Source organism: Primulina tabacum, chromosome 6 (assembly GCF_025594145.1).
Source record: "Primulina tabacum isolate GXHZ01 chromosome 6, ASM2559414v2, whole genome shotgun sequence".
NCBI classification, from domain to species: Eukaryota; Viridiplantae; Streptophyta; class Magnoliopsida; order Lamiales; family Gesneriaceae; genus Primulina; species Primulina tabacum.
In genome coordinates, this window is record NC_134555.1 from 6,224,345 (window position 1) to 6,368,523 (window position 144,179).

General features: G+C 35.1%; 8 protein-coding genes across 19 annotated transcripts; 6 read left to right on the forward strand and 2 right to left on the reverse strand.

Moving 5' to 3' along the window:
• The first annotated feature begins 648 nt into the window (after positions 1-648).
• LOC142549006 (uncharacterized) lies at positions 649-9,690 on the forward strand. 11 transcript variants are annotated; one of them, XM_075657718.1, is made up of 7 exons: positions 649-946; positions 1,068-1,520; positions 1,740-1,873; positions 2,024-2,170; positions 8,551-8,775; positions 8,946-9,193; positions 9,285-9,690. In XM_075657718.1, exons 3-6 carry the CDS (start codon positions 1,773-1,775, stop codon positions 9,187-9,189), a joined length of 717 nt encoding a protein of 238 aa, XP_075513833.1. In that variant the 5' UTR covers positions 649-946; positions 1,068-1,520; positions 1,740-1,772; the 3' UTR covers positions 9,190-9,193; positions 9,285-9,690. The 11 variants fall into 11 exon arrangements, with proteins under 11 accessions (XP_075513833.1, XP_075513835.1, XP_075513828.1 ...); XM_075657720.1 differs by having other exon boundaries at positions 9,443-9,688; XM_075657713.1 differs by having other exon boundaries at positions 650-946; positions 1,068-1,223; positions 1,403-1,520; positions 8,946-9,688.
• Positions 9,691-13,695: 4,005 nt separating this feature from the next.
• On the forward strand, positions 13,696-22,570 carry LOC142549008 (SEC14 cytosolic factor-like). 2 transcript variants are annotated; one of them, XM_075657725.1, is made up of 11 exons: positions 13,698-13,970; positions 14,080-14,108; positions 16,637-16,720; positions 16,807-16,860; positions 18,657-18,731; positions 19,023-19,076; positions 19,252-19,311; positions 19,395-19,490; positions 20,517-20,618; positions 21,046-21,126; positions 22,009-22,570. In XM_075657725.1, exons 1-11 carry the CDS (start codon positions 13,889-13,891, stop codon positions 22,327-22,329), a joined length of 1,038 nt encoding a protein of 345 aa, XP_075513840.1. In that variant the 5' UTR covers positions 13,698-13,888; the 3' UTR covers positions 22,330-22,570. The 2 variants fall into 2 exon arrangements, with proteins under 2 accessions (XP_075513841.1, XP_075513840.1); XM_075657726.1 differs by lacking the exon at positions 20,517-20,618 and having other exon boundaries at positions 13,696-13,970.
• Positions 22,571-28,002: 5,432 nt separating this feature from the next.
• On the forward strand, positions 28,003-28,748 carry LOC142549968 (serine/threonine-protein phosphatase 7 long form homolog). Its single transcript, XM_075659212.1, has 5 exons — positions 28,003-28,058; positions 28,127-28,169; positions 28,244-28,365; positions 28,444-28,531; positions 28,611-28,748. Exons 1-5 carry the CDS (start codon positions 28,003-28,005, stop codon positions 28,746-28,748), a joined length of 447 nt encoding a protein of 148 aa, XP_075515327.1.
• Positions 28,749-41,570: 12,822 nt separating this feature from the next.
• Positions 41,571-47,595, forward strand: LOC142548035 (KH domain-containing protein At4g26480-like). Its single transcript, XM_075656402.1, is given in 6 exon segments — positions 41,571-41,774; positions 41,854-41,912; positions 46,642-46,699; positions 46,835-46,904; positions 46,907-46,977; positions 47,158-47,595. Coding segments are annotated over 6 exon segments (528 nt in total). The 5' UTR covers positions 41,571-41,654; the 3' UTR covers positions 47,308-47,595.
• A 5,755-nt stretch (positions 47,596-53,350) lies between these two features.
• On the reverse strand, positions 53,351-57,108 carry LOC142549009 (phosphomannomutase). The gene is made up of 11 exons (XM_075657727.1): positions 57,004-57,108; positions 56,219-56,263; positions 56,008-56,074; positions 55,511-55,587; positions 55,010-55,045; positions 54,643-54,698; positions 54,470-54,569; positions 54,185-54,280; positions 54,032-54,121; positions 53,774-53,825; positions 53,351-53,633 (listed from the first exon to the last, which is right to left on the reverse strand). Exons 1-11 carry the CDS (start codon positions 57,073-57,075, stop codon positions 53,563-53,565), a joined length of 762 nt encoding a protein of 253 aa, XP_075513842.1. The 5' UTR covers positions 57,076-57,108; the 3' UTR covers positions 53,351-53,562.
• Positions 57,109-88,626: 31,518 nt separating this feature from the next.
• On the reverse strand, positions 88,627-95,141 carry LOC142549010 (imidazole glycerol phosphate synthase hisHF, chloroplastic). Its single transcript, XM_075657728.1, has 19 exons — positions 94,896-95,141; positions 94,636-94,718; positions 94,381-94,475; positions 93,939-94,042; positions 93,471-93,640; positions 93,248-93,362; positions 93,070-93,125; positions 92,947-92,985; positions 92,351-92,449; positions 91,703-91,765; positions 91,458-91,520; positions 91,182-91,264; positions 91,006-91,114; positions 90,880-90,933; positions 90,638-90,725; positions 90,318-90,355; positions 89,729-89,834; positions 89,196-89,362; positions 88,627-88,880 (listed from the first exon to the last, which is right to left on the reverse strand). The coding sequence occupies exons 1-19, from the start codon at positions 95,059-95,061 to the stop codon at positions 88,821-88,823; spliced, it is 1,758 nt and encodes a 585-aa protein (XP_075513843.1). The 5' UTR covers positions 95,062-95,141; the 3' UTR covers positions 88,627-88,820.
• A 6,885-nt stretch (positions 95,142-102,026) lies between these two features.
• LOC142549969 (uncharacterized) lies at positions 102,027-107,919 on the forward strand. Its single transcript, XM_075659215.1, has 5 exons — positions 102,027-103,302; positions 103,636-103,947; positions 104,180-105,632; positions 105,735-106,444; positions 106,743-107,919. The coding sequence occupies exons 1-5, from the start codon at positions 102,027-102,029 to the stop codon at positions 107,645-107,647; spliced, it is 4,656 nt and encodes a 1,551-aa protein (XP_075515330.1). The 3' UTR covers positions 107,648-107,919.
• Positions 107,920-128,478: 20,559 nt separating this feature from the next.
• Positions 128,479-129,860, forward strand: LOC142549970 (uncharacterized). Its single transcript, XM_075659216.1, has 6 exons — positions 128,479-128,515; positions 128,596-128,840; positions 128,926-129,090; positions 129,204-129,296; positions 129,588-129,695; positions 129,768-129,860. Exons 1-6 carry the CDS (start codon positions 128,479-128,481, stop codon positions 129,858-129,860), a joined length of 741 nt encoding a protein of 246 aa, XP_075515331.1.
• The last annotated feature ends 14,319 nt before the right edge of the window (positions 129,861-144,179 follow it).

The window sequence follows — 144,179 nt, forward strand, 5'->3', positions numbered from 1 at the left end:
GTAAAAATTTATGGTAAAAAGTAAAAATCTCAAACTCTCAAAATTTACCAAACTACACACTTTATAATATTTTTCTCTCTACTCAATTGTGAATTTCTTCACAAATGAGAGATCTATTTATAGGAAATCTTTTCAAATAATCCAAAAATAAAATACATCATTACCTACATCATCACACACAAATTTCTAATTTTACAACTCTTATTTTCAACATTCAAATATTCAACTATTACTTTTTCAACATTCAAATATTATTTTCAACAGAATCCATTTTATGACTTTGAAGAGAATTTATGTTCTTAAAATGGGTCAACAATGTTAAAATAAAAATTCTACGGTAAAAAGTAAAAATCTCAAACTCTCAAAATTTACCAAATTACACATTTTATAAAATTTTCTCCACCTATTTATAAAATTTCTTTGAAAATAATCCAAAAATAAATAAATCATTACATATATCATCACACACTAATTTTAAATATTTACAACTCTTAATTTCAACATTCAGCTTTCTTATTTTCAACATTCAAATATTACGACTCATATTTTTCAACGAACAAATCATATAAATAATTTTTGAGATTATTATTATTTTTGAATCATATCAAAATAACTGGTAGATAACAAAGAACTGTATTAAAATTAGCCTAGTACGATTATATTGACTTGTCCTTGTTTTTCTCCAACGAGAACTGAAAAAAATTTCTTTTCTATTATATCTATCGTTAAATAATGGGATTGTAGGACGAATTCGAGGGATCACAGTATTACCTTTTCCCCAATTACGGGAGTCCACTGATTTGGCTGTAATGCTTTTGCAATCGAATAATCTAGACTAATACCAAGATCTCCAAAGCGGTGAGTAGTGTGAATCTGGTAGTTGGGACTGCAGCCAATATTCATCAAGAGGTGTTCAAAACTAGGGAAGAAGTTTGATTGTTCTCAGGTAAAATTGATGAATGCTAGCTTTTAAATACTATCCATTAGTATATCTAAGTGCAGAGGATTAATGTTCTTGAAAACTGTGTGATCCCTCATAGCCGATTGGTTTCTTTTTTATACCCTAGAACCCAGTTGACATACGGCGAACAAAGTCCTGAAAAACACGAACCTTCAGCTCAAGTCACTGACTAGAAAATCTGGGAGGAAAGGCTAGGATACAAGTGAAATGCAAATAATATTATTTGGAATTACTGGTGCCATATTTTGGTATTTATCGAACGGTATCTTAACGAATGTTTGAGATTTTGTTTTATTTGCTAGATTTGATTTTTATGGTACATCTTAATATGTTGGGATCCATGGATATTTATCTTGATGAGTTGGGCTCTCTCGGGCCGAGTCGTTGGTGATACATTGTCGGACTAAACTTCATCTAATGCGTGTTACAATACTAGCTCAGGCATTCAGGAGCTCAAGGAGTTCTGACCAGCCGCGCAATTGGTCGAGCACTCAAAACTCCGTCCTGAGGAGTTAGTCCACTGTTAGACATTTATATCCTCTTTAAGCCCATATGAACGGTCATAAGCGAATGTGCCCCACTCGATGTGTCGAGAGTTAGTCACATGTCCATCTTAGGTGTCAGTCACTCAGTTGCTAGGAATATCATCTAGTTATTTCCGTCTTGTAGTCTTGTTAACATTTTACGTATGGAAAAACATAATGATCTATTACAGGAAAAAAAAATTGTACTTAAGAAGCAGTTCACTGAAAAATCTTCTGATTTGCTGCATCATCAGGGGAAGACTGACTTGATAAAAACAGCAAGGATAATGGCATCCAATAGCAACCAGTGTATGGAATCTTACATTGTCCAGCTCAACGACCAAGTGCTAGAGAAAAGATGCATGCTCGAGGAACTGGAGTCTGAATGGTATATTAGAAACAAAGTTCTGCATTTTGTTTTCTTTCCATTCGGTTCTTGTTTTTCATTTTAGTGTTTGAACCCATTAAGAACTTAAATTTTAAGCTTACGGTGTCATAATTTATTTCATTGTGAGGATGACTCTGGATATTCATGCAGGGATGCAATTGAAAATGTTCTGCAGGAAAAGAAAAGAAATATTGAACAGTCTCTCCATGCGCAGTATCCCGAGGTGTATAGCAAACTTACAAGAATAAAAGAAATTAAATTAGAAACTGAAGCAGTCGAAGCTGAGATTAAAAGAAGGTATTCAGATATATAACAACTATTTATAAGCCATGTGTATTGATTGGAAAAAATAGCTTTGTACTTTATATTGCTACGTGTTTATACCTTTGTTTAGCACGATATTTTCTGCTATAATAAACAATACTGTGTGGTACCAAATGTTGGGATGCTTAGAAACATGATTGTCATGAATATGATCCCAAGGGTAGGGAAACATTGCATTCAATTGCTGGTGAAAGTAGAATCATTAAATATGAATTTCTGGAGGCTTCAATGAAAATGTTGTGGTATTCAGTGTAGGCTAATGAATGTATCTGGTTCTAAAGTTGAAATTGGTGCTATCGAAAAGCTAATATAAATTATTATGAAAAAATCAATAAGCATAGAGAAAGAGGTCCATGTTGTATGGATTTATATAGCGAACTGAGATTATGTAGGACTTCTTCCTTATCATTGTAGCAAAATGTATGGGTGTTGATGATGTTAGCCAAAATTTTAAATTTCGAAGCATGAAAACAACAATGATAGAGCAATAAACAAAAACAAGATCGTATAGATACGGACAGGGTACTAAACAAAAGCAGGGTGCAACTGGAAATATAAATATCGAGTATGTAAAACAATAAGAAACCAGTAAATCAATCTGAGGTCTGTACGAAGTACAATTTCCTTAAACCAAGATGGAGAACCAAAAGACTATTCCACATTCATGAGCCATAATTTTTATTCAAATTTAAGTTTCATTCAAGTTTTCAACAATCTCCCACATGAATAAACATGGATACAAATCTTGGTGTTAAAGTTCTACAGTTGAATCATGATGCATTGCTTTACCAATTGACCGGTAGACATGATGTCCTTGAACTTTTCTGCCGTTTATTTAAATTAAGATATATTTCACACATAAATCACCTTGATTTTGTTCTCATGATTGTGTTCGTTTTTTTACCATGAACACACATCTGGTTCTGCGAGATGGTCTAGAATTGAGCGCAACAATTCTTTCGAAACGGCTTCACTTTTCTTTCATATAGGTGATTCTTTATTACTTCTCACCATAATAATTAAAATCCATATGCTTATTCTAAACATTCACGGTTTCATAATATGAATGGACCAGGATAACTCCTACAGTGATCTAAATCAGTGCGATTAGGTTGTCCCATTCAACCTAATTCTTGGGATCTCCATTCAACATAGGTTGGATTTTCCGTTGCAGCCAATTTATTCTATAGGCTTGAGTCACATTCCCTTTGATTTCACAACTAACTCTCTGTTTAATCATTTGATTAGCGGATCTGCTGTATTATTCTTTGACTTTACCTAGTCCAGTTGAGAGTAATTATCTAATGATAATTGTGTCTACGACGTACATGTTAGACTTATCATTATACATATTGTTTGGTGCATTATCAATCGCAGATTGGCTATCACAATGTATATTTATGGTCGACACGGGTTTTTCTCATCCTAAAACATCTTCTAAGAATTGACGTAGTCATTCAGCATCTTCAGCACATTTGTCAAGAGCTATAAACTCAGATTCCATCGTGGATCTGGTTATTACAGTTTGTTTAAAAGATTTCCAGGCAATTGATGCACCTCAGTTTGCATCACTATATCCTTCTGATAACTGCTTTCTAGTGTTAAACTCCTTGATTACTCGTGAATTTACTCAATTTACTTACTGCATAAGCTATATCTCATCTTGTACAACTTATTAACTACATCATACTTCCAATGGCTCGAGAGTATTCTAATTGAGAGATACTCTCACATCGATTCTTTGATAGATGTTGACTTGTATCTATCGGGGTTCTAGCAATGCAGAGTCATCCTTATTGAATTTCTCAAGGATTTTGTTCACATAATGTGATTGACTTAGAACTAGCCCTTCTAATGTTCTATGCATTTCAATTCCAAGGATCACATCGGCTACGCGCAATTCTTTCATGTCGAATTTCGAGTTCAACAACTTCTTGGTGGATTTAATCATCTTATCATTGCTACCAATTATAAGTATGTCATCTACGTAAAGACATAAAATGATATGACCATTTTCACTGTTCTTTACGTATACACATTTGTTGCATTCGCTGAATTTAAATCCACTTTCTATCATGGTTTTATCAAATTTTTCGTGTCATTGCTTTGATGTTTGTTTTAAGCCATATAGAGATTTCACCAGTTTACAAATCTTATTTTCTTTCCTAGTCGCAAAAAATCTCTCAGGTTGTTCCATGTAAATTTCCTCATCTAAATCTCCATTTAGAAAAGCCATCTTTACATTCATTTGGTGTATTTCAAGATTCCGCAATGCGGCAATTGCAAGTATCACACGAATAGAGGTTATTCTCGTTACAAGAGAATAAGTGTCAAAATAATCAAGTCCTCCACTTTATCTATGGTTCCATCCCGGAAGAAGATCCACTAATTCTTATGTATGGTTTCGTAAAATGGATTCTATTTCGGAATTGATAGCCTCTTTATATTGAGGACCCTCAGATGAATTAACTGATTTTTTGAAGCTATGAAGTTCACTCTCCATCATGAAGTTGATGAAATCCGGACCAAAAGTTTTCTCTGTCTAGCTCTCTTACTTCGTGTAACTTCAAACTTGTGGTAACCTCTTATTCGTTTTCAATTGTCTCATGTGATCTTTTGGATGAACTTGGTTCTTCTTTAGATTTGCATTGAAACACATGTTCAAAAAACAAAGCATTTCTTGATTCCATTATTGTATTCTTGTGAATATCATGTATTTGAGATTCACGTACAAGAAAACGATAACCGTTACTATTTTGAGCATATCTAATGAAAATCCAATCGACAGTTATGCTCCTTTCTTTACTTTATTCGGAGTGAGTATTACTACCTTGGCAAGACACCCCCACACTCGCAAGTATTGGTAGGAAGGACCGCTTCTTTTCCATAACTCGTATGGATTTTTTTCTTGGTTTTTTCGGGACACCTTATTTAAAAGGTAATTTGTTGTTAGAACAGCTTTTCCCCCACATGTTTTGTGGTAAACCAGAACTTAATAACAATACATTCATCATTTCTTTCAAGATCCGATTCTTTGTTATTGCAATGACATTTTGCTGATGAGAATAAGGTGCGGTAATTTCGTGTTTGATACCATGTTGAGCACAAAACTCAGCAAATGGTTATTCGTATTCACCTCCACGATCACTTCTTAGGACCTTAATTTTCTTTGCTAAGTTGGTTTTCAACTTCACTTTTGTAGAATGACAAATTTTTCAATTGCTTCATCTTTATTTTTAAAAAGATACACATAACAAAATTTTGTGTTATCGTCAACAAAAGTAATGAAGTATTTATTATCACCACGTGTTTGCACTCCTTTTAAATCACATATATCATTATGAATTAGATTAAGATGCTCATTATTTCTTTCAGTTGTTTGAAAAGATGATCTTGTTAGTTTTGTCTCAACGCAAGTTTTGCATTTGTGTTTTTTATCAATTTGGAATGCATGAATATTTTTCATGTTGATTAGTCTACAAATTGTATCATAATTAACAGTGTGCAAGTTTACCATGCCACAAACAAGAAGACTTCAGCAAGTAAGTAGAAATATTAACTTTATTAATCACATACTTAATAGTCATTACATTGAGTTTGAACAGACTATTACTTACATAGTTTTTGCCAACAAACATTCAACTTTTAGACATAACAATTTTTCTGACTCAAAAGATAATGCGGAAACCATGTTTGTTAAGAAACGACCAGGACACCAAGTTCTTTCGAATGTCTGGTACATACAACACATTGTTCAGAGTCAGCTCTTTTCCAGATGTCATCTTTAGAACAACTTTTCTTTGACCTTTGATCTCAGACATACCGGAATTTCCCATGAATAGTTTTTCTCCATTCTCAGATTCCTCAAGATTTGCAAACATCTGCTTATCCGAGCAAACATGGCGAATGACACCAGTGTCGATCAACCACTCCCTTGGGTTTGAACCCACTAGATTAACTTCAGATATTACAGCATAGAGATTCATGTTTGAAACCTCTTGAGATATGTTCTCTACAACATTCACCTCTCGGTTTTTCTTCGGCTTCTTACGATCAGAGCCCTTGTGACCCATACCATCACAGTTGTAGCTTTTTCCAGATAACTTATTCTTTGAAATGCCTCATTTGGGTCCCAGGTTCATCTTTTTGTTGGAAGGAGAAAAGTTTCTCTTTTTCAAGCTTTGGCTATGCTTGACAACATTTGTCTTGGCAGCAACTGGAGAAAACAATTGTCTTTCAGAACTCTTGTTGTTTTCCTCAATGCGAAGTCGAACAATGAGCTCTTCAACATTCATCTTTTTACACATGTGTTTCAAATAATTTTTGAAATTCTTCCATGCTGGTGGTAGCTTCTCAACAATAACAGTCACTTGGAAAGATTTGCTCAAAGTCATCCTCTCAGCGTGAATCTCGTAAGGAATCACTTGGATTTCTTGAACTCGGCTAATTACGTCTTAGAATCCACCATTTTAAAATCTAGAAAGTCGGCCAACAAGAAACTTCTTGGCCTCAACATCTTCGGTTTTGTACTTTTTATCAAGGGATTCTCATAGCTCTTTAACCGTTTTCTTTTCGCAAAACACATTGTAGAGCGAATCGGCCAATGTAAAAAATTTCAATATAGGAAATTAGAATGATTTCATGCCTCCAGAACACCGACGGATTCATTATCTCTCTCACCCTCTTTGAGTTTAGGAGCATCCTCATATAGGAATATGGCAGGTTCATCGTTGTCAAGTAAATTAACATTTTATGCTACCACATTTTGAACAGTAAACTTCTCTGATTTTTCTCCGTGACTGGCTGGCACATCAATCACAGCAGCACATGTGGCAACATGAGGAACGACTTGAGGCGTAATAGGAACAGTGACATGATGGACAACAGGACCAGTTTCCCTTTGCACGTTCGTTTCAGAAGCCGTATCTTCAACAAATCACGTAATGAGTATAACAAAATCTGTTTTAAGATTGTTAGCCAAAATGCTAAAATTCGAAGGGTGAAAACAACAATTATAGAGCAGTAAACGAAAAACAGGATCGTATAGATAAAGACAGAGCACTAAATAAAAGCATTGTGTAATTGGAAGTATAAATATCGAGTGTGTAAAACAATAGAAGACCTGTAAATCAAAACGAGGTCTGTACGATGTACAATTTTCTTAAAATAGATTTATCCTCTCTGAAGGTTATTCGAGGATCAGGACGAACAACTGTTTCCCATGATACCACGATAAAACCATGCAATAACTTAGCACGAAGTAACTACATAGGCGAACTGAAAACTTACATTCACTTTATCACCAAATTTAACGGAGGCCAATGAAAAGCTAACTATACGAAATACAAGAGTGCTTGAGTGAGATATTGAGTGTGTTTGTAAAATATATTTTTATATATGGATTGAGGAAATGAACACACTATTTATAAGTTTCAAAATGCAAACTAAAAGTTATGCAAGATTAATTAACTCAATTAATCTTGCAGTTAAATCAAGAATATGAAGAGTCAAAATTCTCCAATTAACTCAAGAATGTGGAAAGTCAATAGACATTTCCACAATAATGAACCATAATTAACTCAAGAATATGCAGAGTCAAAAGACACTCCTACATTCATGAGCCATAATTTTCTTTCAAATTTTAAATGTAATTCAAATTTCCAACATATAAAAAATAAGTTTCTTACAAAACCAGATTAACAAAACTGCATTAATGTTATGGCTTCCTTTTATTTGTAATTTATTCATGCTTCTTTCTATCAGCTGGCAAATGTGTATTTCTATTTTTCTTCTGTATTTTCTCATTGCTTGCAATCTTTTTACATGAAGTGTTAGATTTCCGCTATCTATATCTTGGAATATTTGACCTTCTGCCAGAAAGTATGGAGCTTAGCATAATGACAGTATTGACTTAAATTATTGATATGTTTTTTTCCTCGCATATTTCACTTGAAATTTCCGAAAATTCTAATTCCAAAGTGTGATACCAACTGTTGCCTGGCATTCGAGCCAAGCATGATTAACCCAGGCCAATTCCTAAGCTCGGAAGTGTAGATAAAGACAAGATTACCTTCGTTAAGTTGAAATTCTGTTTGCCCAGTTATACGTATATATATATTTATTTATTTATATATATGTGTGGAAAACTGCCTTCCTTGGGTACATTTGAAACAATTTGAAAATTCTTGAAAATCTTATGTTTTGTTAATTTATTCTTTTTTTCTCTGAGCCATTACCTTTTAGATGAGCATCATCTCATAGATCCTTTGAGTTCATGGTGTTTTTGGAGACCTGTAACTTCTTAAGTTGTCTTATTATGTCTTTAATTTTACTTGTTTTATGTCTTCTCATAGAGAGGATGAAATTGTTAAGCTTTCATCCGATATTGGAAAACAGCCCAAGTTGGCTCCTAGAAGATCTTACATAGAGCAGATAAATGAGATCACAAAGAATAGCAGGAAACAGGACACTGACATCCAGCTGATCCTGAAAGATACCAGGGAGCTCCAGTTGGAGAGTAATACCTTACAGGAACGCCTTAATCGAACTTTTGCTGTTTTGGAAGAAACAATTTTGAGGTCTGATATTCTGATATGGTGGTCTTTTTCCGTCTTTTTCCCTCCTTAACTAAGCATAAAATACTGGGAATTATTCTTTTCGTCTATATGTAATTGTTTAGAAGAGTTTGCAAGATTTTGTTTCTACAATATATTGTCCTGTTTACTGAGAAGAAATCCATCATAAACAGGGAAGCTAAGAAAGATGCTGTTGCTCGAAAAGCTCACACGCTTATCGCAAGCATCCATGAGACCTTTGAACAGATAACTGAAAAGATTCTCGCCACTGACAGAAGCCGGAGAAACATTGCTGATTACGAGGCCAAGCTTGCAAGATATGATTCTAGAACTTTGAACATGGACAGACTACGAGTAGAGCTTGACGCTATTAGAAAAGAAAATGACCTCCTTGAGAAACACCTTCATAATACATGAATTTGTAAGTTCTCTACCCGTCGATTGTAGGTGTATGTGCCTGGGTATCAACTGATTACTCACATTTATGCATATTTGGGTACTCTTTACCCAAGGCTGTGTCAACTCCTAGAATAAAAGTGAAAGGTGTGTTCGATTCGAGTCCAGATTGGCACCAGGCTTCTGGTTGAAGGGTGCATTAGTTAAATGGAAAGCTAGCAATCACAATTCTCTTCGCGTCCATTTACTTTGTTTAATTGGTTCATATTCTAAGGATTTGGCATATCTTGGCAAAGCTCAAGCCCTTTTCGATGCAGCCGGGGTAGACTTGCATGAAATCTAACAGATGCAGCTGCGTATAGCGGCGATAACAGGGGAGGCTTTATTGTCATGTACAGGAAGATGAATTTATTGTGTATAATCTACATCTATATAAATATGAAAACTGAGATGTTGCTTAAATTAGTAAGTTACTGCCAAAACTCCATCCATATACCTATAATCTATAAAGTATGAATAGTGAAAAAAAATTTCAATTTTGAATTGATGCAATTACTATTCACATGTCCATTTTCTTCTAGTTCTCCGGTTGCAATTGTTGTACTTTCATATTAATAATAACTAGTATTTAACCCTTACGATGCACGAGATGCTATTATTAAAAATTAATTATTATAAAAAAATAGATATTTAAATTGTAAAAAAAATAATTATAAAAAAAAATAAGAAACTATTTTTTACCTAATTTTGAAAAAAATTCTTAAATATAAATGTATGTCGATTAATTGTGTTACCCTAAGGCAATGACATGGTTCTTATCGTGTTTAAAATATTAATGTCGACCACTAACCTAAATACATATTTAGTTCTTTAATATTTGAGAAACTATATATGTTATTATTTTTTAACATATGATAAATAAATATTTTTAAATCAAATTTAATAAAACTAATGAGAAATATTTTTTTCAAATCATATCACAAATTAAATTGATTGATATAATCAATGCAAAAGTTTTAATGTAGTTTATGTTTTTAATAGAGTTTAGTTTCATTTTAAATAAAAAATAATAAAAGACATATAATACATAAATTATATTTGAATTAATATAAAAATGAATTAAATTCAAATTTGAACTAAATGAATTGATATAATCAATGCAAACAATAAATGAAATTATCATTTATTGCAGTACACATTTCAATATTCATGATATGTCTTTCCTTTTTTTAGAAATGACATTTTGGCGGGAAATTACTATTTTTGGGAAAAAGTCTGCTTTTATATATATATAGATTTAATTTAAATCAATTGCTCAATTAATTGTGGTTATTTCCCTCCCATAACTTCCATTTAGTTCTCCTTTAATTTTTTTCATTAATTGTTTTCCCGTCCCACAACTTCCATTCTCACCAATACTTATTTATTTTTATTTTTTATTTTTATAATTAGAATGTTTGCATAAGACTACTATTAATTGTAATTATAGTTTCCGTATCAGTTAGTTATGAGAATTTTTAACTTATAATTTATGTCCTTGATTGTGCTTCATTTTATGTAAATGCTTATTTATGTATCGATAAAATCCATAATTTGGTTGATTTTTATGTTATTCCGTCTTATACATGATGTTTGGATAGAAAAATATTTTTTAGTAGGTCTCTTGTGCGATGGTATCATGAATATTTATTCGTAAGATGAGTTAATCATATACATATTTTGAATAAAAGTAATATTTTTTATGGTTGATCCAAATATAATGTATTTCTCACAAAATTGACTATTGAGACTCTCTTACATGGTTTTTTTGAATATTTTTTTCCTAATTGTTTCAATTCATTATGTTCTATATATTATGTTCATTATTCAATATATAACATAAAATCAGCAGCTTGAATTTTAATTTGAGAAATGATTTTGAAAGTAAGTTATATGTAATCTTAATTATTTTATTCGTCTAATATGACGAGATTAAACAAACATAAATATATAAAAAAATGATTTAAATTGTTTTTTTAAGAAACAACAAAATTAATTTTATAACATAATTGGTATTTAAGTATAACATACATATTTCAAGCTGATTTCTATACATAAGAAAAAATTATTAAGATATATGTTTAGGCATACCGAAAGTGTTTGAAACAATTTAATTTTATTATTTTTTGTGATATTTTTTTTATCAAACCTTTTCGAATAACCTTTTAAAAATCAAATTTGAATATAAATTCATTGAAAATATAAAATACATTTAAATGATTACATTAGTTACATCAATTTATTTAATTTATGCAATTGTGTTACTATTATATATGTTTAATTGTCTATATAAATATATACTCTCAACTTGCAGGAAGTAATGTAGGTCATTATGTGATAATTCTAATAATTTCGTTGATTCCTTCTGATCAAACTTTTTTTCAAATTTCAACGAAAATAGTTTTTTTTTTTAATTGTATCATATGCAATGACAATCAACAAAAACAAGTTGATCTTTATCTCACACAAGACCTATTTTGGTGAACCCGTTTTTAGTCATGAACAATTATCTGTTGATGTATCCAGAGTTATGAATCAAATGACCTAAAAATATTGATATATGATAATGTTAGAAGCCAAAAAAATTTCAACGAAAAATTTTATATTTAAGAAAATTTATTTGTTTTGAAATCGTATGATTTATAATCAATTTACGCTTAGTACTTATTAATTATAATTATTCATTACATATAATAACAACACGTGTATCACACGAATGAGATACTAGTTTTTGGATAAAGTTCAGTTTCGGTATTAAAAATTTTCTTTTTAAATATATATAATATAAAATTAAATATATAATCAAAACTTGACAAGAATTTGATATCGATTCAATAAAATAATTTATTTAAATATCGTGATATTTACCGTAAAATAATAATAAAAAAATTTTACGAGCACAAAAAAATATAACACAACATGTACAAATTAAAGTGCGCCATGCTTTGACTTTTCTTAAAGAATGCTTCAAAGTCATCCGCAAGGTTTATAAATAAATACATACATCTTTCATATTTATAATGCTCCTATTCTAGGAATATTCTATTCGTTAAGCATATCCTGAAAGGCTTTGTTTGGTTTGCTTCTCATGGAAGGCAAAAACTTGCGTGAAACGATTTCATCGGTCGTATTTTGTGAGACTGATCTCTTATTTGAGTCATTCATGAAAAAATATTACTTTTTATGCTAAGAGTATTACTTTTTATTGTGAATATCGTTAGATTTGACCCGTCTCACAGATAAATATTCGTGAGACCGTCTCACAAAAGACCTACTCCCTATAAAAATAAAAATATTTTCATCGCAAAATAAAATAAAATTAAATAAAATAAAATTAAATCAAACATTATCATGTTATTTCATTTTTAGTCGCAAACTTCACATCTCAACATAATCACTATTTAATTTAGTTATTTTTACTTTCACATATAAAATACTTTATTGTTAAATTATATTATGATCTAATACATTCTAGTTTTATTATTCATTCATACGATATTTAATAGCCACTAGTAATATTTCCTAAGAAATAAAACTATTTAAAATAAAGTTCGAATCTCCTCCCACTTTGTACTAAAAAATTAAAACAAAACCAGCTACAAATCGAAGATCAATGAAACGTTAAAATATAGATAATTTATGACAGAAATGTATAATTTATGTTTGATCTTATATTAAAAAAATGATGGGTCAATATCTATTTTTTTGTGAGACGGTCTTATGAATCTTTATCTGTGAGACGAGTGAATCCTACCGATATTCACAATAAAAAGTAATACTCTTAACATAAAAAGTAATATTTTTTCATTTATGACCCAAACAAGACACATGTCTCACAAAATACGACCCGTGAGACCGTTTAACACAAATTTTTATCTATTAGCTATTGAATCAATCTCCCTTTAAAATAGTAAGAATTCTACTATTTTAAACATACTTTTTACCACACACACTCAGAAACAAAACACATGAAAAATAAAATCTAATCCCATCAATTTTTTTGCCAGAAAAAGTACCAAAAAAAGCCCAAACTATGAAATTTTATTTTATTTTTTTTAATGCCATTAATAAGCTAATAGTAAACATTAAAGATTAGAGATCCAACATAAATATTTTTATATTCAAAACAAATATTTGATATCGAATTTAATGCAACATAAATCTTATATTAAATGTCAATAGGTAATTAAGGACAAATATTAGAATTTGGTGGAAATTTTTTTTTTTTTTGAAATAAAAGTCAATAAACAAGTTTTTTTTTTTTTTTTGGACAGTAAAACAAGGTTTTCGGTAAAATCAAGAGTTCTAATTAAAAATTATTTCCCTTCATTTTCATACCAAAAAATCAATTGAATATGAAATGTTATAAATTATATATATATATATATATAATTATTAATTATAGTGGATTTAATAAACTTTAATGCTTTTTTAAATTTTAGGCATCTTTTTCCTCAATCGGAACGTGGCCAAATGAGACATGGGAGAAAAGCAAATATATTCAAGTCTCAAGTTAAGGAGGTTGGTTGAGAGATAAAAAGCGACCAAAATTCACACCCCCTTGTCCGAAAACCAGCCCCCACCCGCATCCAACGCCATGTGGAAACTCCATTAGCTATTTAAAGCGAAAGGGGGATGGAAGTTGAAATCTGGGTCTGAATCTTTTGTTGCAAATTGTTGAATGTGTGAAGAAACAAGAAAAGCAAAAATGGTTTTCATAACTGAAGAAATGATCAACCAGTTCCAATCCCTTATGGAAAAAAGTCAGCTTCTTCTTGTTCTTAACTAACTACTTAACAATACTGGCCCCTAACCCCAGGATTTTCTTATTTTCTTGATGTTTCGATCAATGTTTTGCTTTTTCTATTGCAGTTGATGAACCACTTAAGAAGCCTTTCCAGGTTTGCCATTTTTTAACTGACGTGTTTCGAATTTTTGTTGATTTTGAAAAAATTTTGATTCTTGATGAGGCTAAGTTTGATCTGGGTTTTGTATGGTGGGCTGCATACTTGGTTTGCTCATTTCCAAGCCTGGTTGTGATGATAGATTGGTCAATTGTGTGGTTTGAAACTCTGATTTGTAACTTGTAAGGATTACTCTAGTCAACTACATGTTCTTACCTGGAAATTTGAGCTGGATTTGTGGTGGGAAATCTCTGTAATTTCTGTCTTGTGTGTTACTCAAGTACATGATTTGATCTACTTTTTATTTGTGAACCATGAAGATTTTTCAGTAGCACCAAAAGAAATTGATGTGTCTGGAGTTTACCGGATTTGAAGTTTTTCTAGAGTATTCATTATCGTGATCCTTCATCGATTCTGCAAGCAATTGTGTTGATAATCTTGAGGGGCTCTCCCTGTATAGACTATCTTCTCGAGCCTATAACTTAACATTCGTTTTGATGCCACGACTTCCCGGAATTTCAAAACAGACGAGTTGGGCATGTGTCTTGATCATTACCGACCACAAGGCTCTTACCAAAGCTACATTTGATTAAGTGAATGGAATCGGCAGTATGAAAATTCGAATTTCACAATTCTATTTTCAAAAGCCTGATTAAAATAGTAATTGTTAGCACATGCTTAAATGGAACTCTGGGAATCGTGCAAAAATAAAATTGAGGACGAACGGAACAATACATGCTTGTCCTGGAAAATGACTGAGGCAAAAATACACATTATAAATTGAACAAAACAAGTATTATGGTACAAACTTGAATACACCGGAATTGACCATACGAAAGCAATAATTGAGTTCAATTTACATGCCTAGAACATTCTGAAATTGTCTGAACACTATTAATGATCTCGGACTAAGTAAAGGCTTTTGACTGCTCTCTGCCTGAACACTCCTGCTTCTAATCTTCTTCTAATCGCCTATCTAGAACATCTTACATGTTTCAGGGGCATAGAGTGTGTTACTATTTTAGGTGGTACAAATATTTTACAGATTATAAAATTAATGTTAGACAACCAGTTTAAAACATACACAGTATGATTTTTGGTGAACTAAACTGAGCAGAAGGTAAACTTAAAATAGAATAGAGCATAACAGAATGCACAGTACTAAATTTAGGCAATTGTGGCTTCCGAATACTTTTACGAAGTGATTGTGTAATGAGTACTCATCTTAGACTATTCTTAGGGAGAAGATGTAAAATCGATTGCTAACTCCTTTGTCATGGATCACACTTGGCATAACATTTACCTCTCAGCAAGGAGTAAAATGCACATACTTGATTCTAGAACAAGCATTAACACACCATTGGAGCATAGAACTTCTGAGTCACTACTTAACTTATATGAGTCGCTGCTGAACTTATCTTAGCATCAGACAACACGTTATTTATTATATGAAAATATGGTTAAAAGCATTACTTGATAGTCAAGATATGGCTTAAAAACATATGCAAGAGTATCTTCTCTGCGAAAATAAATAATTCATGGATGCCAACAAAACTTAGACAATTACCCAGCAAAATTGTGCATATGTAGTTTGGATATGGATATGCTCAAGTGATTTTTTAATAACAAAGTACTATGTGATCCACCGGTATAAGGGCAAATTGCATAAGGCACGTAAAGCCCTTAGTTTTTTAAAATCGGACGTAAAACCTCTTGCAAATGAGGTAAATGTACAGGGGTTAGAAGGCCATTAATTTTATACAAATGATTTTGTTATTTTTTTGCATTTTTACGAGGATGTAAAATGCTATTTGCCATTTGTTATTATGATATAAGTAAACCCACTCTTAAAGTTGAAAATGTGTTTTTGGAACTAGAAGTTATTGAAAATCCATAATTGAGAATGGATTGTTTGAAGCATATGTTCAAATCACAAATTCCGTCCTGCTATGTCCTATCTAGCAGGACAAACTGTTAACCCAGGGTAATTCTAAGCAACTTGACTTGGATTTCTGTTTTATTATATCATGGTGTTCTGAAACTTCACAAATGATTTCTACATAAGTAATGCTGATCACATGCTGTCTGTGTTTTTCTTTAAATGGCTAAATGAAAAAATTCTTTTACAATTTGAAATGACACTTTTTAAGTACTATACAGATCACCATTTGTACCGACAGAATTGTCTTTTGGATATTCAATTATGCAGAGTAAGGTTGTTCAAATATTTGGAATTAGTAATAAAGTTGAGCTTGATTAGAATGCATTAGAAAAGTTGGCCTTCTTTTAAAGCTTCATTTTGGTTATTCCTATTGTTTAACCTTTCATTTACCTTGCCATCATATTTTTTAACGATGCTTCAGTCTACGTTAATTATAATGAATTTCTGGTTATTTTTGTGCAATTATACAAGACAGCTTCAAATTCATGTTATTTGGAGAAATTGTCATGCCATGCCACTAGGCTATGACGTGTGAAAATAAGGGTCGAACAATACTGCCTGATAATCTTGACTTAATTTTCAGAATATACACAACGGATACGAAAGGGAGACCTTGATCAGGTTTTTAAAAGCAAGGGATGGGAACCTTTTGGATGCACATAAAATGGTTTGTCGTTGTTCATTCAATTTATTTGAGTGAGTTTCTTTTTTTCTTGCTTTTTTTAAGTTCTTACCAGTCCCCATATTTTTCAGCTCGTCGACTGTTTGAAATGGAGGATACAAAATGAAATTGATAACATACTACTGGTGAGGTTTTAGCTGCTCAGCTCGTTTGTTTCTGCTATTGATTTACATACTTCTGATTTATCTTGGATCAACGCTCCATATTATTGGCCCAAAGTATGAATTATATCGCTCTATTGATGCTTTCAAGCTCAAAAATCATTATATCGATCGAGTTTGAATCTAGCCAATTCGACTCATCATACACCCTTATTTAATGACATATATCAACACTTTAAGAATCTAGCTACTTAAGCCTGAAGGTCATGTGTTCAAGTGTTGAGGAAGATGAAAGAAACCACTTTCCAGGAGTGAGATATTCTATGAGTGGCGGTGCATGGTCATGGGCTAGAGCTCATGCTAGACCATTTTAACGACCCATGACCAGTAGTGGTGCATGGGTATGGGCCGAGACCCATGTTGGTTTAGCCCAATGGCTCATGATCGTTACAAAAAAATGATTCTTTGATCAACAAGCATTGGTAGGTCTTTTGGTCGAATGAAATAATTCGAATATAGAAATTATGAGTGAATCGATAATTTTTTTTAGATGAGCTTGTGTGTCGGGAACGTTGTTTGCTCCTGAAAGCATAAACTATTACCTCCGTTTATAGGTGACTGTACAATAGCGGGTGGTCAATTTGTAAAGAACTAAGATTACATGTTTGGATTTTGTAAATTGTAGGTTGGTACACTTACGGGGAATGACAATGTGTTACCCCAAATCCTCATCGACAAACAAGCAATTATGGTTTAATATTTTCTAAAAACTTCGACATAATCTTCCAGTCATTTGGACTTCTCAACGAAGACAACTCAAATATATACTCCGTATTTATATTCCGGGTTAACTACCCTTTTTGTTCCTATTACATGGGCTTAATTCCTAAAATTATTTTAGTGCCTCTTGTTATGATGTGCTAAAAAGGTCCCCCAATTTATTAATTTAGACGATTTTGGTCTCTATAGCCAATTTATCATTAAAGACTCACAATTCCTCATTTTCCCCCAAAATTGATTATTTTTCTAGCTGGGATAGTATATTTTTCCATACTTATTATTTGGGACCAAAACATTTTGGTCTCTTTTCCGTGAATTTTTTACGATGCATTTATGTGAGGACCAAATATAAATTGAAGCTCTTACCACGAGGAGTCCAAATATACGCTTAATTCAACCACTACATGGAAGGATGAAGATTCATTGAAGAAATTGAGATCAAAACCTTTATTCTATGTAAATTAGCTGAAGAAAAAAAGGTGAAAATGGAGTGTATTCCTCGTCAATGCAGCCGTTTATATCAACAAGACACACACCTCAAAAAACATGAATGTATCACAATAACTATTGACGTAGGGATGGGCACCTCGCTCGTTCATTTAGTGGCGTTCCCGTGTAATTCAATGTAGTGCGAAGTGGACGAGATTCTGAGATTGGTGTCCGGTCCATCCAGATTGTGGCATCCCTTGCATCTTTCTTTCCACAAGTTTGATTCTCGGTCCAGTTCTAACTTTATTCATTTAAACAAAATCAAAATATTTCTTACTAAGTTCTAAAGACCATTTGAAATAATCAAAACATCACAATTTAATGTACAATCTCCTTGGGAACGATAATTTCCCATGCTAGCGTAACGATCCAAACTTGGTACTCGAGTTATTGTACAATTCAAAATATTTGAGTTGTATAATTGCAGTAACTATATATAGTGACATTTGTCATATTCTATGCTTTTGGTATCCTCATTAAGTGCTTTCAATAGATTTATGTTGGATTCTTTAATTGATTGTTCACTTTACTCTAATGGGTTATCTTTGCAGAAGCCAATAGATACTGATGTGTATATAGCAGTACGAGAATCTCAGCTTGTTGGAATTTCTGGATATTCGAAAGAGGTACAGGCTTGGATAATAATTAGAGTTCTATTTTATCTGAGCTGCGTTGCAAGGGTGGCAAAATAGACAAAATTATCAACTCCGGCTTACAGCAACCATGCAGAATAAGTTAAAAAAACTACCAGTCACCCAGGATGCACAAAAAGTCGTACAATTCAGTAGATTATTTTTCCTCACTTTGTTTTTACTACCTTTGCTCACACGCCGTGACATTTCTTCTTGAAGCAATTCCAAAGTTGTCTGATGAGGTTATTTTATGGGTTTGATAGTGTTACTTCCTTAATTATACAGGGTCTTCCGGTAATTGCTATTGGTGTAGGGCTCAGCACATATGACAAAGCTTCTGTAAGATATTCACATCCCACTGTTTTTTCGTCCTTCTTCAACTCACTAGATATGAATGGTTAAAAAAATAATTTCCGCAAATTAAGTGCCATAATGAGTGTTTTGCTTTTACTTGTAGCATAAATTTTTTGTTTATGTAGTAATGCTTGCTAATACCTGTTTTCTTCGTTTTAAGATTCACTATTATGTCCAATCACATATACAAATGAATGAATACAGAGATCGTGTTATATTGGTGAGTTTCAGCATTTATACAACCATTATTATGTTGAAAATATCTCTTTCGCATTGCTAGACTAACATTAATTCTTGTTATAGCCTTCTGCAACGAAAAAATATGGACGGTATATTGGCACCTGCATAAAGATTTTGGACATGACTGGCTTAAAGCTTTCAGCATTAAGTCAAATTAAGGTACTTCATATTACATTGATAGCACCAGAAATTTTTGCATAGGAGATAAAAATTTAAACTCAAAAAATTTAGGAGAGACAAATTTATAGTTTTCCTCATACATAAAAATTTAGAAGTTCATCGAAAAGTTAAAAATAAAGAGGGGACGATGACACCAGCTCTTCCTGCTCTAGCTCTGCCACTGAATTGCATGGCATTCAAGAGCCCCCTGGCTTATGGTGCGCAAAATCATATATTATACGAGAAACTAATTCTAGCATGTTATTGAATATGGTATTAAGACACCTTCTTGCTTTCACATACTTGTTTTTTAACCAAAAAAATATGAATTCTTAGCTAATTAATAGTTTATCAACATCAGCCTCGCTAATAATTTAGCTTAATAGTAGCAATAGATTTTCAAGGATTTAGGTACTGTCTTCGAGTTACTTGGATGTGTTGAAAAAATAACCAGTGACAATCTTAACTCAAACTAAAATCTATTTATTTAGTAAATTTAGGTGATTTTATATAATTCATTATAGAAAAATCTCACTTAAATCATGTTACAACATTTAGAGTAGAAAATAAACATTTTGATCAATTTTATTATCGTGTTGTTTTCTGGACTTATATATTTAAATGTACTGCTAGAAGTTATATGCATTTGTCTGTCATGATTTACATGATTGACCATAAATTCATCAATAACATGTATAATTAGTTTAATGGGATCTCTCTGACTAAATGTCAATTCGAATTACGCATCTTAGTCCTTTTAAAATGTTGACTCATCTGTTCTATTTTACGGTTTTTGAGTGAGTTAAATAATAGTAATTTACCCGTTTCCATCAATATTTTAAGATTTTACAGGGTGACAATTTTATAATTTGGTATTCACCCACCTCAATCACATGTGGCTCCGCCACCGACTATGTTGTGCATACATGTAGGCATATATTATATACCTTTTTTAAGTTCTGGTCTTGAACTTTTGGCTTCGTAATTTTTGAGACAGCATGACCAATTCAATCATTGTGATTGCAGATATTGACTGTAATCTCTACAATAGATGACCTTAACTATCCTGAGAAGACCGAGGTTTACTACATAGTCAATGCTCCATATATATTTGCAGCATGTTGGAAGGTTTGACACAGGGAATCCGGTCGATGACTCCCGTCGAATTTGAATTTTTAAAATGACCTCCTTTTGTTTAGTCTGAACTACTGTATACGTGTTTTTAGTCAAGAGGAGGTCATTGTTTTTTTCTAAAACTCAAATTTGACCAAGGTCTTTAACCCAAACACCCCATTTAACACATGTACAAGCTCATGGGTGGGTCGAGCAGAGGGACTGGGTGGTCGGGGGTGATCTTCATCACGATCGGATTTTTTTTTTAATTTTTATCTTAAACGTTTTATGAAAAATAAAATTTTACCTCCTGAATATATTGAATGGCCCCTCTCGTCCCATCTGGCCATCGTGTTGAAATTCTTGGATCCGCCTCAACAGACTCTACATTTTTAAAGCACTCTTCGACATTCAATATTTATGTTTCGCTTCTTCCTTTCAGGTTGTTAAACCTCTTTTGCGTGAGAGAACAAGGAAGAGAGTGCAGGTTCTTTCCGGCTCTGGAAGAGACGACTTGTTGAAGGTAGGCCCTTTATTTGGTTTCGACCCGTCATGAGGAAGCTTTTAAACTCCAAAAATTATTGTTGACCATGTTGACAAATTTCTGGGAGGGTCATTAGAACTTTGACAGAAGTTGATGGTAGAAACCACATAGTTTTCACCTATGAAGCATGGATACCTTAAAATTTTTTTTTTGAAGTATCGGATACGGATACGACACGGATACGGATACGACACGCGGATACGCGTGTCGGATACCTCAAAATCCATATCGTTGGCTTTGTTTAGGGTTGACCAGTCAGATACGTTTTGGACACGGCGAGGACACGCCATTGATACAACATGGATACGTTTTTCGGATACGTTTGGACAAAATTGCAAATATTTAAAAGTTTTAGGGATTAATTAAAAAAAATTAAAATTTCTAGGGACTAAAAGAAAAATAATTTAAAATAAATTTAGCTGGGCTTTTATTACATTTGTCCGTCTCTTTCATTCCATTTCTATAATTTTTACTTTTCAATACTAAGTTTATATAAATATAAATATATATAATATTTATATATTATCGTATCATAGCCGTATCGTGTCTAATATTTTCAAAATTTGACGTGTCGCCGTATGTGAACATGAGGAACCGAATCTGTTTTTACGATAAAGATGAAAGGGACTAAAACTGTAATTATCCTCATTTTCCTTTATTTGATCGAATAGTTTACATATGTTAGAGGTGATCCGAAAATTGACCCCCTTCTCAGCATCACATGGCCCTGTCCATGCATTGAAGATAGTAGAGTCGGATCATCTTGGAAAAACTCGACAGTGAGCTATTTGGTTGGCCTCCATGGCAATTGCATCTTAAATGTGTGGTTCGACCTCAATAACTTGTCTCAAATTCTTGCAGATTATGGATTATCAATCCCTCCCGCATTTTTGTCGAAGAGAAGGCTCAGGTTCATCTCGGCATTCTAACAACGGAACTGTTAGCGACTGTTTTTCATTTAACCATCCCTTCCACCAGCAGCTTTACAACTACATCAAGGAGCAATCTGCGCGAGTCACTTTGCCTGCACCTATCAAACATGGCTCATTCCATGTGGATTTTCCAGAGCCTGATCCGGAAGGTGTAAAAATCGCTCAGACTATAGAAAGCGAGTTTCAAAGACTCGGTAATCAAAACGGGGTTTCCCACTCATTACACAAGCTTAACATAAACGGGGATTGAAATTGGATGCTGATGTTCGTGGAGTTTTGACTAAATACTTATTCCAAGGCTGTGACATGGAATTCTTGCATTATGTTGATGCAAGTTTCTTGACAAGCAATAATGCATCATTTTAGAGAGATGCTGAGCTTCTTGCTAAGCATTGCATCTATCTTGTGGATTGGATACTCAATGGCTTGATTATTAGAGCCTCTATGGGAACTGGGAAGTGAAATGAAGGGTTCTTACATGTGTTTTAATCTATGTATCCCAGTTTTATAATGTCATGATGTAACAAGCACATGGTTTGTGTATCAAAAATCATAGATGATGGTGCACATTCAAATCTTTTAATATATATATATATATATCGTTGGGTTAATTTTGCATGAGTGAGAGTAGCATTACGATGAGCGACTGCGTCAAGTTGTTGATGTTGCGTCGCTTAATCTGGTTGGTTAGATGAACCATAAAAAAGTAAAATCAGATTTTAATAGGATAGAGGAGAGGGTTGACGGTAGGAAAATGGTAAGACTAATCTAAAAGGAATATGAGACATCAACAGAGAGACAAGAATCTCCCTGAACTCATGTGTTTAACAACCCGACCCATTAGCTGCCAAGTATGTGCATTCTGCGCTGTCACGAGTATAAGTAAATGAAGTTGCGCTTTGGCTAACAGATATAGCTTTTGGCCTAGTGGTAAGCATTTGATCATAACAATTTATATAAAAGCTAGGTCATGGGTTCAAGTCGATCAAGAAACATATTTATATACTTCTTGGAGGAAAAATGTTGGGTTAAGCTTGCATGAGCAAGAGTAGCATTAGGATGAGTGATCTATTGGGAAGTTCTTATATGTTAAGCTGTTGACGTTATGCCCCTTGATATGGTTGGCTAGGTGGGTCACAAAAGAATGATGTCAAATCTTAATGGATAATATCGTCTCTTCTGGATACGGTCGGCGGTAAGGAAATGATAAGATTGGTCTCTAAGGGATATGAGACAACACTGACAGATAGATACGCACCTATCTAGACTCATGAACCTAACAGCATAACCCATTAACTCCGAAGTAGGTGGACTCTGTGTTGCCACAAGTATAATGAAATAAAGTTGTGTCTTGGCTAACATCTATATCTTTTGATCTAGTGGTAAGTGCTTGATCTCAGCAATTGATATAAGAGCGATGTCATGAGTTCAAGTCTTCTAAGAAGTATATTATCTTGGGGGAAATGTTGGTTTAAACGTACATGAGTTAAAGTAGTATTGAAATCTCGTGCGTCAAGTTGTAGACGTTGCCGCTTGATCTAGATGGCTAGATGGGCCGTAAAAGAGTGATATCGGATCTCAACGGGTAATACTGTCTATGTTGGGACATGACCGGTGGTAGGAAATTGTAATACCGATATCTAAGGGATATGAGACAAAATCAACATATAGATACACACATCTCCGGTCATGAACCTAATAGCCCGACTCATTAACACCCAAGTAGGTGTACTCTGCGTTGACACAAGTTTAAAAGAAATAAAGTTGTCATGTGGCTAACATTTATAACTTTTAGCCTAGTAATATATATATCAATTTTAACAAAACTCTATCACTTCCCCCGTTGATTTATTTCACCCCTTGTGTTAGTTGTTACAAATATGTATTATATAATTACACACATATTATAAATTATTTTCACTGATATTCTTGAAGTTACATATTTTTATTTACTTGTATTTTAAATTATTCAAATTTATTATTTACTTATACTACTACAATATATTATAAATGTTGAGATCCTTATAATTATAATGAGCTCTCTTGGTTTCTAACATCTTATCAAATTTTATTTTCTAAAACATCCCTCCCCGTAATTGTGTTAATTTAAAAGAAACCAATACATAACAAAATAGGATCCAAATGTTGGCATTTAAATTACAAAATTATTTTAAAATCTTACATTTCATGCAAAATTACTATATCAGTAAGATTATTATCTATATTATATTATTAAGTTTGAGACAAGAATAATTAATTTTTGATGTCATTGTCTGTTTTAATAATTATATATATTAATAAGTTGTTAAATATTTAATGCAAGTTACATGTAGCGCAGCAGATAGAATCTTTGTTTCTTTAAGTATTAAGTTGTAGCTTCAATTCTTATTTGGGTCTTTTTTTATTTTTCTATTTTTTCTATTATTTTTTTTAATTTTATATATCAAAATTACAATGTATTATTTTATTATTTCTTATAATTATATTTTGATATTCATTTAATTATAAAAAAATATCTTGTTGTGTCGGTGTAGTAGTCATTATTAAAGTTGAGCCATGTCATATCATTTTTTCCTCAAACATACTCCTTCCTCATAAATATTATTATTTTTAAATAAAAATACTCATTATATTTCATATAAATATAAAAACGTAAGTAAGATAAAAAAAATTTAAATTATTTCGCGTGCAGGTTTAGTAATTTGCTATAAAGTCGCATATTTACTATATAATATAATATAATAATAATTTAATATTTTATTTAATATAAAAAATAACATATTCATAAAACAATCACTTCTTATTTCTTCATTATTTAATTTTGACTATTTCTCCTAAAACAAACAATTATTATGTTTTTATTAAAATATGTTTTAACTTTAAAATATATTATTTTCTATTTATTTTTTAAGAGAAAGAAGGTTGACCAAATAATAGGAATCTGGCATGATCCAACGTAGAATTCCGCACAAAAAGAATATACAGTGTCGTTAAGTTTGTCCTCTATTTCGTCCCCGTTTTGTGTCTGCTGGTGGCGGCAGTCCTCTTCGTTTCCGCCGGGAAAGATGTCGTTTGGAAGGTATATGGCGTACTCACCGTCACCATCCGCTCCTCACGGGCCTTTCAACTGTTTATGGTAAGATATATAATAATTTCATAAAATAAAATAAAATAAAAACAGTTTCTTAAAGTAATGTTTCATGCCTCTTAAAGAGGCGTGAGTTGAAATTTTTTTAAATGCAAGCCATGCCAAATGAGATGGCGTGACTTACATAATATATATTTTTTTAATGCAAGTCACGCCAAATGAGATGGCGTGACTTGCATAATATTTTTTTTAAAAGCAAAAGTTATATGGCGTGACTTGATAAACATATATTTCTTTTCTTTGATAAAAAACGTTAAGAAAATTTGTAATTTATTTATTTAAAAGAAATATATTTGTATCGTAAATCGATGCAATGTAAAAAAAATGGTCAAAAGCTGCAAAGCTATGTGATATATATTTTTTTATTGATAATTGGATGGTAGTGAAAGGCCGCAAAGCATGTGCTCTGTCTGTTTTGGAAGCATCCGCCTACTTTGCCTATATAATATGAAGAGTTGTGTTTTAATTTTTTCTCATTTTCATCTCGAGTAAGTTCTCTTAATTTTTTTTATGTAATTTGTTTATTGGATTAACTCACATTTTGAGTTAATTTTAATTTTTTTTGCAGATAAATTTTGATTCAACTGTCAATATAAGGTATGTATATTAATATAATTATTTATGTTAAGTATTGAATTTATAGAAAAAATTATTATTTATGTTGAAATATAATTTATATGTTATACTGATTTAATTTTTTTGCAATATAATTATAATTTGTTTTTGTAATTATTATTAATTTTTATAAAGATATTTAAAAATAATTTATTATGATAAGCTTCTCAATATTATTGTTATTTGTTTAAGAAATGTTTAAAATTTAATTCAATGAGATATCTGGAATTGTTTAATATTTTTTTTAAAGCAAGTCACACCAATTAATTGGGCGTGACTTACTTAAATTTTTTTTTAAAAAATATAAAAGCAAGTCACGCCCAATCAATGGGCATGACTTGCTTAATTTTTTTTTTAAAATAAGTCGCGCCAATTGAATAGGTGTGACTTGATTACTTTAAAAAAAAAAATTGTGACTGAGGAACCATCTTACGTAAAGAATGACATGCAGTTTTATTAATTATTGACATATGCTTATTTGAATTATTTTTTTTTTAATTTTGCAAAAAAGATATTAAAAAATTTTAATTATAATTCGGGTGTTAGAATGATATGATTTTTTTAAATTATTTTTTTAAAAATAGATTCTTATTAATTATTGACATATGTTTGATTATAAATTTTTTTAACTTGAATAATTAATTTTTAAAAAAATACGCTATCCGCTAATTATGAGCCATGATAATGTTATATGTTTATTTTGTTGGTTATTGTTAATTTTTATAATGTTTTTATAATCATATGTTAGGATCAAACTAATTTTAAATATAATATGTTTTGTATTTATATTTTTGTCAACTTGTTTGTCTTAAAAACCGGGACTTTTTTTTTTAAAAAATAATAATAAAAAGTAAATTCTTAAATATTTTAATAAAATACATTCTCCAATCGTTATTATTAATTACATTAATGTTAGATTCAATTAATTGTTTAAGATAGGATTCGGAAATTTAAATTTGTGTATGTATTTAAATTTTTATTATTAAAATAACTTGGTATTTCCAAAACTCGTAGATTGTAAAAATATTATTTTTAGTGTATTTATTATTTTTTACTTATAGTTAATTTTTTATATTATAATTCTTTTGATAATTGATATTGTAGTTGTTTTTTTATACAATATTGTGATAGATGATGATAATAATAATAATAATAATAATAATAATATTATTATTATTATTATTATTATTATTATTCTTATTATTGATTATAGGATGTCGTTACATGCTGGACCTGTTGATCCTACTGTTCTTTATCAGCAATAAACACATATATCTAATTTTATTACGCCTAACAAATTGGATAACACCCTAAGAGTGCGTCGATCATATAATTTAATTTGGGAATTGTGGAAAAGTGGTATACTACACAATCGTGTCCGATCATGTCTAAACGAAATGGGCTTTTACGACATCCTCTTATGTGGTGATTGTGTTTATGATAATCATTTAATAACTGCTCTTGTGGAACGACGGCGCCGAGAAACTCATACTTTCCACCTACGAGTTGGCGAGGCCACAATCACGCTACAAGATGTTGCGTTAATTTGGGGGCTAAATGTTGATGGTGATCCTATCATCGAGACTGATGTATCTTGCAAGTTTAGTGTATGGCAGGTGTAGGATCTAGCGCTTACCGCTTTACCAAAAGCTATAGTTGGTGGTAATTGTGCAACTCAAATCTTTTAAACCGCATAGCAGCTCAAGCACCACGGTTCAATCGCTCTACCAAGCAGGGATAATTATTGCACCCAAAAATCTCCCTCCCAATAATTGCACTCCTTGCAATCAATGGGAATCGAACCCGTGACCCTGGCTCTGAGACCAATTATAGGACCGAGTGCTTACCGCTTTACCAAAAAACTATAGCTGGTGGTAATGGTGCAACTCAAAACTTTTAAACCGCATAGCAGCTCAAGCACCACGGTTCGATTGCTCTACCAAGCAGGGACAATTATTGCACCCAACCGTAGGTTTATTGTTATGATTGGTTAGGTTTTATGCCACTTCAGGCAGACTTCAGATCCAATAGTTTAAAGTTGACTACTCTATACTTACACTGTACACAAAAAATAATTGATGAAAACAGTACAGACATAGAAATGACAATACTCCCGATGTATTGTGATGTTGGTTATCGGTGGTTGTATGTTACTTGAATATGAAGGTTGTGCGGTCAAACTGTTGTACTTGCATTTTCTGCAAGATAGGCATAAGGTTCGTAGTTATAGTTGAGAAAGTGCTGTACTTGCATATTTATATCACGAATTGTGTTCCGCATCTAGGTTAGGAAAACAAGAAATCGCAGGCCCTTTATACATATTGCAGGTATATTTATTACAATTTTTATTTCAATATACACTCTTTTTTATACACATTTATTAAACTCAATTGTTTTGTAGATTTGGGCATTGTCAAGAATGATTCCTCTATGTCCTGACCGCTTAGGATTCAACCTCATCGCTCGACCTGAGAATGAAAACAACGGTGATAATATTCTTCCAATTCCACCATATGGAGCAAGGTAATAAATGCAACATATGATATAAAATTGATAACATCATCTTTATTTTATAGTATTACGAATTTAATGTGCATACAGATGGAAAAATGTATTCACGTGGACACATACACCTACACATTCTGTGCGAATCATTCGTGATGTACTTGACAAGATGGGAGATTGTCAGGTGTTTACATTATATAAAATATAAATTTCGTATATGTCATATATTATCGCTTGGGTACATGATTCGTTTTTTTTCGTAGTTCAAATGGCTTGTTTACGACCTCGAAGCTATGGATGTTTTGTCATTGTACTTAGAATGTAGACATCTCACTCTCTGTCGAAGTGTGTGCCCATTGATATATTTTCACATTGTGGAGATGCATATACTTCGTGTATAAATGAGTACCATCAACACTAATTATTTTTCGACAATGTCCGAACCCATCTATACATGGTCGGAAGGCCCAAAACACGTATTTTAACACCTTCAATTCAGAATTGTATCTCGGCAAATGGTTCCAATCATACGTACAATAGTGTCTGGATTGTACTTCACAAGGGCACCCATGTATCTTGGCAAAAGACGTACTGAACTCTCCCATATACCATATACATTTTTCACCCCCGCTTTAAACTGTACCATGCCTACCATGCCTTACCATATGAGATTTGATAATTATATCGATCTTTGACAAGTTGGATAACATATTTAATCTCACACGAAGGATTACATCGAAGAATACCGGCAAGTGTTTTTGCAATCATATTTTTGTCCAAGTTATGGTGGTCTAACCCCACCTGGCTAGACATACATGTATGTGGACCACCATATTTCGTGATCTTGAAATACCCAATTTTGATTTTAACGATGCACGAAGAATCCACCTACAGTTGATATTTGAATATTTATTTTTACAACGAACTTTCCACAAAATCTTTGTACTCTTCACAACTTGATATTCACGTCGAGCAACTCTAACTGAAAAGTCCTTAACTGCTGCTATCAAATGCTTTTTATCTTTAAAAATCATGTTCGTGCAAAGTTCTCCTCTATCTACGTTGTAATAACTCAAATTCGATGCAGATGGAATTCCAACAGAATCAGAGCATCTCTCATCATATATTGTACTAAAGAATTGAGGTACGTCATATAAGGATAGACCGACAGGCGGGATAAATAATGGTAATGCATCGGGTAGGTGTTCAAGATTTGAAATGATTTCAAAAGGATATGCATGCATATGATCACCGATGTCGGTATGAGATGAACCAATATCAGCAAACATGGCATTTTCGCCTTCATGCTCATCTTCATCTGTTTCACTTGCAGTTGTATCAAGTTCAATAAATATTTCGATGGCGTGAAGGTGAACACCTAATGACAAATCACGTGATCTTTGTTCATCAGGTACGACATGTGTCAATACATGACCCGATCCACTAGGATGCACACTCGGTGAACAATTGAAACCTGCATGATTTGTCAACCGAGTACCATCCTTTTGCACCAGAATCCCATCCTCGTGTGGAAATCGGCCAGTTAACATTTTCTTCTACGGTGCCAGTAATATACCGATCCCATCCCCCAGTGCAATCATCCGAGTTAATCGATTTTCATCTATTGGTTTGAAAAAAGCATCAGCGGAAGTACCGGCTTCATCATTAAATCCCATCGAATTGAACCCTTCAGTTGTACATGGAATGTATGATTAAGGAACCTCAACATGTACATTATGCTCGACGAAATCCGTTTCGATATACAATTAAATACATCGCATTTCGTTAATAGAATCCAACATAAAATGTAAATTGTTGTCATCATTGATGTTAAGATGCACTTATACACAATGTGACTTATCCATGTAGGAATATTTTGTTGACAATTTTAACTTAAATTTTGATTTTTCAATATTTGTTAGACGGTACACTACTTCCTTCAATTCATGAAAATTAATAGATCTTGGTATCCGTGTTGCCCTCAACGCATTGGTACTATATTTTACAGTGTGATGTCCTATAATAACTTTACCACCTACGAATAAAAGCATCGACATACTGTCCATTCCTATAAAATAAAATGCAATAGGTCACACAGAACAAAAAAGGTGATAACAATTTTTTTATATTACAATTCAATAGTAAAATCATTTAAATATACACTTTTTTAATAACCAATTTTTTATAATAATAATAATATTATTTATATTAATTCTGTACAATAAATAAACAGTCATATTAAATACGAATAAAATTAATAATAAAATCATACTACTTATTTTTATTTAATAAAGTAAGAACAAAAAAAAAATATTTATAATAATAGATTTATTTGTGTAAAATAAATCAACTGTAATACTTATTTTTTTCATAACATGCCTAAATAAAACAACAACAACAACAATAATTAAAATTATAATAATTATTGTTACTCTAAAATAAAAAATCTTATTTTTTATTTTGTACCTTACAAGTTAATAATAATACAAATAATAATAAAATAATAAGTTTTCACAATAAGCTTATGAAATAAATGAATAATAAAATAAATTAATTACGCAAATTATTTTGAGTACAATACGTTAAGAACAAAAATATAATATTTATAATAATAAATTTTATATCACTTGTATAAAATAAATTAAATGTAATACTTAATTTTTTATATGCTATCTATATAAAACAACAACATCAATAGTAATTATAAATATAAGTATTATTATTATTCTTTTCTAAAAAAACGTTGATTAGTATTCTAAATTACAAAAATTGTATTTCTTAGTTGTATCTTATTAGTCAATAATACTATAAATAATAATTTTTATAATAATAAGTTTTCATACTACGCATGTCAAATAAATTAATAAGAAATGAAATTAATTGTAATATTTATTTGTATTTAAGTAGTTAAGAACAAAATTAACAATAATCAAAACTTTATCTACAAAAAATAATCACAAATAAAAAATTTATCAATTTCAATCAAACTACAAAATTTAATTTGGAGTATAAGTACCTCGTATATGAAAATAGAAACTGATATTGAATAGCTTCAACAATTAAATTTATTCAACACTGAAAGAAAATGTATCACTTCAATCTGCCGAAACAATTTGAAGAACACTTCAAAAATTTTCAGACCACCGAAGAATGATGATAACAAATGTTCTCTATACGTTCATCAATTTCATAAGCAAATTTTCAATATTCGATCAAAAACACGCCATTTAACGTGCGTGTTAATTGATTTGAACTGATACATCTCATCACTCTATCACCACAAATTATTTTGAGCTGCTCGTGACATCACATCACTCTGCCACCACAATTCTAATTATTAATATATAAAAAACAAAAGCAAGTCACACCATCCAAGATGGCGTGGCTTGAAATTTTAAAAAAATCAAGTCATGCCATTTTGTATAGCGGGACTTTTTGATCTAAAAACTTTCACGCCATCAACAACAAATTGTTCAATGATTTTCATAACAAATAGGAACGAATATATCACGCTGATCGAATTTCAAGAAACATACATAATGTATTTTTAAGCAAATGATGACATACTTACGAAGAAAAAGTATGCCGATATATATATATATATATATATATATATATATATATATATATCAAGTAAACTTTTATGAAATGCAAGTGTACGTAAAAATATAGCAAAAACTCACTTACTTGAAAGATTGTTCCAAAAATCTTGGAATGAACAAGTTGGATTTTGGCACTGAAAAACCAGTTATCTTGCAAAAATGTTTGCGCCTAATTGAACCGTTGGATCGATTTGAATTTTGGATATGTTGCTCAAAACACGTGTAAGTGTATTCTGAACGGCGGAGATCGGATTTGGACGTGTAAAACAAATAGCAAAACATTCTGAAATTGGGCAGAATTTTTGGTACTCGAAAATTGCAACTTTCGGAGAGAACTTTTGATATTGTTTTGTATGATTTTACTCATTCTTTTGCCACTATTTATAGGGATCAATGTGATTTTAGACATTCCCCCTCCATGTCAAAGGTTGCATGGTTTATGACATGTAATAACTAATGTGACTTTAGGCATTCTCCCTCCATGTCAAAGGTTTCATGGTTTATGACATGTAATAACCAATGTGACTTTAGGTCTTGCCCCTCCATGCCAAAGATTATATGTAATTTATTCTCCTCAAGACATAATTCATCTTCAATGCAAAACTAAAATCAACTTGGTACTTTATCTCTTTGTATAGTAAAATTTTGGGTCTTCACATCCATCCCTTCTTGTTTAAAGTTTCGTCCTCGAAACTTGAATTAGCTTAGTCTTTGAAAAGTAAGGGTGATGTCTGCGGATTCTTTCTTCAAGTTCCCAAGTAGCATCTCTTCCGGTATGATTAGATCATTATACTTTGACATATGGAATGGTTCGTGACCGAAGTATTTGATCTTTGGTGTCCACTATTCGAATAGGGACTTTTTAATACTTCGGCTCCTCGTTCAGATTTCCTTCAATTAGCAGCGGTGCAACTTCAAGAATGTGACTTGGATTTGAGACATACTTCCTTAGCTATGAGACGTGAAAGAATTTGTGAATCCTTGACATGCCCGGTGGTAAAGCCAACGATAGGCTAGTTTTCCCACTTTTCCCAGTATTTCGAAGGGTCCGACATACCTTGGATTTAGCTTTCTATATTTGCTGAATCGGATCACTCCTTTCATAGGAGAAACTTTAACATAAGCATTCTCATCGATTTCAAAATCCAACGGTCTTCGCTTTAAATCAGCCCAGCTCTTTTGTTGATCTTGAGCTTTCTTGAGTTTTTCCTTGATAATAGATACTTTATCAACAGTTACTTGAACAGTTCAGGTACCATGATAGCTTTCTCTCCTGTTTTAATACTTCCATGATAATTATTGTTTCGGCAAATTCAATTAAAGGGGGTGTTTACTTCAATTTCCTCTGAAGTCTATGACACATGCCCTAAGAATTTTTTCAAGAGTGTATTTTTATTCTCAATTTGTCCATAAGTTTGGGATTGACAAATCATGCTGAGAGTGATCTTGGTACTCATAGTTTTCTGAAAACATTTTCCAAAATCGAAAAAAACTTTGGGTCTCTGTTGGACAAAATTCTTGTTGTAACACTATGTAGTCCTTTTGGCTTAGCACATTAGATATCTTTTTATCCTTATGTCATAATCTTTCAATAGTTCAATCCATCGTCTTTGCCTCATGTTTAATTCATTTTGTATGAACATTATTTGAGGCTTTGGTGATCGGTAATATCTCATTTGATACCAAAGAAGTTGATTCTCCGGATATTTGGCACAAATATAATTGTGGCTAATTCAATATCATGTGTTGGATAATTTTGCTCACATGGTTTTAATTTCCTCGATGCATAGGCAATTACTTGTACATCTTGAATGAGAACACATCACAATACTCTTTTGATGCATCATTGTAAATTGCGAAATTCATGCCTCATTCGAGAAGTACTAATAATGGCGTAGAAGCGAGTTACTTTTTCAGGATCTAAAACTCTTCTCACATTCTTCACTCTAATTGAATTTAGAGTTCTTTGGAGTGAGCGGAAGAAAATCCTTCAACACATTTTCTTAATAGCCAACTCATCTCAGAAAGCTTCAAATTTCTATTCCAGTTTTCGGTCAAGGCCAGTCCATGATTGTCTCCACCTTCTTGTGACCCACTGATATGCCCATTTTAGAGATTATATGACCCATGAATGCGACGCTTCTTAGTCAAAATTCACATTTCTTAAATTTAGTATATAGTTATTTTTCTTTGAGCATCTGTAGAGTAAGACGAATATCTTCCTTGCGGTCTTCCTCACTTGTTGAATATGTAAGAATGTCATTACCACAAAATTGTCTAGGAATTTCTTGAACACATTATTCATGAGGTCTATGAATGCTGCTAGAGCATTGGTCAGACCAAAAGGTATTATCGTTAACTCATAGTGTCCATACCGTGTTTTGAAGCTATTTTAGGAATATCCTCTGCCTTCACCTTTAGTTGTGGTAGCCTGACCTTAAATTGAGCTTCAAAAAGATCTTAGCTTCTTTTAACTTATTGAAAAGGTCATCTAGTCTTGAAAGATTATTGAAAGATGACATTTGTTCTTGATCTTATTGAGTTCTTTGTAGATCGACACACTATTTTGTACCTTCACCATTCTTCTGTACCAATAAGATTGAAGCTCCCCAATGAGAGGTACTTGGTCTGATTTGTTTTTGTCTAACAAATCTTGGAATCTATCTTTTAGATCCTTGAGTTCAACTGAAGCTATTCGTTAGGGTTCCTTAGATGTTAGTGCAACACGAGCTATCAAACTACTTTCAAATTCTACTTCACGGTCTAGGATAATTTAAAGTAACGCTTTCGAAGCTCTCGTACCACATGAATATTTAATATTTTGAGTTCAATTCCTTCTTTTGCTTCTCCCATTATTACCAGTTAGACTTCTTAGCCATACTCCATGGCTTTCTAGGTCTGAGAAGCAGAAAGGAAGGATTTTTGTTCCTTATCTTTGCCATGAAATACGATTTATTCTTGGATTGGAGTTTGGCATTCTTACCCCAAAAATCTACCATTGCATGATTCTTGTCCAACTAATCAATTTTCATAGTACACTGAATAAAATTGGCACTGAATATATGTGTATTCATACTTATTTTACTCTATCTTAATTATTTCGATTACGATCTCAAAACTTAAAACCGATATACAATCTTAGAACATAACTCTTTATCAGCCCATTGACTTAAGTCCCAATAATTATAACTTAGTTAAAATTTCTTTCAACCTTGTACGGAATAAACTAATTCCTCAAACAATTCTTCTTTTACTAAATCTTTCCTTAATCAATACTATGAGCCCAGCATGCTTTAACACAAACAAGTTTCATTAGATGTCTTTATCCTCAAATCTTTTTTTTGTACTATAAGAAGAGTCGAAACTTATTATGCATGTTACACTTTCCTCGATGTCCACCGATATCTCATAACTCTCTTTATTTACCTAAGATAACATCCTTAATTTCTTAACATAATTTATTGTTTCTTACCTTCATTAAATATTTCAAAATCCTACATAATTAAATTTATCGCTTACATCCCAATTTAATGTTCATACCGTTAATTATCGACACAAAAATCTACTTATATATCTGAATATCAAAACTTATATAATTGTTATCTCATATTTTCATTAATAATATATTATCCCCGAATCAAACATTTCATCTTAATTCGGAAGCTTATCTTCGATAGGTAAATTCCCAAAAATGTAAGTCAACTTATATCAAATAGGTGTATTCCCAAAATATAAGTCAACTTATATCTAATAGGTACATTCCCAAAAATATAATTCAACTTATTTTTTTACATTCCCAAAGAAATATTATTCTTCTTTCTTTTCGTATCATATAACCACAATATCAGTCTAGCTTACCTTATCATCTCTCCATCGTCACTGTTCCTTTTCCACTACATCCATGGGTGCTTCTTCTTTTTCTTCCACGTTTTCCACGACAAGGTACATATAGCTTATTTTGTTCTTGCAGTCTATCCATAGCGCCATGAAGCTTGGCGATGTAACATTCTTCCTTGCTAGCAAGGTCTTCATGTTGATGACGAGAGCGGTTAGCAAGATCCTTTTTAGTTTCAATCCTTACTATCAACTTTCAATTAGGGGAACTAGTCGTACCACATGAGATGGGTTACATATTGTTAGGGGAGTTGGCTCTCTGTTCGATCAAGGTGATGGGTGAGACGCTGTATATCAGTTTAAAGCAGGTACTAAATCTCCATGAGTTCTTATTTCTCTTGTTTTCCTCTAGCGAGTTGAATACTTCGTGTTTGGTTTTCAATAGTAAGTTGATGCATGCGAAGGGCGACTTGAGAACGAGTACGAGGGGTGGCCATTTCCAAGACAAATCAAATGAAAAAAGAGATCAAAGTTACATTATCAGATAAGCAAGGTATTTGGAGCGAAAAAAAATTTTCACGGGAATTTCCAAAAGCGGAAAGAATTGTAATTTCACATAGATTGAAAGTAGTTGACAAGATTGAGTTTCGAGATTCCATGCGAAAGCATAAGCCATCCAACTACGACGATAGCTTGAACTTGAAGATTTAAATAAACGGAGATGAGTGCGATGTACCAAAATGATTTGGATAGGAAGGCATGGGCTTTTGCAAAAATTTGACTTCGCCAAATTTTGTCTATCAAACTCTCAGCCGGATTATGAACCTGACGGCTCCGATACCACTAAAATGTCACGCCCCAAAACCTAGACGTGCCATCGGCGTTGTTTAACAATTTAAAATCGTGTAACAACAAGTCACATAGTACATCAAATAACCAAAAGTCAGTCTATTACATAAATCAATAATTGTCTTTACAATGTGAATAAAACGAAATACGGAAGCGTAAAACACGATAAAACAACTAAAAGACCGAATGACGAAACTTGTCTTGAATTGGATTAGCTTCATCACCATCCCCAAAATATTCTTGTTCTTTATCTTCAATTTGTTCCTCGTTCTTATCTGGAGTGGGAATGTAAGGGGTGAATATTTGAGAAATACTCAGTAAATGGGGGTCGATCGGGCATAACAAATATCAAGGTTATAATTATACGTATACATTATCATAATTTCAATCATAATCATGTTGAATCGAATACGAACAAGATACAAACATAGCACTGAAAATCATCTCATTTCCATGGTTTACTGATCAGTCCCCTATATGTTACTACTCTAAGGGGCGAGGCCAAATGAACGGTTATTATATCCCACCGCATCAGGGTCAAAACATATCAAATATCGGAATTTTCTTGTCATTTCTAATTCGAATTATTACATTACATTTCAAATATTTCAAATATGCTTTCAAATATTATAACTAATATCAAGAACAAATTGTCCAATGATTTTCATAATAAATAGGAACGAATATATCATGCCGATCAAATTTCAAGAAACATACATAATGTATTTTTAAGCAAATGTTGACATACTTACGAAGGAAAAGTATATATATATATATATATATATATATATATATATATATATATATATATATATCAAGTAGTACACTTATGAAATGCAAATATACGTAAAAGTATAGCAAAAACCTACTTACTTGAAAGATTGTTTCGAAAATTTTGGAATGAACAAGTTGGAGTTTGACACTGAAAAACCAGTCACCTTGCAAAATTTTTTGCGCCTAATTGAACCGTTGGATCGATATGAATTTTGGATATGTTGCTGGAGATCGGATTTGGATGTGTAAAATAATGAGCAAAACTTTCTGAAATTTGGTAGAATTTTTGGTACTCGAAAATTGCAACTTTTGGAGAGAACTTTTGATGTTGTTCTGGTATGATTTCACTCATTCTTTTGCCACTATATATAGGCACCAATGTGACTTTAGACCTTCCCCGTCCATGTCAAATGTTTCATAGTTTATGGCATGTAATAACCAATGTGACTTTAGGCATTCCCCCTCTATGTCAAATGTTGCATGAATTGTAGCATGTAATAATCAATGTGATTTTAGGCCTTCCCCCTCCATGCCAAAGGTTGCATGTAATTTATTCTCCTCCATGACATAATTCATCTTCAATGTAAAACTAAAATCAACTTGGTACTTTGTCTCTTTGTATAGTAAAATTTTGGGTCTTCACAATTGCTCGTTGAACGGAACTCTCTTTATCCTTTTGTGGCCGTGCTTCCACAAAGCTACCGCTTATTGAATCAAGGCATGTATATTAGCTTTACATGTTCTCTATCATTTCATTACACTACCACGAAAAAAATGGCTCCGAAGTTTTTTCTTTCTGTGTTTTGGTTAGGTGAAGTTCATTGTTAGCAAGTAATCATGCAATTTCAATGTTTCCTAAGAAACGCTTGTGATAATATACTCTGTGCGTATCCACTTTAAAACTTAATCATTAAGAAGTAGGGGCATTGCGCATTGTAATGTTAGATCAAGCATGCAAGCCTACTTTCTTGGATTGTTGCGCTTCTCTTGCAAAACATTAATATGATTGACAGAAATTAACTTGAAATAACTTTGTTATTTATTCGTTTCTCTTAGTCACTGTTCCACTAGTTGGACTTGAGGGCTAGTAGTCTGTTACATTTGAATTCTCTGTCAATAGACTTTTTCTACTGAGCTTGATTTCTCACCCTTTTTCATGTGGTTTGTTTAGAGTAAACCTTACCATCAATTATAAACTAAATTAACTTTTGTGGGATATTTCAATTCTTTTACTTTCAGCGGGTATGATGCAGAGGATTAGTTTTATCAGTCTGGTTCTAACTAATCCTATGTAATTGTGTATGTTGTATCAGCAGTCCGAGCTAGAATTTTAAACTCTAGAATCTTTTACTATTTTAAATTGATCTACTCGGTCTAATATCATGTTAATCCAAAATTATACAAAATTTACATATAAATTTTTTTAAAAAAATTGTTCTACCCCGGCTAAATTTCGGGTAAGGATACATGTACCTCCGCCCGTGGTTGTATGTGAGGATTATCTCCATTCTTTGTATTTATATTCCAACTTCTATCATATGAGATATTACATGTATTTTTTTCAAAAAGACCTAAAGTTTGGAGGTGTTGATTGCTTCAATCTTATTTTAGTGTTTACATAGAATTAATACTTTCTAATGAAGTATTATTTTTCATTTGGTATTATTGTTGAACAAAAAATAACTTTTCTTTTTTAATTATTATAGATATACAAATTTAACCTTTGTCTCCTTATTTTACCTACCTATTACATGTGAATTTTTTTCTGCAAATTAACTTATCCCTTTAACACTCGTATGAATATATGATATATCTTGAACGCTTGATCTTGTCATAGCCAATCAAGAGAGGTAGCGCTTTGAACTAGCTATTTGATTGGCTTTGCATTCCATCGTTGATTATACACATTAGCACTTATTTATATCGGAATTTTTTTATATCGGAACTAATTTTATCATAACGAGGCATAGTTGTCAAAAGCCTGAGGCGCAAAAAAGTGCTCAAGTGTCTTGGGGCTTAAAGCCCAAAGCGAAACGCACGCTTTACGAGAAAAAAGCGCAATAAGCAAAATATTATCAAAAAAATAAAATAAAGTCTTTGAAAATGTGATAAATGAAATATCAAATATCATAATAATCGTCATCTCCATCTTCCAAATCTAGGTCATTAGCCGCGTCCCTTGATTTGTATTCATCGGTATCTTCTTCAGTTTCATCATCAATGTTGATATCTTCTTCATCCACAAGACTAGTTCGAGTTGAAGATTGCTTTCTTTTTGTTGAAGTGGATGATGATGCTCCTTTTGAAGTAGATGCATTTCGAGATCAAAAGTCATATGAACTTTCACCAACCCCAGCCACTTGTGCTACATCACTCCAACGCATGTCATCATCTTCATAGACAAAATCGTTATAATCATTATCTTTATTACTGTCATCCAATTTTTCCAACAACCATTTGTTACTTTCATCTATTCTGAAAATAAGATCAATCTTATCTCACATGGAATACTTTCACCTCAATGTTCTGTTGTATTTGATATATACTAAATCATTCTATCGTTGTTGAGATAACCTATTTCATGTTTTAGAATGTATCTGCCAAAAAATTAGAAAGTAAAAAGTTAGGTTCATACTCCATAATATGAAATTTAGTATGTATAAAAAACTTCTAACTTACATGTTCAAATACACTCCAATTACGTTTATCTTCAAATATACTTCAATTACGTTCACAACCTGAATAAGAGCGTGTGAAGTACAAAATCTTCATTGCAAATGTTTTTAATTCAGGTGTTAATGCACCATAAGAAGACCACCAATCAGCTTGAATGTTGAAACACAAAAAATATAGGATTACATTTCTTATCATCCAAAGTTTGTATCTATTTTGTAAGTAATGCTTGAGAAATAAATTGATATAGCACTAAATATTATTTACCTAGTAATTTTGAACTCTTTGTATGATAATCATGGTTTAACCAAAAGGTCTCGTTTTTTTGTATTTGTCCAATTGATTTGTGAATTGTGATCTTATCTTGTAATTCTTCACCTCACACCAATCTAGCTATGCATTTGTACATATCCTCCAACACTTCTTCATCATTTTCTATGTCACGATTTGAGTAAAAAAACTCACGATTTAAGAAATATCCAGCCGTTTTTTTAGAATGTAAACATCTTTCTCAGATTTGTTTGTTGAACTTGAAACTGCTTTAGAGTCAAAAAAGCGACAGCGAAACGAGCCTTTGCAATTCTTACCACGTCTCTCTGTCCAGTAAACTTCCTCATCATGCTAAACAATTGTGGTCTATTGTAAATATAACCATTCAATATCAATGCCTGTTCATGCAATTTTTTGAGTTTGTGAATTTTGAATATTTATTCAAGCATCAAATCGAAGCAATGAGCTGCACATGAAGTCCAATACAAGTGTGAAAAATTGTTTTCCAAAAGACGACTTGAAAAAATTAAGTAAATTTACTTTTAAAAGAAAATTGATTTTTAATTCGATTTACAATTTAAAATACTTCCTCTTCTCGCTTTATCTTTAAGTTAGAGTTCTCTCGGGACATCTAGTTCGAAAATAACTAGTTCAAGAATGACGTAGGATTATTCTTACATATTCATTTTGGGATTTCACTTGTTATTTGCTTGGTGTCATTTTGTTGCATTGATCTGATATCTTTCATGCAAGTTGCAATTCAATTCGACCAGGTTATAGCCACGAGTTTCACTATTGTATTAGGCCACCTTCTTCATGGTTTAGCTTTGGTCCTATTGGTGGATGTTATCCTCTTTCCCCTTTCCATAGAAGCATTGACATATCTATTTTGCTTTGTTTTGTAACTTCCTACTTGGAACAAACTCTTTACTTTTTCTCTGGCTAACTAGCTCGTGGATAGTGGATACCCTTACTCTGTTTACGAAATGATGCTATTTTAGTATACAAGGTTATTTAACAGCAAGTGCCATGCAGGTTTAATCTCCAATTATTTAATCTGTCCTAACGTCATCTTTTGCTTTTTTTGTTCGTAACTACAGTGGTTGAGTTGAAAGTATATTTGCCATCCTGGTTTTGCTAATCAAACATTTTGGGATTTTTTTAAATATTTTTGTTCTTGTCGTCATTTTATCCCCAAAAACTATTTCTAACTTATGCTTTTTAAAATCCTAAACACCAAGAATTTAAGAATGTTCTCTTTATTTTTATGTTTCCTTCCTTACGCTATGGAGCTTTCACATACAGATGTCGGGTTTGATGCAGTCCTGTTCTGCACAGAACTGGCTCGGTTACCAAGGTAGTTCATCAGGCCTCATAGTCAAGCAAACTCTCCGTGTTGACATACCAGTTGATCAATATCCTAATGTATTTCTTTGTTACTTTCTCTGAGTGGTTTTCTGATATCAGTTTTTTTTTCCTTGATCCCTTATACCTGACATTGCAGTTCGATTTGGTTGGCCGCCTTCTTGGTCCTAGAGGGAACTCTTTGAAGCGAGTCGAAGCAACTACTTGTTAGAATATAATATATTATTGTTAGCTCTCAAGGGTAGATTAGTCATTTATTCTTGTTGTGTTTACCCTAGGTATATAAACATATTCTCTTTGTATTTTTTATTCAGTTTTACAATACTACGACTTGAACTTTCCGCTCACTCTCTATTTTTTCATGGTATCAGAGCCTCCATCTCATGGATCTGTCAATCGTAGAGAAGAACTGTTAATCTCATCCACAGCTTTCGCGGATCGAACTTTTCGTTCGTCTAGTTTCTCTTTGGTAATCGACTTCTTCTCTGCATCGTGTTTTGTTTTATTCGTTCGGTTTTGTTTGGTTTTGGCATCATGGCTACTCGTAAAGACGATTCTCTTCAGTTAATTAGTGTTCAATTGGATGGAAAAAATTATTCGTATTGGGGTTATGTTATGAAGAATTTCTTGCGGGGAAAATCGATGTGGGGCTATGTCACAGGTGTACGAGACAAGCCTACAGACCAGACGAACCCTGATTATGCTGTGTCATTTGATGTTTGGGAGGCAGATAATTCGAAGATTATTACGTGGATTAATAATTCTGTTGCGCACTCAATATGTGCTCAATTGGCAAAATACGAGGCTGCTAAGGAGGTTTGGGATCATCTGGCACGCTTGTATACACAGTCTAATTTTGCCAAACAATATCAATTGGAGACAGATATTCGTGCCCTTCAGCAGAAAGATATGAGCATCCAAGAATTTTATTCTGCCATGTCGTCACTCTGGGATCAATTGGCATTAACAGAATCTGTAGAATTGCGAGCATTCTCACCTTATATTGCTCGGAGAGAAGAACAGCGCTTGGTACAGTTTTTGATGGCACTTCGGAATGATTTTGAGGGTCTGCGTGGGACGATTCTTCATCGTAACCCTCTTCCTTCTGTTGATTCGGTTGTAAGTGAATTGTTAGCTGAAGAGATTCGTCTTAAGTCTCACGTTGACAAAGGGACAATCCCGATTACACCATCTGTCTTTGCAGCTCCTCAACGACCTCAAGCTAATCACCAAAACAGGTCAAATACGAAGGTTTCTCAAGATGAGTGTGCTTTTTGTAAAGAGAAGGGGCACTGGAAAGCTCAATGCCCACTATTGTTGAGTAAAGGAAAAGTGCAGCCGCAACAGCAACAACAACGATCACACAACACTCCGTGGAAACCACAGCAGCAACATCAGCCATCTCAGAACATGGAAACATCAGCCATCTCAGAACACTCCATGGAAACCACAGCAGCAGCAGCAGCCATCTCGGAGCACTCCATGGAAACCTGGTAATCCATCAAACCAGTGGACATATCAACCACCTCAGTCTAACAATGCAGTTGATGCACCGTCTTTGGATCCGTATTTGTTTGAGCAGTTTCAACAGTTCCTCGCTTCATAGCCTCATGCTATGTCAGCTTCTTCACATATAGGTTTGTCATTCCTCTGGCACTTCAGGTATATCTTCGTCCATCTGGGTCTTGGATTCAAGAGCATCTCATCATATGTCTCCTGATTTGTCATCTTTTGCTTCTTTGTCTCACAATTCTTCCATTGAAATTGTGACTGCTGATAGTACACCTATGCCATTAGTAGGCGTTGGTTCTCTTGTTACGTATTGTTTATCTCTTCCCGATGTATACTATATTCCCAATCTTACACTTAATCTTGTTTCGGTCAGTCAATTATGTGAGTCTGGATACTTAGTCTACTTCTCTTCTTCAAATTGTTATGTGCAGGACCCGCGATCCCAGAGGCTGATTGGGACAGGCCGTAGACAGGGGGGACTTTATGTTTTGGATTATCTCAGAGTACCAGATGTTGCAGCATCTAGTGTGGATCTCTCTTCTTTTCGTTTGAGTCAGTCGTCTTCTGTTTTTTATTTATGGCATAATCGTCTAGGACACGTTTCCGCGTCTCGTTTGAATTTTTTAGCGTCTACAAGAACACTAGGAACTTTGAAAAGTCATGATATTTCTGATTGTAGTGGTTGTAAACTGGCAAAATTTTCGGCATTACCTTTTTATAAAAGTCTATCTTTTTCTCCTACTCCTTTTGATCTTGTTCATTCAGATGTGTGGGGACCATCCCCTGTTCCCACGAAAGGGGGGTCGAGATATTATGTTTCTTTTATTGATGATTGCACTCGTTATTGTTGGATTTATCTGATGAAACATAGATCCGATTATCTTGCTATTTTCAATGATTTTAAAGCTCTTGTGAAAAATCAACATTCAGCTGTCATCAAGTGTTTTCGTTGTGATTTGGGGGATGAATACACTTCTAATGATTTTTCGCGTTTGCCTGCTTCTGATGGTACCATACGTCAAACCTCGTGTAGAGAAACCCCTGAACAAAATGGTGTTGCCGAAAGAAAACATAGACATATTGTTGAAACAGCTCGCTCTTTCTTACTGTTTTCTAATGTTCCTAGTGCATTTTGGGGTAAAGCAATTCTTACTGCTGTTCACGTGATCAATAGAATCCCAACTTCACACAATTCAGGTTTGTCACCCTTTGAAAAAATGTATGGTCATGCTCCTGATTATTCTTCATTGCGTGTTTTTGGTTGTGCCTGTTTTGTTCTCCGACCGCAGATCGAGCGCAATAAGTTGTCTCCGCGCTCTGCTCTATGTGTTTTCCTGGGTTATGGTATTAGTCAAAAAGAGTATCGTTGCTTTGATCCAATTAGTCAAAAACTTTATGTCTCTCGTCATGTTGTGTTTCTTGAACATGTTCCATTCTTTTCTATACCTGTTAGTTCGCATAATATGACACATGCAGATCTTATTTGTATTGACCCTTTCACCTCCGACACCGACAAGACTTTGCTCACGACCACACTAGAGACTCTTGCTCCTCCAAATCCCCCTACAACAACCCAATCATCTCCTGGCATCGCGGATAATCCTCCACTCCGTCAGTCCACTCGGGTTCGTAAGTCTACTCGACTACCTGATTTTGCTTATTCGTGTTATTCTAGCTCTTTCGCTTCATTTGTTGCCTCTGTTCATCGTTTCTCTGAGCCTTTATCCTATAGCGAAGCTGTTGGTAATCCACTTTGGCAGAATGCTATGGCTGAGGAACTGACTGCTCTTCATCATACTCATACATGGGATTTGGTTATGTTGCCACCCGGAAAGCACACCATTGGCTCTCGTTGGGTCTACAAGATCAAGACCAAATCTGATGGATCTATTGAACGCTACAAAGCTCGTCTTGTTGCTAAAGATTACTCTCAGAAGCATGGCATTGATTATGAGGAAACATTTGCTCCCGTTGCTAAAATGACGACAGTTCGTACTCTAATTGCTGTTGCTTCTGTTCGTCGATGGAAAATCTCTTAGATGGATGTCAAGAATGCTTTCTTGAATGGTGATCTTCATGAAGAAGTTTTTATGGCTCCTCCTCCTGGTGTTGCTCACAAACCTGGTGAAGTTTGTAGACTTCGTAAGGCTCTTTATGGTCTCAAACAAGCTCCCCGTGCTTGGTTTGAGAAATTTTCTATAGTGATTACTTCGCTTGGGTTTATTCCTAGTCATCATGATTCCGCATTATTTGTCAAGTGTACTCCTGCAGGTCGTATACTTCTGTCTTTATATGTTGATGACATGATAATCACCGGTGATGATATTGATGGTATTGAGGCTTTGAAGTCTGAGTTAGCTCGCTGCTTTGCTATGAAGGATTTAGGTTTGCTACGTTACTTTCTAGGAATTGAGGTTGCCTATTCTCCAAAAGGTTATCTTTTATCTCAGTCAAAGTACATAGCAGATCTGTTTGAGCGTGCACGTCTAACTGATAACAGAATAGTTGATACTCCTCTTGACACCAATGCTCGGTACTCTCTGTCAGATGGATCTCCTTTGCCAGATCCTACCTTATACCGTACTATTGTTGGCAGCTTGGTTTATCTCACTGTGACTCGTCCAGATATTGCGCATGCTGTTCATGTAGTAAGTCAGTTTGTCACTGCACCAACTACAGTTCATTGGGCTGCTGTTCTTCGCATTCTCAGGTATCTTCGGGGAACTCAGTTTCAGAGTCTTTTGTTTCCCTCTACTTCCTCCTTAGAGCTGCGGCGTGCATACTCTGATGCTGATTGGGCTGGCGATCCCACGGATCGTAAGTCAACCACTGGCTTCTGTATTTTTCTTGGAGATTCTCTTATCTCTTGGAAAAGTAAGAAACAAGCTGTTATCTCTAGATCTTCTACCGAAGCCGAGTATCGTGCTATGGCTTCAACTACTTGCGAGATTGTTTGGTTACGTTGGTTGCTTGCGGATTTCGGTATTCTTCTTTGTCATCCTACTCCGTTATATTGTGATAATCAGAGTACAATTCAGATTGCACGCAATTCAGTTTTTCATGAGAGGACAAAGCACATTGAGATCGATTGTCACGTCACTCGTCATCATCTCCAGCTTGGCACCATCACGTTACCTTTCGTTCCTTCTTCTCTGCAGATAGCTGATATGTTTACCAAGGCACATTCCGCTTCGCGCTTCCGTTTTTTGTCTGACAAACTCTCCATGCTTTTAGCTGTAGCATCGTGAGTTTGAGGGGGATGTTAGAATATAATATATTATTGTTAGCTCTCAAGGGTAGATTAGTCATTTATTCTTTTTGTGTTTACCCTAGGTATATAAACATATTCTCTTTGTATTTTTTATTCAGTTTTACAATACTACGACTTGAGCTTTCCGCTCACTCTCTATTTTTTCACTACTGATTGTCATGTTCTGATTAGAGGGCGTGGCAGCATCAAGGACCCAGTGAGGGTAATCTTCCCTTCGCCCTTGTGTGTGCGTGGACGCTGACTTATTATTCCTTCTATCTGGCACTTGCTTTTTTCTTCATCTGTTATTTACCAGAATCTGCAGAACTAATGAGTTTTGACACATTGCTATATGTAGGAAGAGATGATGAGGGGGAAACCAGGATACGAGCATCTGAACGAACCACTCCACGTACTTGTTGAAGCAGAATTCCAGTTGAGATAATAGATTCCTGCCTAATGCAGGCGCGGGAGATTATTGAAGATTTTCTTAAGCCAATGGTAACATTCGTCCACCATTCAAATACTGAATTGCATTGCTCTAGCAGCAGAACTAAACACTCCTGTTTTTAAATGACGAAATTTCAAATCATGTCTATTTTTCTAAAAAAGAGGGTCATCCTCTGTGTTTTAACTCTGATATTGATTGCAATTGCAGAAAAAAACAAAAACATAACACAGGATGAATCTGAAGATTTTTTCAAGAAGCAGCAGTTACGCGAACTTGCAATGCTCAACGGTACACTTCGAGAAGAAGGCTCTCAAATGTCTGGTTCTGTATCCCCCTTCCACAGTATCCTTGGAATGAAAAGGGCAAAAACTCAGGGGTAACGCCCGAACCTTAAAGTTCATTCTGCCAGAAAACAGCTGTTTCCAAGCCACTTTCTCTGCGGTGCCAGCGATTCCTCTAGCTTCCATGGAGACACTGGTACCGGATGGTGTATATCGTATGAAGCATGCTTATATTACATTTAGTGTCCTTCGGTTGAAGGCTTGTGTTTGTACGTTTGCTTTGGAGGTTTGGTTAATGCATTGTCTTTACTTGCATTGTCATGCGATTATTTCATTTTTTGCAAGTTGCAAGCTTGTGAATGTGGAATTTGTAAGAAGTCGGATTCATATTTGTTACAGAACAGAAATGGAAATAAAACAAATTCAATGATGCATTGTTCTCTCTTGTGATGTTGTATTGTTCTTTCCGTTGAAGTTTATTACTGCCTTTTCTTGTTCTTGTTTTTGACGACCTAATGAGATAAAGCACACACTCGACAATTTGATAGCAGATCCACTATTGCCAATTAAATTTTAATTATATTTTTATTCATATATTTATGAGTGGCATGGATGCATTGAAAATAAGCTATTAGAATATTAAGTCGATGATTTCCTATCTTTTTATTGTTTTTCATGTTTTGAGACTGGAATCAACATGCATTTTTTTTCTTTGTTTTTGTTCAGAATTTTAAGCTATGTATTATTTATGTATCATCATTTTTTGTCACATTGTTTAAAGATTAAACTTTTCTTTTTATTTCAAATAATTTTGTAACTTTGTATTTGCCTAGTCTTGCTTCATTCTAGGTTTGAGAGTTGGATTTGACAAAAATAGATTCAAGAGAAATGGGTATTAAATTTTTATAATTTGACGTAATCAACCTATCTTATCGATAATGAGCACTTATTTTATTCATCAAATGAATCCAACAAGTATAACGATTATAACTGTCGGGAAGACAAGGAATACCAATACCAGTTCAAGTACTCGTCGAGTGAAATGACCATCTTGTCGGCAATCATTTAAGTTGGGGGACCAATTAAAAGAATGAAAAAAAAACGTGGGTGATGCAGAAGGAAATTTCGTTTTGTTTTCAGAAGACGCGTTTTTAACGCGTCTTCACACTGACAGAAGGCTCTATAAATAGAGCTCCCCTTTCATTCTGAAATCATCCATTCTTCGAGTTTTCTCTCATCTTATAAGTATTTAAGTGCTTAGTTCTATAATATTTGTGAGGTGTTTTGTTCTCCTATATTAAGAGAGTGTGTGTTCTCTTTGGAAACACAGTGAGTGAGTTGTACATCACAAAATATTATAGTGGAATTCTTTTCATCTTACCCGTGGTTTTTTACCCTAATAATTTTTAGGGGTTTTTCCACGTAAATCTCGGTGTTCAGTTTATTCTTTATTTTCGGGTTTTATTATCTCAAATTCCGCACGTGGGACCAACAAGTGGTATCAGATTTCTTAAAATTCTGAGTATGCTCTGTGGTTGCAGCCTAGACTGATCTTTCACATCAGAAAAGATTTTTTGAGATTTTTTATTTAAGGCGGGATTATTTTGTCTGGTCTACTAAAATTGTTGTAGACATAATGGCGGGAAGGTACGAGATAGCAAAGTTCAATGGAAGCAATTTTATGCTGTGGAAAATAAAGATACAAGCAGTTTTAAGAAAGGAAAATTGCTTGGCGGCTATTGGAGATAGACCGGTGGAGATTACAGATGATGGAAAGTGGAACGAGATGAATGATAATGCTGTTGCCAATTTACACTTGGCTATAGCTGACGAAGTTTTGTCAAGTATCTCTGAGATAAAAACAGCCAAAGTTATCTGAGATACTCTGACAAAGATGTACGAGGTCAAGTCGCTACACAACATGATTTTCCTAAAGACAAGGCTTTATACTTTTCGGATGGCGGAATCCTCATCGATGACCGACCATATCAATACACTAAATACTCTATTTGCCCAACTCACTTCCATGGGCATAAAATAGGGGAAAATGAACGTGCGGAGCTTCTACTTCAAAGTCTACCAGATTCATACGATCAACTTATCATCAACATTACCAACAATATTCTGATGGGCTTTCTAAGATTCGACGATGTCTTAACTACGGTTCTCGGAGAAGAAAGCCGGCGCAAGAACAAGGAAGATATGTTGGTAACATCGAAGCAAGCAGAGGCTTTACCGATGATAAGAGGAAGATTTATGGACCGTGACTCCAGTGGGAGTCAAAGGCGAGGTAGATCAAAGTCAAGAAGTAAGAAGAAAAATATTTACTGCTTTAAATGTGGCGGTAAAGGGCACTTCAAGAGAGAGTGTACGAGTATCGATAAAAGTTCTTAACGAAATGTGGCCAGTACTTCAGGCAGTGGTGAAATATTATTCAGCGAAGCGGAAACAGTTGCAGAAGGCAGACACAAATTTTGTGACACATGGATAATGGATTCAGGTGCGACGTGGCACATGACGTCTCGGAGAGAATGGTTTGATCATTATGAACCAGTCTCAGGAGGATCTGTATTCATGGGAAATGATCATGCCTTGGAAATCACTGGGGTCGGTACTGTCAAAATTAAAATGTTTGATGGCACCATTCGCACCATACAGGAGGTACGACAGGTGAAAGGACTGACAAAAAATCTTTTGTCTTTGGGGCAATTGGATGACATCGGGTGCAAAACTCGTATCGAGAACGAGATCATGAGAATTGTGAAAGGCGCGATTGTGGTTATGAAGGCGGAAAAGGTTGCTGCAAATCTGTTATGTACTTTTGGGAGAAACACACAAAGAGGCGGAGCTAGCTGTTGCATCAAATGGTTCAGGAGAAGAATTAACAGTGTTATGGCATAGAAAGCTCGGGCATATGTCAGAACGGGGGTTGAAAATTCTCTCAGAACGGAAGCTGCTGCCGGGACTTACAAAAGTGTCACTACCCTTTTGTGAGCACTGTGTTACCAGTAAACAACACAGATTAAAGTTTGGCACTTCTACTGCCAGGAGCAAAAGCATATTGGAGCTGATTCATTCGGATGTTTGGCAAGCACCGGTTGTATCCCTAGGAGGAGCAAGATACTTTGTCTCGTTCATTGATGATTTCTCTAGGAGATGTTGGGTGTATCCAATAAAGAAGAAATCAGATGTTTTCCAGATCTTCAAAGATTTCAAAGCGCGGGTTGAACTCGATTCAGAAAAGAAAATCAAGTGTCTGAGGACTGACAATGGAGGAGAATATACCAGTGACGAGTTTGATGCATTTTGTCAACATGAGGGCATCAAGAAACAGTTCACGGCGGCTTACACACCTCAACAGAATGGAGTGGCGGAGCGGATGAACAGGACCTTGTTGGACAGAACAAGAGCTATGTTGAGGACTGCGGGTCTAGAAAAGTCATTTTGGGCGGAAGCAGTCAAAACCGCTTGTTATATTATCAATCGTTCTCCTTCAGTGGCGATTGATCTGAAGACTCCGATGGAGTGTGGACCGGGAAGCCGACAGATTATTCTCATTTGCATACATTTGGAAGTCATGTGTATGTTCTGTACAATGAGTAAGAAAGATCGAAGTTGGATTCGAAATCCAGAAAATGTATCTTCTTGGGTTATGCTGATGGAGTAAAGGGGTTTCGCTTGTGGGATCCTACTGTTCACAAGCTTGTCATCAGCAGGGATGTTATCTTCGAGGAAGATAAAGTAAAGGGAGACAAAGGCACATCGAATTCAGAAACTACTATATTTCAGGTGGAAAATAAGACGGACGAAGGTCAAGTTTCTTGTGAAGCAGTACCAGAGCACGAAGAACAAGAACATGTTGAATCTGAGGTTTCTAATGTGAGGCAGTCAACTCGAGACAGAAGACCACCAGGTTGGCTTTCAGATTATGTCACTGAAAGCAACATTGCATATTGTCTATTATCAGAGGATGGTGAGCCATCGAGTTTCCACGAGGCCACTCAAAGCTCGGATGTATCCCTATGGATGATAGCAATGCAAGAAGAGTTGGAGGCATTAAAAGGAATAAAACTTGGGATCTTGTTACACTACCACGAGGAAGGAAAGCCATTGGAAACAGATGGGTCTATAAGATCAAGCGTGATGACAAAAACCAAGTGGAGTGGAATCGTGCTAGATTGGTGGTAAAAGGGTATGCTCAGAAAGAAGGCATTGACTTCAATGAGATATTTTCTCCTGTGGTTCGGCTTACAACAGTCAGAGTGGTGTTGGCATTGTGTGTGCTGTTTGACCTACATCTAGAACAACTAGATGTGAAAACGGCGTTTCTTTATGGAGATCTTGAAGAAGAAATCTATATGCTCCAGCCAGAAGGTTTTGCGGAAAAAGGCAAAGAGAACTTGGTTTGCAGGTTGAAGAAATCTCTGTACGGTCTCAAACAGGCGCCGAGGTGTTGGTACAAGAGATTTGATTCTCATATCATGAGCCTTGGATACAACAGACTGAGTGCAGACCCTTGTACGTATTTCAAGAGGTCTGGTGATGATTATATTATTTTGCTGTTGTATGTGGACGACATGTTGGTAGCAGGCCCCAACAGAGATCAGGTCCAAGGATTGAAGGCACAGTTGGCTAGGGAATTTGATATGAAGGACTTGGGACCAACAAACAAGATTCTAGGGATGCAAGTTCATCGAGACAGAAGTAACAGAAAGATTTGGCTTTCCCAGAAAAATTATTTGAAGAAAGTCTTGCAACGCTTCAACATGCAAGACAGTAAGCCAATATCGACCCCTCTTCCTGTTAACTTCAAGTTATCCTCCGAGATGTGTCCTAGCAGTGAAGCAGAGAGGATGGAGATATCTCGAGTACCGTATGCATCAGCAGTGGGAAGTTTGATGTTCGTCATGATCTGTACAAGACCGGACATTGCTCAAGCAGTGGGAGCAGTTATTCGGTATATGGCGAATCCTGGAAGAGAGCATTGGAGCACTGTTAAGAGGATCCTTAGATACATTAAGGGTACCTCGAATGCTGTATTATGTTATGGAGGATCGGATTTTACACTCAGGGGCTATGTCGATTCAGATTATGCAGGTGATCCTGATAAGAGGAAATCTACTACTGGTTATGTGTTTACACTTGCAGGAGGAGCAGTAAGCTGAGTTTCAAAACTGCATACAGTTGTGGCGTTATCTACAACAGAGGCAGAATACATGGCAGCTACTCAAGCTTGCAAGGAGGCAATATGGACTAAAAGGTTATTGGAGGAGATTGAGCACAAACAAGAGAATGTTCCTTTGTTTTGTGACAGTCAGAGTGCCTTGCACATCGCAAGGAATCCAGCCTTTCATTCCAGGACTAAACACATTGGAGTACAATTTCACTTTGTACGAGAAGTAGTAGAAGAAGGAAGCGTGGATATGCAGAAGATCCATACGAAGGATAACATAGCTGATTTTTGACCAAGCCAGTGAACACTGATAAGTTTGAGTGGTGAGGATCCTCAAGTGGCCTAGCGGAAACGTAAGCAGCAGGAAATGGCAAAATTGAAAGGATGTGTGGAGATGTGTTTGATTTTCAATCAAATCTCCAAGTGGGAGAAATGTCGGCAATCATTTAAGTTGGGGGGACCAATTAAAAGAATGAAAAAAAACGTGGGTGATGCAGAAGGAAATTTCAGTTTTTTTTCAGAAGACGCGTTTTTAACGCGTCTTCACACTGACAGAAGGCTCTATAAATAGAGCTCCCCCTTCATTCTGAAATCATCCCTTCTTCGAGTTTTCTCTCATCTTATAAGCATTTAAGTACTTAGTTCTATAATATTTGTGAGGTGTTTTGTTCTCCTGTATTAAGAGAGTGTGTGTTCTCTTTGGAAATACAGTGAGTGAGTTGTACATCACAAAATATTATAGTGGAATTCTTTTCATCTTACCCGTGGTTTTTTACCCTAATAATTTTTAGGGGTTTTTCCACGTAAATCTCGGTGTTCAGTTTATTCTTTATTTTCGGGTTTTATTATCTCAAATTCCGCACGTGGGACCAACACATCTCTCCTTTCTCTACGAAAATATTGATGATTATAGTAGAATACTTCCAATCTTATGTATTGTAATGTCAACAAGTTGATCTACTAATGCAGAATCATAAACTACAAAGATACAGATAAAGCCTCTCTGTATCTTGGATAGATTACAAATGAAACAAAGCATTTAACCAGTAACTTGCTTGCCCGTAAAAATTTATATATGTTGTCTTTTCATGTGTACAGATAGTAAATCAAATACAATTTTGATTTATTCCTCAAAATAAATAAAGATCGTTTCCTCAAAAAAAAAAAAAAAAACAATTGATCTAGGAACCTCCATTGTTCTTGTCCAAGAAGAGAGATGTACATCGCTTCAATGTGTCTTCAGGACTAGTTACTGATAACAAATGAAAAGATCAATTCGAAATGCCAAGAAAAGCCATAGTTGCAATCTAGATACCCGACCCAAATGGAGATTGCGACTACTCTAAATGATGACAAAAAATAATGACATGAAATATATCATGTAAATCTGACCTGTGTGACCTATGGTTCTCGAGGACTCGAATATCTCAAAATCATTTCCTCCCTGTTCAAGTTAAAAAAGAAAATAAAATTTTCACAGGTTGCCGGAAGTGGAAGCAGCCATATGTCAAGCGAAAAGAATGATCGATCCATTTCTTAGCGCAGTCAGTAAAAACAAGTTCACTACTACATCAATGATCATGTGATTCGGAAATTTCGAAAAGGAAAGAGCTAGAGGATTAGTATCACAATGATGGCTTGGATACCTACCTTGTATGTCTTATCTCCAAAGAAGTGAATTTCATGAAATTCGTCCAGATATCTCAAACAATATGTCTTGTCCCAACCTTGAGGGAAAACCTGCTCCAATGCTGATAAAATCAGCAACAGATGGAGTATAGTGAAACATTCAATATTTCTTACATCAAAACTGATTTGCCCTCCGATGGAAAATGTTAGGTTGAAATGGGCAAACTTTTCACGGAGGATGGACACCATTTTGGAGCGTATGTTGAGAACCTGATTCATTATGAACTCTTTCAATCAGAAACAAACTAAATTGACACTAGTTTTTACAGTAGAGATAGAGAGTAAGAGAGAGTAAATCAGAGAACGAGTTCTTATGATAAAGATTTACTCTTGTATATGAATGAACAAATGTTTAGTCCCTCATCTTTGTACTGTTAAATATTGGCATTTCAGATATACCTTGTCATACTTTTCAAACTCATCCCGTTCTTCCTGGCTGCAGTTTCTTCCGATTGGAGATACGTTAAGCATCCCACTTCGAAATTCAATAAATGTCCCTCTAAAAGAAGAAATAATAACCAAACCAGCCGATTATAAATGAAGAGTGACTACTTGAGCTTCCCTTGACTCACCTTTTGATGGGAATATCTAAATCAGCAATATAGTGGAGAGTGAAGTTTATAAATTCCTGCACCATTGCTTGCAATATATCAACATAAAAGCTACCAAAAGAACATCCGAAGTTATTACTGTCAAAAAATTTTAAAACATTATATGGTTAAAACTCAACAAATATTACGCAATGTGCCGCACTGCATTTAAAAAGAAAACCACAAAAATCAGACCCCATTACAAGCTCTATTGCCTTTAGATATTCCTTTCGGAAAGACAGTCCTATAATCTTGTGATTTTTGAAAATCAAACTTCAATCACAACCCATTTAGGTATGATTCTTAGACTATAATAAATAAATTCAGAAACGATTTGGTAAGTTCTAACCTTGAGCTTTTCTTCTCCAAGAAATGACTTCAAGCTCTGCATCGAGATAGATAATATGGTCAAATCAAGAAGCGGTTGACAAATGTAAAAAGAGCTTAAAAATAAAGAAAGTTTAGCACCATTATTAATAAACATCCACATTCAATATGCAGTTCTCTAATACAGAAACTGACATGACAAATGTATCAATCAATTTTTTTTTAACTTTACAGTTGTTACGGGCCTAAAGAAAGGGGCCGAAATTATTTTCATATTTCAAGAGGGAGAAGAGCGGTTTGTTACATCCTTCCATTATTTTGATATTTTGAGATTCGAGTGATTAGCTTTTCTAGAAAGATTATATATGTACATAGCAGTGTCTCTGGGAAAACTACCTTTACATTTTCATTGTAATATTTCAATCAATGTTTCCTCCCATTTCCATATTACGTATTCTGATCCATTTAGTTGTGAGTGTGCTATCGTTGTCGCAACAAAAGTAGTCAAATTCTCAAATGATACCTGCGTTCCAATCAACATGCCGTCCTTGTAAGCCACGAGGCCATTCTCAGCAAACACATAGTCGTAGTCATTAATAACTGCATGGGTAAAGAATACATACCATATCAGAATGTTGAGAATGAAGATAGCCACATTTAAATTTTAATATTCCTCAGAGGACAACCCACATCCTTCAAATTTAATAGATTAAACAAAACACTTGCAAAATAATAAATCGAAAGGAACTATTAGAGACGGAGAATTAAAATGTAATGGTACTTTAAAGGAACACATATGATAGATTTCACGATCATCCATCGTTAAAAATCAAACATAGACATTTATTCTGATATGGCAAAAGTGAAGGTCTTGATAACGTCTTATCATGCTTTTGCTTCTTTAGTTGCATTGGACTTATCAAAAAGTGCGGGGTGGGTATGCGGTGGACATTGCTATGAGTTCCATAATCTTTAAGCTAGATGACCAAGCATCTGAGACCACTTCTAACTGGAGGTGACCTGTTTTCCCAAGCTGCTCGGATATCTTAATAAGGTCAGATCCTCCAACAACACCCACCGTGACAACCTAGAAAAATAAGACTATATTGATTAAAGCACCATTTTCTACTTTCTATGTATTTTTTTCAAAAGGAAACCATGATAGAAGAAGACACTTTATCATATTATTCTACATTGGTACCATGAGCTACATAGTTAATAATTCAAATACCTTCCGAAGTTCCCGCATAAATTCTATCATCTTAGTATTAGTCACCTACAACAGACAAATTAAAAGCATAAATTGAAATAAGAAAATACTAAAAATCAGTAATAATGGGCAGAAATGCATTTAAACTACCAAGTAAACTATCATATGTCACATATCACATACGTGCCACTTCAAAACTACCAAGTAACCTATCATACATCATAAAGCGGCTTACGCGCCACTTCAAAACTATCAAGTACAAATGTCATACATCATATATCGCATACGCACTGCTTCAAATCTACCAAGTAAAATGATTGTACATCATATATCATGTAGGCGTCGCTTCAAAACTGCATGGTACAACTATCATACGTCATAAATCACATATAAGCACCGCTTCAAACCAACCCATTCACTCTTCTCACTCAATGTATTCCATGGCTTTGCATCATCCACAAACTACTCATTTCGAGCTTTGAAAATTTCAGATTATTGCAGCTAAACATTGAGACTTTCAATGTCATATCTAGTACACACACCAGATGCATCGATTATCGCTACATCATATAGCGTTTGTTATGCATCTAAAAAAACCCATAACTCGCCTGAGTTTTACTCGATGAAAACCTAAATTCTTATCACCACAATTTTTTTAATAAAATCAAATGGCCACAGCTCTTGAATTATTAAAATAAAATGAAAGATAACTCATTTACTTGAATCAAAGAAATATTCTTCACACCAATTGAACCATTTATCGGAAATCCTAAAACAATCACGTTAAAACAAAAAAAAAATGAAACCTTTCTGGGAGCAGTGAGAGTTCCGTCGACATCAAACAGAGCAATCAAACCAGGATTCCTGACAGCCTCCATGGCAAAAATGATGCAATCCCAAGTTTTCCGTATTTTATCTCTTCAGATTCAAATTCAAAAATCAAAATATAAACTAATAACGCAAGATTCAGCTCAAAAAGCATTCATTACCTCAGTAGATGAAGAGAGAGGAGAGCGCTGAACCTGAAAGGAATATAGAGAATAGATTTCAATGAGACTGACCGTTGGCTGTGGAGTAAGCCGTAGTTATAGTAACGAGTAGAATTTTCGAATTGCCCACAATATTATTGTTATTTTTCACCCACCCCCTCTACTTTCTAGAGTTAGTTTTTATGATTAGAAGAGTTTAACCGATTCATATTTATAAAAATAATAATTGATCCGTGAGACAATTTAATATAATTTTTGTGCATTTTTTCAAATATTGTCACATAGCTTCTATGATATAAATTATAAGTTATGTCAGGTTTGGAGTAAAAATCTTCTACTATCAATCAAGTGGACAAACCAATAAATCTTGAAAATAAGAAATACATATGATATCGATCGAATAAATTGAGTTGAGTTTAGTGGGTGATTTGATTATATCGGGTCATATGAGTTTCTTCTCGAGTATGCTAGAGATCAAGCGAAGAGTACCCGAGCATGAGAATCTTCACACTTTAAAATGTAAAGAACGTTAGTGGGAGGTCACTCCGACGCTCAAATCAGTCAAGTGTTTTACGTAAATGAAAGTATATAGAGAGTATGCTTTTTAATGGGAAAATATATGAATGCATTATGTCAATTAAACATGGTATTTATAAAAGAAAAGTAAATAGTAACTTCGTTTTCAGTGTTTGGCTGCTACCCATGGCAAGATGGTTGTCCATGTCCTACTTTCTAACACTGTCATATATGACAACTCATACCAATCATGATCTAGTCACATCATTCTTACGTATGACATACAAATGATATCAAATCATGACACCTCATACCTATGGACCCGGAAGTGACGTATATACCAAGGTACTTGGGTTGATGATCATGGTGTGAAACCATGTTCACTGACTCGTCATTTTGCCCAGGCTTACACCATCTGGGCTCAGCTGAGGTTGGTGCTTCCTCAGCTACTCAATTTCACAACAGCCCGGATTCTAAGATGACTCGTGCACTTCTAGGGTATCGATACAAACGGTTGATAAAAAAAAAACAAACAATACAACAAATTAAAGTTGCACATTCAAAATATTTGAATCCTTTGACATCTACGATTTTTTTTTTTTTTTGGGTTAAGAGTAAGATATCTAAAATTGTTGATCAAAATAAATTTACAGGTTAAGAATATTAGAATATGAGAGAATACTTTGAAGACTTGAAGGACATTCATTATAGTATATATTTTTTTCTTGAATTTTTCTCTTTGTAATACGGGCTTTTGGGCTACAGTGTAATTATTAAACACATCACCTGGATTACATTAAAAAGATATTGATAATGTATTGGTATAAAAATATAGTGGGCCGATAGCATGGGCTTTTATATTAAAATTATAATAGACCAGTCTGGCTTAAATATATAAAATAACTTACTAAATATTTAGTGGGTTAGCCTGCGTTTCAGCCCACTAAGATTTTCGCCTATGATCAGTTCTGTATAAAGTTAATCACCAATTAATTTGATATTATATTAAAAAAAACTCAAGCATAAAATAAAAATATAGAAATATATAAAGATGTAAATATAAAAAAATATTGATTTTTTTTTCCTAATTTTTTCAAACTTTTGTTTTAACATTTTTATTTAAAATTTTTAATTTTAAGATTTTAAATGTTGTAAAAAAATTATATATTTACTTCTAATTTCAAATAAAGTTTATGAAACACCAGGTTTGAATTTTTCTATTTTTTATTCTATTAAACTAATATTTTTTTTATTAAAATCAAATTTTCTTCATGATATGAGTTAAAAAATTATTTAATTCTATTATTAATTTGTCAATAATTTTAATAATAAATTATTTCAGAATATTCAATTTGGTCTTCCAAACTAAAAATCCAGCATAAGTCATCATCATTATTATTATTATTATTATTATTTGTACCGAAATTTTGATACAACACCTAATTGAGCTATTAGATAGGAGGAATGAAGGGGAACAACGATACGATCAAGCGTAGGATGACCGATCAGAAGAAGAGTATGTCTCTTATGAGACGGTCTCACGAATCTTTACGGTCAACCATACCGATATTCACAATAAAAAGTAATACTCTTAGCATAAAAAGTAATAATTTTTCATACATGACCAAAATAAGATATCTGTCTCACAAAATACGACCCGTGAGACCGTCTGACATAAGTTTTTGTCTTAGAAGGATCGTCGAGTGCCTTATAGGCAGAGACATATATCAAGCGATGTCGGTAGACGAGATCCTGAACTCAAGATAAATAGAGATATGTAATATTACTGATTAATGAGTTATGACTTCTTTTAACTTTCTATAATCAACATGTATGATAAGTTTCTAATGGTGGTACATAAGATTTCTTCTCGGACAAAATTAATTAATTAATCTATAACTTTCAAGATACTAAATTATATTCTTTTTTTTATACATAAAGATTGAATTTTTTCAAGAGTCGTGATCATATCGGATTTTGAATAGACGAAATAATGTAAAAAGTCAAGATGATTCTTTCAGGAATTTAAAACTATTAAAATGGAATAGAATTCTTGAGCTGCATGCAAGCAAGCAGATTGACAATTCTCGAGGAAGAAGAGAGAATAATGCAAAAGACATGCATTAATGATCTGTACAGTATTCTATCAAAAGTACTGTTTCGAGTCAAAATAATCAGAAAATAATGAAAAGACATTGATTATTTCATCGATATCAAACATGCTCGCTTAAGAATATGTTTATAAAAAATTGAGCATATGATTAATTGGTACAAGTACACGTATTCCACCAACTTAGACATCTCTCGTGGCTCCTTGAAAATACGCATTACAAATATTGTAGTATATATGTTATATACATATTTTTTCTATATTATTTAGTTATATGTTACAATATTTATTATTATAAATTTATAATAAAGAATAATATATAGTGTAACAGATATGAGCATATTCAATGTTTAGAAGATGTTGGTGAGATGACGTAGGTAATATTTTATAATCTCATAGTTTTGCAAGGGTGAGATGATGTTATAATTAAAAACAAATTAAAATGCACATAATTAAAAAATAAAATCAAACATAATTCAAATATAACAGCTTACAAAAAATACATGAAAAAAATAATTTTTTCAAAAGAAAAATTACAAATAATTAAAACAGATTACTTACTAACTAAATAAATTACTGTCCAAATTATCTTTTACGAAGAATTGCTTGTTGCATCTTCATAAAATACTCGTGTTGCACGTCATTCATGTTTGGATAGTTAATATCTTTCTCCAAGATCCAAGATCTGATTTTTATGCTCAATCTCCCTCATTTCATATTCTTTCTCCTCCTCTTTCTCCCTCATTGCTTGCTTTCTCTCCTTCATTTCTTGTCTTTTTTCCTCTCTATTTCGTTATTCGTTGTTATTTCCTCAACTTTTGCAAAATGCTCTCTTGATATAGTCATCTTTGCACCCTCAATTTCATAATATTTTGTCATAATATTTTGCGATTTTGTTTTTGAGCCAGCTCTTTTCATCCTCGCTTTGAACGTCTTTCTTCCCATTGATCTAATGGTTTAATTAGTCACTTCCTACATGTCCTCTTCTTCATCAGGGTGCTAAGTAATCAAGCCACCTAAATTTGAATTCAAAGCCACCTAAATTGAATTCAAAGAACATCATTTTGGAATTCAACAACACAATTAACACATGGTTTGAGATTAGTCAAAAATTGTTGGTTTGATTATGTAAACAATGAGATTTTAATTTTTGTTTTTTCCCTAAACTTCACCTATAAATACCCATCCATTCTTCATTTCAAAATCACACCAAAACACAAAATCCTCTCATCTACAATCATAAGTGTAGAAGCGAGACAAATGATTTAGTGTGAGATTTCTTAAGGAGTGTTTATCCTTAGAAGGAATAGGATTAGTGGAGAGAAAGTGAGTGTTAAAATCAGAGTGTCCTGAGTGAAATACTTTGTATTCTCAATTCTCTTGTCTTCTTTGTTATTAATAAAGAAGTGATCTCCTTGAGAGGTTTAGAGTGGACGTAACCCAATCTTGGGGTGAACCACTATAAATATTGGTGTCCATCTTATTCATTGTTGATATCACTTATGATGTTCTGCTGCGATGTTACCTTGTTTATTTCCCTGATATCCCAACAACTGGTATCAGAGCTAGATTCTCAAATACTATAGGAAGTCCTCGTATGCTCTGTGGTTGCAGCTTAATCTGAACTTCCATATCAGAAAAGGCTTTCTAGACAGTATTAGGGAAGTGGTTCTTTTGTGTTCAGGCTTTGACGATTAATTCGTTGGTAACAGTCACAAAAGATGGAGGTAAGCACAAGCAAGATGATTAGCCTTAATGGCTCTAATTATCAACTTTGGAAAAGTAAGATGAAAGATCTTCTATTCGTCACCAAGATGCACCTACTGGTGTATAGCGAGTCTAAACCAGATGATAAATCAGATGCCGAATGGAACTTCGAGCACGAGAAAGTCTGTGGTACATCCGACAATTTTTCGATGACAACGTATACAATCATATTTGTAACGAAACACATGCTCGTACACCTTGGACGAAGTTGGAGACACTATATGCCTCCAAAAGTGGCAACAACAAATTGTTCTATTTGATCAAGCTTGTCCAGGTTCGATACAAAGAAGGAACTTTGGTTGCAGATCATCTGAACGAGATTCAAGGATTCGTGGAGCAGTTATCAAGTATGAGCATAAAACTTGATGACGAGGTGATAGCCCTGATCGTGCTAGCTTCATTGCTAGAGGGGACTCTGAAAGTATCACTCACGAACACAGCACCAGGAGGAGTCGTGAGTATGGACTTCATCAAGAGTGGCATCTTGAATGAAGAAATGAGGCGGAGATCTCAAGGTTCCTCTACCTCACAGTCAGATGTTTTGGCTGCTGAGTCAAGGGGTAGAAGAAAGATCAAGAAAAACACAAATCAGAAGCCAAGAAGAAGCAAGTCCTCGGGGAGATATGCCAATGTAAAGTGTTATCGCTGTGGAGAAAACGGACATATTAAAAAATACTGCCAAAAACCGAAAGACAAACATGAAACCGATGATAAGCAAACAAACGTCATTGACGAATTCAATGTTGTTCACGAGCTAGAGCAGGAGTCCGTAAATTTGGCAACTCAAGTAACTAGTTTGGTGATCGATAGTGGAGCAACAGTCCACGTCACATCTCGAAGAGAATGCTTTACATCCTACACACAATGGGACTTTGGTGTGGTGAGGATGGGGAATAACGACTTATCCAGAGTCGTGGGAAAGAGAGATGTGAGCTTGACTACTGTGGATGGCTCTACACTGATCCTGAAAGACGTCAGGCATGTGCCAGATATGGGCCTGAGTCTGATATTGGTCGAAAGACTCGATGAAGAAGGTTTCTGTACAACCTTCCGAATTGGGGTTTGTAAGATTTCAAAAGGATCACTTGTGGTGGAAAAAGGATTAAAGATGTCAAAGCTGTATGTAGTTCAGGAAAATCATTCTGGAGGTGTGAACTACGCAGGAGAAGAAAACTCAATAGAGTTGTGGCACCGACGTCTTAGTCACATAAGTGAAAAGAATCTTACACGCCTTGTGAGAAAGCAAGTTCTGCCCAGTATAAAGCAGGTTCATATGAAACAATGCACAAACTGCTTAGCCGGAAAACAAAACAGAATATCATTCAAAAGTTCACCTCCTAGCAGAGCCGATAAAATTCTAGATCTGGTGCACTCAGATCTATGTGGTCCGATGCCATTGTCGCTCAGAGGAGCGAGGTACTGGGTAATTTTTATCGATGATCATTCTCGAAAAATTTGGATGTGGACACTCAAAACCAAGGACCAAGTTGCGGAAACGTTCAACAATTTTCTAAACTTGGTTGAACGGCAAACATGCATTAAACTCAAATGTATTCGAACAGATAATGGAGGAGAATACATTGGAACCTTTGATGAGACATGCAAAAAGAATGGAATCAGACATCAAACAACACCACCAAAGACACCACAACTCAATGGATTAGCTGAGAGGATGAATAAAACTTTGGCAGAAAGAGTCAGAAGCATGCTCTCACATGCAAAGCTGACTAAGGAATTTTGGGGTGAGGCCGTGGTTGCTGCTGCATATATATTGAATCGCTCACCTTGTGTTCCTCTCAATTATGATGTCCCGGAGCAGGTGTGGCAAGGCAAAGAATTTTCCTATAATCATTTGCAGGTATTTGGCTGTGTTGCTTATGTTCATATACCAAAGGATGAAAGACAGAAGTTGGATGTCAAAACAAGAAAAGACATATTTATAGGCTATGGCGAAGATCAACTTGGTTACAAGTTTTATAATACATATCTCAAAAAGCCTATAAGAAGTCGTGATGCCATATTTCAGGATAATGAATTCTTGGAGACTGCGGAAAAGGAGAATTCTGGATCTGAACAAGATCTGGAATGGTGGCCTTCAACGGTAAATCCACAACCGGTTGAAGATGAAGAATTACAGAACGATCATGAGGATGATGATGAGATCCGTGTTCACAGTGAACCACCAGCAGAAAGTTTTCGTGGTACAATAACCACACGTTCTGGAAGAGAAGTGCGACCCTCAACCAGATATTCCTCAAATGAATATATCATGCTAACTGACGGGGGAGAACCAGAGAGCTTTGAGGAAGCTATTACCGGTGAACACAAGAATAAGTGGATGGAGGTTATACAAGAAGAAATGCAATCATTGCATGATAATGAGACGTTTGAGCTGGTGAAGTTGCCGAAAGGCAAGAAAGCTTTGAAGAATAAGTGGGTGTTTAGATTGAAGCACGAAGAACACAGTAGTCAACCAAGATTCAAAGCTAGGATTGTCGTCAAAGGTTTCGGACAGAAACATGGGGTCGACTTTGACGAAATATTTTCACCTGTGGTGAAGATGACTTCCATCCGGGTTGTGCTAGGGTTAGCGGCAGAGCTCGATCTGGAGGTGGAACAAATGGATGTCAAGACCGCATTCCTTCATGGGGATTTGGAGGAAGAAATCTACATGGAGCAACCAGAAGGGTTTGCAGAGAAGGGAAAAGAGGATCTCATGTGTAGATTAAAGAAGAGTTTGTACGGTCTCAAGCAAGCACCAAGACAGTGGTACAAGAAGTTTGAATCAGTGATAACTCAACAGGGATTCAAGAAAACCACTGCAGACCATTGTGTGTTTGTGAAAGATACCTCTGATGATGATTTGATGGTGCTTCTGCTCTATGTAGATGACATGTTGATTGTTGGCAAAGATGCTTCTGAAATCAAAGGCCTAAAGAAGCAACTAAGCAAGATTTTTTCTATGAAAGACTTGGGGTCAGCAAAAAAAATTATTGGCATGGAAATCCATCGAGACAGGTATGCCAAGAAGACCTGGTTGTCGTAGGAAAAGTATATTGAGAAGGTACTTCAGAGACTCAACATAGACCAGGCCAAAGCGGTTGGATGTCCTCTTGCCAACCACTTCAAGTTGAACTCAAAACAGAGTCCTATTACAGAGGATGAGGAAGAAGAAATGAAAAGTGTTCCATATGCTTCAGCTGTTGGAAGTCTGATGTATGCCATGGTATGTACTCGGCCAGATTTAGCTCATTCTGTAGGAGTAGTGAGCAGATTCCTTTCAAAATCGGGAAATGAACATTGGGCTGCAGTAAAATGGATATTCAGATATCTACGGGGAACCTCTAAACATAGATTGAGTTTTGGAGGATCTAGACTTGAGCTTGTAGGCTACACAGATGCAGATATGGCAGGAGATGTTGACTCCCGAAAATCCACATCAGGATATCTGATTACATTTGCAGGGGGAGTTGTGTCATGGCAGTCAAAGTTGCAAAAGTGTGTAGCATTATCAACCACTGAAGCGGAGTTCATTCAAGCAACTGAGGCATGCAAGGAAATGATATGGATGAAAGGGTTTTTGGAGGAATTAAGTTTTGTGCAGGATCAATACAAGTTGTTATGTGACAGTCAGAGTGTAATTCATCTTGGAAAGAATCCTTCAATGCATTCAAGATCAAAGCATATTGATGTTCGTTATCATTGGATACGAGATGTATTGAAAAAGAAGTTGTTGAAGCTTGAGAAGATTCACACGAATGAAAAGAGATCTGATATGATGAACAAGACATTGCCGAAATGGAAGTTGGAATACTGTAGAACTGTTGCAGGTTTGATCGAATTCACAAAATGGGCTTGAGGGGGAGAATTGCTAAGTAATCAAGCCACCTAAATTTGAATTCAAAGCCACCTAAATTAAATTCAAAGAATACCATTTTGGAATTCAACAACACAATTAACACATGGTTTGAGATTAGTCAAAAATGGTTGGTTTGATTATGTAAGCAATGAGATTTTAATTTTTGTTTTTTCCCTAAATTTCACCTATAAATACCCATCCATTCTTCATTTCAAAATCACACCAAAACACAAAATTCTCTCATCTACAATCATAAGTGTAGAAGTGAGACAAAGGATTTAGTGTGAGATTTCTTAAGGAGTGTTTATCCTTGGAAGGAATATGATTAGTGGAGAGAAAGTGAGTGTTAAAATCAGAGTGTTCTGAGTGAAATACTTTGTATTCTCAATTCTCTTGTTTTCTTTGTTATTAATAAAGAAGTGATCTCCTTGAGAGGTTTAGAGTGGACGTAACCCAATCTTGGGGTGAACCACTATAAATATTGGTGTCCATCTTATTCATTGTTGATATCACTTATGATGTTCTGCTGCGATGTTACCTCGTTTATTTCCATGATATCCTAACAACTGGTATCAGAGCTAGATTCTCAAATACTATAGGTGTATCAGTTGGCGTGGAGAAATGAGATGAAGATGATTCACCATCAATATTCTTCAGCCTTTTATTCTCAATTGTCGGAACTCTTTTGAATTTTTCGAACGATCATCTCCCCATTTTGGTTGTTCCCTCAAAATTAACCAAGAATTTTAGTCGGATCATGGGCTTCCAGAATCTTTTTCGAACATTGTTTGAGTTTCAGCATACTAAAAAAATGTATTTAGAATGTATTTAGGAATTTGTTGAATTTCAATTAAAATAAAATATTATGTTAACAAATTAAGATAACCTTCGTCTCAAATGATGATCACCTTTAGTCGAGGGATTTTAATTTGCTTAGTTTGTTTTGGAAAGAGAAAACTCTTTTCGCAACATCCTTAAATGTTGGCCCATGTTGTCCTTTGTATGAATTTTCCACCCCCTTGGCAACTCGTAGTTTTATTCTTTTTCAACAAATCCTTTCATAAACTATAGCCCTTTTGGCCATTGTATACTCAAATGCCGGATTGGTGGAATCATTGGACCATGCCTTTGCAAGACCTTCGTCTTCATCCTTACTCCAATGTTTTCTAGTGATTATTCACCCTAATTAGTCACATCAACGACCTTCTTCCCTTTCTTTTTTGATTTAGAAAATGTGTTTTCAAAATTAGAAAGAGATACTTAATTTGGATTTTGAAAGAATTGAGCTTGATTAAACATATGACTCAAAAGTTGCCCATCGGTGTATTGAGATTGGGAAAAACCAATCAATTGAGAAAAGTTTGGTGTAAGAGAATTGAAATCATGATTGTTCCATGAATCCATTTTCGTCTTTGGATTGAATGAAATCAAAAAATGAATAAATCTTTTTTTAAATGAAGGTGGAATAAGTTCTAATTTTTTGAAGGCATAATGAAGTGAATTTATTATAGAAGATTGAATAATATAGTTGTTACTAGCCGTTGAAGATTTTTATCAGCTTTTTTTATTTTTAATATATATATTTTTAATAACTTTTCTATTTTTTTAAAACATTTAAAAGCTAATATGATCTTGAATATTGTTGATCTACAATGGCCAAATCATCCCAACCACTTCTTTATTTTTTATTAATTATTTATTTTCATTTTTTTATTAATTATTTGAATTATTATCGTTGAATTTAATAAATAAATAATTTAAAAAATTAAACAAGTGGTTCAATAAATAAATAAATAAATGAAGAAGAAGAAAGAAGCAAGTGGTCGTTTGCATTAATTCCATTCTGGTTAAGAAGATGATCCATTAAAGATAATCCAAATTCTTAGCTTTTCAGTTAACATCTTTACTGTTCATGGCAATGTATATATATATCCTACTTTGGTCTCAAGCCTAACCATCAAACACTGGTAATATATCTTCTCTTTCAAGCTTAAAAATGACATCAAAGCTCATTTTCCTTGTTATTCTTGGTGCTCTTGTATGCACGACCACTGCGAGAAAACTGGCCGGATCGGAGGGTAATTCCTTCGAAGAGCAAAAGCCTTTATCGTGGCCTGCAGGATTCGGCGGAGGAGGTGGTTTCGGTGGCGGAGGAGGATTGGGTGCAGGAGGAGGTGGCGGTTTTGGTGGTCTTGGTGGTGGTGGTTTCGGAGGAGGCGGAGGAGCTGGCGGCGGCGCTTTGGGTGGTGGCGGGTTCGGAGGCGGGGCTGGTGGCGGTGGGGGGTGGCCTTGAAGGAATGCAATGACTTTCATTCGAGGCTTCCACTCATCTACGCCCGCTCCAAATCTAAGTAATATTTCAAATCGTGTTTCATTTTCCTATAATAGACGTGTGTGTGCTAGTGATGCAGTAATATGTCGATGTATTTGAACAAATTTGGAATAAGCGTCGAGGCGCCAACTATTTGTATCATATGGTATTGCATGCATGAATGAAGTTAAAACTTTTATGTACGAAATTGGTGATTGTATTAATTATATAAAGTCGTTTTTTATTAACATGGTAAAATGTTTAAAGTATGTGTAACGGATGTCATGCATCGATATATTAAACTAATAAAAAAGTGACTTATAAATTCAAAATATTATATCACCCAATAGACAAGCTTTTTGGAATGATACATCTCTTTTGTTTATAACCTAACATCGGTGTCCTTGTTGAAATCGACATAGCGGAAGAGACGACGTAGAAAAGAGCTATCATCGGATCTATGTTGGTTTAAAGGTCATAAGCCGGTTAGGTGTATGATAAATACATCGAATACTGAAAGGTGAGTAAAAGTTGATTAGAGTGGGCCGCCGCGGACGTCAGCTTCTCAAGGAGTCGGAAATATTACAAATGTCTCACATTATTATATTAAACTAATAAAGAATTAATTATAAATCCAAGAGATTACATCATCCAATAGACAAGTATTTTAGAATGATACCCCTCTTAGGTTTATAACCTAACAACATGTGTACTATAAGTTTAATTTTAAGTGTTAAATGAAATAGAGTGTGAGAGAGCTATACAAATTAAATAATTAATTTAGTTTTATAGCTCTTGATGAGGAGACTAAATTATCTTAAAAATTCCTTGATAGCTAGCCAGAAACAAAATTATGAAGGAAATTTTTTTTAAAAAAATCAATTAGTTAAAAATATTAGGGATAATCAATTTGCTTTTGAATCACACAATAATTAATTCATCAAAGGTTCATTTACAAATAAAATTATGCGTCTCAATTAAACGTTTTGTTCATACTACTCATATGGGTAATATCCTTATTCACTCAACATATAACATGTATTGAATCGATAAATCGTGGTCACCCATTAAACCATGATATATAGATGAGTGACAATGATTCATCACTTAAAATACATATTACATACTAAGTGGATGAGGTTACTACTCACATGAATAACATCTATCAAACCCGAGTTAACATCCATTGTGGGTAAAACGTTGGTTTTGTCCCACATCAGACCGCAACCGTGCGGATGTTACCTGCGACCCGTCAACCTATATAGATCATCCACCAATCGAATGGATTAATGGTTTTGGCACAAAACAAAATATGGATTTCTGATGATATGACATTCGATCTCATTGCTCAAAAAGCAATATTACCAGCCGAAAAAATTAATGATCGGGATGGCACTTTTATAGTGGTGAAAAGTGGCTAGATCTAGGGTTTTTTAGGCTAAAAAATATTTTGAGAAATATTTTTCAAGATTTATTACCTGAATGTATAGCTTATCTCATCCCGCGAACCAAACGATACAAATGTCAAATTTGAAAATCTACTAGTTGTAAATATTTCTTGATTTTTTCTAAATAGGATAATTCATGGAGTTAGAACATCTCCAACCCCTGCGCCGTTCTGGCGTTTCGCGCCATTTTGACGCAGGGGCCTTCTCCAATGGAAAATAGCGCAGCTCCCATTCCCTCTGCGCCATATTTGGCGCAGGGAAAGTTAATTTTTTTTTTATGTTTTTTTGTTTTTTTAATTATAAATATTTATATGAAAAATTAAAAATATTATTTATATAATAATATGATATTATTATTATATTAATGATTAGATATTTAATCATAAAAATTAAAATATTAAATTATATAAATGTATAGATATATTTTAAATTAATTTTATAATTAAACATCTAACACAAATTGATTGAATAATATTTAAACATTCAAGTACATAGTTAAAATAAAAATACGAATTCGAATTCAAATAATTTAAGTACAAATATAATAAAAGATAAATAAACTAAATCATCAATAATTTGGAAAATCGGATCCAGATCTCTAAAATCACCAAAATATTTTCCAAATGTAATATTATCGCAATTATTAAATATATCCAACATAAAATGTAGTTAAAATTATATCACTACATTTAAAAAATATAAATTTAATAACTAATAAAAAAATAAATAAATATTCCGATAATATTCTTTTGTAGAGTAAGATTTGAAGTATGTGGGTTGGAGATGAATATTGTATTTGATGCAGAAATTGCACTATTTTAAAGTAGAGTTTCTTTAAAATAGAGTTTTGGGTTGGAGATGGCCTTATGCGTGTCAGAATATATAATGTAATTAATATAATTGTCAAACAATTATACTAAAAAAAATTGATATAGAAAATAAGTGTATTTCTATTTATTTAGTGAATGAACAATTAAAATTAATTAGTTAAATGGAGTTAGTAGAATTGAAAAAAATAGAATGAGAGTCATAGTGCACGTATTCTTGAACTTGCTGATTAAATCAAACTTCCTCTCTTCAATTTCTTCTTCATCAATTTTCTCGAATGAGAAGTCTGATTAACTCGAACTAGCCAACTTATCAAAAATCTTGAACAATTATTCGTCTTACTTTGTAGCTCTAACTTATCAGAAATGAATGTAATAGTACGAAATCAAATAAGAGCTTCAGTTTGGAAGAATTGTAATTAATGTTCGATAGGGAACGGGAACAAATATTTTTGGACAGATTCAATTATATTATCTTGTTAAAAATTGAATTTGTTCAAGAATCGTAATCATATCCACTTGACTAATTGAAGTTATGCGATGTAAAAATTAGTCAACATATTGACTCTTTCAGGAATTTAAGACGATGAAAATGTCATATCAAATTATAATTATCAGTATTTAACTTGAAATTTTTTAGAAATAGTTGTACATTTTACATCTTTTAAAATACATTTTGTAACAGTTCTACTGAAAATAAAACAATGAATGATTTTCATATAATCGCTAAGTCTTGATATAATTGTTTAATAGATGAATAAAAAGATAAGGAAATTTTTGACTACACATATCTATATATGTATATATACTTAATATACATTAAGATTGTGGGCATGGGTGGTCTGACTTTGTGACATCAATCAGTTTTTACGAAAATATCATATTCATTTAGATAATTATTATTTTTCATATAATTTACTTATAACTATAATATCTCATCCACTTTAAAAAAATTCAAAAATTCACGTTATATCCTTACAAATTAAATATTTAATATAATTTCATTATCGTTATCCAAATAATACTTTAAAATTATAACAAAATTTTATGAATCAACTAGATCTGTTAATGTTCATGATCTGATTCATTTACGTAATAGCAATTATTTTATACACACGTCGCGTTTGCATCATTCGCTGGTAAAAATAATTTTTGTGTAACATTAGATATAATATAATTCAAATCTTTTTAAAGTAATATTGCACACGGAATTAAGTAAAGTGTATACTATCATTTAATAGAAGTATAAATACAATCGTTTATTTTATTATATTTCTCTAAATCAAGTATTTTCCTCCGCACCGTCATATTTACCAGCCTAATAATTATTTTTAACTGATTTTTTTTTTTTTTTTTCATTCAAGCTCCTAAAATACACAATTAATATATTTTTTATAATTAAAAATATATTATTTTAAAATATTTAAACAATTTTATTCAATTATTTATATAACGGTACATTGTTCTTTAATTTGTTTAATTTTTCTAGCGAATGAATATTTTTTCCGTTGAAATGCGTGGCAAGAAAATGCCCAAATGCAAAATGATTATGTAATATTTTGGTATTATAAATATAATATAAGAATATGAAGGACAAGTCGTCCCAAATGCAATAGAATAAAATAGAGGATTTTGAAAAATCGAAGTCAAGGAGAGAAAAGGTGCATGCACGCGTATCGACTCATATAGACAAAGAAGACAAAATACTATCCGAAGTCAAGAGTGGGTTCATCAAGCATCAACTTAGAAAAATATAGTAAGAAATTATATATATATTAATGTAATAAACAATTGAATTAATTAACACAATGCAAACAAATTAGACAAAATAGTTAAATATTAAAAAAAAAAAGTGGTTGTTGGATAAATTCCATTCTGGTTAAGAATATGATCCTTTAAAGATCATCCCAACTCTCAGCTTCTGTTAATATATTTACTATTCATGGCAATGTGTATATAAGCCCTACTTAGGTCTAGTCAAGAATAAAGGAGAAGCTTCACTGGAAACGAATTGTATTGATTTTTTTGAATAATATAATACATTCTACAACCTTTTTATACATGTCATTAGTGAATAAATCAAAGAATGAAAACAAGAATTTGTTATCTGTTATAGTCGAAATATATCCATAGACTCATCTAGAATCCTATACATGTGCCAATCTTCCTGATGTCATTGTTGATGTAATCCCATGTTTCCATTTGTTACTTAACTATCTAAAGTCTAGCCATCAAACACTTTGTAATATCTTCTTTTTCAAAGCTAAAAATGGCTTCAAAGCTCATTTTCCTTGTTCTCTTAGGTGCTCTTGTGTGCACGGCCACCGCGAGAAAACTGGCCGGCTCGAAGGGGTCCTTCTAGGAACAAAAGCCATTGTTTTGGCCAGGATTCGACGGTGGTGGCGGTTTTGGAGGTGGTGGAGGATTGGGTGGAGGAGGATTCGGAGGTGGTGTGTGGGGACCCGGACGCTAATCATCTTCTTAATCATCTTTGGGATTTAATTATCAATTAAGATAAACAGGGTCTAAAATTTTTTCTTTTTTTAAAAATGTAAGTGCGGAACGTAATGGAATTTAACTAATATACATCTCAGTATAAAAGTACAATAATGTACAACACTTATTCAAACTAGTCTAAGGTTCAATTACTAAATTTCAAGTATTAAACCAAGTCTACAATAAGTCCGGAATCACCACTCTAACTCATCTTCTCACATCATCTTCTTGACCCCGATCATGCCCCACCTGTTGTCATGCACACATACAAAACAAGACAACAGCCGGATACTCCGGTGAGAATAAATCCCTGTATAAAACATGTATACATGCATGTCGTACAGTTTAATACAAATCATAACACATAATCAGTAATTATGACACATTAGTGATTACAGATAAAACAATCTGACTCTTACTCTTTAACTCGACTTGTATCTAAGTCTAGGGATCCCGGTGTGAATAAGATGTAACAGGTCTCCCACCTACTCTCCCAATCGTGGTGGCGTTACATCTTATTCCTAAACTTCGGTCTGATCTGTATCGAAATCTACAATCAGAGTGAATCTGATCCGAAGCATCGATATCACCGAACGTTTAGAAAATTGGCGTATCTACCAATGATACTCCTATCTCAGTACATATATATAAATCAATATAAAGTACAAACAGAACAAGTATGTGATTTTGTTGGGAAACTCAAATTGAACCTCATTTGAGTTGTGTCTTCCCCAAACAAAACATGAATTATACCTTTGTCTTCCCGGTCCGACGAAGACGAAGTCTTGTATTCCAATCTGTCCATACCCAGTCTGGCAATGACAATCACATAAATACAATATCAGTATATAATTCGATTCAAAACCTGTTCTGATCAATACTCAAATCAGTATATAATCTGATCCATATCTGAAAAAGGTACAATCTAATTCATATCAACGATATCATCGAAATCATTATTGAATCTGATCACTCTAAATCAACTGATGTTTCGACGGCATAACAATACGATCTCGATATCCCCGTCAATCTCAACATCACAGATATAATATCAGAATTCATAATCAGTATCAGTACAATTCATAATCTCAATATCGGTACACTTAAAATCAGTAACAACACAACTCTGATATCAAATCTCAATCAAATCCACTTCGAAAATCATAACAATTTCATAAACAGGCTATTCTTTAATCTGACTTCAATTATACAATGTCTACTGTAGCAGAAACACCATATCTGATTCATATTCAATTCTGACAATATCATAAATTCAAATCATGTCTAAACGTAACAAAACTTACGTCCAGTTGTAGCCTGCGTTGATAGGAACACAGTACTGAAGTCGGATTTAAAATCGGACGGACGGATTTTGTGAAATCTTGATTTAGAATTTCACGAAGAAATTCCTCAAAAATTTTCCTTCGATTCCTTCTTTCTTTTTGCTTCAGAGGAGACTAAGTTTGTTCCTTATATATACATATATATACACGTTGCATTCAAGAGACCAAGTGACATTTTTCCATTCTGCATGCCGCGCGCATATGCGCACACAAAGCCGCGCATATGTGCCAGAGGTTCGGCCCGGCACCTTCCGCATTTATCTTCTCGCACATATGCGCGACATATCTCGAGCATATGCGCGAGATGTTCTGTCTCGCACATCCCTTCACTCGCGCATATGCGCGCCTTCCGCCGCGCATGTGCGCCGAACTCTCTAGACCGTTCCGCGCATGTGCGCGCATGGTTCTGTCTTCCTCGCGCATGTGCGCCCATACATGTCGCGCATGTGCGCGGGGATTCTTCTTGCACCTCATGTCAAATCTTCTTTCGGCTCTCCCGGTCTTATCCGTTTCGTCTATAATCATCTCGATTAATAAATAAATCATTTCAAATTAATCTCAGATTACAGTAATAAAATCTCGGGCCTTACATTTCTCCCTCTCTTAGATCTGAGTTCGTCCTCGAACTCGCAAGTAATCAATTCAGACATATCAGAAGAAATGTATACAGAGTTTAAATCAGAAACTCATCTCAATGAAATCATTCTAAAATCTCAGTCTCATGACAAATTCTGTCTTTCAGATAGTCTCTTTGATGCCCTGTCAATTTACTGTATTTTCAATAATAGAATAGTCTTCATTCTGAAATATCTTTCTTGTACGGATCTGTGATTCTAAATTGGAATAATAATTCAAAAGCATAATATCATAATACCCTTCGAAATAACTCTGACAGAATCAATCTCACAATACTGGCTATACAACATCCGTATATACCAATCAACAGCTCATACCAAATCAATATCATCAGCCGTTATCAAATCTGTTTATCCCAGTCAAGGATATATTAAATCTTCGGCCCCAAATACCAATCGTCACCATCCGACGTTGGCATATTAAGTCTGTCTGGTATGAGCTATCTTCATTCTCTTCTGAATTAGCTACATTTTCTTTGTCATATCTCTGACCGTATCAGCTCCTATCTCAGGTATCAACGAGATATTATTCTTATATCAAAGAAATCTGCAGTACTCACTGTACAATGTATCGTCTGTAACTATTTCATTATCCATCTGGTATCTGATAACTATTATCGTACAATAATTCACACAGCGACAATATGTCATCTCAACTGGTGCTAGCATTCAGCACTGCAACTCTCTGGATATCTCTCAATATCCGGATAGTACACTCTGGCTATCTGTCAGTCGGTGGATAATATATGAGAAAGCTCATGGTATATTCTGCCACAAGTACAACTCAATTAAAAATTTAAAATCTAATATAATCTACTTCAACATTCTGATCAATCTGACCATTTCTTTGACATCGATCTTTGTCATCTGGTCATGTTTGTACGTCATCTTGTATAAACTAATAGATATAGATTGAACAATCTGTCAATCACAATAATATCATATCACAATCTAGAAAGTATTGCAGTGGTCTCATTACGAAATTCATCGAAATATACTCCCCATGTCTAGTCAGAAATATACAAAATCTGTAATAAATCTTCTGATTTCTATCTTTCTGTCTTTATTTATTGACAATTCAAACATTTCAGTACAAATTCTGCCAACATTCAGTACAAATTCTGTCACAACCGATTTAATCTGTCTATGTCAAAACTATCTGTTCGAATATCATACATTCTCAGTCATCAAAATGAAAACTGAATCCACTATTGTGTGTTTCTGACACTATCTGTCATTTCAGATTCGAACTATTTGGTACAAACAAATCAGTTAATAATATAAAAAATATATACCTACCTGGTATTCGGTTCTGACTATCGATATCAAATTCTGTCGTGCAAATCTGACACATTTGACATCACAAGATAATCATTCTCATACAGTAAAAATCACATATCTGCCACTCTGATCGATATTCTGCTCTGATTATCGAATTTAAGTTCTGAACATTCTGGTTAAATCTCTGACTGCCGTAATTCTCGAATTCAGCTCTGATTCTGTTTGAATAATCTGTATCAAACACTGACTCAGAATAACAGTACTATCAAATCAGATTTACAATATCAATAATCTATCCTGATCTAGTGAGTTCAGTCAACTCATAAAACGGCAATTTCTGGAAATATTGACAATTCTGACTAATCAATCACGTCTTCATGTCGTTCTGATCAACTGCTATATATTATCTGCAAATATAATATGCCCTCAAACAATATAAGCTGTCTCAAATATTGTTTTAGAACAATAACAATACTCAAGCAGATACAAAACAACAATCGTATAAGATAATCTGCCAACTCAGACCAAAAATAAATTCCTGACATTCTGAAATTTCTGATCTTTCTGATATCGGTATCGTTCTCAGTCACTGATCACAATCTCAACTGTGTCAAAATCAATCGGTATATTAACTTCAGATATCGCTTATTCTGAATACAATCTGTTTCAAGCAAGATTCTTATCTGAATAATTTCTGTATACAATAATCACAATTCTCAGAGTATTCAATACAATCTTCAATTGTTTGATTCAATCAATCAGACGCTGCGAATATATCCACATATCATAGATATAATAAGCATAAATCATTAGAATACCTCTGAACACTATCAATCTATAGACAGAACTGAATATTTCCAAGAGAAGCACTAAATCAGATGTAACTCTTGGTCAGTATTCTTCTACCAATATTTCAATTCTTTCAATTCATGCAGTGACATTCTGTACTTTCAATATCATTCTGTACTGAATTCTAAAACAAAAACAGTACCTGGTATCAATTCAATTCTGAAATCTATCTTCCTGATATAAAGCAAATCCAAAATCTTATCTAGGAAGACGTCAACCAGCTCGTACATCACTTGACAATTATGCCAATACTAGGCTCGATTTCAACATGTCTACTGAATACATAAGGATACCATCTGCTCCTTTCTGTATCAATCGAGTCATAAACAATACAGATATCAAAGGAATTCTAGATCTAGAATCCTTACCGTGGAATTTTTACTCATCAGCCCTATCTGGTTTGAATCTTATATTTTTCTGGAAGGAATCTACAATAGTTCTGTACTTGTTCAGCATATTAATATCAATAATGCGGTCAAATCAGAAACACAAGTACATCATAATCTAACTCGACCTCATTCTCATCTTACTGTAGTATACAATATTTCACAGAAATCTCTGATATCAATCAACAGATACAGCATATCTCAATGCAACTCAGTCAAAGATAATAGTAGGGAATGCATTAGTATATATCAATACCTATGCAATATAATCATAAAAGAACAGTACCTGCCACTCTATCATCAGGTGTGTCTGGTGTCTGTTCCTCGGTCTTCTGCTCTCTAAAATCTTCGGGAACTTCTCTGAGGACAAACTCTCGGAAAGTGTCCCGGCCGTCTACAAATATGGCAACTATCAGTCACTCTCTGGCATTGCTCTGTGGGATGTCTCCCTCCGCAAGTTCTGCAATATACTCCAGTATAACTCGGGCTGGAACCACTGGAGCTAGACGAACCACTCAGTCCGCTTCCTAACTTCTTAAACTATTTCTTTCGAGCTTTCAGCAAATCTTGCTTTCCACTCGTACTGCCTTTATCAAGTCTAAGAGGGAGTTGTTGTGTTTGGAGTGGAATCACATCCAATCTTTCTCGTTGTCGAATCAGACTCACCTCAGCTCTCTTTGCCCTACTCAAAGTATCAGCAAAATGGTAAGGTCGCTGCATATTTATCACTGCAACTATCTCTGAATTCAATCCTTTGATGAACTGCTCAGCTACAGCTTCATCATTCCCAGCTATCTGAGGAACAAAATGCAGTAGAGTAGAGAATTTAGCAACATATTCTTCAATATTCAGTTGGCATTGTCTCAAATTCTCAAACTCTGCTCTTTTATCTTCTCGGTACGAAGCTGAGAAAAATCTTCAATAAAATTCAGCTTTGAAGACTTCCCACGTGATCGCAGTACCACGTTGTTCTAATATTCCTTTGATTGTAATCCACCAACTCCTGGCGGCCTCTCGTAACTGGTTGGGCACCAATTTAATTCTATGTTCATCTGCATACTTAAGCAAATCAAACAACAGTTCTATGTCATCTAACCAATTCTGACACTCTTCAGACATCTCAGTACCCCTCAAAATCGGCGGTTGAAACGACTGAAATTTCTTCAATTGTATTCCCATCGGAGTTTCTGATATATCTATCTGTTCAACCGAAGTACTGCCCCGTTCTGAAATTCTTCTAGGAGGTATCTCTGATTACCAAAACCATTAGTAACCCAAATACTACAAACCTGTTTCATTCTTTCTCGGATCATCTTACTGCTGATCATGAATCAGATCTGATTCATACTCAATAATACATAATACCAACTCAAATCAAATAATCAGGTAAACATGTATTTCAAAGCAGTAAATCATAGTATCATGCTAGCATACATAATGTAAATCAACATTAAAATAAATCTCATGCTAGCAATCACATGCAAGGAAAGAAAACTCAATCTACCCCGCTCATTCTCTTCTATCTCAGTCTAAAGGATCTATTGCTCTGATACCACCTGTTGTGGGGACCCGGACGCTAATCATCTTTGGGATTTAATTATCAATTAAGATAAACAGGGTCTAAATTTTTTCTTTTTTTAAAAATGTAAGTGCGGAACGTAATGGAATTTAACTAATATACATCTCAGTATAAAAGTACAATAATGTACAACACTTATTCAAACTAGTCTAAGGTTCAACTACTAAATTTCAAGTATTAAACCAAGTCTACAATAAGTCCGGAATCACCACTCTAACTCATCTTCTCTCATCATCTTCTTGACCCCGATCATGCCCCACCTGTTGTCATGCACACATACAAAACAAGACAACAGCCGGATACTCCGGTGAGAATAAATCCCAGTATAAAACATGTATACATGCATGTCGTGCAGTTTAATACAAATCATAACACATAATCAGTAATTATGACACATTAGTGATTACAGATAAAACAATCTGACTCTTACTCTTTAACTCGACTCGTATCTAAGTCTAGGGATCCCGATGTGACTAAGATGTAACAGAGTCTCCCACATACTCTCCCAATCGTGGTGGCGTTACATCTTATTCCTAAACTTCGGTCTGATCTGTATCGAAATCTACAATCAGAGTGAATCTGATCCGAAGCATCGATATCACCGAACGTTTAGAAAATTGGCGTATCTACCAATGATACTCCTATCTCAGTACATATATATAAATCAATATAAAATACAAACAGAACAAGTATGTGATTTTGTTGGGAAACTCAAATTGAACCTCATTGAGTTGTGTCTTCCCCAAACAAAACATGAATTATACCTTTGTCTTCCCGGTCCGACGAAGACGAAGTCTTGTATTCCAATCTGTCCATACCCAGTCTGGCAATGACAATCACATAAATACAATATCAGTATATAATTCGATTCAAAACTTGTTCTGATCAATACTCAAATCAGTATATAATCTGATCCATATCTGAACAAGGTACAATCTAATTCATATCAACGATATCATCGAAATCATTACTGAATCTGATCACTCTAAATCAACTGATGTTTCGACGGCATAACAATACGATCTCGATATCCCCGTCAATCTCAACATCACAGATATAATATCAGAATTCATAATCAGTATCAGTACAATTCATAATCTCAATATCGGTACACTTAAAATCAGTAACAACACAACTCTGATATCAAATCTCAATCAAATCCACTTCGAAAATCATAACAATTTCATAAACAGGCTATTCTTTAATCTGACTTCAATTATACAATTTCTACTGTAGCATAAACAGCATATCTGATTCATATTCAATTCTGACAATATCATAAATTCAAATCATGTCTAAACGTAACAAAACTTACGTCCAGTTGTAGCCTGCGTTGATAGGAACACAGTACTGAAGTCGGATTTAAAATCGGACGGGCGGATTTGTGAAATCTTGATTTAGAATTTCACGAAGAAATTCCTCAAAAATTTTCCTTCGATTCCTTCTTTCTTTTTGCTTCAGAGGAGACTAAGTTTGTTCCTTATATATACATATATATACACGTTGCATTCAAGAGACCAAGTGGCATTTTTCCATTCTGCATGCCGCGCGCATATGCGCACACAAAGCCGCGCATATGCGCCGGAGGTTTCGGCCCGGCACATTCCGCATTTATCTTCTTGCGCATATGCGCGACATATCTCGCGCATATGCGCGAGATGTTCTGTCTCGCACATCCCTTCACTCGCGCATATGCGCGCCTTTCGCCGCGCATGTGGGCCGAACTCTCTGGACGTTCCGCGCATGTGCGCGCATGGTTCTGTCTTCCTCGCGCATGTGCGCCCATACATGTTGCGCATGTGCGCGGGGACTCTTCTTGCACCTCATGTCAAATCTTCTTTCGGCTCTCCCGGTCTGATCCGTTTCGTCTATAATCATCTCGATTAATAAATAAATCATTTCAGATTAATCTCAGATTACAGTAATAAAATCCCGGGCCTTACATGGTGCGGGAGCAGGTGGTGGTTTAGGTGGTCTTGGTGGTGGTGGTTTCGGAGGAGGCGGAGGAGCTGACGGCGGCACGTTGGGTGGTGGTGGTTTCGGAGGAGGCGGAGGAGCTGACGGCGGCACGTTGGGTGGTGGTGGGTTCGGTGGCGGGGATGGAGGTGTTGGAGGGTGGCCTTAAAGGAATAGAATGACTTTCATTCAGGGATTCCACTCGTTTACGTCCGGTCCAAATCTATTATTTCGAATGGTGTCTCATTTTCTAATTTATATGTGGAAATGATATATGATGATGAAATGGGACATTTGGAGTGCTAAATATTATGTTCTAATTGTAAGAAAATTGACTCATATCAGAAGAAGAATAAACGTGTAGGAAATGATAACGACCATAAGCCTTCATTTTCGACAAACAGTACATGCATCGCCTCTTCTTTAGAAAATTGTGACACGCATGCGCCTCTTCTTTTGACTCTCGAGCTCCTGATAAACTTATCGATGATATGATAAATGCTTATAAATAGCGGTGATTGAGATCTCTAAGCACACACCTCATAGAACAAAATACACCATTTACAGAGAGTTGGAGTGCTTATGAGGCTTCAATCGGAGCAAAATATTTATTTTAAGCTTAGGAGGCTTCAATCGGAGCTTCAATCTGCCTTGAAAATATTTATTTTCATATTATGAAAATCAGATATCATAAACTTTTGGAAAAATTTATTTCTGAAAATTTGCGTAAGAAACTTGAAATTTGAAAGTTGGACATAATGTTATTAAGTAACTTACCTGAAAATTTTGTTCTCGGTTGCACCTTGAAGTTCTTCCTCGAAGTGGTGAAGATGAAAATATTCAATTTTTTTATTTTTCAAATTTTTTGAGAAAAAAATTTTCAAGACGAAGGTTTCTGAAATTTTATTTCGGAAAGGTTAAAGACGATGTTTGAATGCAGATGTCTTCATATTTGAAGCATCTAATTTGAATATAACATATCACGTGAAGATGAATTAAATGCTCTGCAAAGTTTATATTATTTTATTTGTTTTTTTAACAAAATAATAATATAATGCAATATGAATTCAATGTAACATATATGATGATAAAAATCATTTGATGACATTGAATTCTTTGTCGGCCAATTGAATTGGAGCAAATGAAAGTTGTTTGCTAATATTTTTTTTAAAAAAAGATATTACCTTATGGCAAGAACCATACGTTGTAATTTAATTTTTGGCAGCATGTTTCATGAAACTTGTCTCTTGAGTTATTCAATTTAAAATTTAATATATATTTAAAATATATATATATATATATATATATATATATATTAATTTGGAAATAATTTTCAAATTAATAAAATTTGACTTTGAATTATATTTTAATTTGAAGTTAATTCTACTACATGTTTAGAAATTATTTTTGCATGCTAGATATTATGTTAAATATTATGAATATTTATTTGATCAATATGCAAATTTAATATTATGCGTGCAGCCATACATTTATTATTTAAAAAATGAAAAATATATTGAGAAAAAAAATTCATCTAGAAATTCACATTATGTTGATATTAAATTATATTAAGTTTTTTTATAATTTTAAATGAATATATCAAGTAAAAATTTGAATATAAAATTATTTAATAAAAAAATTAACTTATATAGATTCACATGAATGAGAATAATAATTATAAGATGACGTAAGAAAATATGATCTAAGAGAGGTCTTCATAGATCGGTTTAAACTGTCTTGACTTGTCACTGGTCTCCCTGATGAACGTTGTTCTGTTTAGGAGTTATGTATTTAAAAGGCCTTAATCCTACCTATCTTCCCTGAGAGTACTTTTGGAAAGTGTTGATCGTGTCACTAAATAATTATTATATAAAATATTAAGTAAAGCCAAAATTTTGTTCAATGAACCGTATAATTTTAAATAATTGAGGAATAGACACATCATTCTTAATTATGAAAAATTATGCATTAAGTGTATTTGGACCACATAATGGACATCAATTGTAATTAATTATTTAAACATAATAAATTTTATCCCACATGGATTTTTGTTATATTTATATAATTACTTAGGTTAAAATATCAAAATTATATTTTTCTTAATTTATCCATAAGAGTTAAGGGAAAATATATTTTGATAGTTTGATTATAAAGTTACAGAAAAATCTTATTGAATTAAAATTTTAGCTCACGTGCAATTTTAAGTCACTAGATTTTTAAAACATGATTTACATTGGTAAAACATGATATTACCTCAAAATTTTAAAAATAATAAGCATATTATATTTTTATGCAGTTATGTCACCTGCAAGTTTTTCTGATATGAAATGTGACATTACCTAACTGAAGGGCGATAGTTATAAAATATGAAAATAAAGAATTCTTCTTCAATTAGGGTGGATGGATATTGATGATGCTATACGGAAAGACGAACCATCTGCTATTACTGGAAAATGAGAACGATCTAATCGACTCTGCGTAATGTTCATAAAGACCAAAATCTTTGCTGGCATGCGTGGTTCCGTCGATCAGCATAATAATGTCAAATAATTACTGAAGGCTATTGATGACAGTTTCAATCTTCAGACAAGGCACTTGCCAGTACCCTAATTATGGATTTCTCTTCATTAAGGCTCGCTAATGTGAAAGGTATGCGAGGGCACATCATGAAAATGCGAGATATAGCGGCTCGACTCAAGACACTTGAAGTGAAAATGTTTGAAACTTTTCTTGTGTACTACATTTTATGCACTCTTCCACAACAATATAGATCCTTCAAAATTTCCAACAATACACATGAATATAAGTGGTCAACAAATGAATTAATGACCATGTGTGTTCAAGAGGAAGGAAGAATGTTAATGCAAACGAGTGATAATGTTTTTATGATTACACAAGGAAAGTATAAGAAGCAAGTCAGTCAAGGGAAAATGGAATGAAATAATTCCACCCCAACCTAACATCAAGAAAGAATCCAAGTGGTTCTTCTATAAAATTATGGGACACATGAAGAAGGATTGCGATAAATTTAAGGATTGACTTGAAAAAAAATGTATTCCTATTTCATTTGTCTGTTATAAATCTAATATGATTGGTATGATTATAACTCATCGTGAATTGATTATGGTTCTACAATCCATGTTACGAATACCTTGCAGGGTATGAAAAACCTAATAAAACCTCTAGGAAATGAGCGGAACATCTATTTAGGAAACAAGATGTCTTCGCAAGTGGAAGCTATTAGGACTTGCTGCCTTATATTGGATAATGATTTTATTTTAAAATTGAAAAATACATTTTATGTTCTAATTTTTTTAGGAATTTAATTTCGGTTTCAAATCTTGTACTCCTTGGTTATTCCTTTCAGTTTTTGGATAAATCAATAAAATTATTTTATAGATCAAATATTGTTGGAAATGTTGATTTTTTCTCTATTTCTTTACAAAATAATAACATCATTATGCATGTTCAAAGATATATTAAAAGATGTGTTATAAATGAAGATTCATCTATATTGTGGCACAGGAGATTGAGACATACATCTCCATAGAGAAGATTAAAATATTAGTTAATGATGGAGTACTTAGTACTTTAGATTTTACTGATTTTGAGACTTGTGTGGACTGCACAAAGGGAAAGCAAACCAATAAATCTGAAAAGGGTGTCAAGAGGAGTACAAAAATATTACAAATCATACAATCAGATATTTGTTGTCTAATATGGACATGCAAAGTCCGAAATATTTCATCTCCTTCATTGATGCTTACTCACAATATATGAATATCTACATGTTTCATAACAAAAATAAAGCACTTGAAGCCTTTAAGGTTTTCAAGGTTGGAGTGGAGAACCAATGTGAAAAACAAATTAAGATCGTGAGAACCGATAGAGATGGAGAATATTACGGTAGATACACTGAGAATGGACAGGCACCTGGTCCGTTTGTGAAGTTTCTATAAGAACATGGGATTGTTGCCTAATATACTATGTCTGGTTTTCCAGACCAAAATGGTGTAGCTGAAAGGAGAAATCGGACATTATTGGACATGGTGAGGAGCATGTTTAGTAGCTCCAAACTTCCTAAATCCTTGTGTACTAAGGTTCTTAAGACAGTTATGTATATATAAGGATGTCCCAAAAACGCTATTTGAATTATTTAAAGGTTGGAAACTGAGTTTGCAACATATACACGTTTGGGGTTGTCTGTCATAAATAAGAGTTTACAACCCACATGAAAAGAAATTGGACCCAAGAATTATAAGTATATTTTTCATCGGGTATGCCGAAAAATCTAAAAGGTATAGATTCTATTGTTAATTTCACGACACTAGAATTGTGGAATCGAGAAATACAAAATTTCTTGAGAATGACTTGATTAGTGAGAGTGATAATTCAAATGACATAATTTTTGAGAAAGATCACATTATTTCACAACCCTCCTATTCAAATGATATATTGGTCATTATTCACATCTCTCAAGATCAAACGGGTGTTAGGCAACCGGTTACTGAAGTTACACAAATCGTCGATGAAAATCCAGTAGATCATTTTGTTAATGAAGAACAACAAGAAATTGTTGATCAGCCAAAAAACCTAAGGATATCTACTAGAATAAGAAGATCAATTATATCTTATGTTGCGTATTTACAAGAATAGGAATTTAACATTGGAGCCGAAAATGATCTTGATACATTTTTACAATCCATGATTGTAATGAGTCAAAATTATGGTTTAATACTGAGAAAGAAGAGATGAATTCTATGGCATTTAATGGAGTATAGGATCTTGTTCAGTTGTCTGATGGTGTAAAAGTCATTGTATATAAATGGGTCTTCAAAACAAAGAAAGACCCATTAGGCAACATTGAAAGACATACAACAAGACTCGTAACTAAAGGATTCACTCAGCAGGAAGGAATCGACTATAAGGAGACTTTTTCTCCTGTATCTAAGAAAGATTCTCTTCGTATCATTCTAGCATTAGTTGCACATTTTGACTTAGATTTAGAACAAATGGATGTGAAAACGGCTTTCTCAACGGAGAATTAGATAAAGATGTTTATATGAAACAATCTGAAGGATTCTTCTCTAGTAATGGTGAGCACTTGGAATGTAAGCTTAAGAAATCTATATATGAATTGAAACAAGCTTCACGTCAATGGTATTTAAAATTATGATGTTATCGCTTTATTCGGATTCGTAGAGAACATCGCGGATCAATGTATATACCAGAAGGTCAGTGAGAGTAAGATTTGTTTCCTTATTCTGTATGTGTATGATATAAAACTTGCAACCAATGACAAGAATTTGTTATATAAGGTAAAACAATTTCTCTCTAAAAAATTTGATATAAATGATTATGGGTTATGCATCTTATGTCATTGGCATTAAGATATATAGAGACCGAATTCGAGGTATTCTAGGTCTGTCTCAAGAAACCTATATCAACAAAGTTTTAGAGAGATATCGGATGAAATATTATTCACCAAGTATAGCTCTCATTGTGAAAGTAGATAAGTTCAATTTAAACCAATGCCCAAAGAATGATCTAGAGTGAGAACAAATGAAAAACACTCATTATGCTTCTGCTGTTGGAAGCTTGATGTATGTTCAGGTTTGCACTAGACCTGACATTGCATTTGTTGTTGGGATGTTGGGAAGATATCAGAGTAATCCAGGTTTAGACCATTGGAAAGCATCAAAGAAAGTGATGAGGTACCTTCAAGGGACCAAAGAATATATGCTTATGTTCAAACAAACTGAGAAGTTGGAAGTACTTGGCTACTCTGATTCAGATTAAGCTGGCTGCATTGATTCACGAAAATCCATTTCATGATATATTTTCATACTAGCTGGTGGAGTTGTATCTTGGAGAAGTGCAAAGCAGACATTGACTGCTACTTCCACTATGGAAGCTGAGTTTGTATCTTGTTTTGAAGCAACCTCACATGGTCTATGGCTGAAGAATTTCATTTCGTGGCTTAGAATTATGGATTCTATATCTAGGCCATTAAGAATGTATTGTGACAATTCAACTGATGTTTTTATGACTAAAAATAACAAAAGTGGTAGTCGAAGCAAGCACATCGACATTAAGTATTTAGCCGTACGAGAACATGTTAAATATAAGAAATTAATCATCGAGCACATTTGCACTGAATTGATGATTGCAGATCCTTTGATTAAAGGCATGCCATCATTGAAATTTAAGGATCAAACAAAAAGAATGGGAATTGGTTCATCTATTTCGATTAAGGGAACTTATTTAGTTATAGCGAAAGGTTAGTTATATCCAAATCTCAATCTTAACACGTACTTCACACTTTTCTCAGATTCGGGATTTTCCTATTCTTAAAAAAAAACATATCAGTTGCAAAAAATTGTAAGCAAAATATACTATTTCCCGAGAAAATTCAAATTTGACTCGGAACTGATTTTGAAAACCATTGAAATTGAGTCCAAGATACGATTGGAAATGTGTAACATACTAATGCATTGCATCTTTCTTCTTTTTTTTTTCTTTTTATGAGACAAGCAGTGCATCTATTTTTTACCCATTTTTTTTTTGTTTTGTTTTTCTAGCCCACGCTTAGAAGTCAATAATCTCTTTTTCCCTTTTCCGAGCCAATTAAACTGCAGAAATCTGAAGTTACATTTAATAAAGTATTTGTGATTGAATTTTCACCAACACATCGAAAATTCCAAGATAATGGCATAAATTCTTTTCAGAATATGATAATTCTATCATGCAGCGATTGTATTCAGTAGTCAATAGTGATACTAGAGAATTTCATTCCAGCTATGTGTGGAGGGGTGTTTACAACTATTAGTCCCGAACTCAAGACGTCATTCTTTTATTGGGACGTTAGTGTCACTTGGTCAAGAGGCCTTTAGCATATTACACACATTTAAATATACACAAAAGCCTTCTACTTTTTCTTTACACACACGTAAAAGACTTCTACTTGTTACCATATTAAATTTTATACTTTGGCGGATCATTCTGTTGGTTTAAACAAACAAAAGAATCAAACACTCAAGATCAAAACTAACCCTGAAAGGACAGAAGAATTTAGTCGTCCCAATTCGAGTTTGGTCGAAGGACTCTATGCGATTACGGATATTGTAGTAGATAAGAGTTGAAATGCACAAAAACATCGGAGAACAAAGAAATAACTGGAACCATCTCCTGCTAACTTTGGTTAATAGTATGACTGTATCTGCTGCAATTATGAAGCTGGATCAGCTCATAACTCAGGGCCTACGGTAAAGGGAGTCGAGAATGGACGGAGCCAAGGGCTCGAAGAAGAGATGAGGGAGGATTATATCGGTCCTAAGGAGGAAGGATTATGTGGAGTATATCAAACTAGGAAAGTTTGTTTTAAATATTAACAAGATTCTAGCCGTCTGTGGACCTATGCTGACGTGTTTAGCTGTGACTGGTGTATCATTCATTGGATCGCCAATTCTTGGATCAATGCATGCCTTATTCGTGATTGTATTTGGAGCACTGGCAACAATCATGAGCACAGTTGAACATGGAGGTTAAATGGGTATGGCGTTTGAGATGTAAAGAAGCATGGCTGGCTTCTTTAAGCTGATGGAGGAAAACATCGAAACAACTTTGGAGCAAAGGCAAGAGATTAGAGAGAATGGGCAAGAGTTCAAAGAAAAAGTAGCTCTTGAACTGGGCAGAAATCTGTCGGAACTCAGAGATCTTGCAAGCGCTTCTTGTTCAAGAATTCCAAATTCACAGGAGTTCGCTAGCAAGTTATTCTGATGAAGTTATACCAGGACCGCGTTTCATTGAGTCATCAGCCGACCATAGTGAATAATCATTCAACCAACTTAACATTATTCGACTTTCATGTAAGAAAGGATTATCAATTTGGTCTATGTCGAAACGACCCTTTGGCAAAATTTCAATTTCAGTTGTCAAAGGAGATCCAATGGTAATTAGGATAGAAACACAAGTGACATATATATTAAATTTTATCTTCTTTATTTAATATGTTAATCAAAACTTTTAAAAATCAAGGGCAGCAAGATAGCAACACACTTGCAAATATACACCAAAGTAAACATTCCAAAAGATATTCGTTGAGCTTATTTTTATAACAGAAAAACACATGCGTAAGACCAGGCAGAATTTTTCTGAGAAGACGAATACAGAGAAAAGATATAAATCACAAGAGTACCTCATAAACAAATTAAATCAAAGTTTTCTGTCAGTTGAAATTACAAAATACCTTCGGTCATTAAGCCAAGATTGTCATACTCGAACTTCAATTCCAGAATTTAGCAAGTGAACTTTCACTGAAGGAACAGGAACCTGAAATTTGTAAAACGAGGTAATGGAGTCAAAAGTTGATGCGAGTATAAAGCTCATTGACTTCCAATTTGTTTTTTTTTTAAAATTTAACAATCCTACGAAACTGGTTGATTTTGCCTTCATAAATTATACTGTGCATAGACCGATAGACGGACCAACAATGATGTCTCAAGGATTGCCTAACAAAAATAACTAAGAAGTTCATCCAATATCATGAATAAGAAATCAAACTATCAAAGAGGATGAGGCATGTCTTTTAGAGGGAATTCATCAATAAAACTCCTACTTTAAATCGATACTGAATCACTGTGTTACCTCCTTTCGATGGAAAATACCAGCAGCTAGGGCAGCTGATGCATTTGTTCTGGAGAAAACTTCAGAGAAGTGTTCAGGCGCACCAGCACCACTACTTGCTATTACAGGGATACTAACAGCGTCTGAGATAAGTTTTATTAAATCTATATCAAATCCTTTCCCTTGACCTGAATAGATATAATAAAACAACAGTTTGATTAGCTCCCATAAAACAACAAAGCACAAATAATAGCAAGTCCCTTCGACAATTCTACGAAGAAGAACTACTCCGTATATCAACACAACATTCGCAAATGTGACAACCTAATGAAGAATATCAAAGAACAGATTTTGGAGAAGTGGGGGCTGTTTTTTTGTCCTTCAAGCTACCAGCCTCTCCATAATCAGTTAGTAAAAGGAAAATTCAGTGCTGACGAAGTGAAGAATGGCAAAACATAATTAAACAAAACTAATTCTAAGCTTTAAAAAAAGCACATCAAAGTTCCATGGAAGAAACTAAGACATGCTCGATCACTGGTTTGAATTATGCATACCATCGCAGTCAATACAGTTCAGGAGTATTTCTCCTGCTCCCAGTTCTTCAACAGCTTTTGCAAGCTCGTATGCTCCAATTGGTCGACCCTCTCGCCCACCGTTCACCTAAAAAAAGTAATTAAAATGTTTTCAATTGCTTAGGGGGATGTAAGGTAATCTATTCCACAGGGTAATCTCAAAATAAAAAGAGAAGGAAATAAATAATAATGAAGGCGAAGGCCACCACTTTGCACAATCAAGGTCTAAATCTTGAGAGCAGCTAAGAGTAGATGAAAGCTTTAAAACCTCACGCAGACCCACGATTAGCGTTTCTTATCATAACAGTCAAAAGTTGTGAAATCTCTTCCATTAGATTCAGAATGCTCGAGGAGGTATCACGTGAAATGATGAAAATAAGGAATTCTATCTATAATAATTACAATACCACCTACTTATGTTAATTGAATTTTAACCGCTACAAAATTCAGTGATATATGAACCTTTGCATATGTTACCTCGGTAAATTGCGACGAGTACTTTTGTTTAGGCAAAAATGACAAGAAACTGATTGATAAATGAATTTTGACAGATGGAAAACAATATACTTACTGTGCATTGATACCACGCATATTCCTCTCCATTTGGACCTGACATGAGCAAAAAATGTTTGTTACTGGCAGTTTCTAGTCATTAGCAATTTTATTTTTCCTGTTTAATACGATTCTAGGAGGTAAGCTGATCAGACCAAAGAAAATATAAAAGTCTTGGTTATGTATCTAAATGATCATAATCTAATCAACTGCCAATGGACAGATGTACAAATTTCCAGTTACGTACAGGAGGAGACTGCATAGAAAATAATTTGATATTTTAAATAAACAAACCCAAAGCAACTACTAATAAGCACATGAATCACATCTACCGTTTACCTGGGTTTGTTACTCTAATGGACTTGAATTCCACATCCTTAGGATCTTTCAAGTACGCTCTACGTGGATCAATGCTTACAACCACAGCCTAAAACACAAAAAGAAGAAAAGAACAAAGTAAAAACACATTTGGAAGCGAATATGGAAAGGGAAAGTTGAAAATAGACGACATATTTAATCGCATACTTGAATTGATATTATGAACAGGAAAATCAATAAAATTTGTTTGGTGCGAAACTCACTTGATTTCCATAAACTCTGGAGATTTGCTCTAGGCTGCTTTTTCCTGTTTTTACCTAGAGGAAAATGGCATAAACTTCACATAAAATCAAATTATCACAAAAAGGCAAGATGAGAAAGGAGAGTACATTGGTTTTTAGGTACTCTTCAGCAGCATAAACTGCATCACTACCAATAGATATCTTATCTGCACCAGATCGGAAATATTCTGAAGCAACTTCCAAACTCGAGTAGTACCTGAGGAATATGCATTGCATAAGTTCTCTTCGCAGAGTCAAAGACCTAATGTTAAAAAGATAATTACCTGCCATTGGAATCAGTAAAATCTCGAATACCACCTCCAACTGTTAATGGCACAAAAACATTCTCCGATGCATGCCTCAATACCTATGCGGAAAAACAGAACTAAGTTGATACCAATGTTGTCAAATCTCCTGCTGACAGACTGTTATTTCATGCTTAAAATAAAAAGCTCCTGAATCGCTAACAAGGAAAAGAACAGAGTACACAAGGCTAAAAAGCCTGCAAACTAAAATGTTCCTGTTATTCAGATTGAAATGCAACAATTGAAAAAACAAACCTGCAACATTGGCAAATCGCCTAGGGGGAAGTCGCGAAAACCAGTAATATTCAGAAAGCTAATCTGAAATAGCATGAAAGACAATATCGAGTCATCTTCGTCTGTCTGAATTTTCTTTTTAACATTTCCTTCTGGTTTACCAGTTCTGTATATACATGCTCCATGGGAAACATTGTTTTTTTTATGCATGTTTATCAAACTGCAATGTCAGTACTGTTGTTTGTTGCCAAAGGGTATGACATTACCTCATCCGCCCCATCTTTGTAATACTGTCCAGCAAGATCCACTGGCTTGCCAAGGTTTCTCACCTTTAAAAAGAGCAAGAAAAAATGTTAAACAGATCTTGCACTAACATCAATTCTATATTGCTTTACCCTAAAGGAAGACACTGAATTTCATCATTTGAACAGGAAAGAAGTTGAAATATCAATCAACTTGAACACATGCACTTCTCACATCAGAATAATATGAAGGACTGAGGATCTAAATTATAAAAGATATTTTAACATAATGTAAAATCTAGATTAAAGATTATCAAAGAATGCTCATTGGCAACAACCAGCTTAGAGATTATGACTTCTAGAAAATACTTGATCATAACACTTGAAATACATGCAAAATAACTAAGTGCTTTTAAGACGGAATTTTTATAACAGTCATACACTGAAGAATTTGCTTGTTCATTTTTAAAGGCTTGTTTACGCAAAATTCACCCAAAAAAAAAACGAGAATACAAAAGGGCTTGCACTTGTTTATGGAAAGAATTTCCTTGCTCACTCACTAATCAAAGGTTTTCCACATCAAAAGGTAACCAACAAAGCATAATTCTATGACATAAATAAAGTATAAATATGAGAATAACTGCAGTATAATCACTCGCACATTCTCTGTACCTCATTTTCCTTGGTGTGCTCCCTTACATCATATTGGTCGCCTTTAGTTACGACAAGATCACCTTTGTCATTGGTCCTCACATCAAGACAAGCTATTACCTGAACCAAGTGTAAATCAAACAAATAAATGTTTCTCTGTTTTGGTAACCAAAACAGAAACTTGCTTTCCTACAGCTCGCACAATCAGCTCCAGTAACTCTAACTGGGCAGGATTGCACACAGTGGAAATTCATTAAGCAGCGGTGCAGTGAAATAATTACGACACAAAAGTATTGTTCTGTGGCTGGATGCATCTCTGTGAAAAATTCTTGCTTTGGCAGGTTATTACAATTTGGTTTGGTTAGGACATTATAGAAAAAGGATTTATACTTTGATTTTGGAACACAAATTTCATTCTCGATATTGTTCACAATTTAATTGCAGGGATAGTTTTCAAATTTTTTAACTTCCACACATTTATACGTACGATACTAGTTTTGGCGCCCTTTCAAATCTCAGACATTCAGGATTTTCTAATCCCATAAATCTGAATTCAAGTGGTGAAAACCAAACTATCAAACCAAGCTTTTCGAAATCATGCAATCGGCATTACTCACCCTCTTAGCGAGCTTAGATGCTGTCCCTGGGACTGGCTTCTGTCTTCGCATGAAAATTGTTATTGGTTAGGTACCGTGTCAAATAACCACAGAAACAAAGCATAATACTGGAGCAGGTGTTACCTTTGTTATCTCTGGACTGGGATACAAAAACCTTCTCAGAACAGAAAGGCCAACATCTGCAAAGCTCATTAATGTGATTAACCAGATGAATAAATTCCTGAACAGGACACTATAAAATACATAAAGAGCAGTTCAATTCCCTCTATTCCGTCAACAGGGATCTGAGAAATGTTCTTACCTCCACTCTTCTCTGGGTGAAATTGAACCGCATGGGCATTTCCTCTTCTTACTGAGGCTATAAAATTGTCGTCATAGTTGCATGTAGAAGATACCCATTCACGGTTATCATCTGACTGTAGAAAATAAGGAGAAATTGACTACTTGAGATGTGATAGAAAGAAATGAGAAATTGGAACAAATAGTGTCATTGGATATGTATTGAGAAAAAAATGAGAATTTACTGGAAGTGCACGGTAAGAATGAACAAAATAAACATGGTGGCTCCCAATGTCATCCAAAATTTGTGATTCTTTAGTTATTTGAATAGCATCCCACCCAATATGAGGTACTCTGAAACCATTTGATGAGTCAAAACGACCTACCACCCCAGGAATCAAACCAAGGCCTTTCACTGAAAAAATGGCATGTAAAATCAAATTTAAAAGACAAAACCAACATTAATACTGAGAATGACTGGCATTTTAGTAAATGAGAAAATAATTAAATTGAAAAGGCAAACCAAATGAAAAAAATCAAATTGAAAAGGCAAAACGGAATCTTAAAGTTTTAGAGCATTGAAGAACTAAAGCTGGAAAATTATACAAATCTACTTTTTGAATAACCGTCTCATAAATATAATCATAAGGAAACATTACTCTACAAATTGAGCCAGAAATGTATGTAAACTAATTTTTGCATCAATCATTTACCTGGCCCATTTTCCTCGCTTGATTCAAAAAGTAGCTGCAGTCCAAGACAAATACCAAGAAATGGGCGATCTTGCTCAATGTAAGCACAAAGTGCTTCAGCCATTCTACAGATATGACATAAAGTTGCATGACATTTTCAGTCACTTAACAGATTACTACAGTGTAAAGATTCCTTCCACTTAACTGCTAAATCAATCAAACATGTTCTCAATCGGAAAAGCCAACAATAAATGAGAACTACCTCATAATGTGAGAGAAATGGAAAAATATATGAGATAAACAATAACACAATTGCTTTCCTTATTCAACATGCAATCATTCTCAATCTGTTGGATAAAATTTTCAGCTCCTCAAACTATTCAAATTGAATTTTTCACTTCAAAATCAGATCACAATCAAAATGCATAACATAAAATAAAGAATGCAGCATAAGTAGGCTCACCCCTTCTTGTTCAGCACATCCATGGCAGGTGCAAAGGCCCCTACACCAGGAAATATAAGACGTTTCGCATTCAGAATATCATCTGGCGTTTGTACCTACATCACAGTTAAACTTCAACAAATGAGAAAACAACCTTTTAAAAAATAAATAATAAACTCGATTCTATCCATTTCAATTTCGGTTTCCCTTCATGCGGGAATACACGACTAACTTGTGAAGGAAAAACAAGAATTGAAAGGTTGAGCGAAAAATTACATCTTTGATATCGAATCCAAGAAAACGAATAGCGTTTCTGACACTCCGTACATTTCCAGCTCCGTAATCAAGCAATGTCACCACTATCACCAAAAAAAAAAAATACACAGCAAATTGAAAACTACAAAAAGAACACAGCTTAATCAGAAAAATTCAGGAAAACTACTCATGAATCTACAAATACACAACTAATACTTTCCACGCTATCCTATCATTGCTTACGCATCGCTCACATTCTATATAGGTATTTTTAGGAGTACCAGAATCATCGGCAGAATAAGCAGAAGCGCGAACTGAGAAAGCTCTTGAAGGTTTGTATTTGAGCCAGTGAAAGCGAATGAACTGTTGCGAAAGACGGCCAGAGGAGTACGGGCGAGAGGATTTTGCTGTAGGTACCTGTGAAGCATAAGAACCCGCCGCCGCCATTTGAGGTGCCGCAAATTGCGCCACCCTCGTCCGAGCTTTTGTAGTTCTACAAATACTCCGTTTGGTGTCCAACGATGTAATGAATATATTTTGGGCCAAAATCCTTTTAAGTAGCCCAAAAGTGATAAACAAAATATAATTGAATTTAATTATTTTTAAATGAAAATTTCTCAAATCGACTATTTATTTGAACAAAGTCAATTTATTTATGGTTTGATAAGTAATATTTTTCTTGGTTTCCAAAGATTATATAAAAAATAATGGGGAAGGTAAATAGATTGTTTTTTAATAAAAAAAAAAACCTATATAAAAGAACAATTTTATCTTATAATATGCATATAAGGTGCAATACATTCTTGATATATATATTTAAGCATAAGTATTACATAAAAAACCATGTGAGACGATCTCATCGGTCAACTTTGTGAGACGAGACTCTAATTTGAGTTATCCATTAAAAAATATTACACTTTATGTAAAAATATAATTTTTATAATAAATATGGACATAATTAATTCGTCTAGGAATAAAGATCCATAAAATCGACATGTTAATGTATTAAGCATCATTTTATGCAAAAGACACAGTGTATCTATTTCGAATGCTATAATAATTGTTGGAGTACACATATATATATAAATATTTGTACTCTTTTAATTATTTCATGATAGAATAGATTCATTGAAGTTATCTAGCAATACTATTCATAAAGCCATTTGATTCACTCCTTGTTGATACTTGGAAAATGAGTCTGAATCAGTCACGTTTACCTATAGTTAGTACACTTCAAAATTATGCTTATTATATAAGAATTTTAAAATCAGGTTTTGAATTGATTATTAAGACGATATGCATAGTTGTTAAACCTATAGACCATAACTTTGGACTTATATGTATACGTTACAACAGCCAAAAAAAAATTAAAATATTTACAATTATCATGATTTTTTTTTATGACATCAGAACTCACTGCCGTTATTTTTTTCAATTTACGTTAGGTAAACTCTTGGTATAACTCAATAACCTGCAAACTACGTTAGTCAGGTAAACCACGTTGGACAAGTTCTGTGTGATAAGCTAGCTCGAAAAAGTATTGGTATTAGAATCGAAGTTCTGATAATTAGTCAAACGTTCACATATTTTATCAAGTCGGATATCTCGTTTGAAGACACTTATCATAATTTTTGTACTGGCAATAGTAATAGTTAAACAAGCTTGCCAAAACACTAATTGCACCGTATTTCCCTCTTGCTATACTTCCTGAAGAGAGGTGGTTAGAAATTGAAAATATATATATATATATATATATATATATATATATATATGGTTTTTTATTTTATCTTATAAGTTGATTCTATTATGGTTCATACCACAAAACCTAATTCTCCAAATGCATGATTTATCTTCCTAAGTTATTATACTTTATAAAATCACTAATAGCACAAAATTCACATATTTTAAAAATGTAATAATTTTAGGGTAACCGTATTGCACATATTTCATCATAATATTTTTCAACCAACGACTTTTATCCGGTCACAAATTAGAGTAGGTCACACATACAACAATTTCGTGGATATGTACATATAATATGGTTCGATCCGATTATGAAAATCGTGTCACTCATGTCTTGGCCCAAAAAGATATTGTTTTCAAGGAAGACATGGAATTTAAGGACCGAATCTTTTATTGTTGATATCATTATTGAAACACAAAGTTTATATATTCTGATGGGGGTTCAATCGATTCTCCGAAACAAAACCTAGCCATATTGAAACACAAAGCAAAACAATAATAATAAATTAAAAAACACGTGAAAAGGGATTATTTAAAAAAAAAAAACGTGAAAAGAGGACATAATAAACTCAATTAATCTCTCTCCCACGTGCTTAGAAGTCAATTCCAAATTAAAATTTGAAAAATGAAATATGAATATAAATTATTTTTAAAAAAAAAAAACCATTTTATATCGAGTAGTTCTAGGACTTCAAAACTACTCGAAAAGAGACACTCTACATTTCGGGTTAATGAGATCTTACTTATGTAGGCACTACCCTCACTTCATTTCAACGGGAAAGATCTTGTCACACATACAATTTCAAAAAAAAGTGGGTCATATATATGCATGGGCAAATCTTGGTCATCCATCCTATCATGGGGGCAATGCCCACATAGGTAGGATGAAATAAACCCACATTTCGTTGTCAGAAATTGTGATTTTTCTAGTTGGGAAAGTTTCCTCGTTGATAGCGGTCAGATAGACTTGAATGCACGAGCAATATCAACTAAAGATCAATTTGCGGCAAGAATATCTAATGTGGTTCGGTTGGAGTTTTGAACGCAGCTTGAGCTGAAACTAAGCCTTGTGTGACTTGACTTTATATTTTTCATCTAGGAACTTGTAATACTCGTAAATAGTAGCTGGATCATAAAACAATTCGATATATTTTGTTATCACAAAAACTTGAGACATTTTCAAACTAACACTAGAACTAGTTTAATATCGGTATGCTATCGTATTGGTTTGGTTCTAATACCTTTATGATCCAAAACTACTTAAATTTGGTCTCGTTCAGTCCGATCCGATAATGTAGGTAACATTCTATTTACAATGAGAAATTTTATTTAATATTTTAAATATATATTCAGATAATGTAGGTAACATTCTATTTACAATGAGAAATTTTATTTAATATTTTAAATATATATTCATCGTGAATATATATAATGAATAGTAAATAAAGATAACCAAAATTACAACAAAAAAATTGTATCTTCGAGCTTCCAATCCTTATGGATTATTTTATATATAAAAAATCCATTTCTTCCAAATTTATCGTAAAAATCCAAATTATCAAAAATAATTTTTAACTTCAAAGATAAATATGATTACTTGATTTTAAAAAAATAAACCTAATGAGTTTTTTTAATTTAATCGAATTTGGAAAATTTAATACTATTTTCTTAATATTTAACAAAATGTAAATTTATGTGTAAAAATTGACACAAAATTAATAACTCAATTAACAAAATTAGTATCTACAAATTAATTTTTAATAAAATTAAATCCATTATCTACAATTTTTAAATGTTAAAAAATTGTTAAAATAAGTTTCTAAGTATAATATTTAACGATTTTCCATCTTCTTACACGATTTTTCTTGTCTGAAAAATTTATATAAAAATTAATACAATTTTATAGCGCTTATATAATAATGAATATATGATAAAAAGATAAAGTTACATCGTACGTAAATACTGACTAATTTATTGCTCTTATAATAGCTATAATATTTTTAGTTTCTAATATTTTGTAAACTCTTTTGTCCCTAAAGTTTAATAAGAATCACAAAATTAGTCTTTACCGGTTAGTTTTGCGATTAGCACTAATTACCTAAAATAGTTTAATTAAAGTGTAGAGACAAAAAGTGCGAGGTTGAAATGTTTACAAACTAAAAATAAAAATGTTTTAGTAGTATATTATAAGGATTAAAAATGTTTTTTTTCTGAGTTTGCGTTCGAATGAGATTTTTTGATATGAGAACGGATTTCAAAGATGAATTTCATTCGAGAAGAAATTTCATCTTCATTTGAAATGACTGACAACACTATCTTGTGAATATTTCAAATCTATTATAATTAACATTACATCTGAATGAATTAGAAAGAGGTGAATTTGAAATCTATCCATATAAATTCATCCAAACGATCAAACGAATTATCGGTAATAAGTAATAACAAGACTAAATGCTTCAACAAGTGTCTGCCTAAACCTCACAAGATTCAGCCTCACATTCTGCATATCAAGATACACCTTTCTTCCAGCCCTGTATCCACCTTTCCTAAACAAAGATCCCTGATCGGTGAGCACCTCATCATCCCGGCTGTATATTTTGGCCAACGAGCTCTCTTCCCGCTTGATCTTGAAGCGTAAGTAATGCAAACCATTGTGTTAGAAAAATGAGTTTTGTACTCATTTAAAATCGATAAAATAATTTGAACGAGCTACGTAGCAAACGAAATTATTTCTCAATTACCAATTAGGGTGAATGAGAAATTAATTCAAATTTTATCGAGTGAAAAAATTGAATCGAAAGGATTATATATATATATTTATATAATATATATTGTAATATTATAATATATTATTATATTGTAATATTATATTATATATATATATATATATAATTAAAAAAAATTATTGAAATCACACGGTCAATTGGCCGTGTGACTTCGTGAATGAAAGATGCGCCTCTTTGGTTTTGGCCGAATGGACAAGATGGTTTTGATTCAATTATGAAGTGATGTGATGAAGTGATGCATCATTTCATGAAGATTTTTCATTTACTATAAATAGAACCCCTCTCATTTGCATTCATTGTTCATTTCTTCTTCTTCTTCTCATTTCTCTTTAAGTTTAGTTCTATATGCGAATTTTTAAGCATTATCGCTTAAAATTCAAATTTTCAAGATATAAAATCTTGAGTTTGAATTTTCTAAGCTTATACGCTTAAATTCGAACTTTGGAATTAAATTTGAGAGTTGTCTTCTAGTTTTGAGTTTTTTAAGCATTTGCGCTTAAATCCAAGTTTTGCAAGATTTAAACTCTTGGAATTGGATTTTTAAGTTTTAACGCTTAGAATACGAAATTAGAAAGTTTGCATACCATATTGATAGCGTTCTAAACATCTCAAGTTCGTGTGGCTTTGAAACTTGTAGTGCTACTATTTTAAAGCCGTAGTCGTTGTATCTTGGGAAACGAATTGCCAACAACCGTAAGCATCGGGGCGGGGCAATATCGTTTTAAGGAAAAAGAGTCAAACTCTTGCCTCGACTATTTTTTCCTAGCCATTTGGTTCACCCATTTATATCACTTGATTTCCCAAGACAAAAGAACACCATACCATCAATCTTAAAACGATATTGGAACTAAAATGGCCTCAACAAGTACAACGACGACTCCAACTGTCCATCATGGAGAAAAACCTGAAAAGTTCCATGGTATTGATTTCAAGCGGTGGCAAAAAGATGCTCTTCTACTTGACCACCTTAGCTTTGGCGAAATTCCTCAAAGAAGATCCACCTACTGTTGATGAAGGAGAACAAGATACTCAAAAGAGGGCAGCCGTTGATGCATGGAATCATAGCGACTTCCTATGTAAAAACTATATCTTGAATGGACTAGACAATGCACTATACAACGTGTATTGTCAAATGAAAACGGCAAAAAGAATTGTGGGAGTCACTTGACAAAAAGTATAGATATGAGGATGCCGGCTTGAAGAAATTCATTGTCGGACGATTCTTGGATTTCAAGATGATTGATTCCAAATCAATTATGGCCCAAGTGCAAGAGTTATGATAAGCACGAATTATATAGCATTTTAGGGATTTTATTTTGTCGTATTCGTGCATATCTGGCATTTTTATTCCAAGTTTTGCACTTATTTCGTCTCATTATGGCTGTTTGCAGGTTTGACCAAAAGAGGGTGAAAACCAAAGAAATGAAAGAAAAGTCAAACCTCGCAACGCCACATCAGAAATACCCGGAAAAATAGGGGAGAAAATAAAGGCTTTGGGAAACAAAGGCCTATACACGGACCCCGGAGACAGGTCCGTGCCATTCAATTGCCAAGAACCCAACTTACAGTGTCTGCACGGACCTCCAGACGGACCCCTCTCCGGATGCAGGCACGGGGTCCGTGTGCGCAATATCAGATCGAGATTTTGGCGAAGATTTGCTCGTGATCTAGAAAGGAATAAAAGGAAAAAAAACGAGACAAAACGGGGTTTTTTTTCAGAATTGAAGAGAGCCGACTTTTAGAGGAGAAAAAAAAAGGGCGACTTTGGGACTCTGGAAAGACGACAAAGACTTGGGAGAAATGAGAGAAAAAGACAGTGCAATTTACACGCAAGATCCGCGCACCATCATTGAGATTTCTCTTCTCTTTTATTTTCTTATTTTTAGACATGAATTCAAACAATAAATTTGATTTTAGTTTTGAATTTATGGAGTAGTTTTTCTTTTGATCGGGACCACGATAGGGACAAACGACTGATTTGGTTTATTCGTTGGATCATTCAATTCATCAGTTATTTCATGTTATTGATTAATGTTTGCGTAATTTTCGTGCTTTTGATTTGGCCAATTAATTGCATGTTTGTTGTTCGATCTTGACTCGAAAGGGAATAGATTGGAATTAGCTTCAAAAATATTAATCAACACACAGTTAAACCGACTAGAAATAGTATTCGGTTTCAGTGTGCGATTTTAGGTGACAGCTGTAATTCTATCGTTGATGCATGCGTTTTTGTTTAATTAAATTCAATTAGAAATAATTGGACTGTTAAATGAAAATAGGATTATAAATTCTAGAAATAGATTTATAATTAAATTAGAGGATTACATCGTGACTACGAATAATTGCTAGTCGAATAATTCTCGTGCTTGAATTTGATCAGAGTTTGTTACCGTTGTGTGCTCCCGGTCATTCTATTTAAATTTGAAAAAAAAACCCCACGTTCCAAGCTTCTCTGGTAATTGATTTAGTTATTAAATTAGAATAAATTCATTTAAAAATTCACTTAGTTGAAATAATAATCAATCGCTCGTTCTTGTTTGCCTAGATTAAATAAAATAATCGAATCTTAGTAATTAAATAATAGTCTCTGTGGGATCGATACTTGGACTGTTCGTCCATTTACTATAACTTGACCTAGTACGCTTGCTATAGAATTAATCCCAACCGAATTTAGCGGTCAAGTTTTTGGCGCTGTTGCCGGAGACTATTTATTTGATATTAGGATAAATTATTCATTTGAGACTAGGCTTTTATTCTTAGTTTTAAATATTTCATTCTTTCTTTAGCATTTTAATTAGATTAACTTTGTTTTAGCTTTTCATACTCTTTTGGAGCTTAAATCTTGCACTTTAATTTTTGATCTCTGGGGTTAGCTCGTGTTATATGAGCCGTGATCAAGACGTCAGGAATCTAGTACCACTTGATCTTGAGATTGAAAGCACTCTCCGCAGTATCCGCAGAGCTCGAAGGAACAACGACTTGACCCTGGAGTTTGAATCTGAAGCAGAATCTGAATTAGACCGTAAACCAGAGGTTGAGGAAATGGCCGGAGAAGAGGATAATCGTACGCTGATGGAACTTCAGCGACCCGCATTCGGAGGTTATGGGTCTAGTATTGTGCGTCCCACAATACAGGCTAATACATTTGAGCTTAAACCGGGCATCATCCAGATGATCCAACTTCAAGTCAAATTTGGAGGATCACCTTCTGAAGACCCTAATGCACATCTGGAGAACTTTCTGTCAATCTGTGACACAATCAAGTGCAATGGGGTGAGTACTGATGCCATTCGACTCAGATTATTTCCATTCTCCCTACAAGGAGAGGCTATGGAGTGGCTTCGAGACCTTCCAGCTGGTTCTATCACGACATGGGAAGGATTGGTCGAGTTCTTTATGCACAGGTATTTTCCCCCAACTAAGATTACACAGTTAAGAAATGAAATTACATCATTTAGACAGAGAGATGGGGAATCACTGAATTCAGCATGGGCGAGGTTCAAGAAAATTTTAAGGATGTGCCCGAGACATGGCTTTTCAATAGGCCAACAGGTTGAGACATTCTATTATGGAGTAGACCCTTCGGTGAGATCTATGCTCGATGCGGCAGCAAACGGAAGCTTGTACAGGAAAACGTTAACCGCAGCGCTCGAAATCATATCTAATATGGCAGAGAGCAATGTGGGTTGGCAAGACAACTGCAGGGAAAAGAAGGTAGGATTTCTAGAGATGGATGCTCTGACAGCAATTACAGCGAAACTTGATGGATTGACGCATCAGATGGCACAGTTACAGGCAAATAAATCAATACCAGTCAAACCAATGAATCAGATTCAAGGAAGTGCTGAAATGGTTGGTGGTTCATCTAGTGACATGCCATTCATGCCAGATATGTCTTGTGAGGGGATACAGTGCTTTGGAGGGGACTCGGTGAATTATGTGGGAAACCAAGGTCGTCCACAATACAATCCATACAGTTTTTCATATAACCACGGCTGGAGGAATCATCCGAATTTTGGATGGAGGCAACCTGAAACTTCTGTTGAGCCACTACAGTTTAATCCGCCACAACATCCTACACAGCAAAGACCTCCTCAACAACCACCTAAACCGCCGCAAGGTGCTGGACCTTCGATGCCACCCGGTTTCAAGCCACAGGATAGCAAGTCGAATCTTGAGGACATGCTTGCCAAATACATCGCTGGAAATGAGATGAGATGGAAAAACCATGATGCCATGATGCAAAGAGTGGAGACGCAACTAGGGCAGTTAGCGACACAAATGGCTACACGAGCTCCGGGTACACTACCTAGTGACACGGAAAAGAATCCAAAAGGTGTCAATGCTGTCACGGTGACGTCTCCCATAAAGCAGGAGGTGGTCGATGTTGAAAGTGATGTGAAGGAAAGGGAACCAGCAAAGCAAGGGTCCAATGCCGCAAGGGAGAAAGGTAAGTCTCTAAACTCGAACTCGAATATTGATATTAAATCACTCCCATTTCCCCAAAGAGCAAAGCAACTGCAATTGGATACTCAATTTTCAAAATTTCTTGAGATTTTCAAAAAGTTGCATATAAATATCCCATTTGCAGAAGCTTTAGCTCAAATGCCCTCATATGCCAAATTTCTTAAAGAGATTTTATCAAACAAGAGGAAATTGGTTGACTTTGAGACAGTTAAGCTTTCGGAGAAGTGTTATGCGATTTTACAAAATAAACTCCCTCCGAAGCTTAAGGATCCAGGTAGTTTTTCTATCCCTTGCACTGTTGGAACTTCAAATTTCAGTAAAGCTTTGTGTGACTTAGGTGCAAGCATTAACTTGATGCCATATTCATGCTTTGAGAAACTGAAAATAGGTGAAGTGAAGCCAACTACAATTTCCCTACAGTTAGCTGATAGATCGATTAAATATCCTAGGGGAGTTGTAGAGGACGTGTTAGTTAAGGTTGACAAGTTCATTTTTCCGGTCGATTTTGTTGTGTTGGATATGGAAGAAGATCGTGAGATTCCCCTTATTTTAGGAAGACCGTGACTTAGGTGCAAGCATTAACTTGATGCCATATTCATGCTTTGAGAAACTGAAAATAGGTGAAGTGAAGCCAACTACAATTTCCCTACAGTTAGCTGATAGATCGATTAAATATCCTAGGGGAGTTGTAGAGGACGTGTTAGTTAAGGTTGACAAGTTCATTTTTCCGGTCGATTTTGTTGTGTTGGATATGGAAGAAGATCGTGAGATTCCCCTTATTTTAGGAAGACCGTTTTTAGCCACTGGGAAAGCCCTGATAGATGTACAAAAGGGTGAGTTGGTGCTGAGACTGAATGATGAGAGTGTGGTGTTTAATGTTTTTCAGTCCATCAAATATCCTAATGATACATCTGCTTGTTTTAGAATTGATGCTACGGACGAGTTTGTTGAGTGTGTTTTACAGGAATTGATAGGTGACGATCCTTTGGAGGTCTGCTTAACTCATTCATCTCCGCAAGAATTGGGAAATCAAGAGCTTCATGAATGTATCTCCTATTTGGAAGCAGACAGACCAATTTCAAAGACGGTAAATTCTAGGATTGGGGAGCTTGGGCATGTCCCAAGACCGTTAAAGTCATCCATCGAAGAATCCCCGGTCCTAGAGATGAAACCTCTTCCTTCGCACTTAAAATACCTGTTTTTGCTTGATAATGATAAATTGCCAGTAATTGTTTCATCTACTTTGACAGGTATGGAGGAAGAGAAGTTGCTGCGAGTCTTGAGGGATAACATCAAAGCCATAGGTTGGAGCATTGCAGACATTAAGGGGATCAGCTCTTCTATGTGTATGCATAAGATTCTGATGGAGGCCGATCACAAGACGTCTACTCAACCCCAAAGGCGTCTAAACCCAGCCATGCAAGAGGTGGTAAAGAAAGAGGTGATTAAGCTACTGGACGCAGATATTATTTATCCGATTTCTGACAGTAGGTGGGTCAGTCCAGTCCAAGTCGTTCCAAAGAAAGGTGGGATCACTGTTGTGAAAAATGATAATAATGAATTAATTCCCACGAGAACTGTTACAGGGTGGCGTGTTTGCATCGATTATAGAAAACTTAACGATGCCACCCGTAAAGATCATTTTCCCTATCAAATGTTGGAAAGGTTAGCAGGCCATTCTTTTTATTATTTTCTGGATGGTTATTCGGGTTATATGCAAATTCCCATCGACCCTGAAGATCAGGAGAAAACCACTTTTACTTGTCCTTATGGGACATTTGCATATAAACGGATGCCATTCGGTCTATGTAATGCACCAGCAACCTTCCAACGATGCATGATGGCAATTTTTCATGATATGATTGAGGATTTCATTGAGATATTCATGGATGACTTTTCTGTATTTGGCTCCTCGTTTGATACTTGTTTAATTAACCTGTCTAAGGTTTTGGAGAGATGTGAAGAGTCGAATTTGGTCTTAAATTGGGAAAAATGTCATTTTATGGTGAGAGAGGGAATAGTGTTGGGGCATAAAATTTCTGAAAATGGGATTGAGGTCGATAAGGCAAAGATTGAAGTAATTGAGAAACTTCCAGCCCCAACCAACATTAGAGGAGTGCGTAGTTTCCTTGGGCATGCGGGATTCTACAGACGATTTATAAAAGATTTTTCTAGCATTGCCAAGCCCATGACTAATTTACTGATAAAAGATGTGCCTTTTGATTTCTCTGCTGAGTGTGTGCAGGCATTTCAGGTTCTGAAAGAGAAATTAATCACAGCACCTGTGATGATAGCACCTGACTGGGGGTCGCCATTTGAGGTGATGTGTGATGCAAGCGACACGGCGTTAGGGGCAGTGTTGGGACAAAAGAGAGACAAGTGCATTCATGTCATCTACTATGCTAGTATGACATTGTCAGCCGCCCAACTAAACTATGCCACCACAGAGAAGGAGCTTCTTGCTGTTGTTTTTGCTCTGGATAAGTTTAGATCGTATTTAATAGGGAGCAGAGTTGTAGTGCACACAGACCATTCAGCCTTGAAATACTTAATGTCTAAAAAAGATGCAAAACCAAGGCTAATTCGTTGGATTCTTCTTCTGGAGGAATTTGACTTGACGATAATCGATAGGAAGGGCACAGAAAATCAAGTTGCTGACCATCTTTCACGTCTGGAGAATCACGTTCAAGGTAATGATTTTATTCGCGACGATTTCCCGGATGAACAACTCTTTGAGATCACCAATCTACCGTGGTATGCTGACTTTGTTAATTATCTATCAAGTAAGTTCATTCCCCCCCCATTTTACATATCAGCAAAAGAAAAAGTTTTTCTCAGATTTAAAATACTATTTGTGGGAGGACCTTTATTTGTTTAGAATATGTGCAGACGGTATAATTCGTAGATGCCTTCCCCAAGAAGAGGTAAGTGAAATTTTGTTTCATTGTCATGCCGGTCCGGTTGGAGGCCATTTTGGGGCAACTAGAACTGCGTCCAAAGTCCTCCAGTCTTGTTTTTATTGGCCTACTTTGTTTAAGGATGCGCATGAACATGTCACAAAATGTCCAGATTGTCAGCGAACAGGTAATATTTCTAGGAGACATGAATTACCTCTCAATAACATTCTTGTATGTGAATTATTTGATGTGTGGGGTATCGATTTCATGGGTCCGTTCCCGGTTTCTTTTGGGAACAAGTATATTTTGGTGGCTGTAGACTACGTGTCTAAGTGGGTGGAAGCAAGTGCATGCAAAACTAATGATTCTAGGGTTGTCGTTCAATTTCTTATGAAAAACATTTTCTCACGTTTTAGCACACCTAGAGCCATTATCAACGATGGGGGTACTCATTTTTGTAATCGTCAGTTTGACAGTCTGTTGGATAAGTATGGAGTCCGACATAAGGTGGCAACACCTTATCACCCCCAAACTAGTGGTCAAGCCGAGGTTTCGAACCGAGAACTAAAACGCATTCTTGAGAAGACTGTCGGTGCTTCGAGGAAAGAATGGTCTAGGAAACTCGACGATGCACTATGGGCATACCGCACCGCTTTTAAAACCCCCATTGGCATGTCCCCTTTCAAATTGTTATATGGAAAATCGTGTCACCTACCTGTAGAACTTGAACATAAGGCTTATTGGGCTACTAAATTTCTGAATTTTGATGCTAAAGCCACAGGTGACGAGAGAGTGCTGCAGCTAAATGAATTGGACGAGTTCAGGTTGGAGGCCTACGAGAATGCCAAGCTTTACAAAGAGAAAACCAAACGCTGGCATGATCAAAACATCGTCCATCGAGAATTTGTGGTAGGACAACTGGTCCTACTATATAATTCTCGTCTGAAACTGATGCCAGGTAAGTTGCGTTCACGGTGGTCAGGACCATACACTATCACACAAGTTTTTCCCTACGGAACAGTGGAGATCACGAGTGCAACAACCGGAGCTTTCAAAGTAAATGGGCATAGGCTGAAGGTTTATCATGGTGGTGCCATACCCGATGAGCCGACCACAGTGGATCTACAAGATCCAAACTAAATCAAGGGAGTACAGTCAGGCTATCGACTCTAAATTTAGCGCTTACTGGGAGGCAACCCAGTGTTTATTTTTATTTTTCTTTCATGCTTTAGTTTATTTTATTCGTTCTAGTTTACTTTCTTTTTGTTTTTCTAGAATTGCTCGTGAGTTAATCTCAGTGAATGGTGGTGCAGGTAATTTATCTACTAGCGGTGGAATTTCTCAAGTGTGGGAGAATCTATCAGGGCGATCGGCTTCAAAACCACGAATTGACCAGGGAAGTGTCTGTACAATTCTTGCATCTTGTGTGCTTGATTGAGCCTCAAATTTCGTGTTTAGATCTATATAATTGTACATGCATGGCATCACATTTGGGTTGGTTCGTATATTTTTCAAAAAAAAAAAAAGTGTAAAATTGGTTTTCTTATACCGAGCCTCCACAGACCCGCCCCCGGACCTCGTGTTTACTTATTCTTCGAAGTGCCAATTTCCCGAGTCTGCACGGATCTCATCCCGGACCCCTACCTGGGGTCCGTGTTCTTCACTTTCGCGGCATCACAGAAATAAAATCGCGCAGCCCCTCTTCCAAATCCCTAAAACCTCAAATCGTTTCCTTCTCTCGCACCACCGCCACAATCACTCACGCCGCCGCACCACCGCCGTCCTCACCACCTCTCCCGCCGCCCGAAACACACCTCCATCACCTACTCTAACACTCCATTAAGCAACACCCACCGCCACAATCACTCACGCCGCATCTTTCACCGCCGGAACACCACCCTTCGCCGTGCTTTCATCATCGTCATCTTCTTTTTCCGGTAAGCGTGGCTAAGCCTCTTCTCCATTGGCGATTATCAGTGTTGGGAATTTTGTGTGCGGTAGAAGAGATTAATTTATTGCGAGATAGTTCGTTTATTGCTTGGGTCTTTGTCTTCGGTTTGCTTGGTTAGACTGCGGTGATTGATTTGGTTGTTTTATTCGGGTTGCATTCGTGAATTTTTGTGTTTGAGATTGGGTGAAGTGAATTGGTTGAAACAAAATGCCTCCTCGTCGACTGACTAGTAAGCGTGCACGAGGCGAGGCTTCCTCATCATCTCGTCGCGCCAGAGTAGAGTTTGACTCCTTCAGATTCACATCCCTCGAGAACTCTGATTGGTACTCGGCCCTGCATGAGAACGCATTGATTGTTGAAAAGTCTATCCACCCCCGCATTGATCACGAGGTACCAATTCGGGATGAATTCGATAAGTTTGGTTGGGGATCACTGTTGGACATCACCGGTCCCTACTTCCCCGAGTTGGTATGGCAATTTTATGCCAACTTTGACGACAAGAGTACTACTTGGCTGCAGCACATCCGCACTTTCGTAAAGGGGGTGCCTATCGAGTTTGATACTGCCTATCTAGCCACTCTATTGAATGTACCAAATGAGGGCCCCCCGGTGAGTCATAATCAGCTAGACATGTTCTTCTCTGACATCACCTTTCGGATTCCCGAGGCCCGACATCGTCTGCAGTACTTCACTTCCCAGACCGGGTCTCGCTCGAGCGTCCTGCCCACTTCCCTCCCGTTGCTTGATCGCTTAATCTGTTATTTCACGGGAGCTAACATTGTACCAAGGAAACCCGGGAACAACGAGGTCAGAATTATAGATTTATACATTATCGATAAAATGTTGAATGGGTTGGGGTCTATTCCTGGGATTCCGGTGGCTTCGATCATACTCGCACATATGCGCTCTGTCGCAAATATTAACCCCACCAAGAACAAGCGCCCATATGCCCCTTTTCCGATCATCATCTCCAGGATTTTAGCGGCCCACGGCGTCGATCTCACCGGTGAGACGTCCCTCGCCCCCACTTCTACACAGATGCTCACCCCTCAGGCTATGCAGGGGATGTATTTCATTTTCAGGCAGGGTGCGTGGTATCGGAACCCTGAGAGTCGACATATCGACCATCACCCCCGTGACCCACCGGTGCCTCCCCCTGCCATCGATGACCGCGCCTGGGATGCCCGTGGGGAGGAAGAAGCGGCATTGGATGCCCGAGCTGGCCCTAGAGCTGACGTACCCCCTAGATCGCGCAACTCGCAAGCCCGGCGCCACTTTTACTCATCCGTACTCGACTGCATGGACGACATCCGAAACCGCTTAGCTCGTATCGAGCAACAGTCTCCCGACTCCTGTGCCCCACCCTGGGAAAGAGATACGCTCGAGGCATTTATGGACTTAGAGTTGGGATCCGAGGACGAGCAGTAATTTATTCTGTTAGGATGTGTGGAGGATGTTATTGTTTTTTCTAGATTTCGCCCTTTTTATGTTGTTATCAACGTTTTCAGACTTGATCTATATCGTTACTCTTATTTGAATTTTGATCGTGTGTTTGTGTGTTTCTCCTATTCCTTTTTACGTTTCCTTGTGTATTCGATGTCGTGTTTTTCAGGAGTTGCTGATTTCTACCACATTTTCACCACTTACTCGCAATTTGTCCAGGGAAGTGTTTTTGCTTTAACTGTCTTGATCGTTCCTTTTCTATTGCTTTACACTGAGGGCAGTGTCGTGATCAAAGTGTGGGGGTGGGTCAGTCTTGTTACACATCGTTGCACAACACTTAACAACAATTTTCACGTAGGATGGAACTATTTTTAGACTAAGAACTCTTGTTTCACTTGATAATCGGATTAATTTGTTAGATTTTGGATCACCCGGAAAATTGGTTCATGCCTAGTATTGAGTGAGAGGAATCGTAGTTTCAAGGAGAGAGTCTAACATGAACCAGTTCTGTATCAACATTTTGTTCAATGCACGTGGTCAAACTTTTACTCATTGATAGTGAATTGGTGAAATGTGAACTTAAAAAAAAAAATAGAAATAGATTAATCGAACAACGATCCCTAGAACTTGTCTGATTAGCCCTCGAAGCGAAAATACGAACGATGGTGACTTAGGGATGATTTAGGGATCTTTGGACCTTTTGAGCCTTTCAAGCCTGACCGATACATCATTCATTGCCCTAGTAACCCCTTTTGAGCCTGAAAAAAAAAATCGAATGGTGTGTGTCAATGACACACAGTCAGCCCCCATTCGTCAGTTATTCAGTGTCCCACATCAACTACCTGAATCTTAGCCTATACACTTTTTCCTACCTACATGTGAGAGAAATAAAACTCCTGTGCACATTGGAATGTTTGAATTACGCCAATGGATTGAAGAATTGAGTGAAGGAGTCGATGAATTTTTGTTCATGTGAACTTAAAAAAAAAAAAAAAAGCTGTGGGTGAAAGTTGGTGGACAATGAGAAAGAAAATGAGACGCTAGAGCTCTGAAAATGATGAAAAGATAGTAACTGTTGATGAGTTGAAAGTTGAAAGAATGTGCTACAGGAATAATTTTTATTGTATCTCACTTTTGATTCCCCTATCTTTTATTGTAGCCGTGAGCCTTGGCCTTACGTTATAAGCTTGAAAAGACCTATTAACCAGGTCATTGTCGTTCAACATTTAGTAGAGAGGGGTATGAAAGTCAAGCATATGGGGCGTTTCGATAACAAATGAAAATAAGTGATCATGAAACCAAGTAGCTGGAGATGAGTACGAGTCAGACCTACACACTACACACATCTTGTTCTGTTGATCCTGACTGGGTAAATGTTTGAATCTTGAATTGCAACGAAAACGAACCTTGTGATATGCGAAGTGTGATCTTTTGACCGGGGGTGAAAGAGTTTAACAAATTGAGAAGTTTTGATTGTGGTACTTGAGTTCTGAATCTGAAATATTTTCATCTTTATTTATTGTCTAATTTGTTCGAGGACGAACAAGGGTTAAGTGTGGGGGAGTTGATAAGCACGAATTATATAGCATTTTAGGGATTTTATTTTGTCGTATTCGTGCATATCTGGCATTTTTATTCCAAGTTTTGCACTTATTTCGTCTCATTATGGCTGTTTGCAGGTTTGACCAAAAGAGGGTGAAAACCAAAGAAATGAAAGAAAAGTCAAACCTCGCAACGCCACATCAGAAATACCCGGAAAAATAGGGGAGAAAATAAAGGCTTTGGGAAACAAAGGCCTATACACGGACCCCGGAGACAGGTCCGTGCCATTCAATTGCCAAGAACCCAAATTACAGTGTCTGCACGGACCTCCAGACGGACCCCTCTCCGGATGCAGGCACGGGGTCCGTGTGCGCAATATTAGATCGAGATTTTGGCGAAGATTTGCTCGTGATCTAGAAAGGAATAAAAGGAAAAAAAAACGAGACAAAACGGGGTTTTTTTTCAGAATTGAAGAGAGCCGACTTTTAGAGGAGAAAAAAAAAGGGCGACTTTGGACTCTGGAAAGACGGCAAAGACTTGGGAGAAATGAGAGAAAAAGACAGTGCAATTTACACGCAAGATCCGCGCACCATCATTGAGATTTCTCTTCTCTTTTATTTTCTTATTTTTAGACATGAATTCAAACAATAAATTTGATTTTAGTTTTGAATTTATGGAGTAGTTTTTCTTGTGATCGGGACCACGATAGGGACAAACGACTGATTTGGTTTATTCGTTGGATCATTCAATTCATCAGTTATTTCATGTTATTGATTAATGTTTGCGTAATTTTCGTGCTTTTGATTTGGCCAATTAATTGCATGTTTGTTGTTCGATCTTGACTCGAAAGGGAATAGATTGGAATTAGCTTCAAAAATATTAATCAACACACAGTTAAACCGACTAGAAATAGTATTCGGTTTCAGTGTGCGATTTTAGGTGACAGCTGTAATTCTATCGTTGATGCATGCGTTTTTGTTTAATTAAATTCAATTAGAAATAATTGGACTGTTAAATGAAAATAGGATTATAAATTCTAGAAATAGATTTATAATTAAATTAGAGGATTACATCGTGACTACGAATAATTGCTAGTCGAATAATTCTCGTGCTTGAATTTGATCAGAGTTTGTTACCGTTGTGTGCTCCCGGTCATTCTATTTAAATTTGAAAAAAAAAACCCCACGTTCCAAGCTTCTCTGGTAATTGATTTAGTTATTAAATTAGAATAAATTCATTTAAAAATTCACTTAGTTGAAATAATAATCAATCGCTCGTTCTTGTTTGCCTAGATTAAATAAAATAATCGAATCTTAGTAATTAAATAATAGTCTCTGTGGGATCGATACTTGGACTGTTCGTCCATTTACTATAACTTGACCTAGTACGCTTGCTATAGAATTAATTCCAACCGAATTTAGCGGTCAAGTTGCAAGTAATTCTGCAAGAAATTCATTCGGAAGGAATGACCCTTAGTGATTCATTCCAAGTGGCGGCCATGATTGAAAAGTTGCCTCTTATGTGGAAAGATTTTAAGAATTATCTCAAGCATAATCGCAAAGAGATGAATCTTGAAGACTTGATTGTGTGACTAAGAATTGAGGAGGACAACATGGCATCCGAAAGGAAGGTCGGAAAGAGCAATTTTGAGGCGAGAGCAAATTTGGTGGAACAAAACTCTAGCAAGAATAGAAAGCACCAAGGAAATGGTCCAAAGAAAGGAAAGGCCAAAAAGTTTAAAGGAAATTGCTATAATTGTGGCAAGCCTAACCATTTGGCACGAGATTGCCGAGGTAATCAAAACAAGCCGAGGGACCAAGTGAACATCACCGAAGATGAGAAATTGTCACATGACATGACGGATCTCATGCTTTCTGCTGTTGTGTTTGAATCCAATCTAGTGGACAATCCAAAAGAATGGTTCATCGATACAGGTGCAACAAGGCATGTTTGTGCCGAAAAGAAAATGTTCTCTACCTATACCCCGATTAGTGGACGACAACTCTTCATGGGTAACTCTACTACGTCAAAAATCGTGGGACTTGGAAAGGTGGTGCTCAAGATGACATCCGACAAAGATTTAACTCTTACATGTTTCGGACATCCGAAAGAACCTTGTGTCGGGATCAGCACTTGTCAAGGCTGGATTTAGATTAGTGTTTCATTATAGCAAATTTGTATTATCTGAGAATGATATGTTTGTAGGAAAAGGCTATCTAAAAAAGAGCCTTTTCAAACTGAATGCGATGAATGTACTTCGTAACATTGAAAGCAGTAAAAGTACCAATTTTATTTACTTGGTTGAGTCGTGTGATTTATGGCATGATCGTTTGGGTCATGTAAGTTATAATTCATTACGTAAGCTAGTAAATTTAAATTTATTGCCTTCAATTGACGTAAACAAAAAACACAAATGTGAGATTTGTGTTGAGGCAAAATTTACAAAGGCCTCGTTTCTATCCGTGGAAAGAAATACAACTCCTCTAGAGTTTATTCACACTGATTTATGTGATTTGAAGTTTGTGCAAACTAGAGAAGGAAAAAAGTATTTCATTACTTTCATTGATGATTGCACAAGGTATTGTTATGTCTATTTGCTACGTAGCAAGGCTCTTGAAGTGTTTAAACACCATAAGAATGAGGTTGAAAACCAATTGGCTAAACGAATAAAAATTATTCGCAATGATAGAGGTGGAGAATACGGAGCACCATTTGATGAATTTTGTTGCGAAAGTGGCATTATTCATCAAACTACTGCGCCATATTCACCACAATCAAATGGTATTGGTGAAAGGAAAAATTGTACTCTTAAAGAAATGATGAATGCAATGTTATTGAGTTCATGGTTACCCCAAACTTGTGGGGGGAAGCAATCCTTTCAGCCAACTACATTCTTAATAAAATACCACACAAAGTTAAGGACGAAACTCCTTACGAATTATGGAAAGGCCACAAGCCTTCCTACAAATATTTAAAAGTGTGGGGGTGTTTGGCAAAAGTTGAAGTGCAAAAACCAAAACAAGTAAAAATTGGACTTAAGACAATAGATTGCATATTTATTGGATATGCAAATAATAGTAGTGCATATCGATTTTTGGTACATAAATCTGAAATAAGCGATGTGCATGAAGGAACAATTATTGAATCAAGGAATGCTGTCTTCTTTGAAACAACATTTCCTTGTAAAGAAAATATAGAAATAAGTTCTCGAAAAAGGACTTATGAAGCTACGAGCAGTAGAGTTCAAGAAGAACAACAAGAACCACGACATAGTAAGAGAGCTAAAACAAAAATGACCTTTGGCCCTGATTTTCTAACTTATATGTTGGAAAATGAACCAAGGACAATTAGTGAAGCACTATCAAGTCCTGAAGCCCCCTTTTGGAAGGAGGCAATGAACAATGAGATATAATCTATCTTGCAAAATCATACAAGGGAGTTGGTTGACCTCCCTACGGGAAATAAACCATTAGGATGCAAGTGGATTCTTAAAAGGAAATACAAAACCGATGGATCTATTGAAAAATATAAGGCTAGATTAGTAGCCAAAGGATATAGACAAATGGAAGGTCTTGATTGTTTTGATACATACTCGCTAGTGACGAGAATAACATCTATTCGAGTATTGATAGCAATTGCATCATTACATAATCTAGAAATACATCAAATGGATGTGAAAACGGCATTCCTCAATGAGGAACTTGAGAAAGAAATATATATGGAACAACCCGAAGGGTATATGGTTCCTGGACAAGAGAAAAAAGTGTATAGACTCGTTAAGTCATTATATGGGCTTAAACAAGCGCCAAAACAATGGCATGAAAAATTCGACAAAACTATGTTGTCAAATGGCTTCAAAATTAACGAGTGTGATAAATGTATTTACATCAAAGGCACACCTGAAGCATATGTGATGGTATGCTTGTACGTCGATGATATGTTAATTGTGGGAAGCAATATTAATATCATTAAGACTACTAAGAAGATGTTAACAAAAAATTTCGATATGAAAGACATGGGAGAAGTAGATGTCATTTTGGGAATAAAAGTCACCAAAACATCGGAAGGACGTGTTTTGTCGCAATCTCACTATGTTGAGAAAATATTGGAAAAATATAATGCGAATGATATGTCCTTGATCAAAACACCTGTAGATCCAAGTTTGCATCTTTCCAAAAATAAAGGTGAACCCATATTTCAATTAGAGTATTCAAAGATCATAGGCAGTCTGATGTATCTCATGAACTTCACTCGTCCAGATATTGCTTATGTTGTAAACAAACTCAGCAGATTTACAAGTAATCCTGGCAATGATCATTGGAAAGCATTAATAAGGGTACTTAAATATTTAAGATACACCTTAAATTATGGATTACATTATACGAGATATCCCGCGGTTCTAGAAGGTTATAGTGACGCAAATTGGATATCTGACACAAATGATTCAAAATCCACAAGTGATTACGTATTTACCATTGGTGGTGGAGCTATATCATGGAAGTCTTCTAAGAAAACTTGCATTGCTAGAGCCACAATGGAATCGGAATTTATAGCTTTAGACAAAGCTGGAGAAGAAGCCGAGTGGCTTCGAAATTTCTTAGAAGAAATCCCTTGTTGGAATAAGCCAGTGTCCTCCATAATAATTATTATGATTGTCAATCAGCAATTGGAAGGGCACAAAACACTATATATAATGGTAAGTCACACATCCGTCGTAGACATACTACCATATGACAATTGATCTCTAATGGCATTATCTCCATTGATTATGTAAAATAAAAGGAGAATCTAGCGGATCCACTTACAAAAGGTATACCGAGAGATCAAATGAATTGTCTATCAAGAGGAATGTGATTAAAACCCCAAAATTAAATCTTGTAGTGGATACCCAACCTAGTTGACTGGAGATCCCAAGATCTAGGTTCAAAAGGGACAACTAAATTACAAGATTGGTAGAAACACCTTGGAGAAAACTGCTACATATTCCTATGATAAGAGGTGTTTCCCACAAAGGGGTATGAGGCTAGGTTTATCTTTAATGATTCCTAAGATATACTAATACGTATGTTGGAGTATAGTGGGATACTCTCCTAGGAGATCACCGGCGTAAGTGCGAAGTGTGGTCGCTTCAAATATGAAAAACACTCGCGAATCCAAGCGGTGTCCATGGCCGAAATGGACCCAACAGTGAGAGCATAATGAAATGTTAGAAATGTTATTGTGTGTATATAATTGTCTTGGTTTACACAAAATGGCGAATAGTTCAAGGCATCACGTCCACTAATTGCCAAGTAAATCCGATTATATCTTACTAAGGAAGGTTCAAAGCCAAAAGCTACCTATCTTGATGCAATAATATTTTGCTAGAACGCTATTTGTCGAGTCAGCATAGTCACATGCATTAATTTTCATTCATGTGGGGGATTGTTAGAAAAATGAGTTTTGTACTCATTTAAAATCGATTAAATAATTTGAACGAGCTACGTAGCAAACGAAATTATTTCTCGATTACCAATTAGGGTGAATGAGAAATTAATTCAAATTTTATCGAGTGAAAAGATTGAATCGAAAGAATTATATATATATATATAATATTATAATATTATAATATAATATTATATTGCAATAATATATTATAATATTATAATATAATATTATATTGCAATATTATATAATATATATATATATATAATTAAAAAAATTATTGAAATGTGACTTCGTGAATGTGGCGCCTCTCTTGGCCGAATGGCCAAGATGGTTTTGATTCAATTATGAAGTGATGTGATGAAGGGATGCATCATTTCATGAAGGTTTTTCATTTACTATAAATAGGACCCCTCTCATTTGCCTTCATTGCTCCTTTCTTCTTCCTTTCTCTTTCTTTTCTCTTTAAGTTTAGTTCTATATGCGAATTTTTAAGCATTAGCGCTTAAAGTTCAAATTTTCAAGATATAAATTCTTGAGTTTGAATTTTCTAAGCTTATACGCTTAAATTCGAATTTTGGAATTAAATTTGAGAGTTGTCTTCTAGTTTGAGTTTTTTAAGCATTTGCGCTTAAATCCAAGTTTTGCAAGATTTAAACTCTTGGAATTGGATTTTTAAGTTTAACGCTTAGAATTCGAAATTAGAAAGTTTGCATACCATATTGATAACGTTCTAAACATCTCAAGTTTGTGTGGCTTTGAAATTTGTATTGCTACTATTTTAAAATCGTAGTCGTTGTATCTTGGGAAACGAAGTGCCAACAACCGTAAGCATCGGGGCGGGCCAATATCGTTTTAAGGAAAAAGAGTCAAATTCTTGCCTCGACTATTTTTTCCTAGCCATTTGGTTCACCCATTTATATCCCTTGATTTCCCAAGACAAAAGAACACCGTACCAACACATTGCACGTGCCGTGTCACCGTTGTACGCATTCGACGCCCACTCCGTGCCTAAGAGTTCAACCTGAATCATCACTGCCCCGGTGGGCAAGAAATCTCATTAGTCAAGCCTGCACCATGTGCCCCAACCAGGACACTGCATGGGTTTATCATCTGAACAAATTTATCCAAATTCGACACGGCTTTCAATATTTTGGCAACGATTAGCTCGAATCCCAGTTCTTTAATCAGCTGGATCATGTCATCTACATTCAAGAACCGTCTCGAGTTGGTACGGGACAACAGCATTAGCGTTGGTTTTGGTATCTGAGAAACATGGCTGAATTTCAAACTAAAAACTTTTCTCAGAAAATCCTTGAAACTAGTTATTGAATAGCCCCCTGGAATTTCGCTGGAATTCAAAGCAAGATTGTCGTAGTATCGTAACCCGATCACGGAGCCTGGAAAGCAATGCACACTGCCGTTTATAGCTGGATTCAGCACCTGGTGCCTCGTTAAACTCGACAAGACTTTACCAGATTGACTCATAAGTTTTGGATTATAATCCTCGAGTATCAAAACCAACCGGGATTCAAAATGTTTTGCTGTAATGAACAAAGGGATGATGATTTCATTCATCTCATGGAATACATTTCCGATGGTCCCGGAAGAAAAATCACAGCAGGGTCATCGTGCTCGAATTCGCAAACAGGTGGTGTTGAGTTGCCAATTTGAAGGACATGAACTGGTGTGATTCCTGGTGGAATACCTTCTTGTCTTGCATGAGGACGGATAACAGTTTCTTGAATCCGATTTCGGGCCGACTGTGTGTAAATAATCATGTTTCTGGTGTCGATTTTTACGGGCTGATTCACTACACATACCACAGATTGATATGTTCTGTCACATGCAAAGCCTGTGGATTCAAAATTTTTTCTATCGTCACCTGCATCAATTGAGTTCTCTTTTTCAGCGAATCCCAGATCAAGAAAATCTTCTTCCTTAAAAAAATTTACAAGAAAAACAAAGATGAAGAATCAGGGGGGACCTCTGACTAGTCTGGATAGATGAAACCTCATGAATTCTTGATCTTCAGCTGTTTGTTCTATACCAGAAAATATCGCATCCCTGACAAAATTTGTAAAAATTTCATTACGTTGACTGTGTTTTCAGATGATTTTAAGAATAAAAACAGAACTGAATTCAATGTAGAAATTGTTGGCCTACACCGATCGAAAGGGATATTATTTCCCCAAAAGAAATCAATCCCAACAGAAATTAGAGGAAGCGCAAGCAAGAAAATCATCGGAGTGGCACAAAAAACTATTCTTTTTGGCTCCATTTCTCGATGGTTTTGAAACCGAAACCAGCTCTTAAGGGAAGGTATTATTGTTAATAAGCAAGCAAATATCGGTAAAGCTTTGAGTTAATCTGATGGTTATTTTCATGCGTTTAATTAGGCTTATCATCATTTCCCACCTTAATATTAAAATGTTCGTTTGCAATGCTACCATCGATATTTTTTTCCGATTTTCTAAAATATTTATTTAATCTAATTGTTCATATAACAAATTAGTTTTTAATATTTAAAAATTCGACAAAAAATTTAATAGTACGTCGTATATATTTATATTGTATTATTATGAGAAAAACATAACAATATTGTAGATAAAGAAAAATTTATAACCCAATATATTTGATACAAAATATAATTCAATATATACACACATCGCGTGCAAAAAGTACTTCGCTAAAACATCTATTATTATAAAATATATCGTTCTTACATAATTTTTATCAATTATACTAAAATGCTAATATAATAAAATATATTTTATTTGATTGCTTGAGGTTAAATCATATTTGGCAAAAACTTGTGTGAGACATTCTCACATGTCGTATTTTGTGAGACGGATCATTTATATGGGTCATCCATGAAAAATTATTACTTTTTATGCTAAGATTATTACTTTTTATTGTGAATGTGGGTAGAGTTGATCCGTCTCACCGATAAAGATTCGTGAATCCGTCTCACAGGAGACCTATTCATCATATTTTTCCGAACTTTGAGCTTTCCTGTCCAAACGAGAAAGAAGCGTCAATACTGAATCCATATTTCCATTAACATAAATCTTCCAAATTATATTAAAATAAATAAATAAAATTGTAGATATTCTAAGATCGGTTGCATGAGATGAATTAAATAAAAGAGCGGGTAACTAAAAATTGTAGATATAATCCTTCTATACCTGTCAATGCCCATCTTGCCTTCGGTTGAATTAGTCGCGAAATCAAGTTTTCAATCCAGTTTGATGCAGCAGACACCTAAAAGAAATATTTTCTATGTTTGAAAAGAGTCTGTTTGACTAAGTGAACAACAATACACAACCATCTACAACCATCTCATAAAATAATAAGATCCAAGATAAACAGATAGTGAAAGTAAGCAGCGCGAAATAAATAATACAAGATATTTTATGGAAGTCTGAAGACAATCTTTCTTCGTCTCATCTTATTACTTATTCAAGAAAGATTTCACTAGAATACTAAAATAGAACTACTTTTGTTTTTTTAAATAATTTTTTAAAAATAAATAGTGACAGAATATTAAAACAACACTATTTTATATATAAAAATAATTAATTTAGGGATGATAGTAAATACCGACAATGCATTGCAAAAACTGTCGAAAATCAATCAATCATGAAATAACATAACTGGTTTGGCGGCAGTGTTTTTCCCAAAATCGATGCAAAATTAGCGACGGTTTTACAAAATTACTAGTTTTATCTACGTAATTTAAAACCGTTGCTAAATAAGGAGCACGGATGGTTCAAACTACTTTAATCAAGCTGAGATTTGTTCTCAACGGTGAAGAAAATTGATCGCAAATTCACTGTGTTGGAGCAGCTTTGCCTGAGAAACCTTAACGAGGTAGAATTCCAGAGACGGGAAATTTAGGCAGATAACACTTACCAATAGAGATGTCAATGGAGTGGGTATGGGGCGGGTTTGACTAAACTCAAGACCCTTCCCATTAAAAAACTTTGACCCATTACCCGCCCCACCCTGGTTAAATATTCTTCGGACCCACCCCACCTCGAATACGAAACGGGGTCGGGTAGACCCATGAGACCCGTGAGACCCGAATTTTTTAAAAATAAAAAAGTAATCTTTCTTCTCACATTACTGAATTATGAAACAGACAAGCCTCTAAATACAACATTGTGAAAAATTAATTCATGTTTTCGACCACACTTAATAATAACAAACAAAGTATTTTCACGACATAAAGACTTACATAAAAAAAGAGTTACTAGCTCTCCAAAAAAATCTTGACATCCCCAAAAATAAGTTATAACATAATTTAAACAGATCAATATAAAATCAGCGAGTAGGCAATATTTCAGACACATTCTTCGGGATCATTTTCCTCTTCATCAAGAATGGTGGGACAAGTTGGTAAACTACTTGAAGAATTAACTACAAAATTAAATAGAGAAAGTACATTGAAAAAATAAAATTGTACTTTCAAATTGTAAAAAAATTAATTTAAAGAGAGAAAGTACAGTAAAAAAATTAAAATGAATGTACAATAACAAAATAAAATTGTGATTTATTTACCTTTCACCTCACCCCACAAACATCTTCGCGAGCACATCAATGCCTCCAAAGTTTTTGGATTAAGTCTACTAAGATGAGGATCAACTATTCTTCGACTATTGCTAAAAGCAGATTCAAATGCAACAGTTGACATAGGAATAACTAAGATCGTTATGGTTAAGGTGAGCTACTTAAAAAATGAAAATTAATAAAATTAAAACCCTAGAATATTTATATCCACGTATATGGGACGGGTATGGGGCGGGTACTATAAGACCCATGACCCGCCCCATATCCGTCAGGTCTGAAAAATTGGACCCGAGGCCCGCCCCATGACCCATTTAGGATGCCCAAACTCACCCCATACACACGGGTCCATTGCGGGTCTGGGTAAAACCCGGACCCATTGACATCCCAACTTACCAACATCATATTTAAAAAACTAACACTCATTTTTGAAATGTCTATTCTACCCTCATTTTAAATATTTTCAAATCCTTTTTTTTCTTGTAATCCTAAACTAACGTTTTCTTCCCTCTGTTCTTTTCATCATTCTCACAACGATTCTTCTTTTCTCCATCCTTCACTCATTGGTCTTCTCCTCAATTTTTTTTCTTTCTATACATTAAGCAAGAGAATATTGTAATCATTTGTTTTCCTAAAAAAAGTTTCAATTTTTCTCAACATTGTCAAAGATTTTAAATCATGTGTAAGTTCTAATGTCATCTCAATTTTTTTTATCGATTTACTAGTTTTTATTACAATATATATATTGTAAATATAATTTTTCATATATTTCATTCTTAGTTGTTCGGTCGCCCAAACATTATGGGTTCAGTCGCTCAATTCTGTTTTCAATCGCCCACTTTGATATGTTATGTCATCTGATTATATGTTAAATCATTTAATTTTTATGACATCTTTATTGCTTATTTTGTATAGGAATGACGATCATCCAGATTTTGATTAATTCTAATGGACAGTGGAAGAATGATGAACAAGGAACTTATACATGGTTATCCGAATCTAAAGAATGGACAGCTATTTCCATTGATGGTAGTAATTTGATCATAGAATGTGTCATGAATGAAATATACGAGACACTTGGTCTGGTTAAATCAGATGTTGAATTGACATTGAGTTATTTACCAGAAGTAGATTCTTGCAAACCATGCCCAATCTATATACGAAATTCACGATCCTTGGGAACATATCTATCATTTGGTAATTCGCGTACTAGACCTGTTTTAGATTTGTGATATTGGAGTTGATAGGGAAAAAGTTAATGACATTGATGTGCATTTTAGAGATGTTGAGGGTAGTGCTGTGAATTATAATATTAATGTAGAAGATAGAAAAGGAAAACGTGATTTTGATGTAAATGTAGAATGTGGAAGAATAGTTTGAAATAAGCTAAAAAGTGATTGAGGGCGACCGAATGACGATTGAGTGATATGACAAAAAAAATTGAGCAAATTCGTGTTTTATATCATATTTACTGTATTATGGTATGTTTTCATACATAAGAAATTACGAAATTAAACATAGTTTGAAATAAGGCAAAAATGACTGAGGGCGACCGAATGACGACTGAGTTATATAGTAAAAAATAGCGAGAAATTCATGTTTTATATGCTACTTAATATATTATGATATATTTTTATGGATAAGAGATTATAAAATGAAAAATAGTGTGAAATAAACTAAAAAGCGATTGAGGACTACCGAATGACGATTGAGTGATATGGTAAAAATAAAGTGAGCACATTCTTGTTTTATATCCTATTTACTATATTATGGTATGTTTTCATGTTTAAGAAATTAAACATAGCGTGAAATAAGGCAAAAATGACTGAGGGCAATCGAATGGTGACTGGAAGCGACCGAATGACGACTGAGTTATATAGTAAAAAATAGTGAGCAAGTTCATGTTTTATATGCTACTTAATATATTATGATATATTTTTATGGATAAGAGATTATAAAATGAAAAATAGCAGTGAAATAAGCTAAAAAGCAATTGAGGGCGACCGAATGACGATTGAGTGATATGGTAAAACAAGGTGAGCAAATTCGTGTTTTATATCCTATTTACTCTATTATGATACGTTTTCATGGATAAAAAATTACGAAATTAAACATAGTGTGAAATAAGGCAAAATGACTGAGGGCGATCGAATGGCGACTGGGAGCGACCGAATGGCGATTGGGAGCGACCGAATGGCGACTGAGTTATATAGTAAAAATAGCGAGCAAGTTCATGTTTTATATGCTACTTAATATATTATCATATATTTTTATGGATAAGAGATTATAAAATGAAAAATAGTGTGAAATAAGCTAAAAAACTATTGAGGACTACTGAATGACGATTGAGTGATATGGTAAAAACAAAATGAGCACATTCTTGTTTTATATCCTATTTACTATATTATGATATGTTTTCATGTTTAAGAAATTAAACATAGCGTGAAATAAGGCAAAAATGACTTAGGGCAATCGAATGGTGACTGGGAGCGACCGAATGACGACTGAGTTATATAGTAAAAAATAGTGAGCAAGTTCATGTTTTACATGCTACTTACACTACAAAAAAAAAGTGTTTCTAGAAGCGGTTTTTGAGGAGCACTTCTAAAACCACTCGTGCAAACTGAAGAACAAAATCGGTTTTGCTTAAACCATTCCTATTTCCTTAATTTTAGGAGTGGTCGCATAACCGCTTTAGTCGCGCAATTTTTAGTACCGATTTGTATCAACCGCTACTATAAATTGCTCCTATTGATTTAGCTATTAGGACCATTCTGGAAACTACTCTAATTGAATATTTTTAACAGCGGTTTCACAAAACCGGTGTTGTGGAGACCGTCCTTATAGCTCTGTTTTTTTAGGATTGATTTGAAAATTGCACCTATTAAATACATTTAGTATTGGTCATATAAACTGTTTCTATACATTGCTAATATTGATATAACTATTAAGAGCATTCCGAAAATTGCTCATACTGAAGACATGTAACAGCGGTTTTCACATAACATGTGTCATGGACCGCCCTTATAGCTCTGTTTTTTTAGGATTGATTTGAAAATTGCACCTATTAAAAACATTTAGTATTGGTGGTATAAACCGTTTCTATACATTGCTCTTATTAATATAATTATTAAGAGCATTCTGGAAACTGCTCATATTGAAGATATCTAACCACGGTTTCACAGAACCGGTGTCGTTGCCCGCTTTTATTGCTCTATATTTTTAGGATGGGTTTAGAAATTGTACCTATTAAATACTTTTAGTATTGGTCGTATAAAACGCTTTTATAAATTGCTCTTATTGATATAACTATTAGGAGCATTCCGGAAACTGCTCATATTGAAGACATGTAACAACGGTTTTCACAAAAATCTCGTCGTGGACCGCTTTTATTGCTCTAGTTTTTAGTATTGTTTCTAAAATATATCTATTGAATAATTTTTAGCTTTTGTTTTATATACATATAGTGCAAACTGCTCTTGCTGATATAACTATTAGGAGAATTTTGTAAACTGCTCATATTATATATTTTTAACATCGATTTTCTCAAACGTGGTGATATGAACTGATTTTGTGGCTCTATTTTATGATTAATTTGAAATTATACCCATTGAATATTTTTATAACTTTTTTGTATAAATTGCTGCTACAAATTTCTCTTGTTAATATATATTACTATGAGCAGCATTCTGAAAAACTGCTCATACTGAATATATATTACTATGTATATACATTACATGTCAACGATACATAAAGAAACAAAATAAATAGGAAATATAACACAAAACAAAATTAAAAAAAAAAAACACACACAATCTCCTCAATGGGTGAGCTAAAAACTCAATTTAATTGAAATAATAGACCAGACCCAATTAAATCAGAAATTCTATTCGATTTAATTAATAGTTTGGTTATTTTTTTTAAAAAAAATTATTGGTCAATTAGTTTATTAGTTTGGTATCTACTTTGAATTTAAAAAATCGGTTAAACTGAATGTAATTAAATCTTACAATTAAACTTTCCCTCCTCGCATTGGGTTACAAAAAGAGGCTTTGTTTGTATATGTTTTTGGTGTTTTCGGAGGTTTAATTTATTTTTAACGCGTTTTTGTTAAACATATAGGAAGTGACATATAGTGTATGATCGGATTCTTGCCACGTGTCAATCACTTTTATACTAGACATCTGTCAATAATTACACTCGATAAAAATGCGGAATTTAAAGTTTTTGTCAATTTATCAAAAACTATTACTAATAGCCACGAATCTAACATTTTAAAATGCACTCATGGTCAAAACATCATGTTTTGATAACTGTTACTCAACAACATATATAAAATAATTATTTTTTTAGAAAATAAAAGAAAATGTAGTTGAACAGTTAATCATAAAAGTTTGTAATTCATTTGGAATTTTATTTTTAATATTATATTTGGTATTTATAAATTTTAATATATATTGTTATATAAATTTTTGGAAGGGTAGAAAAAATTAAATTAAAAGTTTATAATAAACTGATGGCAAAAACTTGTGTGAGACGGTCTCATGGGTCGTATTTGTGAGACGGATATTTTATTTGGGTCATCCATGAAAAAGTATTACTTTTTATGCTAAGAGTATTACTTTTTATTGTGAATATCGATAGGGTTGACCCGTCTCATAGATTAAGATCCGTGAGACGGTCTCATATGAGATTCACAAAAGAACGAGCATATATCTCTAGCAATAAAAAATAAAAGATTGAATCTTAAATTTGTAAGTGAATATAATAAATAGAAATGTTTTTTGTTGGAACTTGCATGAATTTTTCTGTGAAGAAAAAGAGTGGGGATGACGGATAAAAGAACGAGCATATATCTCTAGCAAACATGAAGATATGAAAAAGTACATCATTTTTTGCCGCAGAATCAATAATGTTTTTTCAATACCTATGAAATTGATCATCCCATTTGAGGCCAAGTGATCGGTGATATATCGATTTAGGGATCCATTTTGAATCTAGTATAAATTTAGAACAACTTTATTAATACTTACATTTGATAAAAATGTTTAAGTACTCAAAAATCATATATCAGTATTATATCTGAATTAAGATATCATATATTACTAAGTACTCTATTTTTAATATTTTGTATTAATTTTCATCCGAAAATACAAATGTATAATCAATATTAGTATTTGATATATATGTTTTTTGAGTATTTTGAGTACTCAAAAAATATATATTAATATCAGATCTGAAAAAATTAGTACTCAAATATCATATATTATTACTGTATTTTTAATGTTTTGTATCGAATTTTATCTAAGAAAATAAATGTGGACTTAGAGAGTGCAAACATATTTTGTTGTTGATCAAATAATTTAAATAAATAATTTTTTTGACAATGACTAACATGAATTTTTTGTTTAGATTTAGAGAGTGCATAGTAATTTACTATTAACTATTCAATCCAAATTGATTAATCAATTAAAAAGACTATTTATCTACTTAATTAAAAATATGACAATTAGCAATGACCAAGTGTGAGAGATTTGAAGGACTGAGTCAAATTACGTGTACTACAGAAAACAAATATTTTATGAAAATGATATAATAAATCTATAAAAATCATTACTCAATATATAATCTAAAATTTTTGTAAGTTGATTAGATAATGATGTTGGTTTCTTTGATTTTTTTTATTTAACAGTATATTCAATTTCACAAATGTCAAAATTTTGGCGGTAGATCTTATAACATTTGCCACCAAAATTTTCATTTAACCAATTGAATCATTTAAATAGGAAAATTTGTGCACACTTTCTTTGACAAAATATTTGACATTTTTAAAAATATTCGTTCGGGAGAAATATGTGAATGTAATAGCTCAAATCCTACTATAAATAATTTCAGTTGACTAAAAACCAATTGATTTTTTTTTATTTCCTTCTTGCTTGTCTTGATTCTTGTTCCACCGTCAAAATAATAAAAATAAATATTTTTAAATTACAAAAATCTCTCCACAAAAAGTTCCCTACTTTTTAAAAATTGTGGTGATAAAGATAATCCACCAAAGTTTCTCCAATTAAAAAAATTCTGAAAAGATAAACATCCATTTAAAATTTTAAAATACCTTAATCTGAAACATTTTCCTCCATATTAAAGTTTAAAGTGTGATAATATGAAAAGATAAACATCCAACTCTTTTGTCAAATTCTCTTCTTCTTTCATCATTCACTTCTTTCTACGGAAGATTGCTTTTTCTTTTGGCATTTGGAGGTAATTTATTTTCTTGTATGTGATTACTTCTTGCACTACCAAAATTTGTAAAACCTTCCTTACATGGTTGTACGGTTTTCTTGAATCTTGATCAATTGAGAATTTTTAGATTAATGTAATTTGTTTCATACTTGGTTCGTCACGTGTATTTAGAAACACATGGGATCATCAGTCAGATCCAATTTTCTAGAACGATCGAAGGCTATACATATTTTCTTCTCCTTGAAATTTGAGTACGGTTTGCGGATGGGAGGCTTGTATAGGAAATCTTGCATGGTGTTTGCATTGACTGTTTCTTTTTATTAATTGAACCTCGATTTTGTTGGCAGTGTACCCCAATATTTGTTTTCTTTTCTTTTCCATCTAGAAATTAAGGTGACATGCCTCAGTTCTTGTTTCATACTTGGTTTTATAAATTTTTGTGTAAATATTTCATTTCTGAAAAATAAATATCAGTGAAATTAATCAATTGCACTCAATTTTCGAGTGTCCTTCGGTGTGTGCGGTATGTGCATCTCCAAAGAAGTTTTTAATATAAAAAATTACCATTTTGTTAATTATATACATTTAATATTTATTTTGTGTGATTTTTTTTCATTATTTTTCAGGTTTGATATTAAATATGACAAATAAAAGAATGTGAAAGTTGCTTCGGAATATAAGTTGACAATCTCGTAGAGATGATACGGGTAATAGAGGACACGAAGATGAGCCCGACTCACAAATCACTTCATCAAATCCATTATTAGACCCACAAAACAATGCAACACAAAACAATACCATGGAGTCAAGACAAAACGAAGAGCATAATCGAGGAGGTTAAAAATATTTTTTCAGTATAAATTGTTGATTATGTTTATCACTTGAAAAAATAATTATATTTTGCATATTTTTTTAGGTCACAACGAGATCACACATTCATACCAAAGCCCACGAAAGAAATGTGGGAAAACTATTACGAAGGATGTTCATTCTTTAGCACCCGGTGACCGTTTAGTAGTAACATTTAATGAAAGAGGTCAACCTTATGGAGAAATGCAGCCGACGCTTGCAAATTTTGTGGGCACCATTGCTCGTAATGGAAATGTTTTGCCCCTTGATTTTTCAGATTGGAGAAAAATGCCTAAGCGTTGCTTGGATGATGCATGAGAACGTTTAACAGTAAGTTGATAAATATTTTAATTCATACTTAATTCAAAACATTATTATACTTTTTTAATGTTCACAGGCAAGTTTTGATATCCTCGATCAACATAGAGCTAGTGTGATGCAGATGATGGGAGTTTCATGGAGGCGATGGAAGACCCAAGTTAAAGCTACTTCTTATGATCCAAATATTCTATTAAGGGAACTTGTGTCAATTCGCCCCATTCCCCATGACCTTACGCCAGAAGTATGGCAAACTTTGTGTCATTACTGGAAGTCTAATGAGGTTGTTCTAGTTTTGATTGATTTTTATATATTTTTTTTGTTATGGATAAATTTAATATAATTATATTTTTCCAGAGCACTTCAAGAATAAATCGAGAAAATGAGAGTAAAAAAAGAAGGATACATGCACAAGGATGGACAAATATTGCATCTTTGGAATATAAGTTTGTAAGTATTAGATCATAAAATATCTTCACGAATATTTTCATACTATTGATTTAATATATTACATGTATTTTTTGTGTGTGTACTTTTGGCATGTATGGATTAGATATAAGGGAGCTATTATTGAACATATGTGATTTAGGTAGTAAATTTTGTTAAGACATTTTCCATGCTTAGTATTTGAAAATATAATCAAGATTTTATTGTTGTGATGATATCATTCAATATAGATGAGTCTTGGGCTATTATAACTTTTGCATATTTAATCAAAAATATTTTTTTTTCTATGTTTAGTTTCAAGAAAATGGCAGAAAACCAACTCGTATTGAAATATTACATTTGAGTCGACAAAGTAAAAAGAAAGGAGGAGCTCTTGTTGATGATGAAGCAATACGAGTTGAGGTTATAATTATTTCAACGCTTTGAAATAGCTTCTCAATATTTTTTATTTAATTGACAAAATTTTTTTGTTAGGATTTATTAAATGATGCGGTGCAGCATCATCTCCAAGACAAGCCCGAAGGAATACAACCAACAGAAGTGCATGAGGATGCATTTCGGTTATAGTCTATTTACAATTTTATTTTGTTTTTTAAATATAATTATACATTGTACGATAATAATTATATGTATATTTTCAGTGAAATATTTGGACTAGAGCATTCTGGTCGGGTTCGATGTCTAGGAGCCCGTGCATTGCCTAGCCAAGTTTTCCCAGATCAGTATAAGTCTAGATTATTTTTAACACAAAGTAATCTCCCTACTTCTGATGTTACTAATAAGTTACGAGAAATGGAAAATAAAATGAAAAGTATGGAAGAACAAAGGCTAGAAGAAATGGAGCGGATGAGACAGATACATAAACATCAACTCCAAAATTTTATAAGAGTCATTCAAAGCATGATAACTGGAAGTGCTGGAGGATCTCGTGGGCCAGAATTATTACCAACACAGGTAGCCACATATTGAATAATAATGAATTGATTCTAAAGTACTTATATAAATGCATAGTATTAATTTAATTGTTTTTCTAGATGGCAGCTATCATGGCAGATATTATGCAGCAACAGACAAAAACTCCACAAAATGCACATGAAAGTCGAAGATCTCCATCAATGTCAGAGTCGAATAGTGATTAGAAGAAATTTAAAACACATATTTATTTTATCCATTGAATTTGAAATATTTTGGGTTATTTTATATTAGAAATTGGAAGTATTATTGATATTTTGTGTGGATAATAGTGTTTTATTAATTAATGATAACATTCATTTTGTGGATTGAAATATTAAATATGAATTTTTTTATTGTTTATTTGATGAAAATTTATTTATCTATTTTTTTTGGTTGATGAATTGTTTGCGAAATAATGTATATTTGTTTTAAATAAAATACAGTAAAAGAGTACATTATTGTTAAATTGGATTTGGGAGCAATTCCAAATAATTTTATTAAAATCATTTTAAAATATCGGCTCAAACATTGCTTCTATATCTTTTGTTTTACGAACGATTTGAAAACCACTCTCATATCGACAACGTATAGGAACGGAGGAAAACCATTCTTATTGCCAACTGTGTCCAAAGCGGTTTGACACCGGTCCTATATTTCTTGCTCCTATATCGATGCCATATAGGAGTGATTTGCAATCGCTCTTAAAGTTGTGATATGCACGACGTGTATGATCGGTGTCAAACCGCTCTTCAGTTGCTACCATTAATAGCGGTTGCAAAGCACTCTTATATTGATGGCGTGTAGGAACGGTGAATGACCGTTCTTACACCTCACTCTTTTTAGAACAGCTTTGAAGGGGCTCCTTAATGCAAAGCTACGGGAGCGGTCCAAAACCGTTGTAATATTCACAATATGTACAATTGGTTTCAAACCGCTCTTTAATTGGCAACATCAATAGCGGTTGCAAATCGCTCTTATATCCATGGCATGTAGGAGCGGTGTAAGACCGTTCTTACACTTCACGCCTTTTAGAACACTTTGAAACGGTTCCTAAATACACAACTACAAAAACGGTTCAAAACTGTTGTAAATATGTGATGGGTACGAGCATTATCAAACCGCAATAAACAATAGAAGCGGTTCTTCAACTTGTACCACCGGTTGAAAAAACCGCTTCTATAAGATATAAGTTCATCAATAAGAGGCAGCTATTTTGCAACCGGTGGTACAAGTGCTGGAGCGGGTAAAAACCGATCTTAAAATTGAAAAAAACTGCTTCTGTAAGAGTATTTTTTTGTAATGTTAATATATTATGATATATTTTTATGGATGAGAGATTATAAAATGAAAAATAGTGTGAAATAAACTAAAAAGCGATTGAGGGCGACCGAATGACGGTTGAGTGATATGGTAAAAACAAAGTGAGCAAATTCGTGTTTTATATCCTATTTACTCTATTATGGTATGTTTTCATGTATAAGAAATTACGAAATTAAACATAGTGTGAAATAAGACAAAAATGACTGAGGGCGACCGAATGACGATTGGGAGCGACCGAATGGCGACTGAGTTATATAGTAAAAATAGTGAGCAAGTTCATGTTTTATATGCTACTTAATATATTATGATATATTTTTATGGATAAGAGATTATAAAATGAAAAATAGTGTGAAATAAGCTAAAAACAATATTTTCTAGTACATCAAATGGTTCTATTAGAGCACTCATATATCACGCAGTTGCTCTCAATCGCTCTTTGTATTATGACATTATTTTTATATTTTACACTATCACTCCATTATACTATACTAAAATAGAGTAAATAGACCTCAAACGTGAAGTTGCTTGTATTTTCTATTATAAAAATTATATATCACTCAGTCGCTCTTTGAATTATTTTACGTCACTTTTATATTTTATACTCACACGATTATAATATACTATAATATAGTAAATAGTCCACAAAATATTAATTTGATCGATTTTTATACATTGAATAGTACAAAATATCTTTGATTCATTCATACTAAATCATTAATATTCAATTACATTTAAAAAAAAACATCCAACCTTCCACTTCCTAAAAACAATAGTTTCTAGTACATCAAGTGGTTCTATTAGAGCACTCATATATCACTCAGTCGCTCTCAGTCGCTCTTTGTATTATGACATTATTTGTATATTTTACACTATCACTTCATTATACTATACTAAAATATAGTAAATAGACCCCAAACGTGAAGTTTCTCGTATTTTCTATTATAAGAATCATATATCACTCAGTCGCTCTCAGTCGTTCTTTGAATTATTTTACGCTACTTTTATATTTTATACTCACATGATTATAATATACTATAATATAGTAAATAGTCTACAAAACATTAATTTGATCACCTTTTATAGATTGAATAGTACAAAATATCTTCGATTCATTCATACTACATCATTAATGTTCAATTACATTTAAAAAAAATCCAACCATCCACTTTCAAAAAACAATATTTTCTAGTACATCAAGTGGTTTTACGAGTACATTTCGTCTTATAATTTCCAACATCATTGCATAAGCTGCATTTCTTTTTTCGTTGTCGTCCAAACTCGCCAATAGATGGTCTTCTTCGTTTATTTGGTCGCCCCTGTTTTGGCTTGAAGTTAGGAGGTAGCATTTCCAAATTAGAAATATTATCGGGAATCTTCCAATCTCTTGAATGAGGCACGGGGTAAATGGTACCCGAGTAGGCTTGACGCCACTTATGCACAAGGTAATAAGGTGAGCACAACTCATAGATACCAAAATTTGCTAGATGACAAGCTGCTAATGCAAATCTGGATGATCGTCATTCATATACAAAATCTGGATGATCGTCATTCCTATACAAGGTAATAAGGTGAGCACAACTCATAGTTCATTGTTCATCATTCTTCCACTCTCCATTAAAATTAATCAAAATCTGAATGAACGTCATTCCTATAAAAAAATAAGCAATAAAGATTTCATAAAAATTAAATGATTTAACATAATCGGATGACATAACATATCAAAGTGGCCGACTGAAAACAGAATTGAGCGACTGAAAATAGAATTAGGCGACTGAACCAATAATATTTGGACGACCGAACAATTAAGAATGAAATATATGAAAAATTATATTTACAATATATACATTGTAATAAAAACCAATAAATCTATAAAAAAAATTGAGATGACATTAGAACTTACACCTGATTTAAAATCTTTGACAATGTTGAGAAAAATTGAAACTTATTTTAGGAAAACAAATGACTACAATATTCTCTTTCTTAATGTAGAGGAAGAAAAAAATTGAAGATAATATCAATGAGTGAAAGACGAAGAGAAGAAGAATCGTTGTGAGAAGGATGAGAAGAATGGAGGGAACAAGAACCCATTTCCTTTCTCCCCTTTCTGTTTTGTACGCTTATTTTGTTTTTTAATTAATTAATTATTATTTTTAAGTGGATGTTATTTATCAAATTTTGAATTCTAAAAGGCTAATATTTAAAATTAAAACTTGCTTAGGGTTATATTTTAAAGTACCCCTCCAGAGACATCCAATTTATCCCAAAAACTAGAAGTATTAAATTTTAGTGGCGCATCCATCTATGGAGGAGCCCAAATCAAAGGCCAGCCTCAAACAGATAATCATCCACCACTACCCCAAGACCCAAAATTGGAGAAATTTGGATTGATGCGTTTCTATATATATTCAAATGTATTTTTGTTGTTCAAAGAAGTAAGAACATAAATTTTAAATTCACCATTTATATATTTATATAGTAATTCATGTTAGTTAAGATTGATTTCAAGTTTTAATTTAAATTCATTCTATTTTGTAATGTGTAAATTAATAAGGTGCAACAGATCTATTTTCTTTGTAAACAATAAAATTAAAATCGAAATGCATTGATTTCAAATCCATCAATCCAAACACAACCTAACAGAGGTGGCTTAAAGGAATCGTACAGCGAGTTTCAGGATACTTTAAACAAGATATGGTGCATTCGGAACTTAATGTTCATCTTCAATACCCGAAAATCTTGTGAACCTCAACGACCTACATATAGAAAGATGCCAAGAGGTGATGGAAGTTGTTGAAGATGATAAAGAAATATCAGTCTCATCTTTGTTTCCGAAATTGAATCGCATTCGTATTTGTAATTTATGTAAGTCGAAAAGCTTTTGCCAATGAAAGCATGCATGTTATAGAGTTCGCAGGATTATTTTATGCTAGGGTCACATGATTTAATCATATTGAAATAGAAGTAGAAACACTTCAGATGTAACAGAGACTAACTCGAGTACAACATAAATAAACAGTTTAGGGCTAATGTATGTTTTTATGATATGTTGTTGATGCCCCGAAATGTCTCGGGTCAGGGATAAGCCCCGGGACTTCCCGGGCCATGGAGCATATCCATGGTTAGTGCCCGGGCCAGGATGGGATGCTCTCAGGCCCATAGCATTATAAAATGGATTTATATCTGAAGCCATTGAACCACCCGGGACATGACTCCCCCAAGATATTGAAGACCCGAGCTCTTCTGTAGTTAACCTGAGAGGCATTCTGCTCTGTCACCTCGATATGAGTGAAGTATTTAATGCCGCCGATAAACAGTGTGTATAGCCGACCTATCTCTGACACCAATGCAAGTGGTCGATAAATCAAGTAGTCTGGATGTGACAAGTGCGCGATTTGACATGTCAGAACAATAGGGTATAATCAGCCACCCTATTATAATTAATGCTCACACACAGAAAACGAGGTCATCATTGTATCCTCTACTATAAATACCAGGTTCTTTACTTGCATTTATGCCCATTCAGATATTAATTCACACATTTAATACTTTCATTCATTCACACCAATATCACACAGCCATCACTTGGCTACATTGGTTTTATCGCTTGAGTACTCCACTGACTTAAGCATCGGAGTGGTCACGCCGGACACCCCTCCGGCGCCCATTCACGTGGTTACTTTTCTGTTCACAGATCTCATAAATCAGATCAATAAAGTTGCGAGATTCAAGCCAGGCGTCTAGCTCATATTTCCTTCAACATTTTGATAGCAAACTCGGCAGAGTTCCCGACCCGACTCGTCCATTTCGCCTGGGTTGCATCATTGGCGCCGTCTGTGGGAAATCTGAGTTCTAAGGCGTTGATATGGCCCCTACTAGAAGAACAAACCAAGACACTTCTCGAGTCCAGGATGAGAACAATACTCGTCTTTCGGGTGCGGGTGGCCCTCCCCCTAATGGTCCTCAGCCCACCATTCATTTAACTCCCGAGGAGTTAAACAAGATTATAACTGATGCTGTTAAGATGGCCACCGCAAAGAAGGCCACCACTCACCATGCCAGTCATCCCGAGCAGCAACGTGAGCAGCTGCAAGAGGGAGAGAGAAGGGAAGAGGAAAGGGAATCAAGCGCGGGTTCTAAGTCCCCCACTATTGCGGAAGAATTGGAGGAGTTGAGGAAGAAAGTAAAAGTGCTAGAAGGGCAGGTTGGTTCTAAGGGCCGTGCTCCAGTTGTAAAGGGTTGCCCATTTTCTGACATCATTGTTCGGGAACCATTACCCGGGCATTTCAAGTCAGCCAAAATCAAGGACTACGATGGGAGTTCTGATCCCGAAGAGCACCTCCCTCGTTTCGAAAACATAGCCATGTTGCATTGTTATGGGGACCAAATTAAATGCAAAGTGTTTCTAACCACCCTGGTCGACTCGACTTAGAGATGGTTCGAGGATTTAGCTCCTCAGAGTATTCGTTCTTTCGAAGATTTTCATAAAGTGTTCTTACATCAGTTTAGCAGTAGCAAGAAATATAAAAAGACTGTCCTTCAGTCTATTCGAGGTAAAGCAGCGCCCGGACGAAACTCTCAGAGCTTATATCAAAAGATTCAACCGAGTGGCCTTAGACGTGCCTGCTTGCGCGCCCGAGACAAAAACTACTGCTTTTACGCAGATTGCTAGAAGGGGATTTCTCCCGCTCCCTCACCAAAAAACTGCCCGGGGATTTCGAAGATCTTTTGTCCCGGGCAGAGAAGTACATCAATATGGAAGAGGCCCAGCATCAGAAGAGAGAAGCATTAAAGAGAGCAAGGGGTAGAAGAGTGTGTTTAGAAGTTGATGGGAAGAAGCAGAATGAGCCGATTATTAGTTTTGGCCCAGAAGACCTCAGAGGAGTCAGCCTACCTCACAATGATGCTCTGGTCATTCAGGCCCGGGTCGCTAATTATGATGTGTTGAGAGTTTTTGTGGACAACGGGAGTTCTGTCAATGTCATTTTCAAAGAAGCCTGGTCCAAATGGATTTACAAGAATACCAGTTGGAGGCAGTTGAGACTGCTCTGTTCGGCTTTGCAGGCCACGCTGTATATCCTGAAGGAGAGATCACTCTACCTCTGACCCTGGGCACAGGAGACCTGAGGAAGACAGTAATGGCTGTTTTTACAGTGGTGGACGCCCCATCCTCGTATAATATCATATTGGGAAGGCCAGCCATAAATGAGATGAGAGCCGTGGCCTCCACTTATCACCAGAAAATCAAATTCCCTGTACGAGGACATGTTGGTGAGGTTAAGGGAGATCAACCCTCCTCCCGGAAATGCTATGGTGAAACAGTCCGAGTAGACCAGAAGAAGGCGAGAAGAGAGGACAAAGGGAAGAAGATGGTTCCGGCAGCAAGAGAGGTAGAGGAGAAGGAAGTACATTTTGTTGCGGAAGATGAGCAGAAGGTTGTTGAAGTAGAACCGGGGAAAAGCATCCGGGTGGCCCGAGACCTTGAAGCCTCCACCCGGGTAAAACTCCTAACCTGTTTAAAAGCTAATATCTCTGTTTTTGCATGGTCTCAACAGGAACTTATGGGAATATCACCCAAAGTAGCCGAGCATAAGTTAAACATCATTCCTGGATCTCGACCTGTGAAACTGAAGAAAAGGCATTTTGGGCCCGAAAAAGATAAAATCATTGAAGAGCAGGTGAAGGAAATGCTGAAGGCCGGCCACATCAAGGAGGTCCAATTTCCCACATGGCTCTCTAATGTGGTCCTTGTTCCCAAATCCACAGGGAAGTGGATGATGTGTGTGGACTTCCGGGATTTGAACAAAGTTTGCCCGAAAGATTGTTACCCACTTCCTCGGATTGATCAGTTGGTGGATTCGACTTCTGGCTTCAAGTTGTTAAGTTTCATGGACGCATATCAGGGATATCACCAAATCCCTATGTCCCGAGAAGATCAAGATAAGGCCAGCTTCATCACTTCTGGAGGCACCTCTTGCTATGTGGTCATGCCGTTTGGATTAAAAAACGCTGGAGCCACATACCAGGGCTTAATGAATCAAGTCTTCCAGAAGCAGATAGGCAAGAATATTGAAGTATATGTCGACGATATCTTGATCAAAACTAGAGAAATGTCTTGTTTTATCGGTTACTTGGCAGAAACCTTTGCCACATTGAAGAAATATGAAATAAAGCTCAACCCGGCCAAGTGTGTGTTCGGGGTCAAGAGTGGAAAATTTTTGGGTTTCATGGTCACGGACCGAGGAATTGAAGTCAACCCGGAAAAAATAAAAGTCCGTGATCGATATGCCTTCTACTCAATCTGCTCGAGAAGTACAAAAATTGACCGGGAGGATCGCTGCTTTATCCCGATTCATTTCTCGGTCTGCTCACCGGAGTTATCCTTTCTTTCAAGTCCTCAGGAAGGCACATAAATTTGGTTGGAGTGAAGGGTGTGAACAGGTTTTTCAAGACTTGAAGAAGCATTTAGCCGAGTTGCCTGTTTTGGTAAAACCGGAGCCGAGGGAAAAGCTATGGGTTTATCTGTCTGCCACTGAACATGTTGTTAGCTCTGTTCTCATCAAGAAAGAAGGGATAGATCAGAAGCTCGTGTCCTATGTCAGTCATGCTCTCCGAGGGGCAGAATTAAAGTATACTGAAGTGGAAGAAATAGCTCTAGCACTGGTAATGACTGCTCGGAAATTAAGGCCATACTTTTTGTCTCATCCAATAGTGGTCCTCACCAATTCTCCGCTTGGAAGAATAATGACACATGTAGAAGTTTCAGGAAGAATGGTCAAATGGACAATAGAGCTGGGAGAGTACGACATCGAATATCAGCCCCGGGCTGCTATCAAAGCTCAGGCCTTAACAGATTTCTTAATAGAGATGATCCCGCCGGCAGAAGAAGAGGTATGGAGAGTTTTTGTTGATGGTGCTTCAAATCTATTCCGGATGCGGAGTTGGAGTGGTCATAATTACCCCATCCAGGGAAAAAATAAAACTGTCCCCGAAAATTGATCCCCGAGTCACAAATAATGAAGCTGAGTATGAAGCTGTTTTATCAGGATTGCAGGCTGCCCAGGAGGTTGGGGCCTCCCGAATGATTATTTATTCTGATTCTCAGTTGGTAGCACAACAAATTAAAGGTGGTTACGAGACCAAAGATGAAAAAATGCTCAAGTACCTGAAACTTATCACAGCCCGGGCTGCAACTTTTATCGACTGGAGCATTGAACAAATTCCCCGGGAAGAGAATGGGGAAGCCGATAATCTCGCCAAGATGGCCGCCTCCATATCCGAAGTAAGCACCCGTGAAATCATGTGTTTCACCCGGATGGTGCTCTCTATTAATGAGGAAATACCCCCGGTCCAGAAAAGTTCATGGATGACTCCGATCGTGGAATACATAATACATGAGAAGCTCCCAGAAGATCGAGTCCAGGCCACGAAAATCAAAAAACAAGTGCCCAGGTTCGTCTTCCTGAATAATGTTTTGTACAGGCGATCTTATCAGGGCCCATTACTCAAGTTCTTGTCAGAAGACGAGGTAGAGTACGTCCTCCGAGAAATACACGAGGGATGCTGTGGGGAACAGCTCGGAGGAACAGCTCTGTCTCGGAAAACTATTTTGGCCGGATTCTGGTGGCCCCGAATGAATCAAGATGCTGCCCGACTTGTACAAAGATGTCAGGGTTGCCAGACCACTCTAATTTTCACCATCGCCCAGCTACAAGTATGCAACCAATCTCTGCATCATGCCCTTTTGACCAGTGGGGTTTGGATATTGTGGGTCCTTTCCCCAGTAGCCCGAGCACAGAAAAAGTTCCTTCTGGTGGCTGTGGATTATTTCTCCAAGTGGGTAGAGGCTGAGCCATTAGCCAAGATTACCGAGGATGAAGTCATGAAATTTCTTTGGAAGAATATTGTTTGCAGATATGGCATTCCGAGGAGATTAATTTCTGATAATGGAAGACAGTTTCAGGGAAAGAAGATCACCTCCTGGTGTCAGGAAATGAAGATTATTCAATCTTTCACCTCAGTAGCTTACCCTCAAGCTAATGGCCAGACTGAAGTGACTAACAGGATCATTGTGCAAGCATTGAAAGCCCGGCTCCATGGGAAGGGTAAAGATTGGGTGGAAGAACTACCGAAGTGTCTTATGGGCATATCGAACTACGCCTCGATCATCTACTCGGGAGACGCCCAACAGCCTTGTCTATGGTTCAGAAGCAGTCCTGCCGGTGGAGATCGGGCAATCTTCTACTCGGGTAGAATCTTACTCGAGCAACAATGATCAATCCCGGGCCATTAATCTTGACCTGGTTGAAGAAAAGAGAGACAGAGCCGCCATCCGAATGGAAGCTTATCGTAGTCGGGTAATGAAATCTTACAATAAACATGTTCGGGCACGAGACTTTCAGATAGGGGACTTGGTCATGAAAAAGGTCAAACCATTGGGTGATGTAGGGAAATTAGAAGCCCGGTGGGAAGGATCCTTCAAAATAATTCGAAGAGTCAGCTCAGGTGCAGCTTACTATCTTGAAGATTCTCAGGGACATACTCTCAAGAGGCCGTGGAATACTTTTCATTTAAAGAAATATTATGCTTAAAAGCACGTGTATTTATTGTTTCTTCTTCAAATAAAGAAAGGATTCGGGAAAATGTCTAAAAAGTCCAAGGACCCGTACCCCGGTTACATGATAAGTCCAGGGACCCGTACCCTGGCCCGGTGGACCCGTACCCCGGTTATATCTTAAGTCCAGGGATCCGTACCTTGGCCCAGTGGACCCGTACCCCGGTTACATGTTAAGTCCAGGGACCCGTACCCTGGCCCGGAGGATTCGTACCCCGGTTATATCTTAAGTTCCAGGGACCCGTACCCTGGCCCGGTGGACCCGTACCCCTGTTACATGTTAAGTCCAGGGACCCGTACCCTGGCCCAGTTGGGACCCGTACCCTGGCCCAAGGACCCGCACCCTGGCCCAGGGACCCGCACCCTGGTTATCTACAAAGTCCAGGGACCCGTACCTTGGCCCAGGGACCCCTACCGTGGTTATCTACAATGCCCAGGGACCCGCATCCTGGTTATCCATCAAGTCCGGAGACCCGTGCCCCGATCATCCACCCATCCCAAGAACCATTATGGCTTGCCACCCTTATTACTTGTCAAGACTAATTCCCTATTACACCTACGGATCTATGATTTGTAAAGGAAGATTGAGTAACCATTGATAAAATTCGCAAGGTTATTACCAGATGCAATTCAATATTTTGAAGTAATTCTCAAATACGAGAAAAAGAACATTTCATTGAAAGGAAAAATATTTACAAAACGCCCGGAAGATCGGGAAATAAAGAGAAAACACATGTCCTAATTTACTTAGCTCGGCCTTGGTCTTCCTCTTCCTCTTCGGGAAGAGATGCAGCAGCCTTCTCCAGATCTGGAAAGTCATCCCGGTCGGTTGGAATTAAGCCTGCCTCCTCGAATTGCTCTAGACACTTGTTGAAGCCTTGTTCGAAGTAGGGGAAGGCTTTATTCAGCCAACATCTTCTTGAACTCTGGGGACTTCAAAAAACGGGCTACTTGCTCCTCCTGAGCGGTCTTGATGAGAGTCAAAGTAGCCTGGAGGTTTTCGGCCCGGACACGGGAAGATTCTGCCTCTGTTCTTGCTGCTTGCGCCTCTGCCCGAGCCTCAGCGAGCTCCACCCGGACCAGATCCATTTGATGCTCCCAGACGGCCTTCTCTCGAGCCAAAACATGCTCATGAAGCTCATTCAAGCGACCCACCTCCTCCTGGAGTTTAGCATGCATCTCCCGAGCCGAGGTAGCCTGAGCATTTGCCCCCTTGGCCACTTGAGCCACTCGCTCGTAGGAATGTATGAGCATCTGCAAGCCCTGAAAACAAAAAAAGGTCAGAGAAGGCAGTATAAAAGAATGCAATTTTATGGACTTACAGAATAGGTCCGGGACACTCCTTCGCAAAGCAGCACATTGGGATGAATTCCCTGAAGATGTACCACCTCATCAGGGCGCAGAAAGCCCCGGATCATTTTGACAAGATCCGAGCCAATATCCTCCCCAAAGATATTGGGGACAACCCAGGGCCTTCCCCCGGAGGGGCCGGCAGAAGAACCAGTCATAGGAAGAGACCGGGCAATCTCCTCAAACTCGTCCTCTACCACCACCGCTTCCGCGATCGGCTCCTGGGTGGCTTTCCTCTTTCGCCGATTTAGAGGAGCCGGGTTTTTTTCAGTAGCAGGGACGGTGGATTCTCCCCGTGAAAGGGCGGTTTCCTCCTGGGCCTCAGCCTCCACCTCAACCCGGCGTTCTTCGATTTCCCGGGCCTCAGCCGCCGCCCGGGCTTGGCGCTCTTCCTCCTCCTGAATTTCCCAGGCCCCATTCTCAGCCCAGATCTTTTTCTGCTCAGCTTTTCTCTTAGCAGCAGCCTCCTGAAAGCTTGCCATGATCATATCTTCTTCGGCTGCATCGAAAATTGACGTTAGAATTAAAAACATAATGAATTCGTCATGAATTGACGTTAGCAGCCTGCGACTCGGATTGATCAAATTCGTCAATAATCCGATCCACTGGGTCCTTAGGCCGGGACCCGATCCCATAATGAACAAGATTGCCCCCCCGATCAGTACTGAGGACAGGAATGATTGCTTCTCCAAAGCATCCCAGGCGTGGGTAAAGGAAGGAAGAAGCTTGAAGTCTCGGGGAAGCTCAGGTTGTGTGGGCATAGAAGATATGAAACCCAAGACACATGTTGGAAGAGTCGGAAATTAAAGAAAGAAAAATTTTGTTTTCCACCCCTTCAAAGAAGAAGGGATGTCGGTTAAAAACCGATAATGCATCCGGGCCCCATCATTGAATCGGCAAGAATAAAAATAATGAAAAACAGGGGAGTTGATCAGAAGAGACTTCATTCGGAACAAAACAAAAGTAGCCGTCATTATCCTAAAGGCATTAGGATGGAGGTGATTGATAGGAAGGTCAAAAAATCGAGCAACACTTTCGAAGAAATGATGAATCGGGAAACGAAGCCCACTTTTAAGCTGCTCTAGAAAGAAAGTATGGAAGCCGGGAGGAGGGGTGCCGGGGTGATCGTTCGGCCCGGAAATTTTGATCTTGTAGTCAGAGGGGATGGAGCCCAAAGATCTCAACTCCTCTATGCTACCCGGGCGAAGGGTAGACGTCACAGTAGAGAACCACAAGGGCCCTGCTACCTGATCTTTCCCCTTGCCCTGTGCACCAGAAGGCCGAGAAGAGGAAGCCTTAGTAAGCTTTTTAGAAATAAGTCGGGAGGACGCAGTAGAAATACCTATTGGTATATGAGCGGAGGTTTCAGAAGGGGTCGGGGGGTTATCCTCGGATCGCCCCCTGACATTTTTACCGGAGGTGGAAGAGGTGGAGTTCGACATAAAGTAAAGTGTAAATGTGACAGGGGAGAAGAGACTTACTGGGAAAAAGCGAAGATGATGGCTCGTAGTCAATGAACGGAAAAGATTGCCGAAGTGAGATCTACGTAACAGAAAAGCTCGAGAGAGGAATTTGGCAGAGCTTCGCTACAAGTTGAATTTGCAAATGATTTTTGGGAAAACCGGTCATCTACTATATATAAGGGAAGAAGGTGATCTACACCGTTGAACTAAAGCAAATCGAACGGACCAGATCAGCCTCGGAAATTGAGCGGCGTAATAAGGCGGGATATTTGAAAAGACGAGTGCGCAAATCGAGGAATCATAATCATTTATCTGCTCGGGATATGAACAGTTCCTGACAGCTTGTCAGAAAGGGGCGCATCATTCTGACATCGCGCATTAATTGGTCAGGGAAACCAAATGACAAAATGCTATAAGACCGGGTGGCACGAGGCCCCGGACATATTCCTTTAAGCCCGGGTGGCACGAGGCCCCGACATATTATTATTAAGCCCGGGTGGCACGAGGCCCCGACATATCATTATTAAGCCCGGGTGGCACGAGGCCCCGACATATCATTATTAAGCCCGGGTGGCACGAGGCTCCGGCATATTATTATTAAGCCCGGGTGGCACGAGGGCCCAGCATATTATTATTAAGCCTGGGCGGTATGAGGACCCAGCATTCAATTTTAGACCCGGGATATTATCGTTTATCGCTTATCCATTCTTAATTTATAACGATTTGTTTGCAGGCGATATAAAGGAACACAAGATACGATAATTAAAAATTTTATTAAGGGAATGGTCGTTGTCGTATTACAGCTATTCTGGAAGCAACATCATCTTGCCATTCGGTCATCCAGTCAGTCAATTCTTGAAGGTGAAGATTGGTGAAGGACTCAGCTGTTGAAATCTTGTTCAGGTGATGCCATTCTTTCCATAGCATGGCATGCAACAGAGCTCGATCGGTGGCTAGATCTGCGGTCCGAGCTACTTCAAGCTCCCGCCTGTATTTCCTCGCCACTGCTCTTTGTGCACGAGTTCTCCACATAAGGACGTAGCCCGACCGGAGTTTGATTGTGTGCACCAATGGAAGACACCGTGCTGCTGCAGGCACTGGAATCACTTGAGCTCGACCTATTAAACTGATATTCACATTTCATCCACACTGTTTTATTTATAGACAAGTAGCATTTAATATCGGGGA

Bases quoted from the DNA above. Each gene is read 5' to 3' on its own strand.
- LOC142549008 (XM_075657725.1), top strand. From the start codon at position 13,889: ATGTGTGAAGAAACAAGAAAAGCAAAAATGGTTTTCATAACTGAAGAA. The intron at 19,312-19,394 runs GTGAGTTTCAGC...TTCTTGTTATAG, and splicing joins ACAGAGATCGTGTTATATTG to CCTTCTGCAACGAAAAAATA. The intron at 20,619-21,045 runs GTTTGACACAGG...TCTTCCTTTCAG, and splicing joins TATTTGCAGCATGTTGGAAG to GTTGTTAAACCTCTTTTGCG.
- LOC142549006 (XM_075657718.1), top strand. From the start codon at position 1,773: ATGGCATCCAATAGCAACCAGTGTATGGAATCTTACATTGTCCAGCTC. The intron at 1,874-2,023 runs GTATATTAGAAA...ATATTCATGCAG, and splicing joins GAGGAACTGGAGTCTGAATG to GGATGCAATTGAAAATGTTC. The intron at 2,171-8,550 runs GTATTCAGATAT...GTCTTCTCATAG, and splicing joins GAAGCTGAGATTAAAAGAAG to AGAGGATGAAATTGTTAAGC.
- LOC142549968 (XM_075659212.1), top strand. From the start codon at position 28,003: ATGAAGGTTGTGCGGTCAAACTGTTGTACTTGCATTTTCTGCAAGATA. The intron at 28,170-28,243 runs GTATATTTATTA...ATTGTTTTGTAG, and splicing joins GCCCTTTATACATATTGCAG to ATTTGGGCATTGTCAAGAAT. The intron at 28,532-28,610 runs GTGTTTACATTA...TTTTTTTCGTAG, and splicing joins ACAAGATGGGAGATTGTCAG to TTCAAATGGCTTGTTTACGA.
- LOC142549970 (XM_075659216.1), top strand. From the start codon at position 128,479: ATGGAGTCAAGACAAAACGAAGAGCATAATCGAGGAG. The intron at 128,841-128,925 runs GCATGAGAACGT...TAATGTTCACAG, and splicing joins CTAAGCGTTGCTTGGATGAT to GCAAGTTTTGATATCCTCGA. The intron at 129,091-129,203 runs GTATGGCAAACT...ATATTTTTCCAG, and splicing joins CCCATGACCTTACGCCAGAA to AGCACTTCAAGAATAAATCG.
- LOC142549969 (XM_075659215.1), top strand. From the start codon at position 102,027: ATGAGCCGTGATCAAGACGTCAGGAATCTAGTACCACTTGATCTTGAG. The intron at 105,633-105,734 runs GTTGGGGCATAA...AGGAGTGCGTAG, and splicing joins ATGGTGAGAGAGGGAATAGT to TTTCCTTGGGCATGCGGGAT. The intron at 106,445-106,742 runs TCAGATTTAAAA...ACATTCTTGTAT, and splicing joins AGCAAAAGAAAAAGTTTTTC to GTGAATTATTTGATGTGTGG.
- LOC142549009 (XM_075657727.1), bottom strand. From the start codon at position 57,075: ATGGAGGCTGTCAGGAATCCTGGTTTGATTGCTCTGTTTGATGTCGAC. The intron at 56,075-56,218 runs GTATTTGAATTA...TTATTTTTCTAG, and splicing joins TTATGCGGGAACTTCGGAAG to GTTGTCACGGTGGGTGTTGT. The intron at 54,281-54,469 runs GTATATCTGAAA...ATAATGAATCAG, and splicing joins AGTTTGAAAAGTATGACAAG to GTTCTCAACATACGCTCCAA.
- LOC142549010 (XM_075657728.1), bottom strand. From the start codon at position 95,061: ATGGCGGCGGCGGGTTCTTATGCTTCACAGGTACCTACAGCAAAATCC. The intron at 92,450-92,946 runs GTGAGTAATGCC...CACTTGGTTCAG, and splicing joins CATCTAAGCTCGCTAAGAGG to GTAATAGCTTGTCTTGATGT. The intron at 91,521-91,702 runs GTAATGTCATAC...ATGCTATTTCAG, and splicing joins ACAAAGATGGGGCGGATGAG to ATTAGCTTTCTGAATATTAC.